Source organism: Lemur catta, chromosome 19 (genome assembly GCF_020740605.2).
Source record: "Lemur catta isolate mLemCat1 chromosome 19, mLemCat1.pri, whole genome shotgun sequence".
Classification (NCBI taxonomy): domain Eukaryota; kingdom Metazoa; phylum Chordata; class Mammalia; order Primates; family Lemuridae; genus Lemur; species Lemur catta.
The window spans coordinates 16,430,399-16,554,991 of NC_059146.1; the positions used below are offsets into that span (position 1 = coordinate 16,430,399).

The 124,593-nt window shown below is 39.5% G+C and overlaps 2 protein-coding genes and 2 long non-coding RNA genes across 7 annotated transcripts; 1 reads left to right on the forward strand and 3 right to left on the reverse strand.

The window, feature by feature from the left end:
- Positions 1 to 18,081: 18,081 nt before the first annotated feature.
- LOC123624732 lies at positions 18,082 to 19,369 on the reverse strand. 2 transcript variants are annotated; one of them, XR_006730191.1, is made up of 3 exons: positions 19,038 to 19,217; positions 18,816 to 18,938; positions 18,082 to 18,488 (listed from the first exon to the last, which is right to left on the reverse strand). It is a non-coding gene; the product is annotated as an uncharacterized LOC123624732 (long non-coding RNA). The 2 variants fall into 2 exon arrangements; XR_006730190.1 differs by lacking the exon at positions 18,082 to 18,488 and having other exon boundaries at positions 18,688 to 18,938; positions 19,038 to 19,369.
- USO1 (USO1 vesicle transport factor) lies at positions 19,282 to 75,247 on the forward strand. 3 transcript variants are annotated; one of them, XM_045532831.1, is made up of 25 exons: positions 19,282 to 19,644; positions 26,780 to 26,866; positions 26,948 to 27,012; positions 33,234 to 33,310; positions 42,696 to 42,796; positions 43,204 to 43,306; positions 43,474 to 43,529; positions 46,884 to 47,004; positions 50,176 to 50,354; positions 51,489 to 51,629; positions 53,431 to 53,519; positions 54,087 to 54,241; positions 55,349 to 55,560; positions 56,982 to 57,002; positions 61,337 to 61,447; positions 61,767 to 61,885; positions 62,029 to 62,210; positions 62,486 to 62,607; positions 65,612 to 65,750; positions 66,601 to 66,764; positions 67,336 to 67,422; positions 70,284 to 70,382; positions 71,773 to 71,880; positions 73,471 to 73,686; positions 74,231 to 75,247. In XM_045532831.1, exons 1-25 carry the CDS (start codon positions 19,579 to 19,581, stop codon positions 74,318 to 74,320), a joined length of 2,910 nt encoding a protein of 969 aa, XP_045388787.1. In that variant the 5' UTR covers positions 19,282 to 19,578; the 3' UTR covers positions 74,321 to 75,247. The 3 variants fall into 3 exon arrangements, with proteins under 3 accessions (XP_045388787.1, XP_045388788.1, XP_045388789.1); XM_045532832.1 differs by lacking the exon at positions 56,982 to 57,002; XM_045532833.1 differs by lacking the exons at positions 19,282 to 19,644; positions 26,780 to 26,866; positions 26,948 to 27,012; positions 33,234 to 33,310 and adding an exon at positions 36,805 to 36,853.
- Positions 75,248 to 79,775: 4,528 nt separating this feature from the next.
- Positions 79,776 to 83,429, reverse strand: LOC123624734. Its single transcript, XR_006730192.1, has 4 exons — positions 83,341 to 83,429; positions 82,979 to 83,026; positions 81,732 to 81,767; positions 79,776 to 80,039 (listed from the first exon to the last, which is right to left on the reverse strand). It is a non-coding gene; the product is annotated as an uncharacterized LOC123624734 (long non-coding RNA).
- Positions 83,430 to 96,763: 13,334 nt separating this feature from the next.
- PPEF2 (protein phosphatase with EF-hand domain 2) lies at positions 96,764 to 118,132 on the reverse strand. The gene is made up of 16 exons (XM_045532837.1): positions 117,964 to 118,132; positions 113,942 to 114,069; positions 113,744 to 113,801; positions 112,699 to 112,874; positions 110,851 to 110,965; positions 109,795 to 109,841; positions 108,862 to 109,028; positions 108,049 to 108,085; positions 107,814 to 107,963; positions 105,616 to 105,954; positions 103,631 to 103,816; positions 102,331 to 102,473; positions 101,526 to 101,632; positions 100,363 to 100,526; positions 99,741 to 99,828; positions 96,764 to 97,489 (listed from the first exon to the last, which is right to left on the reverse strand). Exons 1-16 carry the CDS (start codon positions 118,016 to 118,018, stop codon positions 97,236 to 97,238), a joined length of 2,214 nt encoding a protein of 737 aa, XP_045388793.1. The 5' UTR covers positions 118,019 to 118,132; the 3' UTR covers positions 96,764 to 97,235.
- Positions 118,133 to 124,593: the final 6,461 nt, after the last annotated feature.

A 124,593-nucleotide genomic window follows, 5' to 3' on the forward strand; every position in this document is an offset into this window, starting at 1 on the left:
AGCCTCCCAGAGTGCTAGGATTACAGGCCTGAGCCACCGCGCCTGCCTGGCCACCTTTGGTAATTTCTATGGAAGAAATTTTAAAAATCTTTTGACCTCAAAGCCAGCCCAGAGATCTAAACTTTGCCCAGTTTGGGAAGAAAATGCCCCGAGGGGTAACCTCCCACCCTACCCCCCACGGATGGTCTCAGGTTCATTTAACCGCCTGACTTCCCCACCTGGAGCTTCTTCAGAGATGCAAACTGCCCGCTTCGGGGATGCAGAGCACCCACAAAAGCCTGGGCTGCACCTTCAGGCTACCTGGGAGGCACAGGCCCTCACAGAGAAAGGACAGGAAGACGCCCACAGTAAATCGTCGTCTTAGCATTTCAACAGAAGGCCGGAATTACACACAGGAGCCTCATTAAGTCACCTCTGTATTTTTCAAAGCACTTTCCTGTGTATTGTGTCCAGTCTGCTTCCCTGTGGCGATTAGCTGAAAGGCTTATTTTAAAAAACAAAAAGCCTGGATAGGTCATAGAAGTCAGCCACAGAGGAGCACATTCCACCCCACACGAGGCCTGCAGAGGAGAGACCCCAGGGGGAAGAGCGGACGCCAGGAAGGCTGGCAGGGAAGGAGAGTGGGGGGCAGAAGTGGCCTGGGGGTAAGGAGTGGAGGGGCCAGTTCACTTCCACAGGTTTCTCCACAGCCACTTCCAGGCTCTCCTAAGAGAGCTGAGCAGGGTGTGGGGTGAACAAACTGTGGAAGAGAGCCATGAAGAAGAAATGAGTCTCAACATCCATACACCAGTAGATACCAGAAAGTTTTACTGTCCTTAAAACTCATTGATAATTGCTTTCATTTATTGAGCACAGGAACGGTGCTTGGAATAACGAACCCTTGCTAAATGTCAGACAATGTTTCCAGTTAGTCACATATATATCAAATATATACATACACATACACACACACACACACACACATACATATACATAGCTCCACTCATTTAATCCTCACAACAATCCTGAGGTTGCTTCTATTATTATTTCCATTTTACAGATGAAGAAAAAGGCTCGAAGAGGTTAAGTAACAAGATAGAACTCATAGGTGAAAGCTTTGGAAATTCTACTAAGAGCTTACTTACACTTGAACTTCAGCTATGCTCATAAACCTAGATAACGAGCAGCATTGTATGACTCTATTCTTGTATACTTGTGTAGATTCTGGAGCTAGATTGGGTTTAAATCCCAAACTCTGGCCAGGCACAGGGGCTCACAACTGTAAACCCAGCACTTTGAGAGGCCGAGGTGGGACGATTTACAGTCTTTTTTACCATCTTTTTTTACACTTTCCTATTAAACAGATTTACACCTATGCAACTTGGTTATTTGTGTATATTTTTATATTTCCCTTTTGCTGTTAAGGTTGTTAGCTTTCAGTTTCCACTGCTATGCATAATAGTCCTTTCCATTCTGATTTGCTACTTGTGATCTAACATGGACTTTGATAGACTGTGTTCCAGACATTGTTCTAAGGACTTGGCATGTGTTAGCTAACGTAACCCTCAAAGCCACCCTGTAGAAAAGACCCTGCTGTTAAGCCAGTTCTATGATCATTTGGCTAAGGTCACGTAGCTGGCAAGTGTCAGAGCTTGAGACTTATTTTATTGGTATTTATTTATTTTTTTATTTTTGAGTCAGGGTCTTACTCTGTCACCCAGGCTCAAGTGCATGGCAGGATCACTGCTCACTGAAAACTCGAACAACTGGGCTCAGGTGATCCTCCCGCCTCAGCCTCCCCAGTGGCTGGGATAACAGGCACACAACACTACGCCTGGCTAATTTTTTTAATACATATTTTGTAGAGACAGGGTCTCGCCATGTTGCCAGGCTGGTCTCGGACAGGTATGTACGTGACATGTGACCCTCCAGTCCCCAGATAAAAACTACACAACCAGGTTGAGGTGAAGAAATGGCCCTGAGGTAATGTCTATGACATTTAAGACAATTATCAAATTGATGAATGAGGGTGCCTTTCACATTTTTTCTACAAAGGATCATTAATGGTTAGCTTAATTATAATGCTATGGTTTAACAAGTCAATTTAGAAAAATGTTGATTGAGCCTTAGTCCTGTCAAACATAAATTTTATAGAATTAAAATGAACTTGTATCTTTCAAACATTGTGGCATTTATTCAGAACAGAATTGGATTTAGTGAAAGCAGAATCTATGATTCAATATTAAATATTAATCTTGAGAACAGAAATGTAAACATAATCCTAATTAATTAGCTCATTAGTTTTCTTAACTACTGTTACCACTAATGGCCTGCTTTTCAGCAGATGTATACATAAAATTGGCATTTGTGGCTCACGCCTGTAATCCTAGCACTCTGGGAGGCCGAGGCAGGTGGATCGTTGGAGCTCAGGAGTTCGAGACCAGCCTGAGCAAGAGTGAGACCCCGTTTCTACTAAAAAACATAGAAAAAAGTTATATGGACAATTAAAAATATATATAGAAAAAATTAGCCAGGCATGGTGGCGCATGCCTGTAGTCCCAGCTACTCGGGAGGCTGAGGCAGGAGGATCGCTTGAGCCCAGGAGTTTGAGGTTGCTGTGAGCTAGGCTGACTCCACAGCACTCTAGCCTGGGCAACAGAGTGAGACTCTGTTGAAAAAAAAATAATAATAACATTTATTTCATAGTCAATTCAAATGTGTATGGATCACAGATCCTCTACTATCAAGTATGTGCATCAACAGAAGTGTTAGAACTGCGCTGTGTGCTGACATGGCTGCCCCCTGCTGTGGGGACAGGTGTTGCCTAAAGGGAAGTATCCTTCCCAATTTCAAACCTGAAAACTGGGAACCCTGAGGGTAAGTCTTAAGGCTGTCAGGACCCCTCCCTTGCCCTGTCCGGGCCTGGACTTGAAGAATCTGGGTGACTACCCTTCTCCCCCACTAGACCTGGCTCAGAGAAAGGACCTTGTATTGTTTTGTTCTACTCTGGCCCTAGCACCAAGCCTGCCAAATGATTCCTGGATGCTGGGAGTAAAAAGGGCCCAGTCTGAACAAATAGTCCAAGAGCTAGGAAGACAGGATCTCCGAGTGAGCCCCAAGCGGAGGATAAATAAATTTTCCTTATAAACCAGATGATCTAGCTTGACATCACTCTCATTCACTGTGCTTATTTCCCCGAACTGCCAGGAGTCAAAACCCTGCTTAGCTGTAGATCTGAATCACAGCAACTTCCCCCACTGCCGTAAACGGGGAAACGGTGCCTCCTAGAGGCAAAACTGCTGGTGGCAGCAGCAATTTGTAAGAGACCTGAGAAGACAGATGGCTATCTCTCTCTTAGGGAAGAGAATGATGATATTATGGTCCAGTTGATCTTCTCCATTGGGATCTTCTCCATTAAGTTTAAAGTTTTAGTCTGTAATTGCATTTTTATTTAAAGAGTGCAGTTTTTCTTTTTGATCTATTTATTTTAGAGATATATTGCCCAGGCTAGACTCAAACTCCTAAGCTCAAGGGATCGTCCAGGCTCAGCCTCTGGAGTAGTTGGGACTACCACGCCTGGCTCAAAGAATGCAGTTTTTTTGTTGTTGTTGTTGTTTTGTTTTGTTTTTGAGACAGAGTCTCACTCTGTTGCTCAGGCTAGAGTGCCACGGTATCAGCCTAGCTCACAGCAACCTCAAAGTTCTGGGCTCAAGTGATCCTCCTGCCTCAGCCTCCCAAGTAGCTGGGACTACAGGCATGTGCCACCATGCCCAGCTAATTTTTTGTATATATATATTTTAGCTATTCATATAATTTTTTTCAATTTTTAGTAGAGATAGGGTCTCGTTCTTGCTCAGGCTGGCCTCCAACTCCTGAGCTCAAATGATCCACCCGCCTCGGCCTCCCAAAGTGCTAGGATTACAGGCGTGAGCCACCGCACCTGGCCAAGAATGCAGTTTTTTACAGTATCATCTATTCCAAGGGCTGCTAACCTGTGAATCACGATTCTCTTCAACTCCATCAACTCACCATGGACTCTAACTTGGGTAACAACAAACCACCTCTGATGATCCTTGGCTTCAATTTTAGGACAGGATATAAGCTAAAGTTAGCAAGTTGAGCCTAACAGAAGAAGAAAAAGAAAAGCTTATTGAACGTCTCACCACATACTAGGTATTGTGCCAGGTGCTAGGCACTAAGCCATTATTGAACATTAAAGATAGCTTATATAAGTGACAAAGCATGGGGTGTGTTTGGGCTGTGTCTTGAGCTGCTGAGTGACTTAACATGCCCAAGAGGGTAGTGTCTCCTTGTCTCCATGTATTCTGGCAAGATTTCAGCTTTGTCACAGACTAGGAACAACCGAGAAACACTTACTGGGTGGACCTCTGTAACCCACTGGTTGGTTTCCCCCATCTCATAAATTATTTACTTCCCCAAAGTGGGACAGCTTAGCTGGGAAATAGGTACATTTGATCCTTGAACAACACAGGTTTGAACGACGTGGGTCCACTTATACTCGGGTTTTCTTCTGTCTCCGCCACCCACCCCTGAGATAGCAAGACCAACCCCCTCTTCCTCCTCCTCAGCCTACTCAACATGAAGACGATGACGATGCACACTTTTATGATGATCCACTATTCCACTTAATGAATAGTAAATATATTTTCCTTACCTATGACTTTTTGAAACAACATTTTCTTTTCTCTAGCTTAATTTATTGTAAGAATACAGCACATAGTACATACAAAATATGTGTTAATCAGTAGGCTGTTAGTAGTTAAGTTTTGGAGAGTCACAAGTTATACATGGATTTTTGACTGTGCAGGGACCCCTAACCCTGCATTTTTCAAGGGTCAATTGTACTATGGCAGTTGTCAGGAGCAAGCAATGACTTAAGACTAGGGATAGACGTGGTAAGACAAGAGTAGGCACAGGCTCTGTAGATGGAGAAATCTCATAACAAATCCCCATCACTGCACTTTGTGACCTTCCACAAGTCACTTAACCTCTTTCCTTCAATAGCTGCCTACGACATAAAAAGAGCTGACATGATGCATCTAAAGTGCTTAGCAGAAGTAATCAGTAGTCATTGCTGTTGTTAGGAAAATAATACCAACTATCACTACACTTGGATAAAAATGAATATTCCAAAAGGTTTTCATGGCAGGATATACCAGCTCTCCACCCTGCCACCCCCTTGACACTCTGTAAACCAAGATAAAGGAGGACACAGGTAATAATAATTAATAACAGGCAACATTTATTAAGCACAGCTCCTGCTTGCACCAGGATGGACACCTGACCCAACCTGAACCACTCAGATTCCGAAAGTCAGAAGGAATGAGTTTCGGGAAGCTGGGCTCTGAGGTTGGTTGAGTTTGGGTGGGGGTCGGGGCAGTGGCAAACCAAAGCCACGTGCAAGCTTAGCATACAAGGCAGCAGAGAGGCTGACTTAGCACAGAAAGCTGGTCTCAGAGAGAAGCAAGGGAATGGCACAGACTCACTGAAAATAATACAGATGAGAGACTATGAAGCCTGATACAGACACACACACACATACACACACACACACACACACACACACACACACACACACACACACGGTACCTGCATGTGGACTCTCCACTTCTCGTGAGGCCAGGCTCTTCCTTGAGGATTCCCCTATATGCTTACAATCAACCCTTTCCTTGACCTAAGTTCCTTTGTAAGACTTACTGTTCCTTTAAACTGGAGAGGCCTTAGACTCCCACAGAACTTCTTCACAGCCTTAAGTGGGGCAATTTCAGAATGACAGGGACAGTGGCACAACTCTATAGAAGGTAAGGGTGAACCAGAGGGAGGATGGACAGAAGCAAACGTAAATGAGAGCAGAACCTTGAATCTACACGTTGATAATCCTGGTTATTTTCAGAGACCCAGAGGTCTCTGACAGTAAACTGTTATGTAAAAATGTGAGCAGGAGGCAATATACGGAACATTTGCCAAAGTGAGGGATTTGGGAAGGGCACCCTCAGGAATGTCTGGATTCTAAGGCGCTCTTTCAAAAAACCTGGCTATGAAGGGTAGGAGGAAACCTGGAGAAGCTTCTGGGTCTTGTCCCAAGACAAACTCATACGTTAAGAGTGAAATTTGTTCTTAGAATCCTACCATTTCTTTATTCTGCATCTTTCTTTGCCCTTCCTAAGTCACCTCTTTCCACAGGATTCTCATACTGCCTATTCCGAAAACCACTCAAGTCTACCCTTCCTGAAAGGCACCTAACGGTCTCCTCCTCAATTAAAATGTGTTTATTCTTGCAAACATGGCTCTCACATAGCTCTTGAGGTATATGATAGAATTAATTCACACTAACATACAAAGGACTGTTAAGCCTGGTGCTGATGTACTCTTTCCACTGATATTTTCACTTGAAAAGATGTTTGTTGACCCCAAAAGCTAAGCCCTTCATGGTATAATTTTACACATTGTAATCATCTGGTTGGTTGGGCAGGTATTTTTTGATCCAAGGGTCTTTATAGGACCTCTTAAATCACACCAGCTTCTCCTACTAGAATATAAATTCCACAAAGGTAGACATTTTTGTCTGTTTTAATCATTGGTAAATCCCCAATGGCACAGTAGCTGCTCAATTAATGTTTGCTGATTAAATAGATGATGAAGCCAGGATTGAACTCTAAGTCCTTCCGGCTTTATAGAGTACTAATAATATTCTTCCCACTATCTGTCTCTTTTTTTAAATTCTTTTTTATTTCAGCATAGTACGGGGGTACATATGTTTAGGTGACATATATTGCCTTTGACCCACCCAAGTCAGAGCTTCAAGCATGCCCATCCCCCAGTGTCTCTTTCTTATAATTAATCTCATCACCTACCTTATATTAAGAGGAAAAGAACAAAGGAAAGGAAGAATGAAAGGGAGGGTGAAAGAGGTGTTACCAAAGTGGATGGGATGAAATTTGGGTTCAGGCAGCTGCAATGTGGGGCCCCTTGAACCTTGTCTCGCAAGGAAACTAATAGTTTTGTGAGGGCTCCAGATGATGTTTCTCTTCCACAACTACTTCTATTTCATATGTTTCGTAAGTCTCTTGTTATTTGTGATAATATTTTTAAAAAGTTAGAAACCATGGGCCAGGCCTGGTGGCTCAGGCCGGTAATCCTAGCACTCTGGGAGGCCAAGGTAGGAGGGTCGCTTGAGGTCAAGAGTTCGAGACCAGCCGGAGCAAGAGCAATAACCCGTCTCCACTAAAAATAGGAAAAAAAAATTAGCCAGGCAACTAAAGAACCAGAAAAAATTAGCCAGGCATCGTGATGCATGCCTGTCGCCCTGGCTACTTGGGAGGCTGAGGCAAGAGGATTGCTTGAGCCCAGGAGTCTGAGGTTGCTGTGAGCTATGCTGACACCACGGCACTCTAGCCCAGGCGACAGAGTGAGACTCTGTCTTAAAAAAAAAAAAAAGTTGGAAACCATGATCATGGAACAGTTGAAAGAAAAAACAAAAACATCATCCGAATCCTTCCATCAAAATATAACTATTCTTAGCAGATGCTGAATGTTCCCAACATAAACAAATGATAAATGTTTGAAGTGATGAGTACACAAATTACCCTGATTCGATCATTACACATTGTATACATGTACCTAAATAAATATCACACTGTACCCCATAAATATGTACAATTATCATGTGTCAATTAAAAATAGTAATAAAAGTAAAAATATATATGTAACTAGTCTTTTATGGTTATTTTTTTGAGACAGGGTCTCACTCTGTCACCCAGGCTGGAGTGCAGTGGCGTCATCATAGCTCACTGCAGCCTCCAACTCCTGGGCTCAAGTGATCCTCCTGCCTCAGCCTCCCTAGTAGTCAGGACTATAGGCATGTGCCACTACACCTGGCTATTTTTTTATTTTTTGGAGAGATGGGGTCTCGATATTGCCCAGGCTGGTTTGGAACTCCTCACTTTAAGGGATTCCCCCACCTCAGCCTCCCAAAGTGCTAGGATTACAGGCATGAGCTACCACTCCTGGTCTATAACTATTCTTAATTCACATCTTACTATATTTCTTTCTAAGCTTTTTCCTGTGTATATATTTTAAATTTAGCTGTGATCATTCAGTACATATGTTAGTAATTTTATATTCTAGTTTATTACTTTTCTACCATCATTTTTTATTTCTGTCACGTACTGATATTATTTCATGATGTAAAATTCTCAGTTAAACGAAGTGAGCTTTGCTGCCAATTGGAATTAAATTTTCATGTTCTTTCACATTGATTCTATTACAAGGGAATGTTAAAGTCCCAATTCTTGTAATTGCCAGAAGAGGAAAAGATTTTTACAGTTCCCTCTCTCTTTCTGTTAAATATTTAAAACACTGCAAAGAAACAATAAAACACGTGATTATGTTTATTTATAAAGCTGAGAAATGCCATTATTTATTTTCCCCCTCAGGTCTTTCCAGATAATAATCACTGGGAGAATAAATGAATAGCCATTGCCCCTAAAGAACACAACTATTAATACCTTTGATGATAAGGGAGGTGAAAATATCCAAATACAAAGAAATTTGAGTCAAGCTTTCATTTAATATACATATAATGTTGTCTTCATCTAGTACATAGGACCATTCTACAGTCCTGTAGATTAATACAGTATAGAAGTACTTTTAGTGGAAAGGGTGCCAAAAGATTTAGGAGACCACAGAATTTCTAAAACCAGTGAAAGGAAACTATGGCACAGTGGCTAGAGTCTGCAGACTTGTTGTGCCATTTACTACCTGTGTGACCAAAACTGATTAAAGAACAAAAACAACAACAACAAATAAACAAAACCCAGATCCCACAGGCTGAGAACAGATATCAACCATTATTCAATTTAATCCTTACAACACTGCTGCTAGCTTGGCAAGCTGCTTACCTAGTTTTTATTCTCCCCTCTCTATTAAGAAAACAGGCCCATATCAAAACAAAACAACAAAATCGGGCAATTCCCAGTCACTCTGACAGCTAAGGGTGGACAGAATTCTCAACAAAATGGTGGAAGTCGAAAGATGGAGCTTCCTGGAAAGCTTTTCATATGGGAGGTAGACTGGCAACCACCACTGATCAGAAAATATGTCTCTTCAGATGTCATTTAACAGAAAGAAAAAATAAATAAATAAAACCCCCAGAAAATACGAATGGATGCTAAAATTGGAGGGTTAAAGTTGGATAAGAAACAGGATACTTATACAGTATTAAAGCACTACCCCCAAAGGACACTTATTAATTACAAAGGGCAAAGGTGTAACTGTACAATGGAGAAGATTGGTAGACAACACTTTATTTGTTTATTTATTGAGACAGAGTCTCACTCTGTTGGCCAGGCTGGCTAATTTTTTCTATTTTTAGTATGGATAGGGTCTCACTCTTGCTCAGCCTGATCTTGAACTTCTGATCTCAAGCAATCCTCCTGCGTTGGCCTCCCAGTGTGCTAGGATTATAGGCTTGAGCCACAGAGCCTGGCCAATACTTTAAACTACTGATCAAAAGTTATGTCACCAATAATGGGACCAACATATGTCACGTACCTTCTGAGAGGATGTACTATGAGAAGGATAGCACTACCATGACATTCCTGTGAAAGATGCATTACCTGAACCTAATCAAGAAGCAAGATCAGACAAACCTAAACTGAGGGGCATTCTATAAAATCATTAACCTATTTTACTCTCTAAAATGTCAAGATCATGAAAGACAGAGAAAGATAGAGGAACTATTCCAGATTAAAGGCAACAAAGAGATATGACACCTAAATACAACATGTAGGCCAGGTACTGCGGTTCATGCCAGTAATCCCGGCACTTTGAGAGGCCACGGCAGGACGATCGATTGAGGCCAGGAGTTAGAGACCACCCTGGGCAACACAGTGAGGACCCTGTTTCTACAAGAATTTAAAAAAAAAAGTTAGCTGGACGTGCAGGCGCACACCTGTAGTCCTAGCTATTCAAGAGGCTGAGGCAGAGGGATTGCTTGAGCCCAGGCATTTGAGGTTGCAGTGAGCTATGATCACGCCACTGCACTCCAGCCTAGGCAACAGAGCAAGACTCTGTCTTAAATAAATAAATAAATCCAACATGTGATCCTGGATTGGATCCCCAGAAAAAAAATTTTCCCCAAAAAGCAAATTAGTGAGACTATTGGCAAAATTTGAATAAAATTTGTAGATTAGATAATAGCAATGTATCAATGTTAATTTTCTGGTTTTGATCATTGCACTGTGTTAATTTAAAAAACAGTTTTTGTCTTTAGGAATTAGACACTCAAGTATTTGAGAGGTAAAGGGGCATCATACCTATAAATTCCTCTCAAATGGCTCAGGGGAAAAATGTATATATTTAGAGAGAAAGAAATAATAAAACAATTGTGGTAAAAATGTTAACATTTGGCCAGGTGCAGTGGCTCATGCCTGTAATCCTAGCACTCCGGGAGGCAGAGGTGGGTAGATAGTTTGAACTCAGGAGTTTGAGACCAGCCTGAGCAAGAGTGAGACCCCCCCCGTCTCTAATAAAAATAGAAAGAAATTAGCTGGACAACTAAAAACATAGAGAGAGAAAATTAGCTGGGCATGGTGGTGCATGTCTGTAGCCCCAGCTGCTTGGGAGGCTGAGGCAGGATTGCTTGAACCCAGGAGTTTGAGGTTGCTGTGAGCTAGGCTGATGCCACGGCACTCTAGCCTGGGCAACAGAGTGAGATTCTGTCTCAAAAAAAAAAACAAAAAAAAGTTAACATTTGAGGAATCTGGATGGAGGATATATGGACATTCTTTGTACAATTTTTGCAGCCTTTCTGCAACTCTGAAATAAGTTCACAATAAAAAGTTAAAAGGGTAGAAGAAAGGGGAGGACACATTCATTTGGTTTATACTTTTTTCCCCTTCACCTCTGCCCTTCTTCTTGCCCAAAATACAGATGCAATGCTGGAGACAGAGCAGCCAGCTTGTAACCTCACGCCAAGGCTGCCTGCACAGAAAAGTTCCAGCTTGGATCCCAGCGGCAGTCCTGGAGTCTCTGCACTAGTCCTGCACTGCCTACCTCCTAATTTATTTAAGACTCTGTAGTTTGGTTTTCTGTTGCAGTGCATGGTAATCACAACCGATACAGCAAAGTTAAGTGCCCAAGGCCACACAGTTCAAAAGTGACAGGACTAGAATGAAAACCCAAGTCTGTCAATGTTTGCAAAGAAAACATGGCTTTCTCATGTATACCACGATGAAGCCTGGGCTTCCCTCTCTGTGAAATACGAACAAGAATTTCTAGCCGTCCAGAATGAGATACACACAGGAGTGTACCTACAGCAGGGCCTGGCACAGAACACAGAGACTCAAACGTTTGCTGAATCAATGATTCAAGAAACCAAACACATCTGTTTTCAGTATTCTAGTATACTCAGTTATTTTAAGTACTGGCAAAAAACTGTATTTATGTGGGTGTAATACTCTAGCTGCTGCAGGTATTAGTCAGCAATTTCATTCAGTTTCCTGGATGTCTCTCACGCCACTCTATCCCTTTCCTCTTTTTTGCCTCCTCTCTCCACAGAAGCTCTTCTACCCTTTCTTTACCAATCAGCTCCTGCAACTCCATCTCCCTGCAAAGGGGCTGCTGATATGGATCCTGTATGAAAAGCTCTCTGAACAAAGTGGCTCATTCAGCTGGGGAAGGCAAGAGTTAGACCACAGAAAGGACCATCCTTCCCAAGTTGGCAGGAACAGTCAAAACTGCTACACCAGGGAGCCCTAGCCTCTGGCCAGAGCTGAGTAACTACCCAGAGGCTGAGGCTCTGAAAGCTCCAGGCAGAAGAGCTAAAGCTGCAGGAAGGCACTGAACCCATGCCAGATCGCTAATATACGTTTAAAGTGAAATGTGTTCAATACGTTGCTTCACTGATTTGTTTTAAATGGTATGGACTCTTTAACTTTTTAAAAACAAAGATCCTGCTATGTATTATACCATAAAATAAATACCAAAATACCAGTATAGTCATTTTGCTCTGACCCAGATACGAGAACCAGGCCTAGATAGCAGCACCCTCACAGGAAGGAGCCTGGCTGCTGCAGTGACCTATAGAGTCCTTGGATTCTGAGCTTTTTAGGAGTCACTGATCACATACTTAGGAGAGAGGCAGCACTTCTAGGATTTGGGTTTGGGTCACTTTGGGTCACACACACTGCGTGGCCCTGCTCTGGAAAGGCCATGCGTGTTTATGAGTATAGGGTGGGGCGGTAGGTAGTGGGGAGGGCAAATTGGAGCCCTTTTAGCTCTTTGTACTACTCACACTAGTGTGGTGTTTGCAAGATGCTGGGTAAGACAGCAGCAGGGAACAGAGTCAGGCCAAAGAGACCTCTCTCTTTTGCCTCTCTGTGCTTATGATCTCTTCTCATCTTTCATCTCTCTGCGCATGGACTCCTGAGCTATTGGCAGAGAATTATGTCCACACCCAACTCCTTCTTTCCTCAAACCACCTGCCTATGCCAGTTCTGGGTCCTCCACCTTACATCTACTAGTTGCTGAGCCCATCTTGATTATCTGCATAATCTATTCACCAATCACAGGCCATTGGCAATTTATAGTCAATTTCACTAAAGAACTGGGATTGGGGAAGAAGAGGATCTTGGAGGTGCAGCCTGCACTGAAAAGTTCTGGCCCAGGTCAGCTGCCATCTGCTGGCCTGGAGACCCAATCTGCCTGGACAGACTGTACTCTGATCTCAAGAAACAAACAACCCTGCCACCCACCCCTGCTCCCTTAGGCAACAGTCTCAGGCAAATGAGATAGATCAGTTGCAACTTGCTCTGGGATCATAGCTTGCTGGTGAAGGTGGCAATGACTCTATAAATCATCTTAAGTATCCATGGAATCCTGCCATCAGCCAGTAATATGAATGTCAAAGGCTTTGGTCTAGTTATGGGATAGGACAGTAGATACTTCAACTCCATCCTGCCTATTCAGGACCTGCCTGTTCAGCTAGCTGGGATAGGGTGGGGGTTGGTATGGAAGCAGGGAGACAATGGGTGTTGGGAGGTAACAGTCAAATTTTGTTTATTAAAAAAACAAACAAAAATGTCCTTTGGACCAGGTGCAGTGGCTCACATCTGTTATTCCAGCACTCTGGGAGGCAGAGGTGGCAGGATCACGTGAGCTCAGGAGTTCAAGACCTGAGCAAGAACGAGACCCCCATCTCTACTAAAAATGGAAAAATCAGCTGGGCTGTCCTGTCACGCCCCTGTAGCCCCAGCTATTTGGTATTTTTTATTTTTGAGGCAGAGTCTTGCTCTGTCGCCCTGGCTAGAGTGCAGTAGTGGCATCATCATAGCTTACTACAATCCCAAACTCCTGGGCTCAAGTAATCAATCCTCCTGCCTCAGCCTCCTGAGTAGCTAGGACTACACGTGTGCACCACCATGTCTGGCTCATTTTTTTTTTATTTTTTGTAGAGTTGGGGGTCTCATTCTCAGCTCAGGCTGGTCTTGAACTCCTGACCCCAAGTGATCCTCCCGCCTCAGCCTCTCAGAGTGCTAGGATTACAGGTGTGAGCGACCACACCCCTCCATGTTTATTGTATTTTCTTAAAAATGGAAAAATACTTGGATTATACTTTTAAAATAAAAAAGGTATAGATTTGCTTGCTAATATAAATACATTGCAATGTAAAATTACTTTTATTAAACAATATAACATGGTCTTTTGTAGAGGAATAGAACTGATGCTAGCATATGCTAATGGTACTGCTGGAAAAATGTTTTTTAAAAAACTTGGCAAGCAGTTTAATACATTAGGGGATACAGTGAGCATCTATTATTTTTCCTGTCCTGATAAACTTTCTTCTGGCACAGCACAGTGTTCCAGCTTTCCTTTGAGGAATGTCCCTGTTCCCCAGCTGTTAGGCCATATGCTCTGAGATGAGGACTTCTCCTTGCTTCAGAGGTGGGAATGTGAACCAAGGCCAATGAAAACATCTCGAACCCTGGACTACAGGAATTGGCTCACTACATGGGCACATGACCATTTAGATTCAATGAGACACAAGGAGACTTTTGCTGGGCCTATTAGAAAGAGGTTTAGAATCTTCCTTTAGGAACCTGGACCTGGGAGATTGTAGGACTGCAGGTCCTGGCAGCCATCTTGCCCCACTAGGTAGCTGCAGAAAAAACCAACAAGGAGAGTAGAGCCCAGAAATAGTGAAAACCCAGGTCCTGGAGAAATTGTCTTGATACCCCAGATTATGCCACATCTGAAGTAATAGACTTTTCAGTAAGATATGTCAATGAAGTTGGAGTTGAGTACTATTACAGGGTAATATCTTTAAATGTTTTTATGAAATTGAAAATACATACCAAAGATGATCTAGGTCTTCACTCTAATCTTTATTGAGTACTTACTATGTTTCAAATACTAAGTACTATAATCATCAGAAATATTATTTAATATTTAAAGAGACAAGGTCTTGCTCTGTCACCCAGGCTGTAGTGCAGTGGCATGATCATAGCTCACTGTAGCCTTGAACTCCTGGGCTCAAGCCATCCTTCTGCCTCAGCCTCCCAAATAGCTGGGACTACAGGTGTGCACCACCATGCCCAGCTAATTTGTTTTTTCATTTTTTTAGAGACAAGGTGTCGATATATTGCCCAGGCTGGTCTCCAACTCCTGGCCTCATGCAATCCTCCCACCTCAGCCTCTGAAGTCATTGGGATCACAGTAGTGAGCCATCATGTCTGGCTCGTTAGATATACTATCTAATAAAATTCTAAAAACAACCACATGCAGTAACAATTATTGTTCCTTTCTAAAAGGGTAGAGCAGGAACCCTGGACTCTACAGTATATGAAACACCTCAACTATTCCGAGTCCTTGCCTTGGTCAAATTTCATATTTCCTAAGAGAGGTAGCTGTCCAACATTTTAGCCACTGAATTTTTTTGTTAAATGAAATAGGAAGTAATCTAAATGAATAAAATTAATGAAATGGAGCAGGATGGGGGCCCAGAAGTCTCTTTCTTGTACCCTCATCTTTGAAGGAATTCCTAGGATTTTAAAAAATATTTGGGGCTGGGTGCAGTGGCTCATGTCTGTAATCCCAGGACTTCGGGAACCCAAGGTGGGAGGATTGCTTGAGGCCAGGCGTTCAAGACTAGCCTAGGCAACATAGCGAGACCCCATCTTTACAAAAAAAAAATTTAGCTGGGCATGGTGGTGTGCACCTATAGTCCCAGCTACTTGCGAGGCTGATGCAGAAGGAAGGCTTGAGCCCAGGATTTTGAGGCTGCAGTTACCTAAGATCACACCCCTGCACTCCAGCCTGGGCAAAAGAGTAAGACCTCGTCTCTCCTAAGAGGGGATTTTAATAAAGGGATTTGTTCTGTGAAGTTTGGATTCGGTTGAGGGGCCACACTTGGGGATCTCGAGGGCCACATGTGGCCTTGACACTGCAGGTTCTCCACCCCTGGAGGAGATGAGTTCAGAGACATAAGAGAAGGGCCAGATTATTTATGGATTTGTACGCCAGCTTTCTACTTAGTGCACAATTATTGTCTTGAGTGTAGTAGAGAGGTAGGATAATGTAATATCTAAGAGCACTGGCTTTGGAGCCAGATGGCCAATTTGTACCCCAGCTCTGCCACTTCCTAGCTATTAATATATGACACTGGTCAAGTTACTCTCTTGACCTGTTTTCCCCATCTGCAAAACAGGGCTAATAAAACTACCCCCTTCACAGAGCTGTTGTGACGATTACGTAAGTTATTTTACGTAAAGCACTTTGAATAGAGCCTCGCAAATAAAAAACACTATGTGTTTGATATTGTTATTATTAATTAGTCATGAATTTTGACTGCTGCTCCATCATTATCAGTTTATTTTGCTGTATGTTGTTTGGATGATTGATAGTAACACATAATTGTGTCACTAATGTTTTTGGACACTGATTTCCCAGTAATCAGGCTTTAAAAACCTGTATAGGATGTATTTCACACATAAAATATCATTTCTACTTCTCCTAAGCAGGTATAGACAACACTCCACCCCACTATCTACCCCCAAATAAAAACAATCTTGTGTAATGATATTTCACTGCTTTTGCTGAAGGAAGTAAGAATGGATGGGAAAGAGGGCCACTGAAAAAAGCAATTTTTAAAAATGGATTTCAAGCTTATGAATTCTTAGTTGCTCTGTTGTCAGGTTTGGTTTAAGAAAAGAAAGATCATTCTTATTTACTCAAAATTTTGGATTATGTGTATTTTAATGATTCATGGCATTCTTATCTTGAATGCTTAGATTTATGAAAGTCACACATATAACAGTGTAAGTCAGGCAGTCACAACTTTTTCATTTTTTTCTCTTCCTTTATTTAACAAACAGTTCTTAAGCATGTACCATGGTAAAGGAATTATGCTAGATGATTAAAGGGTACAAACAGGAATAAGACACAGTCCCTGACTTTTGTCTATAAAAACGGTGGAAGTGGAATAATATGTAACACTCTAGCTCTGAAATAAGGAGTCCATTTCATGGTTGTTACATGGTGACAATGCCTTTGCTCCCCTTTTAGACACTAACTGGAGGACAAATTAGCCACTGCACCCTCTCTGCCTCCTCTTGAGGCTGGAGATAGGGAACAGCTCAATACATTCTCAGATATCAGAACAGAGGAAAGACTGTGGGGCCAGGGGACATGGGTGACTCCACCCTAACCACCCAGCTGTCCATCCCTCCTGCCCACAGTCCCTCTTCCGCAGATGATGCTGTTAGGGAAGAAACCGGTCAAATGAAGGGAAAATTCATAGTAAGCTGTCACGACTATACTCACTAAAGTATAGTCATCTATTATAGTCGCCAAAGTTTAAAACAAAACAGGAAGGAAATGGCTGGGCGCAATGGCTCATGCCTGTAATCCTAGCACTCTGGAAGGTCAAGGTGGGAGGATCACTTAAACTCGGGAGTTTGAGACCAGCCTGAGCAACAGCGAGCTCCTGTCTCTACCAAAAAAAAAAAAAAACTAGCTGGGCATGGTGGCACATGCCTGTAGTCCCAGCTACTCGGGAAGCTGAGGCAGGAGGACCACTGGAGCCCAGGAGTTTGAGGTTGCAGTGAGCTACGATACTACTGCACTTTACCCAGGGTGACAGAATAAGACTCTGTCTCAAAGAAAAAATTAACAACAACAAAAAAAAAACAGGACATTTGACAAGGCTGGTGCCTTAAAACAACTTTGCCAAAATGTCAAGGCACTGTGTTTTATCACCAAGTAAGGGCAGTAGTAGACGTCCATGAGTCCACTCTATCTCAGAGCCTCATGCGTGATGATAGGGTAGAGTGGGGCTCAGAGAGGAGTAAGGCTTAGGGGCTGGGTGAGGTTCTTTGCACACATTACTTGGTAATTAAAATTCTGAGTATTTATTGGTTACTTTTTTTAGGCTACAACAAAATGCCCTCATGGAAAATGTCTGAAGTGAAATGTCAAGTGTCTAGTTTTAAAGCATAGGACAATGCTTAGCGTGCAGTATTTCTGGCAGCATGACCCCACCATTCATTCTCCAAGTCACCCAGGCTTAAAACCTTGGCACTAGGAAATGAATGTTCACCATAGCCTATGATGTGTGTTCTCTACGATTCCACTTTACAGATGAACAAAGGACCTCCTCCTCAGCATAATATACATGTATTCTTTCAATGATTTATTCATTTTTCCATCACAATCACCTCTTATGAGACAGTGGTAAGCAACAGAGATATAAAAATGAATAACATAGTCTTGTCCTTAAAGCATTTATTGAATGCCTCCCCCAAACAGAGAGTCTTAATAAATGTAAAGTGCTAGCATATAGATATGCATCTGGATTTCAGGAAAAGCTTTCAGGAGATGATGCCAGAGTTGAGTCTTAAGGAATTAGCAGGCGTTTGCTTGATGAAGAGGAAAAAGGGGAAGGGCATATCCAGGTATAAGAGAAGTGCCCAGAGAAGGGAGGGCAGGAGCTGTGGAAAGGTGGGCAGGAGCCAGATCATAACAGGGCTTTATACCAAACTAAGGAGTTTGGATTTTGGATAAGAAGAGGACTGACATGAACAGATGTTTTGTTGTTGTTAAGCTCATCCAAGGGTGGACTGGAGAATGGACTGGAGGGAAGCCAGGGCTGAATGCAGACAAACTAGTTAGCAGGCTATTGCTGTAACCTCAGTGAGAAATGATGAGAAGAACACAAACCATGTCACAGGCAGAGAGGATAGAGACCAGAGGACCTATTTGAGAAATGTTCTGCGAATAGAAATGATAGGGCTTGACCATTGATTGGACATGTGAGAGCGGAAGCCAGAGTCTAGGATTCTTCCCAGCTTCCTCCTCCCAGCTTAAGCAATTATTTGGATAGTGGTACTATTGAGCATAGCAGGACACACAGCAGAAGTATATTGACTTTATTCCTTTAAGGGAGGCAGGGGAAGATGATGAGTTCAATTTTAAATGCTGAATCTGAGGACCTGTGGGGGAATCCAAGAGGAGAGGTGCATGAGTCAGTTAGCTAACTAGATTCTGTGCTTTTTAGGCTTAAGAAATTTACAAGACTATTCCAGAAGCATGTGTACCTGGCAACCTCACTGCAAAAGGAACAGGCACACTGATTAGAAAAAAATGACATTTTTGCATGTTTTTTAAAAAAACCACTGAAAACACAGGGGCTGAGAATTAGCAACAAAACATTGTTACTCGCTGCCAAATTGACACTGCAGAACAATGTACTCCTTCAGTAAGCTAAATGCAGGGTTCGATGGGTTTGCTCCTCACAACACCTGAAAATAGCAGCGTACCTGGTGTTTAGATATAGGAATTCCTTCTAGCAGGTTTGAAGAGCAAGAGCTGAGAAATGCGCCCCCCAGTGGCCGTGGGATAAGGGGTCTCTAGCACCCTTTTTTTTACCACCAAACAAAGCCCTGTAAAAAAATGCCATTTACCGGGATCAGAAGGCCACAACGCTTGTACTGCTAAAACGCAAAACCAAACGAACTCTCCCAGGGGCTGGGACCCCTTACCTGTCACGTCGGCCGATGGAAAATTTCACTTTCGACTCAACAAAATAAGACCCCAGATCTGCTAGCTTGCAGTAAGTCCCTCTCGGCGACAACTAGGAACCCCGCCAGCCGAAACGCGCAATCAGATGCTCTGCAGCCTGCAGGGCCCGGCTTTGACCACGTGGGTGGCGGTGGCCAGCAGGAAAGATCCGCGCAGGGCGGGAGTAGGAGGTGTGTCCCTGCGGCAGGAGGCGGGGCCTGAGTGGTGGGCGGGGCCTTCGGCGGAACCGGGCTGCAGGGCTCCTCTCGCCTTCTCTCCCCTTTTGCCTTCGCCCTTCGAGCCGCCACGTAATGCCACGTCCCCGCGCATGCGCATCTTGGCCAGTGGCGGCGGCTGTTTCCGGCCTTAGGGGGCTGGAGCGGCCGCCGAGCGGGCGACAGAGGTGGCGGCGGCCGGGGAGCGCAGAGTGCGGGCTTGGGGGCCAGGCCCTGCGGACGCCAGGGGAGGTGGTCTTCTTTTCGTTCCGTAAGGAGCCGGTAAAGCCGGTAGCTGAGCTGCGAGATGAATTTCCTCCGCGGGGTCATGGGGGGGCAGAGCGCCGGACCCCAGCACACAGAAGCTGAGACGGTGAGAGGACCGCGGGTCCGGGACTTGGGGAGGGTCAGGGCAGGGACGGGGACGGAGGACTCGGGGGCCCAGAGGTCACCTCTCGCGCCCCATCATGGATTGGGGATCCACATGCCGCCTTTCCCTTTGCCTGCCTTCCTCTCCTGAAACCCCGGAGTTATTGCTTCTCGCCCCCAGCGCGGTCCCCACCGCGGCGGCTCGGCGGGGCTGACAGCAGCCGCGCTCCGCAGGCCCCGCAGCTCGGGGCGAGGACGGTGGTCTGCGGGCGGTACCGCTCGGGAAGGGCCCGATACCGCGCAGAGGGGGCCCGACCTGTCTCCCACGCCCCTCAGGGCCGCGGACTGTTCCCCACTCCTCCCTCCTTGCCTTTCGCCCTGTCTCCACTGGCCGAGAGGGGTCCAGTGAAGTCCTGCGTCCTCTCTCGTAGTCAGAAACCCGGGCTTTGGGGAAGATTGCAAAGTTTAAAACCCAGCTGTTGGTGAGATCGTGTGGCTAAGAATAAAACGATATTCTTTGGGGCACAAAGCCACCTGCTCCTGTCCCATCAACTGGAAGGACGGTCGTTCTGCTTAGTTTTATTAGTTCAGACCCCGCTTTTTGGGCTCATGCAAATATATGTCATTTGGCAAAAACCTAGTTGGACGTAGTTGGGATCTTTCGCGCTCTGGGGAGAAATCTCCCGTTTTCTGCCTGAATGATACGATTTGCAATGTCATTAAAAAAATTGTTAGCTACTGAAAACAGTATTTGACAGTTGCTAAGATTTTAGGTTTAGGATAAACTTATTTTGAAATTTGCGTAGTGTCTAACGGAACTAAAGACCTAAGACTTTTTAAAAAATAAATTTTTTATTTGAGAATAATTTCAGTGTCCAGGTATGACGTTTTAAAGGCAAACTTTGGATAGTCGTCATGGACAGAACTTTGTTACTGGGAACCTGAAGGGTAATAATAGTAGCTTGAGCTCCTACTTTATGCTAAGTACCGTGCTGAGCTCTTTATATTCCACGTTCTCCTTTGATCCCTAACTACTCTGCAAAATGAGTGATAGTATCCTTACTTTGCAAACGAAGAAATAAGGCTTAGAGAAGTGAAGTAACTTGACTAAGGTTACATTGCTAGTCATAGAGCCAAGATTCAACCTCAGTGTGGCTTACTTTAAAGCCTAGATTTTATTGCTGATGCCCGTATTTCAGTGTTTATCTGGGAATTTGGGAAAATTATATAATATTATTAAAATTAACTATGCAAGTCTAGGTTAGAATTGTTTAAAGCAAAAGTTTAAATCTGGTGACTTTCCCTCATTTGAAGATCAAGATATCTCTTTCACACACACAATATTTGGCTTCACTTGTGCATTCCCACTTGGGAACAGGGCAGCCAAGTAAAGACCATATTCTCTCCAGATTACCATAATCACAGCCCGCCTCTTCAGATCTTGTTCATTTATTTTGTCTGATATTAGTGTTTGAGACACCAGGTTGTTTTTTTTTTTTTTTTTTTGAGACAGAGTCTCGCTGCTGTGTTGCCCGGGCTAGAGTGAGTGCCGTGGCGTTAGCCTAGCTCACAGCAACCTCAAACTCCTGGGCTTAAGCAATCCTACTGCCTCAGCCTCCCGAGTAGCTGGGACTACAGGCATGTGCCACCTTGCCCGGCTAATTTTTTTTCTATATATATATTTTAGTTGGCCAGGTAATTTCTTTCTATTTTTAGTAGACACGGGGTCTCACTCTTGCTGAGGCTGGTCTTGAACTCCTGACCTCGAGCAATCCACCCACCTCAGCCTCCCAGAATGCTAGGATTACATGCGTGAGCCACCGCGCCCAGCCAAGACACCAGGTTTTGAATTATGGTTTATTAGAACTTGCTTTGGAGTTAGACCTTGATTTGATTCCTGGCCTTCCACCCCTGATTGGATTGGACAGGCAAGAGATGGCTGATACTCTCTAAGTAAAATGAGGAAAGTACCTGCTCTTCAGGATGTAGTGAGGATTAAGTGAAATAAGAAATACCAAGAGCCTGGCACTTAGTAGATGCTCAATAAAGGGGAGTTTTTACTGTGTATGATTTAGAGGAAGAATACCCTGGTTTTTTTTTTTGTTTGTTTTACTTGGCCTGTCACAGTGACTTCTATAGAAAAGACAGGGTAGAATTTATCACAGAGTGTAGGATTTTAAAGCTGGAAAGCCCCTTGTAGTTCCTCTTCGTTTTACAGGCACAGAACACCAAAGCAGCTTGTACAGTATTGCAGAGTTGGAATTAGAACACTTTGATCTTGCCACTGTGAATGGAACAACATAGTTTTTATATCATTTCAAAATGAAGTTGTGAGTATCACTTCTGTCTGTTGTATATATACTGAAAAGAAAGTTGTTCATGCCTAACTTTGGAAACTTGGAAAAGTAATTTGTCTTCTGAAATTTTCCAAAATTGGAAAAGTACTTTATCATCTGAAAAGAATTCATTTAGTCTTAGTTACAGCATGAATAAAATTTGTTTCACCATCATATTCCATCAGAAAGTACAACAGGTATAAGGGATCATGGGTCACTAATTTAGAAGTATTTATAGAGCATCAATGGAGTGTGTAGTACAATGTTAGATGTTTTAATTGGTAATTTGATCTGGTCTGGATATTTGAGTTACCAGAGCTTGGAACCTCTAACTTCTATATTATCATTTAGTATTTTGTATTTTTTTTCCATTTCTGCAAAATTAAGTTTTTTTCATTGTGGTTTTCCATCTTTTTTGCTTCTCTCATTTTTTTCCTCTTTTCTTTGTCTAAATTCTACCTGTACTTCAAATTCATCACCAGTGTCTTCCCTAATCTGCACCCCCCACTTCTTTCCCCCACCACACTGCAGATACTCTTTCCCCTCTGAGTAATGTGTATTTCTTATGCTTTCTACCGTACACATATCATCCTTCTAGACTTTTAAAGTGTCTGTAGGGCAGGGTTCATATGTATTTTAATGTTTTTCCATAGCAGTAGATGCTGAATAAATACTTCTAAAATGAATTGATTATAGTTTTATTTGAAAGAAATCACAGATCTGAAATCATAGCAACTTACAAATTATTAGGACTAAAACAGTGCTTTTTAAAGACTGGGAATCAAAGTTCTCAAATGAGTGAAGTCGGTTGTGTCAAACTTTTTTTTTTCTTAAGGGATTTTTGACAGGTTTATTAAATGCTTTGACTGCTTTTTTGCTTTTTCATATTGAACCTTAACTATCTTCTAAAGTGTGAGAGTAATATTGATTGTACAGTACCTAGTTTTTCACACTCTTAGAGTAACTTTGGACTGATATTAAGATGTCCTTTAGAATCAGTCAAGTAGTAAATCTCAGTATCATAGGATAGTCAATTCTATAAAGTACTTGATATTTTAAATTCAGAATTTCATCCACATTAAACTTAGAGTCATGTGCTTTAAAATTTGATTTCTCTTTCTAATTTAAGATAGAGAAAGACCCTGATTTCTGATGACTGACACCTCCTTAGGCTTGACATAATTTGCTTGGTGCAAGTACTATAAGCACTATTATAGTAAAAATCCCATTCATGCTTTTGTTTTTTGTGGTTTTTTTTCCTAGACCACCAGGGACTACTCATGCTATTGTATGCTCGCATGTGCTTAGTTGTACATCTACCTTCCAACTAGTACGTTTTTTAAAGCTAGTTTTTTGAAAATGCCCAAAGAAGTGCTAACTACATTTGATGATAAATCATAAGGGCGTTTTCTGTTCTCAAGTTGGATCCTGAGGCGTGGAGGTTGCTAACGTCCAAAAAAGGTATACAGAACTACTACACTGTTATGGTGTCTCTTTTTTGATCATACTTTGATCAGCTAGCTGAGGAAGCAAAAGGGCTAAACTCTTTTAATACAAATCATTATTAAGGAGTGTGGGCTTAAATTTAGATATAGTTTTGGTTTGGTCAAGCCAATTTTATACTATGTTACTATAAATGTGTAGGCCGAAACTCCAATTTGGGTTGATGTTTCATATTCTACATTAATAACCAGGTCAATGTCATAACTGGGATGTGTTTTCTCTCTTGGCCTGTCTTGCAATAACAGTGTCAGAGAAAACCATAATAATTTGTTTTGATCACTTCTATATCCAAGCAAAGATGTCTTTTATGCTCTTTTTAGGTAATGTCTGTTGAATACTACATGGCATTTTTTAAAGCTAATTATGTAGATTATTTAGGGTGATTTATAAAAATTGGAATCATTTCAATTTTACATATCCTGGCATTACCAAGGTATGATCCAAAAAATTTGAATAGATATCCTTGAAAAAAGAATTTTGTCAACAGAGAAGTGTGATGTGTAATGATAAAAAACAAAACAAAAAACATACTTAATCACTAAAAAGAAAATAAAAAAACAAAACAGAAACCTCTAATGTTTATACAAGATTTGATAAGCAGGCACTGTGTTATATTTTTAAAATGGAGATACAAAGTAAGCTATATTTGCCAAATTTTTTGCCAGATCCTTCTTTTTCCTCCAGGAAACTTTGTAGGTCTAGGAGTTTGAAAAACGTACTTAGGGAAAAATTGTCCTGGAGGATATATAAATCCTGATGTTGTATGGTTTGAGAAGTAATTGTAATCACTCTTGAATCTTACTATCTTTTAGGAGAGACTATAAGAGTTTCTCTTTTTTTATGTGTTTACCTTTTATTATTATACTGCTTTGCATTCTGCTCTTTGTCTATAGTAGATATAGAAAATTTATGCTTATTATTTTTATACCTCAAGCAGAAATGCCATAAACTTTCTTTGTGTTATTCACAAAGTTATTCACCTTTTATTTGAAAACTTGTGTAGTGTTAGATTTTGAGATGCTAACATTTATGGTAGAGTATTTGGTAGATTTCTTGCTTAAAAGGACGTTGTTTTGAAAAACATAGTTCATTTCTTGGAGAAATCATGGAGAATAAATGAAGCAGTATATTACCTTGGCTGACTTCTAGGTGATTATAATGGAAATGGATTGTATTAGATTTATTGGATTTGTCTGCAAAGAGACTTGTGTTTGACTTTGTAGTGTTCCCACATCTTTTTTTAGGTTATTATAATTTAGGTCATCTGAAGATAAGATCAGCTTTTGCTTTTTTTATAAAGTCTTTTCAGTTAGAGGGTTCAAGACAAATTAAATTTCTGGTTCTTTTTTTGTATTCTAAAATAGTATTGTTTTATTCTATTAAAACATTATTAATGAATTAACTATTAGCATGAATTATTTTTTAGTCCTACAGTAAATAGTCATGGTTAGGGAAGTTCTGTTTTAGGAAGGTACAGCTATGTTTTAAGCTTCGTGAAGGCAAGGACATATAAGGTGCTTCTGATTTGTTTCCTTTTTCTATTGCAGTGATTGCAGTGATTGTTCTTGTACTTAAGACGGCACATGTATATATATTGCTCTAGGACAAATTTTTAGAAGTTGAATTCCAAACAGTGACTGTTTCAGACATTTTATTCTTCAGGACCCCAAACCTTTTAAATTCAGTTCTCTCAGTTATTCCTTTGCCTTCTTATTTATCCCTTTAGGTCTTTGCCCATTGCCATTACCCTAATGCCTTTTTTTTTTTTTACTTTATTCCTTGCCTGTTATAATGAGCTGGCATGTCTTTTCTGTCTCTAATCTGTTTCCATCCCAACTTGTCCTTATCGTCTCAGCCAGATTAATTCTTGAAAGAGTAAGTACATTAATTCCTATAGTTTTTTTCTTTTTCTTTTTCTTTTTTTTTTTTTTTTTGGAGACAGAGTCTTGCTCTGTTGCCCAGGCTAGAGTGTCGTGGCATCAGCCTAGCTCACAGCAACCTCAAACTCCTGGGCTCAGGTAATCCTCCTGCCTCAGCTTCCCGAGTAGCTGGGACTACAGGCGTGCATCACCACTCCCAGCTAATTTTTTCTAATTTTAGTAGAGACAGGCTCTCATTCTTGCTCAGGCTGGTCTCGAATTCCTGAGCTCCAGTGATCCTCCTGCCTCAGCCTCCCAAAGTGCTAGGATTACAGGTGTGATCTGGCCTACGGTTTTTATAGTACAGATTTTTTTCTTAAGTAATTAGTAGCTTCTGATTATGACTTTCCAAAGTAAAGCTCCAGTTTCCTTAGAACAAGGAACTACCCTGGCTAGACTGTTTAGTCAAAGGCTTGTCAAGGTCCTTAGTAGACAGTTGTGCAAATGAAGCTTTTCACAGAGACTGCATTGTTATGGCCCCTTTTGTACCAACAAAAATCTTATAGTCCCTGTAGTTTGCAACAGATACTCAGACTCATATTGCTCTGCATAGGAGAAAAAGTGTAGACTTTGGAGTGAGACATCTGTAGCTCAGTTAGATTCTGGACTCTGCTGCCAAACTGGCAGTGTATTTTCTGGTGCATTGCCTTAATTTCTTCTGTAACATGAGTTTATTAGTTTGGGCATTGGTTCAGCTGCTGTAATAGAGGCCAGAAAACAGTTGTCTAACCAAGATAAAACTTTGTGTCTTTCTTTAGTAAAAGTCCGAGCTAGTAGGCAGTCCCTGTGGTAGGGTAGTTCTGCTCCTTGGGATGGTCCAGGGGCCTATGTGCTGTTTTTTTATCTTGTTCTGCCATTCCTAGGATCCTGCACTTGTTTGAATTGTTGTATGGTACCTCGTTACCATCAGGTTCAAGTTCCAGGCTGAGGGAAGGAGAAAGAGGAATGAAAAACAAATAGCGTCCTTTTAAGGACATGAACTTGAAGGTACTCATAACTCATTGGCCAGAATGTAGTTACTATCCACGCGTAGCTGTAAGGAAGCCTTGGAAAATAGACTAGGTGGACAGCCATGTGCCCAGCTAAAGCACAAAGCCTTCTAATAACTAAAAGGAAGAAGGAGAGAATGGACAATGGAGTGCAGTTATACTGCATTTTCAAGTAGGGAATAAATGCAAGTCTTTGCAAAAAATCTGTTTGATCTGTGTAATGACATAACAATCTACCTGAGTAGATATTTAGATTTGTGAGAGGCCATTTCCACAATGTCCCATTTGCTGATTTCTTTTTTTAATTAGATGGTATAAATTTGGGGGATAAAAACTTCATGGTTTCTTTTTTCTTTTTATTCTTTTAATGCTATTTTATTTTTCCCTGACAGATTCAAAAGCTTTGTGACAGAGTAGCTTCGTCTACTTTATTGGATGATCGAAGAAATGCTGTGCGTGCTCTCAAATCATTATCTAAGGTCTGTAACACTTTATAAATTATTAGGTTTCTTAAATTGGATGTTAGTTACTTTAATAACATTTTCCCTTTTTATGTGTAGAAATACCGCTTGGAAGTAGGTATCCAAGCTATGGAACATCTTATCCATGTTTTGCAAACGGATCGGTAAGTCTCTGTTTAATGATTTTTCTCCCTAATTTTTCTTGAACTTTTAATTAATTTGTTTTAGAGTCAGCATCACTATTCCAGAAGTTATTAACGTATTTAAGCTATTAAGTTTTTACTTTGAGTTTTCATTTCAATAAATATCAGACACTAGATGCAAGCCACTGTGCTGAGCATTAGGCCAGACATATAAAAATGAGATGAAGTAACTTCTGATTAAAGACTTGAGACTTTGAGTTTTAATTGGGCAAATGGATGTTTGGATATTCACTTACATATACTATATTATAGTATAATATAATGTACATGTTATGGTATATCAGTTATCCAGACTTGCTTTTTTAGGGAAAATAAACTGCAGTAATAAGAGTGAAATGTTAAATCTGATTGTGTCTGAAGAGAAAGATCATTCAGCCTATTTTTAACTCTTTAAGAGATTTTATCTTGATCTTTGTTTATAATAACTATGCATAGATAGCTTTCAAATCTTACCTCTAGTGGAATGTCTTACAAGGTTTAGCTGCTCATCAGACATTTCTACCCTATCAAGATCTCTCATTGATATCTTAAATTCAGGTTGTTCAAAAGCTGATTTATCTGTGGTGCTCCTACTCCTATCTCCTTGCTGCCTCCTTCACCTGCTTTTTGCCCTGAGTTCATCCCAGTCAGTAGCACCTTTCCATTCAAGCCAGAAACTGGAGGATTCTTGTTGAACTCATCCTTCTCCTTAACCCATTATGCCTTCACAAATCAAAAAACAGCTGGTATCCATGATTTTCTCTCCATTTCCTTTATTGGCCTTAGTTCTGGCTCTCTGTATCAATCACTTAAACCATTTTCATAGTCTCTGTTTTAGTTATCTTTTGCTGTGTAACAAATTACTTCAAAAAATAATAATTCAAAATAAGAAATATTTGTTATCTGAGTTTCTGTGGATCAGGACCAGGAATTGGGGAGTGGCTTGGCTAGGTGGACTTAGGATCTCGTGAAGGTGCTGTCAAGACATCAGCCAGGTCTGCAGTCCTATGAAGACTTGACTGGGGGGCTGGAGGATCTGATTCCAAGATGGCTCACGTTGCTCCTGGCAAGAAGCTTCAATGCTTTACTATGTTGCTCTCTTTAAGGGGCTGCTTGAGCATCCTCATGATGTGTCAACTCTCTTCTCCTAGAGCAAATGACCCTAGACAGAGAACAAAGAGAAAGCCACAATGCCTTTTATAACTTAGTCTCAGAAGTCACGTACTATCAGTCCCCCCATGTTGTAGTTATTAGAAGCAGGTTAATAAGTACAGTCTACACTTAAGGGGAGGAGAATTAGGTTCTACTTTTTGAAGGGAGCTGTATCAAAGATTAAAATCACCACCACCTCCAAACTATTCTTTGCCCCTGATTTCTTTGTACTTCCATTCAGTCTGTATATTGCAGGAATTGTGTTTCTGAAATACAAATCTTTTGTCACTCACCTGTTCAATGCATTTCACCACCTTGGTGCAGTGTAAAGTCCAGTTTCTCAAACAAAGCATAGAATATAAGCTTTTTAAAGATCTGTCTAACCTCATGGCCTCTTTTTCAATTATATTTCAGCAATTCACAGCTGCTTGTTCAGTGAAGACCTTTCTTCTGGTCCACAGACAGTGTAACCCACATTGACTAACTTTTCAAAACCTAACGCATTGGATGTGTTAGGACTGTTTGTGTTATTGGCATCATAGTAGATAACTGTGGTAGACAGAATAATGGCCCACCAAAGATGTCTATATCCTAATCACCACAACCTGTGAATGTCACCCGTAGGTGGCGAAAGGGATTTGGCTGATGTGAATTAAATTAAGGACTTTAAGAAGGGAAGATTACCCCGGTACCCAATGTTACTTTTAAGGACAAGGGTCCTTAAAAGTAGAACAGGAAGACAAAAAGGTCAGAGTGATAGGAGGAGGACTCAACCTGTTGTTGCTGGCTTTGAAAATGGAGGGAAGGGGTCATGAGCCAAGGAATGTGGGTGGCCTTTAGAAAAGCTGGAAAAAAGCAAGGATGCAGATTAGTGTGACTGATATACATACTTACAATCTTTCTTTTTTATTCCGTGTGTGTGTTAAACCACATGTGCGCCTCCTCACTGAGTTTTATAAAAAGTTAGTAATGAAATGACTGACATCTCAATGTGGAAAGTAGAATGCTACCTCTTATGTAAAGTCATCTTTATTGTTATTTTTACTAAACAGCAGAAAATAAATGTGTAGATACTCTTGATAAAGGTTAAGTAATAGATTTTAAGAATTTTATTGCAAATTTACTGTGTGCCAGACGTCACACTTAGGAGTAGAGTATACCACATAGCCTTGTGAATATGTGAACAAATAATTATGTCAGAGGCTGCTAAGTGTTTTATTGTGACTCTTAGACAATAAAAAAGCAAAACTTCTGTGATCCTTGTTATGTTTTATTCCCTTTCTTGTGCTATAGATTCCCTTTCCATTTGCCTGTGATACTTACCCTGCTGTCCTCTGTTTTCAAAATGTTTTATGAAGGTTTTTTAAACTTCATTAAATGCAGAGGTCTGTATTCTGCAGCCACCTCTCTTTCCATATGCTCTTATCTTCATTACTGTTTCATGCTTCTTTTCCTGGCCTGTATAACTAACACTGAGAGTCCTTCCACTGAATCCTCTTCATCCTCAGCTACATCAAAGAAAGTCATGTTTCCTTTCGTGGCATGGCCTGAAACTCCATCCTGCTGTGGATCTGCTTCCCTATGACCACCATCTTAAAGAGAGACTGCTCATTCTTCTAACTCCCATACTCAGGCCCCAGAAGTTGTCTCTCACTGATATTTCTAAGCCATGACACCTCAGTAGTTTTATTTTCTTTTACTTGTGATATAATTTGTATAGCTTACAGTTCGCCGTTTTAAAGTGTGTATTTTAGTGGTTTTGGTGTATTCACAAAGTTGTGCAACCATCACCACTATCTAATTCCAGAACATTGTATCATATACCCATATATCCACTGACTGTACCCATTCTATATTTCCCCCTCAACCCCCATACTTGACAACCACTACTCTACTTTCTGTCTATAGATTTTTTAGTATGTTGGACGTTATATATAAATGGAATCATACAATGTGTGGTCCTGTGTCTGGCATCTTTCACTTAGCATAATATTTTAAGGTTCAGCCATGTTGTAACATGTATTAATACATCATTTTTTATGGCTAAATAATATTCCATTGTGTGGATATACCACATTTTGTTTACCCATTCATCAGTTGTTGGACATTTGGGTTATTTCCATGTTTTGACTATTTTGAATAATGTTGCTATGAACATTCAAGTATTGGTTTTTGTATGAACATATGTTTTCAGGTCTTTTTGGTATTTACCTAGGAGTGCAATTGCTAGGTCATGGGATAACTCTGTGTTTAACTTTTTGAGAAATTGCCAGTCTCTGTTCCACAGGGGTTATACCTCTTTACATTTTCACCAACAGTATATGAAGGTCTGATTTCTCCACATCCTCACCAATACTTGTTATTGTCCCTTTTTTTAATGGCCATCCTACTAAGTATAAAGTGGTAGTTCTTAATATTACTTTCTGATTTTGTGGTATTGATTTGCATTTCCTTAATGATTAATGATGTTCAGCATCTCTTCATGTGCTTATTGGCCATTTGTCTATCTTTTTTGGAGAATTGTCTATTCAAGTCCTTTATTCATTTTTAATTAGATTACTTGTCTTTCATATTGTTGGGTTGTATGTATATTCTGGATATAAGTCCCTTATCAGATAAATGATTTAGGTTGTCTTTTCACTTTCTTGATAGTGTCCTTTGAAGCACAAAAGTTTTTTAATTTTGATGGAGTCTAATTTATCTCTTTTATCTTATGCTACTTGTGCTTTTGATGTCATATCTAAGAAATAATTGCCTAATCCAAGATTTTGAAGGTTTACACGTATGTTTTCTTCTAAGAGTTTTATAGAGTTAGCTTATTTAGGTCCTTTATCCATTTTGAGTTAATTTTTGTATATAGTGTGAGATAAGGGACCAACTTCATTCTTTTTGCCTGTGGGTATCAAGTTGACCCAGCACCATTTGTTTAAGAGATTTTTCTTCCTTCATTGAACAGTCTTGACTCTTGCTGAAAATCAATTGAAATAAATGTTACTTATTTCTGGACTGTCAGTTCTATTCTGTTTATCTACATGTCTATCCTCATCACACAGTCTTGATTACTATAACTTTTTAAAACTATAACTTTTTGAAATCAGGAAATGTGAGTTCTTCAACTTTGTTCTTCTTTTTCAAGATTGTTTTGGCTATTCTGGATCTTTGCATTTCCATATGGCTTTTATGATTAGCCTGTCAATTTCTGCAAAAGCAGCAGCTAGAATTTTGGTAGGGATTGTGTTGAATCTGTAAATCAAGTTGGGGTATAGTGCCATTTTAACAGTATTACCTCTTCCTATCCGTGAATGAAGGATATCTTTTTATTTATTTGGATCTTGTGTAATTTCTTTCAACAATGTTTTCTGGTTTTCAGTGTACAGGTCTTGTACTTCTTTAGTAAAATTTATTACAAAGTATTTCTCTTTTTGATGTTATTTACATGAAATCATTTTCTTAATTTCATTTTCTGATTGTTCATTGCTAGTATGTAGAAATAGAATGGATATTTGTATATTTAGCTTATATCCTGCAACTTTGCTGAATTTATTAGTTCTAATAGTTTTTTAATGAATTCTTTAAGATTTAGTATATGCAAGATTATGTCATCTGTGAATAGATGTAGTTTTACTTCTACCTTTCCAAACTCTATGCCTTTTATAATATTCCATTTTCTTGCATATTGTTCTAGCTAGAACCTCCAGGTCAATGTTGGATAGAGGTGGTAAGAGGAGGGGGCATCACTGTCTTATTCCTTATCTTAGGGGGAAAGCATTCAGTCTTTCACCATTACATATGATGTCGGGTTGTAGGATTTTCATAGATGCCTTTTATCGTGTTGCAGATGTTCCCTTCTACTACTAGTTTCTCAATAGTCTCTTAAAAGTCTCCTCAAAATTTCTCAAAAACAAAATAATACATAATTTTTTAAAAAATCTACTTTGATATTTATATCCTCTGGTTGTAATCCCCTTTGATACCACATGTTTATGTTTATCAGTCCTGATCACTTCATATTCACTAATCTTTGAAACTTGTATCTCACTCTTGCTTTCCACTGTAAATGCTGTCATCATTTTATTTGATTTCAAAATTTGTTTGTCAACAACTACAAAATCTTATACTTCCTGATTTTATAAATAGTATATGTTTACCATAAGATTTTAAGAAAATAATATATAGAGAAGGGAAACAAACTAGTAGTCCAACTGGAAATAACCCTGTTATGTTTGTGTGTGTATACATCTATATGTACAAAACATGTGTAAACATCTATGCATAAAATTAACTGAGTTGTGCTAGTTTTGCTGGTTTTAAAGTTGGGTTTGTTTTTTATAAACTTATAATGTTTTAAAATACATGTATAGACACATATATACATATATATTTTACTAAATGGGATCACTCTGTACATAAATTTATGTATTCAGTTTTTTTCTGCTTGGCATCATATCAAGAGTTTTTTTAAATTACCATGTCATTAAATGTTCTTTAAAAAGACATTATTTTTGCTGGGCATGGTAGCTTACACCTGTAATCCTAGCACTCTGGGAGGGCGAGGCAGAAGGATTGCTTGAAGCCAGGAGTTTGAGACCAGCCTGAGCAAGAGTGAGACCCCGTATCTACAAAAAATAGAAAAATTAGCTGGGCATGGTGGCGTGTGGCTGTAGTCCCAGCTACTTAGGAGGCTGAGGCAGGAGAATCTCTTGAGCCCAGGGGTTTTAGGTTGCAGTGAACTATAATGACAGCACTGTTCTCTAGCCTGGGTGACAGAGCAAGCAAAAACAAAAAGCATTTTTTTCATTGCTGCATTATATGTATGGATTTGCCATAATGTTTTCTTTTATTATTGAACATTTAGTCTGTTTTTAATTTTTCACAATTATAATAAACCTCTACACATTTTTTATAGTTTGCAATCTGATATTTTCTTAGAATAGGTTTTTAGAAGTGGAATTTATGTCTCATGTGGTCTTGTTAAATAACTATCTAAAAATATTCATAACAGTTTACACTCTAACTAGCAGTGTAAAAGTATAATAATTTCTTTTTTCCAGTTCGGATTCTGAAATAATAGGTTATGCTTTGGACACACTATATAATATAATATCTAATGATGAAGAAGAAGAAGTAGGTAAGTTTTGAGTTATTTTTACTGTCTTTTCTGTACATAAAATGGGTTGCGCTAATTTTGCTGCTTTTGAAGTTGAGTTTATTTTATAAGTTTTTTTCTTTAAAAAAGACATAGGTTTAGTTCTAGAAAAGTATCTTTAGGGTGATTGTGTGTGATTTGGAATATTATAATGAGATGGAATAAGATCCTTCTTTTTTAAGTAATAATTTGCCATCTTTATATTTGGTTTTAGTTAGGCAGTATGCATATTAGCCAGTTCTGGATTAAATAATCATTTTTGTTTATTGATTGAAAATCACACTATTTTATTTGTATGTTATTATTGGTGAGCAGTGCGAAGTTTGAGGGTTTTTTCCTAATATATACTTAAACTTTTTACATAGGACTTACGTTAATTTAGAGCAACAGTTTATTCAATTTAGAAAGTGCTTTTCGTTGACATTAAGTCCGTTTGGTGTACAGCAATGTGAATCAGTTTGAAATCCACATGTATCTTTGGTACATCTTCCTTTTTCTTTTTTGTTTCAAAATACTTAAAGTGAGGTAGTCTGCCATTTAATTTATTTTATTGTCACTATGTGAAATTCTTGATTGGAAGTCTGTGTACATTTTGTCCTATATATTGCAGAACATATGCAGTGAGTAACATTTCACAATGCTGTTGAAGAGTGCATTCTTCATATCACATTGCCTGTTGCTGTAGGATATAGTGGGTTTTCCGTTATTCTATAAAGTCAGAAGGTGAATGTATTCATGCATTTTATGTATCTAATTTAGACTGAAATTATATGATCTTTCAAAATTCTAAGTAGATTAATCATTAAAAAATGTAGATGTATGTTGACCTTGCGCATATTTTATTAAAATAAAGGACAAGGAATATATGTAGATATTAAACTTCACAGAATACTAGTAATGGGAACATTGGAAACTGAGTTGTGTTGAATAGTCATAATTCCTTAGACTTAAATATCCTTTTACTTATATTTTTATTTCTCTATAATATCTAGCCTATAGTTTAACTTTATTCATTTCTCAGGGATAAAAAATATTTAATGAACATCATTTGGTACCCATGGAAAAAGAGGTTATCAGTCACATGACACTTAGATACAATAAATACAACACACTTTGAAGGAAAAGATACTTATTTTTTCTAGTTCTTTCTAAGATAAGAAAAAATTAGATGCAACACACTTGTTCAAACACATTGAAAAAAAAGACTCTTTTCTGTTTTTTTCTTTTTCCCCTAGTTGTTTCAGATTAGAAATTTAGGTCTTTTTTTTTAGTCAGTTTTCAGGGCATGATTTTCTGTTCTTAAAAAAATGTCTAACAACAGTATTTTTTAGTTAAGTGGTTTCCTTTATTATAAACTTAGAATATAATCGTGTTTAGAGCCCACTTTTTTTGTTTTTCTTTGTGTATTTAGGCTCTTTATTTTTAATTCAGCATCCAAAAATGATCCTTTGGATAAAATAGGACAAGCAATTCTTTGGATAAACAGTGGTAGAATCACTTTTTTAAAGGACTTTTTCTTCTGAAAATTTACTCATCCTGGAAGAATCAGTTTTTTAAAAATCTAGATACTGAGAAATGTGTCCTTCAGTTTTGTTATTGATACTTTCCCTTTACTACTTCATCAAAGGTAATTCTTAGCTGACATAATGAACTCTATTTTAGAATTCTTTACTTTAGGAATATTTTATAACCCTTTAATAATAAATGTATGCCATAGTCCTAAAAATATAGCGTAGCTATATCTCTTTTAGGCTGTCTCAGCTTTGACTAACATGAATATTCTTCCATGAAATTATGTTGCTTGTTTGACATTTTTAAGCTCCTATTTTATTGTGTATACTACTACATAAAAAACTATTTTCTTTATCACCCACTTTTCATTTACTTATTTTTGTCTACCTTTTCAGATGATGTTGAAGGTAAAAGATTGCATTTACATATGCATGATGCTTTTAGGCATAATTTCTGATAATATAAAAGGACACTGTCAAGTGATGTTTCTTCTGGCTGGTAAAGAGATCCAAGATTTGTTTTACAATATTAAAATTCCTTAATTAAGGAAGAATATTTTATAAACTTACATTATTATTATCTCTATGGCTACTAAATCTTTTTACTGTCCAGAATATACTATACACATAACATACTCTAGTACATCTCTTAATAAAAATGAAAGCTTTTTCTCTGATAGGACAATTTATTCAAAATTACTTTGTGCATACTTCCTGGAAAAAAATTTTTAGACAAGTTTATTTAAAAATAATATTTACCAAGTGTGTTGGTGCATGCCTGTAGTCCCAGGTACTCAGGAGGCCAAGGCAGGAGGGATGGCTTGATGCCAGGAGTTCGAGAATGCAGTGAACTATGATCACATCTGTGAATAGCCACTGTATTCCAGCCTGGGCAATACAGTGAGATCCCATTTCTAAAAAATAAATAAATATAATATTTGAATATGTATAAATATATATGTGTACATATATATTTTACCTCTATTCAGTAAGAACTGGAAGTTATTCCAATTCAGAGAATAGATATATATTGATATTGTCCCTTTAAAATAAAGCATGCACAGTAATGTTCTATTTACTGACATTTCTTACATTAATTCATAGAATTTACCAATATTTTCTTTCTTCTGTTGATGTATTTCAAGTTCCATTTACTTTTAACATTGATACTTCTTTTGCTCAATTAAAGTAACCAAGTTTTGTTGTTGTTTTACCAATTTTCCTGAGATGCTTAACTTTTTTAAATGAGGAAGGGAATATTTTTATCTCAAGTAGGTTTAAAATAGTCCGTAACAAAGTTACTTATACATAATAAAATAACTAACAAAGAAACTAACTTAAAAAGGTGTGAAGCATTACCTTTTGTGACATTTGAACCCCTTGTTTGAAATCAGAAAATACCAGAGCATGATGCCTTGACTCTTGTTAAGCTGTGTCCTTGTCGGGTTGTACAGATCAGTACTTGCTTCTATTACTGTTTTATCATATTTGCTTTAAAACTTAAGAGTCTTTTCATGTTCATTATCTTAATCCTCATAGCAGCCTGTGAGGTAGGTGGTATTTTTCTCTTTTGTAAAAATGAGAAAATGAAAGCCCAGAGATTATATAACTTATATGGTATCATCTAGCAAGTAGAAGAACAGTATTTTTTTAATACATTTTTCCCCCTTTTTTATTAGTCTTCCATAGATTTCTGATGGAATAAATTGTGGCCAGTTTTACTTTATTTTTATTTTTCTGACTAGCTGCTTTATTAAATCATGTAATTTAACTAGTTATGTAACATAACTAGTTTATAGATGATTCAGATAAACGTTAAAAATATGGTTTTTTAATTGACCACTGTAAGAAGATTATTTGCTATTCCTTCAGTTTGAGTTAGTACTATTTTTAGAATATCTATTTATAAAGTAATTTTGTTCTTTATAATGTAGGTTGTGAACTTGATACGGAGTGGAGACCCAAAGAGAATGTCCAGAAATGTTTTTGAATGTTGTTTACACCTCTGGAAAAAGTACAACTGTAAATACATTTTAAGAATACATGTTTAGTTTAAAATGTTTAGTTAAAAGCCAGTTGTATAAACAGGTCTGAGAAGTGTCCAGAGGTATATAGATGATCCCTGACTTATGATGGTTTGACTTACAATTTTTGACTTCCAATGGTATGGAAACGATACACATTTAGTAGAAAATGTACTTTGAGTACCCATACAGCCATTCTGTTTTTCACTTTCAGCATAGCGTTCGATAAATTACATGAGGTAGTCAACACTTTATTATAAAATAGGCTTTATATTAAGTGATTTGCCCAACTGTAGGCTAATGTAAGTATTCTGAGCACATTTAAGTTAGATTAGGCTAAGCTATGGTGCTCAGTAGGTTAGGCATATTAAATACATTTTCAATTCAGTGATATTTTCAGTTTACAGTGTGTTTATCAGGACGAAACCGTGTTATAAGTTGAAGAGCACCTATATAAAGGCTTAAAAAGGGCAGTCTTTCCGTTTACATACCTACCTTAGGTTTATTTTTACTATAGTAACAAGGGCCATTTCATTTTTATCTTTTTTTCATGTAACTTTGATAAATGGTCATTTACTTTTACAAGTTGTAAGTATATAGTAGAATATAGTATATAAACTATAGCGTGTAAAAAATAAATTTAGCTCTACAAGTTGTAATCTGAGTATACTAGATGAGAGAGGATGGTTTACTTGTCTCACATCTTTGCTTATATGCATAATCGATATAATTTCTCATGGTTGTGGTTTTGGTTTACAACTTTTAGATGTAATTAGTGTAGTAGTTTATAGTAGTTATAGCTTAATTTACTGCTATACTAAAAACTTTGTGTATTATTTTAATTGCTTCGCTAATTTGGGGGGACTCCATTAAGGTGAAGAAATGCCATCTCATGACTATAATGTAAAAGAAGTGAGGTATCTCTTACTAACACTTTTTAAAATTGACAGCATTAAACCAGAAGGAACCATTAATCCTTAGAACAGGACCATATTTTACTAGTTCATTTCAAAATGTGGGTCTTAGCCGGGAGTGGTGGTTCATGCCTGTAATCCTAGCACTTTGGGAGGCCAAAGCAGGAGGATCGCTTGAGGCCAGGAGTTTAAGACCAGCCTGGACAATATAGCGAGACCTTGTCTCTACAAAAAAAATAAAAAAAACAATTATCCAGGTGTGGTAGTACACACCTGTAGTCCTAGCTATTTGGGAGGCTGAAGAAGGAGGATCACTTGAGCCCAGGAGTTTGTGGCTGCAGTGAGCTATGATTCCACCACTGCATTATAGCCTGGGTAACAGAGCGAGACCCTGTCTCTCTAAAAAAAAAAAAAAAGTAGATCATAATTATATACTGATAAGCTGCAGTATTTTATATAGTATAGCTATAGACTCAATCAAAGGTATTAACTCCTTGCTAAGTTAATAGCTTATGCTCAATGTAAACATTGAATTAAACTCTTTCTGGTATTAGATCTGTGTTTCTTAAAGTGTAGCACAAAAGTTCCAGGGAATGCTCTGTGTTAAAATGGGTCCATAGTTAAATAAACATAACATACTGTATTCCCCTCTGAAGCTTCACAAAATTTACATCACTGTGGTAGGCACTAAGAAACCTTCAGTGAGGAAGCCTGTTCAACTTTGTTTAATCCAAATATATTTGTCCACAGGTGCCTGCTTTCACCAGAGACCTGTTAACATGCCACACTGTCCTGCATTTTGAAATATATTAACCAAGGCTTAAATCCATAGATTAGTTTTTGCATTTATGTACATAAAAATATTTCAGCATTTTAAAAAACACTTCTTAGGAAGCGTCCATTAAGTCTGCATGGTTTTTCCCCCTTTTGGTTGTCACGCTTAGGGGAATTAGGGAAGTGCTACTTACTGCATTGAGTGGATAAAGACCAGGGATGCTGCTAAACATCCTTCAGTGCACTGGAAGTGTTCCATGACAAAGACATCTCGGCCCTGAAATGTCAATAATGCCAAGGTTGAGAAATCCTGTCTTAGGGCTGCTGCTGCTGCTACTACTATTTATTGAGCACATTATTTACCAACCACTGTGCTAGGTATTTTGCTTATTTTGAACCCTCAGAGAAAACCCCGTGTGAAGACATTGTCCCCATTTTACAAATAAGGAAACTGAGGCTTGATGTAGTTAGGCTACTTGCCCAAAGTAACATTGCCTCTAAGTGGTGGAATATGAGTTTAATTGGTCTTACTCAAAAGTCTTTGTGAGTTGCTTCCATTTTACTGTACTGCTACTCAGGGAAGTGTTTACTACTCCATATTCTAGTCATTTAGTAAATAAACAGAAATTAGCGCTCCCTGTGTTAGTGCTCCTACTTCATTTCTTGATCATGTCAAGTTCAGAGGGTACTCAGGCTATTGGTGTCATTTAATAGTTACTCTTTCTCTTTGAAACGCTTTCTTCATTTGTTTGACAATCTCTAGTCTCCTGGTTTTCCTACTGTTTCACTGGCTGTTTCCTCCTGTTTCATTTTCTTTGTCCCTTTGCAGTTTTCCTCATCCCCACCAACTTCTTAATATTGGACTGCCTCAGGGCGCAGATTTCTTTCCTTCTCTATTTTCTCCATTGATGATCTCATCCAGGCTTGTGACTTCAAATATCATTTATATGCTCACCATTCAGACATAATTAAACATACAGTAATTGAACATATGTAAATATACAATTTGATGAATTTTGACATTTGTATAAACCTGTGATATCACTACCACCACCAAAATAGTGAACCTATCCGAAAGCTTCTTGTGCTTGTTTGTAATCTATTGCTCCTCCTCTTTGCTCCCATTCAATCACACATCTACCTTCTGTCACTAGAGATTAGTTTGTATAGGTTTTTTTCTAGAATTTTACATAAATGAAATCATATAGTATATTCTCTTTTGGAGGGCTAGGGGACCTGACTTCTTTCACTGAGCATAATTGTTTTAAATTTCATCCATGTTGTATATCATTAGTTCATTCCTTTTTATTGCTGAATGGATTCTGTTATAAGAATGCAAAACAATTTTTAAATCTATTCTTTTGGTGAACATTTGGGTTATTTCCAGTTTTGGGCTATTAAATTTTGATTTTGTCCATTTAATCTATTTTATTATTTAGGCTTTTTGTGTCCTACTTATGAGTGCTATAAACATTCATACACAATTCATGTGTGGATATGTTTTTATTTCTCTTCAGTAAATACCTAGGAATAGAATGCCTAAGTGATATAGTAGGTTTATGTTTAACTTTGTAAGAAACCACCAAACCATTTTTCAAAGTAGTTTTGAAACCATTTTACATTCCCACCAGTAGTGAGTGAGTTCCACTTCTTCCATGTACTCTCCAATACTTGGTATGATCAGTTTTTTAAAAAATTTAGCTATTCTAACACATGTGTGATGATATCTCATTGTAGTTTTATTTTGTTTTTAGAGACAGGGTCTTGCTCTGTCTCCCAGGCTGGAGTGCAGTCAGTGGCACGATCATAGCTCATTGCAACTTCAAACTCGTAGGCTCAAGTGATCCTCCTGCCTCAGTCTCCTAAGTAGCTAGGACTACAGGCATGGACCACCATGCCTGGATAATTTTATTTTTTTATTTTTTGCGGAGGTGGGGTCTCACTGTATTGCTCAGGCTTGTCTCAAACTCCTGGCCTCAAGTGATCCTCCTGCCTCAGCCTCCTGAGTAGCCGGGACTACAGGTGCTCACCACACCCAGTGCTAGCCACAATGCCTGGCAAATTCTTCTATTTTTAGTAGACACGGGGTCTTGCTTTTGCTCAGGTTGATCTTGAACTCCTGAGCTCAAGGGATCCTCCCAACTGGGCCTCCCAGAATGCTAGGATTACAGGCGTGAGCCACTGTGTCCAGCCTCTAATATAATGTTGACTAGAGTTGGTAAGAGTGGACATTCTTGCTTTCTTCCTGATCTTAAAGGGGAAAACATTCAGTCTTTCACCATTAAGTATGATGTTAGTAAGTTTTTTGTAGTTGGCCTTTGTCACTCAGTTATGTGACTTTAAATATCGTTTATGTTAATATTCTAATGTGTGTGTCCAATGCCGACCTCTCCATTGACATCTATGCTTGTATTTATAAAGCTGCTTATTTTGTATCTCCACTTGGATTTTTATAAGGTATCTCAAACCTAACATGTCCAAAAGTAAATTTCTGATTTTCTCTTTACCTCCCAGCTTGCTAGTTCCACTGTCTTTCCCATCTCAATAAATGGCAACTCTATCCTTCTAGTTCTTCAGGACAAAACCTTGGAATCACTCTTCCTTCCCCAACCCCTACATCCCTCTATGCAGTATGTTAGCAAATCCTGTTCCCCCTGTTTTCATAAAAATTATGGCTCCTGAGGTCTAAGCTACCTTTACCTCTTGGATTATTGCCTCTTGACCAGTCTCCCTATTTTCCTTATTCCCTGACTTAGTCTTAGCATAGCAGTCAAAGTAATCCTTTTAAAACCAACGTATTTTTTAGGTAAGGTAGTTTTAAGGCTCAGAAGCAGTTGAATTCTTTTACTAATACAAGAGATGTTTGAGAGAAGTATTTCTTAGAGTTTCTGAAGGATAACCCCAGCATATTTGGGTGCTTAATAGCAGAAAACATTTCTTTTCTATTTTCGGTTTCATTCTTTGAATTGCTTTGCTTTTCTTGCCATCTGGTGGGTTTTTTTTCCCCATTTCTATACTATATTAATATTATATTAAAATCTCTCATTTGGAAAAGAATTTTTGAGGGATAATAGGTTTGAACTTGATCGCCAGCTCCATTGGTTTATATAGTCACTTCCTGGAGCCATACATGGCAAAGGATTCTGATGCTCATCGATGTTGTGATCAATCAGCTATGTCTGGTATGGGTGAAGGAATGGGGAGTAGTATATTTGCCATCTCTAAATTGAGTTTATAAAATAGGCAGATCTTAAATGATAATTTACTTTGGCAATTGTTGCTCCGAATTTTAGTGATCTTTTATGTTTTGTTGACAAAGTACATTGAAACAACAAATAGTTTAATCTAAAGACTTTTAAGCATTAAGACAAATGCAAAATCTTTTAAAGAATGAAAGATTAATTAAATGTCAAATGCTGATTTTTTTTTTTGAGACAGGGTCTTGCTCTGTTGCCAAGACTGGAGTGCAGTGACTGCAACCTCCAGCTCCTGGGCTTAAGCTATGCTCCTGCCTCAGCCTCCCAAGTAGCTTGGACTTAGGGGCACAGCACCACGCTCAGCTAAAATTCTGATTTTTATCACTAAATAGTTTTATAGGATATATATGTGAAGAAGATATTGAAGAATCTGCAGATAGTTGGTTTAATTTTATAATAAAATTAACACAGTAACACTAGCCATCAGCAAGAACTATATGTTTGCTAATGTTTTAAGGGATAGGGGTTTTGAGGTATAATTTATGTATGATAAAATTTACTCTTTGAAGTGGTAGAGTCCTGTGAGTTTGGGCAAAAATGTCGCCACTACCACATTGAAGACAATGCTTCTATCACCCCAGTTTCCTTAGGCCCTAATAGAAATTTCACCTGAAAATGTGCTTGAGAAAATATGAATATTTAAATATCTTTTCTTCAGATACCACATTTAAGCACTTAACAAATAAAAAAGTATTTAAAAGTATATGAAGGTTATTTTAAGGATATAGCTTTACATCATAATTGTGATATCACTACCAGCCACACTGTTTCAGTGTTGAATTGTTTAAATACCGGGAAAATTATCATTTCTGCTTAACTCTTCAATTAAAGAATACTTTAACATAACATACCATCATGTTGAAGTTCTTTATCTTTGAATATTACAGAAGAAAATTCCACAAGACAGAGTGAGGATTTGGGAAGCCAGTTTACAGAAATTTTCATTAAGCAGCAAGAAAATGTCACTCTTCTCTTATCTTTATTGGAGGTAAATAGGGAATCTTGAGTTTTTTTCCATCCTAATAGCTTCTTTTGTTATCTTTTTGGATGTTACTAAGGAAGCAACATATACATACCTTTAAAGATAGTGAAGTTTATCGTCTCATAGCAAGACATCCACATGCATGTATTAATATATAATCTCTTCAAATACTCTGCTTGTTATTTCTGTTTTTACAAAATACTGATTTAGCCCATTAGTAACTGTTTGATCAGTTTAATCATTTACATTAACTCTATTTTCTTTCTATTGCTTTTTATTTCTTAAATTACTTTTTTAAAAGCCTTGCTAAATTTTCATATTTTACTTGTAGTACCCCTTTGAGTTGATTAAAAAATGTTTCTCTTGAAAATGTGAATTATAGATGTTAAATATTTTAAATTCTTATATTGCAGGAGTTTGATTTCCATGTCCGCTGGCCTGGTGTGAAGCTTCTTACTTCTCTTTTGAAACAACTAGGGCCTCAGGTGCAACAAATTATTTTAGTTAGTCCCATGGGTAAGTGACTTATCTTTGTTATATTATTTTGATTAAGAAATGAGGATCATTCCTAGAGTAAGGTACTGAAATGGTGTGTTAATAAATTATTAATAATTTAAATCACCATTTGCATTTTTTTGTCTGCCAACCTTTTTTTACATGTTCACCTATTTTATATATTCTAGGTGTATCAAGATTGATGGACTTATTAGCAGATTCCAGGGAAGTTATACGTAATGATGTAAGTTAAATTTGAAAAAGAAATCCAAGAATATATAGCCTTTTTTTTCTCTTTGCAAGTGAAATCTTTGTTGACTCTTACTCCGAATTTTAAGAAGCAAGATTTGGAAATTTGGGGTAATGACTTTTTTAAGTTATTATATACAAAGCCACATTATTTCTTTCCTAGCTATCCAGTATTTTGGCTTAGACAAACAATTTTGCTATTTAAATTTATTCCTTCCATAAGTTTAGAATTTCTTTTACCATCTCCTGAAAGGTTGTATTTTATACCAAATTCTACCTCCACAATTCTCTTTTCCTCCTAGAGAGTAGAGGAGACACGCCCAGACAATGAACTAGATAATCTTTTTACTTTTTAAAATTTACTTATTTATTTATTTATTTTTTTGAGACAGAATCTCACTATCTCACTCTGTTGCCCAGGCTAGAGTGCTGTGGTGTCAGCCTAGCTGAGAGCAACTTCAAACTCCTGGGCTCAAGTAATCCTCCTGCCTTAGCCTGCCAAGTAGCTGGGACTACAGGTGCATGCTACCTCACCCAGCTATTTTTTTCTATTTTTAGTAGAGACGGGGGTCTCACTCTTTCTCAGGCTGGTCTTGAACTCCTGAGCTCAAGCGATCCTCCCGCCTCGCCCCCCCAGAGTGCTAGGATTACAGGCTAAACTATGTACTCCAACAAAGCATTACATTTGGAGTTCTCACCTTCATTTGATTGAATATGTATTTCTAAGGATCTTCTTTATTAATCTCTATTTAAATATAGAGCATGATTTGCTCTGGAGTTATTTACCATTTTGATTTATTTTAATATTTGCATGTAAGTTTGAGTATTTTGTATTGATGCCATATTGTTTTGTTGCTTGAGCATTTTTCTCTGTTGTTGTCTACAACTCGATCAAAACTCTAATACTTTAGATAGAAATTGGAAAAGTGTTTTTAAAATTAAATTCTGGATTTAATTAAATTAAAGAGATCCTATCAAGCTAATTAAATATTCATATTTATGGTGAAAAGCCCAAGACCCACAGAAACCAAGTCAGTTGTTCTTTGTTAGCAATTCTTCTTTGTATTTGTGGTCCCTGGCCCTGGGCCTTTTTCATCCTGATTTCTAGTAAATATCATCTGGATTGCTCTTAGAGTCACACCTGGTTAGTGGCAAAGCAGGGACAAAAGTGAAGCATTCTTGACTTCTAGTTTACTTAGTTTTTTTTTTAGCTTTTCGTATTTAATATTTTGTATGTATGTCAAAGCAGTATTTATAGGTAGTGAAATTACATAGTAATGTAACTTATGAGAAGGACATTTTTTATTCTTTAATATTTAAATGTTATCTTTTAAGAGATTTTTTTTTTTTTTTTTTTTTTTTTTTTTGAGACAGAGTCTCACTTTGTTGCCCGGGCTAGAGTGAGTGCCGTGGCATCAGCCTAGCTCACAGCAACCTCAGACTCCTGGGCTTAAGCGATCCTACTGCCTCAGCCTCCCGAGTAGCTGGGACTACAGGCATGAGCCACCATGCCCGGCTAATTTTTTTGTATATATATTTTTAGTTGGCCAGATAATTTCTTTCTATTTTTAGTAGAGACGGGGTCTCACTCTTGCTCAGGCTGGTCTCGAACTCCTGACCTCGAGCGATCCACCCGCCTCGGCCTCCCAGAGCTAGGATTACAGGCGTGAGCCACCGCGCCCGGCCTTAAGAGATATTTTAAATGGGCATTTATCTATTAGGAATTTTAGATATCTTTTGTTGACTAAAATATGACTATGTATCTTAAGCCTAAAGTTTCTGTTCTGTTCTTCTCTTGGCTTTAAATTTTAAAAAGAGGATATCATAAATCAATTAATTAAAAATTTATCCTTTTCTGAATTTCTATTAATTTTCATTTCCAAATATAAAATTGCTCTTTGATAACTGCATTATCTTGGTTCTTAAATCTACTGTTTTCCTTTTTTCTGTTCCTAACCTTTTTTTCTCAATTTTTATTTGAGACAAATAAAAAGATTATATATTTGTGTTGAATTTCATTAATTTTACAGTTAGGGATTAAGTTCTGTTTTGTTGCAATGTCTAGATTCTTGGTTTTTACATGTTCTATAGCTGTATTTTTTTAAAATTTCAATAAACCTATTCAAGAGACTAAGGGGAAAAGAAGCTAACATGTACTGAGAATTTAAAATATAGTGGGCTGTAGAGAAGTTGTTTTATCTCCTTTAGTCTTTATTAAAAACCCTATGATAAAGATATTATCCTTATTTTACATATTAGTATACTCAATTTATGTAATTTGCTTACAGTTGTACAACTAGTAAGTAGGGCAGCCAGTTTTTGAACCTACTTTATCTATCTCAGAACCTCGATTTTCTTTCCACTGTATTCCTTCTTCCCTTTTTCAGCAGTTAAACTAAAGTTGGCAGCACTAAGCAGGTGAATTTGACATCTAAAAGTAGCCACTTTTGCCTTTCTCATCTTAGTGTTGAAACTGGACGATCAGGAAAATGAGTGGAGTAGGGAATAAGGCCACGGACATTTTTTGTCTTACACAAATACTTACCTGCCTAATAATGACACCAACAACAAATTTGCCTCTGTGGAACTTTTGAACTACCTATTTACTATTTTTCTTCCTCCGAAGTAATATCTATGCTTTTTTCATAAAATATTTGCTGCCTCTTTTACCATCACGATATATGGGACACTTAGAGGCTCATAAAGTACTTGATTGATACTAAAATAAGCAAAAATGGGTAACAGTGAATGATAAAGAGATTGCAAAATATATGAACTAAATCCAGCTTAACAGGAGCTGGGGAAAACTAAAAGTCAGAGGCAAAGACTACTATAAATTGCCTTGTGCTGGACATGCCATTCATAAGGCGTGAATTTTTTCATCTTTTTTCTGCTGACTTAGAATCAAGTTTTGGGGATTTGTGGGCTAGATATTTACAAGAATTTCTGAACTTTCTCTGATAGAATGTGGTGATGTTTGTTGATTCGTACTGAATGACAGCTTTTCCGTTATTACTATTATGAAGCATGTATGGTGGCATTCCTGAGGCAGATATAATCACGGTCAACTCTCTTAAGCCGCAATGAAAGCTATGTAATAATTGATGAATATGAAAGACTTGTATCTTTCTATCATACAGTGAAAAGAGAACTGAATTAGTAATTGTTAAACATGGATTCTAGTCTAGGCTCTGTCCCTTTGGGATCTATAACCTTAGGGAGGTTACTTAACTTCTCTGTCCTTTTTCTCCCCATATAGAAAGTAAAGGAGTTAGGCTTATGAAACTCCTATGATTTTTAAATGTTTTACAAATGTACACCACTAAACATTATCTTTCTTCTCCACAAGGGTGTCTTACTACTACAAGCACTAACAAGAAGCAATGGAGCAATCCAGAAAATTGTTGCTTTTGAAAATGCTTTTGAGAGACTACTGGACATTATTACAGAAGAGGGGAACAGTGATGGAGGTATAGTGTGAAGAGATTATTGGAAGATATTCCTTTTGTGCTCACTAAATTGTTAGGTTCTAGAGAATATATTAATGATTGGAGGGAGAAATGGGAACTCATACTTTATACTCCTTTTTTTCTTTCACTGTAGCATGTTGAGTGTGGATTTCTTTTTAATTGTCCTGTTTGATATTTGTTAGGCTTCAGCAGTCTAGGTTGGTGTCTTTCATCATTTCTGGAAAATCTCAGTTGTATCTCTTTGCATACTGCATTGCCACATTTCTGCTATTTTTCTGAAGGCATAGGTTAATATGTAGGGTTTTTTGGCAAATTTGTTGGTGAGAAGTTAAGTTGAAGGCAGAGCTATATGCTGAGAGTGAAGGGGGAAGACGCAATTGAGAATTAATGGAGAAAGTTAGAAATTGTCTTTTGGAGAATAGGAGAGGTAGTTAACTACTGTAATTAGGAAGATTTTCAGTCGGGGATAAAGGCCCCATTGAGGGTATTCATGATTTTACAGCAGTACAGCCTGCTTGATTATGTGATTTCTTCCCCAACCCAGTAATATTTAGCTTCCTAGGTTCATATGCAGAAAAAACATCAGACAGGTTTTCACAGGTTTAGGTCTTTTCCAGGAAAGTGCTTTGAAAAGTCAGTGAGGCAAGAGAATTTAGTTCATTATCTATAGAGTGGAGGAAATGAAGATCTATATAATCTAAACTAAATAGGGAAAGAAACAGAAGGGAGTTTCCAAAAAAGGAGAAAGAGAACTAGAACAGATATGTTGAAAATACTTGAGCCACAAAGGTAAGAAGTTATACTAAGAAGGTGAGGATTGTCACCAAAGATGAGGATAAGGAACTGAGAGGTTGAGCTGTTAGATGGGTTGTTGTTGAAATTAAAAATCAAGAGTGACAGCAGAACTTAGAGAAAGAAGACTTTGCAAAGTGAGATGCCAGTGATGTTTTCAGTGAACAAAGAGTAGTGACCATGAATTTGTTGCATAACTACAATGAGGAATTATAAGAGATGGTACAGCCATATAGCCTGAGCCTCAAGAGAACAGGAGTTTTTATATAAGAGGGTAGAGGAACCATGGTCTCTGGAAAGTGCTGGGCTGGGAGGATCGTAGAGTCAACATCCTGACTCACCAGTAGATGGGATTGAGATCATGAATTGCCTTTACTTGAGAACGTTACAGGATAAAACAGTTTTTTTTTTAAGAAAAGGAGCATTTCAAAAAGTAATTGAGGGTTATAGCAGGTTTTATTAACCAATATTTGAGAATTTGAGAGAGCATCATGAAAGGGTTTGAAAGGAGGGGAGAGGAAACACAAAGCATTGTAAGATGCAAAAATGGGAAAGCACAGATGACTAGAGTGGTGTACGTTTGGGGAGGTGATTGAGGAAAATGGGGTTTTAAGGAAAGGTGGAATTCTCTGATCTCCAGGTTTGCTAAGACAAGTTTCAGTGGCTCTTTGTAAGTGATAGTGGCCTTCAAGGCCCTAGGGTTCCCTAGATGCACACTGGGAGGAAGACCTGCCAGTGGTAGTGAGGGCTTTGACATTCCTTTTCCTCTAGAGCGTTCAGATGGTCCAAATAGCACACCTTATCTGACGGAGATTTATGGTCCTACATAAGAGGTAGATGTAGTAGTTCCTCCTCATGAGGTGAGGGTCCTCATGGTTCAGCAACAGGAGGAGAGGAGGAAGCCTCTCATCTGGAGAGATTATGACTGGTTAAATCAGTAATTCCTAAAAGGGATTTAAAATGTGTACCTTAAATATTTTATTTTTAAGTTAAATATAATAAAATAAAAGTGTACATTTATCTTTTGAGTTGGAGCCAGAACTTTTTCTTTGGATATTGGTCTGCTGATTGGAGTTTTTCATCACTTTCCTTGTATACATCATACCTATAATGCATCATGTAGCATTTGCATTTTGATTTTTTAAAAATAGAGTGCAGGTGCCTTCTGGGGTTTTACAATTACTTTCCTTATCCTTTAGAATCATATTATCCATCCTTAACAGTTGTTTTTAATGACTTATTTTCATTGAGTTTTGCCAAAGACTTAAATTTAGTTTTCCTAAGAATAACTCTGTTTTTACACTTATATTTTCATAGTTCATGTAATGTAATATTTAATTAATAACCAGTACAAATAGCACGGTTTGTGAGTAAAACAATTGACTTTTAGATCCAATGCCAAATTCATGATCCATGAAATTAATTAGGAAACCCAAAATTGCTTTAAAATATAAAGTCTGTTAATTTTTTTAAAAAGGTAATTGGGATTGTTGTCAACATACAGCTCAACTGGTAGGAACCAAAGTTTGGGTGTGCCAGACAAGCTTACCGTCTGTGAGCATCTAACATCAGTCAGTCTTTCACCAAGGAAACAGGGCCATTGGTTAATTTCGTACTCGGTGAAGTAGAGATCAGTTGGAGATTTGTCTGCTCTGAGGGTGGTGGAAGCTGCAGTGTGGATGAAATTGCCCCTGGAGAGTGGTGTGTTGTAAGCAGAGAAGAGGGGAAAGATGAAACCATGGAGAGCAGGGACCATGAATAAAATAGCCTGAGGAGTGGCCAGAGAGCTATCAGGAAAATCAGGAGAATGGTGTTTTAGAAACCAAGGGAAGTTTCAAAGAAGAGACTTACAGTTTTAGGAGCTTCTTAGAGATGGAATAAGATATGATTGATTCATTCAACAAATATTAAATAGTTAGCTTCTGTGTATGTACTCAGTATCTTGTCTCTGTCTCTGCCGAGGATACAGAGCTAAGAAGGGTGTCCACAAATTCCTGTGTTCACAAATTATAACCTACTTGAGAAGGCAGACACTACCTAATAAAAGGAGTAGGCTACTGTAAGTAGCTGGTGATCTTAACCTAGTTCTTTAATCTTGGTAGCCATTCCTAAACAAATAATGTTTAAGCTGGGATTTGAAGAAAAACTATGAGTTCCTGAGGTAAGTGGATAGTCGAACGTAGAAGTCTAGAGATCACCAGAGGACCTTGGAAAGAGCTCGAAAATTGTGTCCTGGGGCCCTCAGGAGTCAGAACAGGCTGTCTGTCTTCCCATACTGAAGAGATGCTGAGCCATTATCTTTTTTAAAATGTTTGGGAATTGAAATTTCTGTCAGATTTTATCAGCCTTAACACTTTAATTTTACCATTCTTTCTCCAGGAATAGTAGTAGAAGATTGTTTGATATTGCTCCAGAATTTGTTAAAAAACAACAATTCCAACCAAAATTTTTTTAAAGAAGGCTCATATATTCAGCGTATGAAACCTTGGTTTGAAGTTGGAGATGAAAATTCTGGCTGGTCTGCACAGAAAGTGACCAATCTACATCTAATGCTACAGGTATACTGTCCTTAGACATAAATTTGATAAGAATTTTGACATTGATCTTTTTGAAGAAAATAATATTGCTTGTGTTTGATAAATCCAGGATATTCACTTGGTTTCAAGTGGGCTTTAAAAAACCCTACAAATATGGAAATTTGTAGTTATACTGAGAGCGCTCCCACCCACCATTGCTCAGCTTCAACAATTATTACCATCTTGCAATTTTGTTTTGTCTTTTATTCTTCTCTCTTACTCTACTGTATTATTTTAAAGCAAATCCAGACATATATTTTCCTGATGGATTTTCCTTTAGGGAATAATAGGTTATATTGTTGATACAAATTTTTTAAATCTGTCTTCTTGAATTAGGGGTCTAGTATAATAAATTTTAATATTTAAAATATTAAGTATTAATTCATTCAATAAACATTTACTGAGAGCTAGGCCCTAGATACTAGGAAGTGGATGATAATGTCCCTGTTCCCAAAGATTAATAGTCTGAGTTTCAAGTCCAATACAAATTAAATTGACAAACCACCTGTGATTTTTTTTCTTTCTTTTCTTGTCTTCTTCTTTTTTTTTTTTTTTTTTTGAGAGAGAGAGTGAGTCTCACTCTGTTGCCTGGGCTAGAGTACAGTGGCATCATCATAGCTCACTACAACCTCAGATTCCTGGGCTCAAATGATCCTTCTACCTCAGCCTCCTGAGTCTGGGACTACAGTTGTACACAACCATGCCCAGCTAATTTTTCTATTTTTTGTAGAGATAAGGTCTTGCTATGTTGCTCAGGCTGGTCTTAAACTCCCGGCCTCAAATGATCCTCCCACCTCAGCCTCCCAAAGTGCTAAGATTACAGGCGTGAGCCACCATGCCCGGACTTATCTGCAATTTTATTAAAGCTTTATGGTAAAAGCTTAGTGGTGATTATAAAAGTGAGGACAGTAGGATTCCAAATGATTTCCTCATCAGAGGAATATACATAATGTATAACAGAACTGTTGCCATGCAAGAAGGAAGGCAAAAACACCTAGATCTGGCTGAGCAAGTAGGGGGCGCTTCATATACACTTTCTTGCTCTTATAGATCAGATTTGCCTCCAGCCTTTTCAAATCTTTAAAAGACAAATTTTGTTTTCTCTTTCCTTCACAGCTTGTTCGTGTACTGGTATCTCCCACCAACCCTCCTGGTGCAACCAGCAGCTGTCAGAAAGCTATGTTCCAGTGTGGGTTACTGCAGCAGCTCTGTACTATCCTAATGGCTACTGGAGTTCCTGCTGACATCCTGACAGAGGTAAACCAACTTACGTCAGAGGCTGCTCTATGGAAGTTGAAATCAGGAATCCTAGGAAGAATTAGATATTGGCTGAAGGGAAAACACTAATAGTTAACCATTTTTGTATGTTAAATTCTTTACTGATCTTATTAAAATGTAATTAGTATAATGATGACAGTATCGATTCCCAAAGATACAGTCATTCATCAATTTTATAGTATATAAATAATGTTAAAGCTTAGCAGATCCATCTAGAAAGATTTCTCATCATTTTTATTGTATTCAACAGGAATGCACAGTATGATTTATGTTTTTAATTTTGAGAACAAAGTGACTTAGTCTTACTTAACAAGTAGATTCATTGAATGGTAAATTCTTTTCCCCTGACATGGCATTTTCTGTTGTTTACCAAGAGGAAAAAGAAGTTAGTTGGAAGAAAAGAGGTTTAGTTTATTTAAATTTTTTTTTTATTTTTCTCAAACTAATACATGCATGTTAAAAGTACAAATAACAATAAAAGTTTTATAACAAAATCAGCTGCCTTCAACCCCATTCCTCCTTACCTTGTCTCACTCCACCCACCACCCATATAACCCTCCCACATTACTTCCTCATGTCACCCCACAATTATTTTATGGAATTTATATTTAAATCAGTAGGTGGGGTTTATATTATTAGGCCTGTACTAATACTGTTCTTGCTAAGCCAAATAGAGCCCTACATCCTTTTTTCTAATATCTTTCTTTTGTGAGTTATAATTATATTCTTTCATTTTATTGATTTCCTATATATATGTGCATATCAATACTATCATGCTTAACAGATCATTGTTTACCTTGGGCCTCCTGGAAACCCTCCATTCTCCTCCTGCCACACGTCTCTTGTCCCTGGACTTTCTTCTGCCATCCTCCTAGGATTTCCTTTTACCTCCCTCTTGACCTACATTCCTTGGTTATCTGGGTCTCATATCTTTTCCCCCTACCTCTTGGTTCATTATCTAATTTTCCTTAATTTCCTAAAATAGACTAAATGACAAGAGAAATTTTTTTAGCTCTTTCATGTCTAAAAATATTATTCCTCTACTGTCAGAGTTAATTTGTTTGACTGGATGTGGAATTCAGGGTCAGAAATCACTAACATTTAACTTTCAGACCATCATTCCAGTGTTGCTATTAAGAAGTCTGAAGTCATTCTGAATCCTAATCCTTTTTTAAATGTAACCTGCTTTTTCTCTGTAGAAACTTTTGAGATCTTTTCTTTATTTCTGATTTTCTGAAATTTACTGATGATATGCAATCCTGTGGACCTTTTCCCCACCCCACCCCCATCCATAATTGTTTTTGCCACTCACTGGGCACTCAGCTAGAGACACATGTCCTTCAGTTCTGAGGATGTTTTTGGTATTCTGTGATAATTTGCTCTTCTCTTTAATGTTTTCTTTCTGCAACTCTTTAATTAGATTGTTAGACTTTCTGGACCTAGTTTGTCTTTTTAAAAAATTAATTGATTTTTAATTGACAGAAATTGTATATGTTTATTTTATATAACATGTTTTGAAATATAATTTGTCTTTTCTGCTTTCTTGGAGGTTTTTTCAACTTCATTCTTAAATTGAATTTTTAATTTGTTACATTTTAAATTTGTTCTCATCTTTGTTCTGTAAAAATAGATTCTCTATTATAATGCTATCATTGATTTTTTTGGTGTCTGAATTTTGGCACTTAAAAAGCAGGATATAACATTTTCTTCCTTTGAAAACAAGTTTTCTAACTTGCCTTACTTTCTCTAAATGTTTTTTTATTTTTCCTCTTCTTAACAGACCATAAATACTGTATCAGAAGTTATTCGAGGCTGCCAAGTAAACCAAGACTACTTTGCATCTGTAAATGCACCTTCAAACCCACCAAGGTAGGAAAAGGGAATAACTGAGATTCCTCAGAGGAATCTCAGTTTGAGTTGTTAATATATCTCACGTACAGATCCAAGAAGTTCATTTGTATGTTTTGAAACTAGACATTATCTGACAAGACAAATATTGGGGTTTTTTGTGTGTTTTGTTTTTGAGGCAGGGTCTTGCTGTGTTGCCCAGGCTGGAGTGCAGTGGCATAGCTCACAGCAACCTCAAACTCCTGGGCACAAGCAGTCCTCCTGCCTGTGCCTCCCAAAGTGCTAGGATTGCAGGCATGAGCCACTGCGCCTGGCCAAACATTGGTGTTTTAAAAGAGTGTGTAGTCTTTGGAATTTAAATATTTAGATTCAGATATCACCTCTTCCATATCCTAGCTGTGTACCTTAGGCAAACAAGTTACTTCACTTCTCTCTGCTACAGTTTTCTTTTCTGTGAAATGGAAATAGAAATACTTAACTTGCTGGTGTTCAGGTTATGATTCCTCAGCCAACAAAAATGACTCACTATTGACTTGTGTACTTAGGTTGCAATGTTTCATTTTGTTTTTTTCTTTTTAAATGCGACAGACCGGCAATTGTAGTACTGCTCATGTCCATGGTTAATGAAAGGCAGCCATTTGTATTGCGCTGTGCTGTTCTCTATTGTTTCCAGTGTTTCTTATATAAAAACCAAAAAGGACAAGGAGAAATTGTGTCAACACTTCTACCTTCCACCATTGATGGTAAATAATATAGTTCCAATTTCTAGTTTAAAAAGTAAATGTCTTTCAAGCTTTTAATTCAGTCTTTCTCTTTATGCTTCAGCCTAAAATATTTTGTATGCTTAGGAAAAAAAAACCAACTTGAGTTCCAAGGCTTGCAAATAAGTTTAGAGAACATGCTTTGGAGTCAGACCAGAGTTTGCATTGTAGAATTTCCACTATTCTTGCTCTGTAACTTTGGGCAAATTATTTTTAACTTGAGCCTTCTCAAGTTATGGGGAGATAATAATACTCCTCTATAAATGGGGATAACACTCACCTCATTAGGAATATTGTGAGGATTAATGTAATTAAATTAAGTATGTTAAGCGCTCACCTCTAGCACCTGGCATATAATAGATGCTAATAAACAGAAGCTGCTGTTAATTGTACTTATCATTCCAAAGATAAATTTTACTATTAAATCACACTTAACATTTTGGTCTATTGTTCTAGTAGCGGGTAGAGTCATTACCCTTTCTATGGATTCTTTAAATATTTCATTTTACCTAAGATAAATTCTTGATATACTTACCTTTGTTATCTTTAACAATTGAAAACCTCATTTTAATTACGTACCTTGTGGTTTTTGTCAAAATTTAAGTCTATTTAATTATATTTTATCAAAAACTTTTTGATAAAAAATTTATTGCCATAAGAAATTTTTTACCATAAATGAAAATAAGACTCTTAATGTAGTAGAATAATTAAAATGTGGCATTTCCCTTGATTCATTTTAGAAATGTTATTTTTAATTAAGGTAATAATTTGGGGGGATATTACCATCATCAATTTGATGCCTCAAGTGTTCTATACAGGTTGAGCATTCCAAATGTGAAAATCCAAAATCTGAAACACTTTTGGTCCCAAGCATTTCAGATAAGGGATATTCAACCTCTGTTTCTTTGTTGTGCTACTTTTCTTCCACGATAACTTTCTCTCATCATTCATTTTGTTTTGAAAACCAGACTTCTATTGTTTTGAAAATAATTATTTTTGTATGTCCAGAAAACAATTTATAAAAATTTTGTTTACTCCCACACAGTGAAAATCTAATATATTTTTATCATCTGCTTTCCATCTTTATAGCAACAGGTAATTCAGTCTCAGCTGGTCAGTTACTGTGTGGAGGTTTGTTTTCTACTGATTCACTTTCAAACTGGTGTGCTGCTGTGGCCCTTGCCCATGCTTTGCAAGAAAACGCTACCCAGAAGGAACAGTTGCTCAGGGTTCAACTTGCTACAAGTATCGGCAACCCTCCTGTTTCTTTACTACAACAGTGTACCAACATCCTTTCACAGGTAAAGTATTGCGTGAAACTTCTCTAAGGGGTAAAAAAGTTCCAGCTATAAGTTTTGATGTCAGTGATACAGGTATGCAAGGATGTCCTTAGAAGATGCACATGAAAAAGGAAAGAGAGGACTTACCTGCTTATTAGTTCATTGTAACCAGGAACAGTTTAGTGGAAAGAAAGCAATAAATATTCCCATAGGAATGGTTTTGCCAAATAGTTATAAGATCCGTATCATGATGGAAAGACATGTCCTAGGCAGAAAGGTATTTTGAGGGTTTTGTTTTCTTTTTAAATCATCCATAATGTTCTTGCATGTCATTTTCTCTTTCTTCTCAGTAATTGAGGTTAGTTTATGAGAGGGAATAACATAGTTCATACCTGTGCACCTCCCTCTTTCTCTTCTCAGAGCGATTGATCATCCAGAAACAAAAATAGAATAGTAGTCCATTGTGTATGCAGCTATACAGTATACACCCTTGATGTTTGTGAATTCCCAAATCCTCAAGTCCCCATGCATATAATTTACCTAACAAGATGTAGAAAAACATAACTAAAAATGCTTGCATTCCTTTAGACTCTTGATGAAAACAGCAAAGCTTTACTGAAATGTAGATCGTAGGCACTTTGTAATTACTATTACATGATTTGCCCATGTGTACCAGCCATGCTGTTGAACAATTCAAGTTCACACTTTAGCAAAGCCATAATAATGTCATCAACATTCAGAATCAGTCAGGGAGAGTAAAAATGTGGATAAGTCTAAAATTATTCTGCCCACTGCTCGAGCAGTGGCATCATCCTACCCACTCTCCATAATGATGTGCTGTGCCCTTCTTTAGTTTTTAATTTTGCCACACTTACTGAATTTTTCCTTATTTGGAGCTTTTAAGAAAACGGTGCCATGAGTAGAAGTTATAAGTGAAACCTTAAAAATTAACTATAGTGAAAAGGGGTGCAGTTTAAAATTGGTTTACTTTAATTGAAAGCTTATTTTATCTCTTATTTATCCCTATCTCTTAGTGGTTAAAAAAATCTACCTTAGAATTTTCATATCTTATTTAATACCTGGCAGTATTATGTTGCTGTCTGTTGAAAACAGTTTTTTTAAAAGCCAAAAAGTAATTAACTATTTGACTACCATCACCACAGATTTTGCTGTAGTAATGTGATTACAGTGAATGCATAATGAGAAATGCTAAAGGTGGTGGTATCTTCCTTACTCTTAAGTAATTAATTATAGTGCTATAAAATCCTTATCCTCTAAAATGTTTATCATTTTTATATAATAAAAGATTAGAACTATCCTGTTTCATATGATTGGCTTGAGTTTGTAGAGGGACTGTGAAAAAGTATTTGAGGGATTTTTCTGGATTTAGATTTTTCTAAAGTAGTAATATTTATGAATAATTTTTAATATATAATTTGCAGGGTGATAAGATCGACAGACGGGTATGTATCACTTGATTTAGCTTAGGCATTTTCCTCTTTCATCAAGTCTTTTTCTCTGTGTTGGGTTTTGCTGATTGGGTTTTTTTAACTGCTTGTTTGAAGTTATATTCTACTCACACACTTATGTGTCAGCAGGTTTATCTCTATCATAAGTGGCTCTCCAATTCTTCTCCATGGGATACTGTAGTGACGTTACTAGGAACTATGGGAGTGAGAATCTGAGGCTATATACTTCGTGCTTCCTCTGGGGATGCTTGCACTTTCTGGAATTCCTTGGTTTTGGTTTTTTGTGTTTTTTTCTCCCAAGCTTGCTTCTTTATTTCTCCTTAAAACATTTCACAGGAAGTAAAATTTAGGCTTAAGAATTTTGTCTTTAGTTAATCAGTATATGAAAGAATGTGATGACTTTTATATTATATTATTTAAAATGTACAATGGCAAGTATAATTTTGTAATTTGAAAGACTTAAATATTATGGATTATTCTGGATATAATCCATATGTTACAACTACTTATGTATACCCATATAACTACAGTCCTATATGAGGATTAACTTTTGCTGTGGGGGGAAGAGTGTTGTGTTTTGTTTTGTTTTGTTTTGTTTGTGTGTTTTGTAAAAAAACGAGTGTACTGTAATATTCATGTTTGAGCATGCATTTCAGTTGAACAAGTGTGAGTAGTAATAACTGAGGTCTTGTTAGGAATTATATCTTTGTGTATGAGCATGATTTAACATTTGTTATTAACTCACACATACATATATTTGGCAGCTTTAGCCTCCAGAATTTTTCATATTTGGGAAAGTATTTTGTAAATATAAATGTTAATAATTTAAAAGGGAATTTTTTGAGATATTAATTTATACACAGTAAAATGCACAGACCTTATGTGTTCAGTCTGATGATTTTTGATGGTTGAGTGTACCTCTGTAGCCACCACCCAAAATAAGATGTAGAACATTTTCATAATCCCAGAAAGTTCCAATATGCCCCCTTTCTTATTATTTCTCTGTCCCCAGAGGCCACCACTAGAAAGTGAATTTGATTGTAATATGCTAGAACTTCATTTTAATGCTTGAATACTAGGAGTTTAAAGTGTTAGCTTTTTGTATATTTTTATAAACAGTGCAAAAATATTAAACTTGAAATGTACATAGAAATGAGAGGGATTTTTATTTTGAAGATGTAATAGGTAGAACATAATAGCTTATGTGTTGCAGCTACTTTTTCATGAATGATTGCTCGAAATACATAGTGTTTAGAGAGAAGGGGAGAGACCAAAATCTAAAGGAGAAAATGGCCTCCTCAGCTAAGTTCCTCCCCGTATTTATTTCCAAGGACATGTGTGCAAAGGATCAGGGCCCTTTGTTAATTTTTTTTAACAACTTCTATACAGGTCAGCTGTTTTCAGCTGACCTTTGAACTTAGCAAACAAGCATCTTTGGGCAGGCGTTTTCACCTGCCCCTTCATTCACCTTCATTCTTTCTATCCATCCATCCTTCTAGGCCTAGCCCCTACACTTATATTAAAAATTCAATGATTCAACTTTAAATATTTTGTTTGTGGTTCTCTCCTATCTTGTAAAATCTGTGGTTTCTATTCACTAAACCCTTGGAATGCTCTGAAATTAAAATTTTATCCTCCATTGTTTTTTTGGTTTTTTTTTCCAAATTTCCTCAGTCACTCTGGGGGCTCCAAAAAGAGATGTGTACTTTTTCTTCTATTTCATATCCTCTGCTCATTTTGTATTAAAGAATTTTGGCCCTTGTCTTTGATATGAATTATAGATATTTTTTCCTGATATGTCATTTGTCTTTTGACTTTGGTGTTTTGTTTTGGATTTTTTGTTTGTTTGTTTTTTGAGACAGAGTCTCACTCTGTTGCCCAGGCTATAGTGCGGTGGCATCAGCCTAGCTCACAGCAACCTCAAACTCCTGGGCTCAAGCGATCCTCCTGCCTCAGCCTCCAGAGTAGCTGGGACTATAGGTGCACCACCACACCCAGCTAATTTTTTTTTTCTATTTTTAGTAGAGACGGTCTCTTACTCAGGCTGGTCTCAAACTCCTGATTACAGGCATGAGTCACCAGTGCCCACCTGGATTTTTTTTTTTTCTCAGACTTTTCTTTTATGGCTTCTGCATTTTAAGTCATACTGAAAATGGCCTTCCCACTGAAAGATCTTAAGGAATTTACTCATATTTTCATCTCATGCTTTCTGGTTTCTTTTTTTGCATTTAACTCTTTGTTCCACTTTCCTCAATGAACTGTATAAGGTGTGGATCCACACTGATCTTTTTCAAGATAGCTGTCTAGTTGTCCCAACATTTTTTAAGTTGGGACATATAACCCACTGATGATTATATGCTACATTTTTCATATAGTAAGTTCTCATTTGTATATGGATCTATTTCTGGACTTTTTGGTCTATCCCTTAATTCCTGCCTGTTCATGATCTAATATCCCCTCATTACTGTTTTTCATTTTTTTCACCGTATTCCTAGTTATTCTCACTTTTTAAATATGATCTTCAGAATCAAGTTGTTAAGTTCCATAAGAAAAGAAACCTTTTAGTATTTTTGTTTGATCATATTTATGTTATAAATTAACTTAGAATTAACATCTTCATGATGTCAAGTCTTCCTATCTAAGAACATGGTGTCTTTATATTGGTTTTATATCCATTTTTGTGCTCTTTAGGAGTGTTTTAAAATTTTTCTTGTTTTGGTTTCAGACCATTTTGATGAGGTTCATTCCTGAGTACTTTATCTTCTTTTGTTGCTATAATACAGTGAATCTTAGCCAGAAGGCTGAGAAGCGGTTTTTTGTTGCTATAATAAATGAATTGTTCCGTTCTATTTTCTCCCTGGTTATGTTTAACTTTGTTCTTCTTATCCTTCAGTTAGACCCCAAAGGGCATACTTCTGGAGGACTCAGATTTAAATCTAATTCTGTTTTTGTTTACTCAGACATCAGCCAGCGATTTGATAGGATGCTCTTATATATATATATATGTAGGCATATTTGGTACCTAAAAATGGTTAATCTAAGTAATGATGAATTTCTATATGTAGCATGTAGATAAAACATTTGCATTTATAACTTGAGTAGTTGTAAGTTTTCTGTGGTACATAGTCAATGGAGACTAGCTATATCTTTTAACTTTTTAATTTATATAGGTAACATGAAAGTATACTGTGGGCACAGTAATGATATAGAAGCAAGGAAAAATAATATATCATGTAAAAACTAAATTCATATTAATGCTTACTTGGTAAATCATTTGAAGAAGTCCAGTTTGAATTTATTTAATTCAATATTAAATATACCTGAAAATAGATTATAAAAAGGTCAAGATGCTGACATTAATTAAGATTTGCAAAATGGAATAGTCTAGGTGTTAGAAATTTTTCAAAACAGCAATGATTATTTTAAATCCATTCTTTGTCTAGATCTTTGAATAAATATATTTTGGATATTTTATAAAAACCACCCCAAAGTGATGCATTACTGTGCTGATCTTCATTATTTTATTTCAAACAAGTTTTTTTTTCTTTAAAAAAGAAATAAAGGTCATAGTAATAGAAGATGGGCAGTGTCAATATTATGAACTGAGATCTATATAGGAGATGTAAATGTATTGTTTTAAAATTTAGAAAACTAATTTTGCTGGACGTGCTAATTTTCTTGTTTAACTAGGCAGCAACATAGTTAGTGGCTTGGGGCACTTTTGCTAATTTAAATCTTTTTCCTCTTGACTATGTTGGTGATTTTCTCATATAATATTGTCACTGAGTTTGTAGCATGGTTTATTTTCTTGTTAGAAAATATATTCTCTCATGGAATTTGACTAAATGATTCAGGAGATTATTTCTTTGTATTTTTCTTGATGTTTTTTGAAGGAGGCAGAATTTGTCCTCTTATCAGGAACTTGTTTTTAAAATATTGATTGAAATATCATAAATTTGCCTGGCAAATGTATTATAAAGTGTCTTGGAGTTGATGGATTTTTTTTTTTTAAACCTCTATATCATAAATTTTTTCCTTAGCAGACCGACCAGGTTTTTCTACTAATAGAATTTTAAATAACCCAGTATATGCTTATGAAAAATGAATCAATTCTAATTTCCACACTGTGATCATTTTGAGACATGCAGCCTGTGGTGCACATAAGAATGTATTCTCTTGTTCAATTTTTTGAAATCTAGATTTCTGGCACATCTTTTATAAGATGTTAAAATTCTTTTTATGCAAATAGGAAGGGATCTTAGGGCAACTTTAAGTGTGAAAAAAATAGAATGAATGGAGAGAGATTTCTGCCAACTTATCTATTACAGGGAAGCAAAATACAAACAAGAGTTGGATTGTTAATGTTGCTTTGTACCTGGCTAAGCAACTGTCCCATTGCAGTAACGCATTTTCTTCACAATTCAGCCAATGTTCCATTTGTATCCTTTATATTTTAGTAACATACATGTAAGTATTTATATCTTTTTTATTTTTTTCTTCTCAATTGGAAATAGCTCTATACCCAAAATGTTTGAATTCTCCACCATCTTATCTGTGTTGCAACTTTTTAAACTGTTAAGGTTGTGATGATGTTTGCTTAACCTGTGTGTGTATATGTGTATCATTATTTTATTCTGGCTTAGAGCATATATGATATTTCTTATAGGAACTCTTACATGAAGTATATATCAAATTCCAATTGCAAAATAAAGTATTCTAGATATTATGAATCATTAGCCTCCTTAACAAGGATTTCAGCTTACAGGACAAATTGCAGAAAATCTTGGAGAGGAGGAACAGTTGGTCCAAGGCTTATGTGCCCTTTTGTTGGGCATTTCGATTTACTTCAATGATAACTCACTTGAGAGCTGCATGAAGTAAGTAAGGGGAAGATGACTCTCTAATGGCATCAAGAGATAATGGAGCATTTTTTCTGCCAAAGTATAATGGAGACCAAGCTTTTATGTTTTGTTATGATTTTGTGTTTTTTTAAAGCATTTCAATGTGCTTATCTCTATAGAGAGAAGCTAAAACAACTAATAGAGAAGAGGATTGGCAAAGAGAATTTCATAGAGAAACTAGGATTTATTAGCAAACATGAGTTATATTCCAGAGCGTCTCAGAAACCCCAACCAAACTTTCCCAGTCCAGAATGTATGATATTTGATCATGAGTTTACAAAGCTGGTAAAAGAACTTGAAGGTAAAACAAGAAGGTTTATATTGATATTCATTAGAAAGTAAATGTGATTATATTGTGTATATATGTCCTGGATACATGCAGATTATATGATAAGCCTGAAAGTGGATCTTTTTTTCCTCGCTCTTGATCTGTAGCCCAGTAAAGGACAGTTGGCTTTCAGTAAGATTGGAAAGATTATTTCCAGTCTGTCATGGAGTTAGATTATATGTTTTGACTAAGTCTTAATAACAAAATAGTATTTTAAATGTTTAAAACAAATAAACTTTCTTTTCTAGGTGTTATAACTAAGGCTATTTATAAGTCCAGTGAAGAAGATAAAAAAGAAGAAGAGGTGAAGAAAACATTAGAACAGCATGACAATATTGTGTCTCACTACAAAAATATGATTCGAGAGCAAGTGAGTACCAATGAATTGTATACACTCTGATTACTACTGATAGATATTTTCTACATTGAGGAAGAATTTTTCCTCGCATTTCAAATGAAAGAAGATACAGAAAGTAAAACTCATTATTTTTCAAAGTATCTAGGTGTTCAACAAACTGAATGCTTAATATGTCCTAAGCACTGTGCAGGATGTTATAGATAAAAGCGTGAATCAGACAGGTTTCCATATCAGTTCCATGGGAGACAAACCCATAAATAGATTACTGTAACACATATATCATTACATATTAAGTCTAATGATAAAGACAATCAAAGGCATATGTGGCAGCACTGAGAGGCACCTAATTTAGCTAGGTAGGAGCAGGGGCCTCCAAAAAATCAAGATGCTGAGTCCAGGCAAAGGGAGAGGTAGGGAATAGAGGCAGGAAGTGACAAACAGCATGATAAGCTTGAGTCTAATGTTGCTGGCTTGTACTTAGAACACTCTGGCAGCTGTGTAAAGGAGAAATTTGAGGGGCAAAGCTAGAGGGAGAGGGAGCCAAGAAGGGGAGGCTCTTGTGGTGGGTGAGCTGTGGGAGGGAACTAGGGCACTGATGGTAGCAGTGATGATGGTAAGGGCTGCCCTTTTTTGTTTACTATGTTTTACATGCTCACTAAGCATCTTTTTTTTTTTTTTTTTTTGAGACAGAGTCTCACTCTGTTGCCCGGGCTAGAGTGAGTGCCGTGGCGTCAGCCTAGCTCACAGCAACCTCAAACTCCTGGGCTCAAGCAATCCTACTGCCTCAGCCTCCCGAGTAACTGGGACTACAGGCATGCGCCACCATGCCCGGCTAATTTTTTCTATATATATTTTTAGCTGTCCATATAATTTCTTTCTATTTTTAGTAGAGACGGGGTCTCGCTCTTGCTCAGGCTGGTCTCGAACTCCTGAGCTCAAACAATCCGCCAGCCTCGGCCTCCCAGAGTGCTAGGATTACAGGCGTGAGCCACCGCGCCCGGCCTCTCACTAAGCATCTTAAACTCTCGTTTAATATTCACAATTCCCCTACAAAGTAGTTATCATCTTTAGTTTAGAATAAATGAGGAATCTGAGACTTAGAATTTAAATTCACCCAGGGTCACTCCGCAAGTGGTAGAACAGAATTCAAATGCATGTGTGTTAATGAGATTCTAAAGCTCTTACCATGTGGTTCAAAGAAGACAGATTTGAGAAATGTGAAAAATAAAGAAAATAAAACTAGCAGGACTTAGTAATGTGTAGATGCAGGTGTGAGGGTGCAGAAAGGGTCAAATGTGATCCCTACATTTCTGTCTTGGACAACTGAATAGATGATATTGAGTTAGACAGCACAGGAGAAGGAGCTGATTTATTAGGGTAGATAATGATGAGTTAATTTGAAACCACTTTTCCGGAATCATCAGTTGACAGGATACCAGTGAAGTTCCATTACTTGCATTGTGTTGAGCAACTTAAACCTTCTGTTACATTCCTTCAAACTATGTTCTTGGTTTTTACTCTCATTTAATTTCTTCTGCTATATGCCTTGATTGGAATTCTAGAAATTGCTGCAATTTTATCTGAAAAGTGAGATTATTGACATTGTTAAAATTCCAACGTCATAGAAGATACAGCGGTGGCAGTTCACATAGAGCAGGTTCATCCCCTTCCCTGCACAGCTGTGCACCCTCCCTGCTGTGTGCAGCTGTGCCAGGTGTGGCAAGGAAGAGCATGAGTAGAACCTTCTAAATGAGAACTGCCTGTAGGTTATTTTCTTCCCCACAATCTGTATTACTGAGATAGTAATTTTAAGAAAGAATAAAAATATTATGGTATATTTGGCATTCAATTTCAGCTTTTCAGTTTATAAGCAAACAGTAAATTAGAATCATCTTTGAATGATCAAAATTTGAATCATCAAACTATCCATGATTATTATTATTATTTTTCATTTATATGTTGGTACAAACAAGGAGTCGTTTCCAGTTGGTAAAATGTAATGTCTCTGGAACAATGGAAAAGTAAACACTTGGAATGTGATGTAGTCCCAAAATAAACATTTGGGGCTCACAAATATAGTTGATTTGGAAGAAGAAGAGAGTGATTTGACACAATTACTATAATGACTCTTTTTCAGAAATCTTCATTTTAAACATTCTCTCACCACTTAAAATGGTGTTTGGTATTAGGTAACAAACATCTAGAGCTATAAAATGTTTATATCCTTTGAAATGACATTTGAGAATTTATCATAAGGAAATTCTCCAAAATTCAGGAAAACAATTATATGGACTAAGATATGTATTGTAATAATATTTATCATTTTGAAACATGGAAAGCAACCTCAGTCTCAAAAACATTAAATATAAATTATATTGCATCTACTTGATCAGATATTAAGTGAGCATTAAAAATTGTGATTGTGAAAACTAGCAATATGGGAAAATTAGAATAGTAAGTAAATTAAAGGTTACAAAATTATATGTGGATTGATTATGACAAGTTTAAAAAACATGGATTGGAAAAAAATTAGAAAATAAAGTATATGAAATTCCAACTATAGTTATATTAGAGTGGTGAGAGTTGGAAGCTCTTTTTTCTGTTTCTGGTCTTCTAAATGTTCTGTTATGATTTTTTTTAATGTAAAAAATAATGTGCATATGTATACGTACATATACTAAGCTTCTTAAATAGTTCATGGTGTGAATTTCTTAAATGGTTTGATGGACCATGAAATGGAGTTTTTTCATTTGATATTCCCCCATAATTGCAGTGAGATTGCAAATGCCATAGTGTTTATTAATTGGGCCTTACTTGAAATCTTACAGTTCTACTGCATGTTAATCTGCCTTGGTGCATATAGTAATGTATTACTGCTTAATTATTGAATGATTTTGGAAGTGTTGAGTTCTTTAATATACTAACCCAAAATAACCTCTAATTTTTAAAATTTGTTCTTCTTCTTAATGGTAATTAGTAAGAATGTAAAACACGTGAATTATATTTTGTTTCACAGGATCTGCAACTTGAGGAATTAAGGCAGCAGGTTTCTACATTAAAATGTCAAAATGAACAGCTCCAGACAGCAGTCACACAGCAAGTATCTCAGATTCAGCAGCACAAGGATCAGTATAATCTTCTTAAAGTACAGCTAGGTAAGTGTAGCTTGCCATCACTATTGTAGGGTCTGGGTCATTCTATTCTTGGGAGCTAGACAAAGTAAAACAGCTTCTTTTTACGGACTAATCTTTCTGTAACCTTAGTCACAGTGATGACGTGTAAATTGGAGTTTAAAACAAAGTAGCATGGTAGTTAAGAGTAGTTGAGATTGAAATCCAAGCTTCTTGCTACCTGATTATCTGACCCATAGACTCTGAACCCTGGCTGCTCATTAGAATCTCCTGAGATGCTTTTTATTGGTTAAAAAAAAAAAGAAAAACCCCAATAGTATTTCTGATTTAATTAGTCTGGGGTTGGATCCAGGCATCAGGAATTATTGCAGACTCCTCAGGTGATTCAAATGTATAGTTGGTTGAAAAAGACTGATCTTTCCGTTTCCTCTTCTGCAAATTGAAGATAATAATAACACCTGAGCATTAAATGAAATAATATATGTAAAATTCTAGTGGTGCCTGGCATATGGTAAGAGCTCAACTGCTTGTAAATAGTGTCATCCTGTAGTGCTTGTGAAGATTTTTTAAAAGGGATTTTATGTTGTCTTCATTGACAGAATTGGAATTGAAATAACTGTAATTCTTAAATCATAGATCACAAGACCATGCAGTTTAGTCTACTGTTTGACTATGCTGTTTTCCTCCCAGAAATCTGAAAATATCATCAGTTCATTATTTTTATCAAGACACTGTTCTACAAAGATGAAATGTGATTGCAAAAGTGCTGCCAAAGTAATTGAATTAAGAAAGTTATATATTTGAATCTTCTAGTTCAAATAATGAAAAATTTAGGTTTCATGCTGGCTTTTGAAAATTTATGCTTGGCTAATAGGAAAAGACAATCAGCATCAAGGTTCTTACAGCGATGGGGCTCAGATGAATGGCGTTCAGCTGGAAGAAATTGGTAGGTTGCGAGAAGAAATAGAAGAATTAAAAAGTAATCAGGAACTTTTACAGAGTCAGCTGACTGAAAAGGACTCTTTGATTGAAAATTTGGTAAGTAAATGTTTAAAAATTTAAAGTAAGAGGTCAAGAGTAATTCTCACCCTACCTTTTTCTTTATTTCTTTTTTCAAATTTTTATTTATTTATTTTTGCTGGATCCCTTAAGCCAGAATATCATATATTAAGATTTTTCTTAGAGTATGAATTTTAGAGTTACACTCTCTAAACTTCCATGCTTCCTAGCTAATTGAATTTAAGCAACTTAGGGAACCTCTTTAAACTTGTTTCCTAATCTATAAATTGGTGGTGGTAATATCTGTTTCATTGTTATGAGATTTAAATGACATGCTCTTAATACATGGAAGCTGTTCAGTAAATATCTGCTTTTATGCTTTCTCCATGTGACCTCAGGTAAATGCTTAGATTTAATAAATTACATATGGAAAAGTTGTAGATTATATACACTATGTTGAAATTTTATCTTGGGCATAAAAATTAAAATGATGTGAATTTTTGGGGTAAGCATGTATAAGATATAGTTTATATGTGTATGGTGCTGTTTGGTTTTTGCCTGTCTCTTTAGACTGAATTTATTTCATAGTTTATTTCTTTTCTATTTATAGAAATCTTCCCAAACGTCTGGCATGAATGAAGAGTCTTTAGCCACAGCTTCAGCTAGAGATTCTGAACAAGTTGCAGAGTTAAAACAGGTAATTTTCTAGCTTGATCCAAGTTCTATTTTCTTTTTTGTTTGTTTTTTCTTTTTCTTTTCTTTTTTCTTTTTTTTTTTTTTTTTTTTTTTTTTTTTTTTTTTTTTGACAGAGTCTCTCTGTTGCCTTGGATAGAGTGCAGTGGCATCATCGTAGCTCACTGCAACCTCAAACTCCTGGGCTCAAGTGATTCCCCTGTCTCAGCCTCGTGACTAGCTGGGACTCCAGGTGCATGCCACCACACACGGCTAATTTCTTCTATTTTTGGTAGAGATGGGGTTTCAGTCTTGCTCAGGCTGGTCTGGAACTTCTGACCTAAAGCGATCCTCCCACCTCGGCCTCCCAGAGTGCTAGGATTATAGGCATGAGCCACCTCGCCTGGCCAATTTTCTTTTAATTATGATAGAGTTACAGCCCTGTAGTTTCATTAACCAAGAACTACTTTGTTAGATGGAAGCACAATTTGAGTTAAGACAGCCATTTGAAAATCTAGAAGCTATTTTTAATTATATGTAATAGTATTTTGCTTTTTATTGCTTTCGTTTTTCAGTGGTGTTCTTTTTAACAGAATCTCAGCATCTCACCCAGATTATTTGTAGATTATCAGTGAACTAACAAAGAAAAATTTAAATATATTTATAAGCTGCAAATATGAAGGTATAAAATCTTATGCCTAATTTTCTTATAAGTATTGACTATGATAATTGCTTGACTAAATGTACTGGGTGTTTAAACCATTCTATCAGGAAAATGTTGAATTTTAGAATTGGAAAAGGGAATAACAGGAGGTAAACTTGTGTATATCTCAATTACATGACTCCAACTGAAAAGCAAAATAAACTTTTTCTTCTCTGGTAACTTAAAAAATCTAGAAAAGCAAATTAAACTTTTTTCTACTTGGTTAATTTGTAGTATTTATAAATTCCTATTAAACTAGATCATTTATCTTTGTCTAATGAGAAAATTAAATGTATTTGTTCAACAAAAGAGCCAGAAAAGAGGGAAAAGAGCTGTTGACATGTAGAATTAAATAATATACTAATTAGGAAAATCTAGAAAAGTATCAGATTGCTTATCAGTATATATTATCCCTAAACAGGTTCTGGGTTTGAGGGGGGGTTTCCCCGCTTTTTTCTTCCTTTCTTTCCTTCTCTTTTCTTCCTTCCCTTCTTCCTTTCTTATTATAAAAGGAATGCATGCTTCTTTAAAAAAAAAAAAAAATCCAGGCAATACTAAAGTAAGAAGTGACCATCCTTACCAAGCTAGGACTGACTTCCTTCTCCCTTCTCCGGTCAGTTGACCCTGGCCAACTGACGTGGCTGATCTGAGAGAGGAACAACTGTACGCAGAGAAACTGTCTTACTTTGGTAGTGTCCATGTACGTTAGAGTAGATTCTAAAATCCAACCTTTTTTTTTTTAAATCACTTATTGAGGCTTTCCAGGTTTCTAGTATGTGTTCACAATATTTTGTTTGTGTGGGGAAGATTAATATGCTGTTTTGGTTTTATTAAGTCTACCTACATGAAAACTATATTAAAATTAAAGGGAATTAAGTTATTAATATATGGCCTTAGTCTATAAATTTCAAGTAAAAATTTTTACTATTTATGTTTCCCAGTGAAACTTTAGTTGTTTACTTTTTCCAAGTTATTTTCTTCTATAAATCTTAGATTGTTAAAAAATATATACCTTAAATGTCAGTTTTGTTATTTTATAATATATAATAAAATACTGTATAAAGAAATTTAAATGTAACTCATTTTGATAACCAGAAAAAAGTTAAAAGCCACATACATACATGATAGGAATTTTAAAGAGAACAAAAAAAAAAGGGCTTTTTATATGTCAGCATCCCACCACTTACTCAGTGTCTCCAGACATTACCCAGTGTCTTGGGGGGATTAGGAGGGAGCATCCCTGGTTGAGAGCCACCTTTATAATTGCTTTTCTTTATTCTGTACTGTTGTGAGGGAGAGAAGTTTGAAAATTCCAACATTAATGTGAACTTTCAATTAATTCCCCAGTTTTTACTATAACACTACTTTTCATCAGTGTTTGGTGGATCCTAGTCTAAAGATGTCCTGTTTTGCTCTTCTAAATAATAAACCTCTATTTCAGCCAGGTGAGGAGGAACACTTGCCCAGTGTATAAGATTGGGACAGAGATCTGATGGTCTGTCTCTTAAACAGGCTTCTAACCAGCCCTGCAGATTTTAACCCCATTTTTACTTATACTTCTAGACATATCTAATGGTAGCATTTCCTGAACCTTTTGGTAGTTAATGCATTCATTGTAAGTACCAGCTAGACTTTCTCAAATAGTCAACCTCAGTTTTCAGGTTTTTCAGTGCTGAATTAGTTACCGTTGTTATTTGCTCTCTGAAATTCCCCAAATTTATTGCCCTTTTCTCTTACTCTCTTTGTCCTTGTAGGTTTCTTCCTCCTGCTGTCCCTTCCTCTTTCCCTCTCTCCCTTCTTCTACTCTATTTCTCTGTCCCTTCCTCTCCATCCCTTTCTCCCTCCCTCCCTCCCTCCCTTCCTCCCTCCCTCCCTCCCTCCCTTCCTTCCTTCCTTCCTTCCTTCCTGCCTTCCTTCCTTCCTTCCTCCCCTCCCTCCCTTTGTTTATGATTGGATGAAATCTCAGGAGGGAGCAGAAGTAAATGAATGTGTTGAATTTTTTATCTTGAACCCAAAGTTCAAGAATAGTTCTTTAGAGTTAGATTTTAAAACTTGGAAGCTATGATTTTAGAAAGGAGGGTCAAGAAAGGAAATTATTTTTTAAAATTTTTTCCTGTAAATAGACAGTTCTTGATGAAATTAATACTATTTAATGTTACAGCTCAGCTATTTTTGTCTCTTAGGAACTGGCAACATTAAAGTCTCAGTTAAACTCACAATCTGTAGAGATCACCAAACTACAGACAGAAAAGCAGGAGCTGCTACAGCAAACAAAAACATTTGTAAGTTAATTCTTTTTTTTCCTTTTGAAAGGTAGTACCCCAAGCTTGCTATATTATTAATATTTCTCAGTCACAGTGAAAAAGAAGCAAATTCATCAGATAACACCTTCTCTTTAGATTACTCGCTAGCTAGTGTTTTAGTAACAGAGGTTTCTTGTTCATGGTGGCAGCCATTTTATGACCAAACTCACCAGGTTGGTTTATTTGGTTGCTTAATTTTGCTCTGTTATATCCTTCAGTCCAAGCTGGCAGCCTTTCTGTTCTGATGGGTATAAAGTTATCAAAAAACCCTTGATGTTTTCTGCAGAACGCACTTTCTCACTTTTTACAATATAGATAGGCTGTGAATTTTCCAAATCTTGAAGTTTTGATTCTTCAATTTATCTCTACCCTTCTCACATTTTACTATAAGCAGCAAGGAGAAACCAGGCCACACTCCAACAGTTTGATTAGAAATCTCTTCAGCAAAATATCCAGGTTCATTACTTAGAAGCTCTACTTTCCACAAAACACTGAACACAATTTGGTGAAGTTCTTTGCTGCTTTATAACAAGTAGCCTTTCCTCTAATTTCCAATAACATGTTCCTAATTTCCATCTGAAACCTCACCAAAAGTACCTTTAACTCTTACATTTCTGCATTTTGTTCATGATGATATATGTGTATCTCTACCACCATACAAGCTTTCTCCACAACTTCCCTCTTCTCTTTCTGAGCCCTCACCAGAATCCCTTTTAATGTCCATATTTCTACCAGCAATCTCTTCAAGGTAATGTAGGCTTTATCTGACATGCACCTCTGAACTCTTCCAGCCTCTACTCATTATCCAGTTCCAAAGCCACTTCCACATTTTTAGGTATTTGTTGTATCATCACCCCACTTCCTGGTATTTTAGAAAAAAGATAGGGAAAGACTGAAAACCTGATTTAAGAGTACCTCCTATTTGCATTTCACTAATTAATGGCATTTGGCTCAATTTGTCTACCTGTCTCTCTGAGATGACAGTATGGACTTAAAAGAAGCTTATGAGAGAATGGCTTTGAAAAATAATCCCTGCTTATTAAATGCTGCATTATAATTACGTTAGAGCTGCCTCATTGATTAGTTTTCTGGGCTGACCTTGAGGCAACTTAGCCCAGCCTTCCTTGTACTCAGATGGGATGGGATGCTGCTCCACTCTGATGACAGCTCATCTGTCAGTGGAGAGCACTTTGTTTTACACATAAATTACATAAATAATTATATTTTCTGTCATTGAAAGTAAAATTTCAAAATAGCAAGAAAATTAAATCACCACTTTGGGAGTTGAGATTGATTATTTGCAATGGGAGTTGAGATTGATTATTTGCGACTTTAAAGAAACATTTTTTTTCCTACTTTGTTCTCCTAGGCAGAATCAGTTCCTGTACAAGGAGACGGTGAGACTGTAATAGCTGCTAAAACTACTGATGTAGAAGGAAGACTGTCAGCATTATTACAAGAGACTAAAGAATTAAAGGTTAGTTTTTGGTAAAATTTTATTTATTACAGATAATATGAAATGCACTCCGTGAAATTTTGTTACATTTATTTTAATCTCTCAAATTCTTAGATTTATGAAGAAAGTTCATGGGGTGTAATTTTATCTCACAACATTTCCATTTCTATTTTGATGCTTGCTTTATTTATTTATCTATCTATCTGGAGACAGAGTCTCACTCAGTTGCCCCAGCTAGAGTGCAGTGGCATCATCATAGCTCACTGTAACCTCAAACTCCTGAGCTCAAGTGATCCTCCTGCCTCAGCCTCCTGAGTAGCTGGGACTACAGGTGCACACCACCATGCCCAGCTAATTTTTTCTATTTTTAGTAGAGATGAGGATCTCGTTCTTGCTCAGGCTGGTCTTGAACTCCTGGCCTCAAGTGGTCCTCCCACCTCGGTCTCCCAGAGTGTCAGGATTATAGGTGTGAACCACTGCACCTGGCCTCTATTTTGATGATTAAAGATGGTGCAAGTGAAGTTTCTTTAATGCCATTTCAGATAATGATATTGAATATGTAAAATAAGAATGTATATGCATGTAGTATGAGAGTAAAATTCATTGAAAATATCTTGAGTTTTCTTTCCAGCATCAATATCTAATCACAATAACAAAACAAGGATTACAAATTTGGCTAATACATAAGCTACATGTAGGCTTTCCATAAGGCTGAGAAACACAGACACATTAATTCCTGCCAGCCATCAGAATAAATAACATGAGAAAGGAATGAGGTAACTTAACATTAATAAAAAGTAAAAGGCATGAAGAAAAAAATCAGAAAAATGAAGATAATACATAACTGTGCTTTCTGGATTGTGCCCAAATTATTTTATTTTTAAATGATAGACTTTATTTGAAGCTATTACTCTTTCCCATTTAATTATATGCATGAAATTGGGATAATTTTTTTTTTTTTGAGACAGGATATTTCTCTGTCACCCATGTTGGAATGCAGTGGCCTCATCATAGTTCACTGTAATCTCCAGTTTCTGGGCTCCAGTGATCCTCCTGCCTCAGCTCCCGTGTAGCTGGGACTACTGGCGTATGCCACCATACCCGGCTAATTTTTTTCTATTTTTGTAGAGACGGGGTCTCGCTCTTACTCAAGCTGGTCTCGAACTCCCGGCTTCTAGCGATCCTCCTGCCTCAGCCTCTGAAAGTGCTAGGATTACAGGCATGAGCCACTGCACCCAGCCGATAAAGTTTTTTTTTTTAACTTTGAGTTCTAATTCTAATGCTAACCAGGCTTCTGCTGTAAAATGTTTTGTGTCTCCATTTGCTCCTTTAATTATCTGAAATAGTATTGCTTTTTTTAATCCCTTAAGGATTTTTTGAGGAATAGCTAACTAAAACTATATTTTGTATGTTAAACTCTATTTTTCACAATAACCATCTTGGATGAATAGTCTAACAAATCCTCATGTTACTGGATATACCCTCAACCTTCACCCCTAAACTCTTTAGATTGAACAAGTACAGTGATTTATCATAGGAACAAACTTTGTTAAAAACTCTAGGAAAGCAAGTACTAATTTTAGATTATTAACTTTACTTTTCGTTTCCTAGAATGAAATTAAAGCTCTGTCTGAGGAAAGAACTGCCATTAAAGAACAGCTGGATTCATGTAACAGTACCGTTGCCATTTTACAAAACGAGAAAGACAAACTAGAGTTGGAAATTACAGATTCCAAAAAAGAGCAAGATGATCTCTTGGTGCTCTTGGCCGAACAAGATCAAAAAATATTTTCATTGAAGAGAAAACTCAAGGATCTTGGTTATCCAGTAAGATTAAAATATTTCCAAATATGATTTATATTTTTCTTTGTAATGCATCTTTAAAATTTTTAATTTCGCATGGAAAAATTGTACCTATATTATAGGCATAGATATGTGGGTTCATGTATATGGTATCATCTACATTGCTTTCACTGTGTTGAGTGAATTGACTTAAGACACAGATTAAGCTCAGTTTCCAGCACTTGTAGACTATTGTCTTTTGGATCTTGAGCCTATAGAGTGAATTGATTCGATTGCTCTTTGGGTGGCAAGACTGTCATAACCTAAGTATGCCATTATCTTTTACCATATTTGGTTCAGATGTATGTGTAGAGAGGTATAGCCATTTCATCAACAAAGTTAACTGATAAATCTCATTCATATTAAAAATGATAGGGAGCCTTGAGCATTAAATTAAAGAAATCAGATGGCTGGTTTTCTACTGTAATTACTAGAATACAGAATTTATCAACAGGGTGTATATATCATTACGTGTTGAATGTGACTTGAACCAGTCTTCATAATATTAAATAGTATTTTTTAAATCTAGATTGTAGAAGAGGATGAACTTGAATCTGGAGACCAAGAAGATGAGGATGATGAAAATGAAGATGCCGACAAGGACCAGGATAGTATCTAGCTTTAAAATCTCTAGGAACGGTAGAGATTATATTGTAACTTTGAGGATGGAATCTTAAGACAGTACTTTGGTTTGCCTCCACAGAAAATAAAGATTTAGAAACCAAGTGGAAACGGCTAATAAGACTATTGATGTATTTTTTAAATGTTGCCACCCATGCTGAAAAACCCTTGCTGAACTATATGCAGAAAACATATCATCTTTTATTTAAATTCATCTAAATTATCCCAAAATATAATTTGCAAAGAGCGTCAGACATCAAAAAATATACCATTTTAAGGCATGTGGTGGCAGTGCTATTTGCCTTAGTTCATTGATTATTTACTTTTCAGAATTTGTGACTTTAAGTACTAACACATTTGATTTAATGTGTATTGAATTGGAATCATTATTCCTACATTCAGCATTTGAGTTCCTAGCTGATGATTTTCTTTTAAAGAAACGAGTTTACCTGAAAGCAAGATAGCCTGGGCTGAGGGACAACACACATCATCAGCCCTCCATGCGATGTGACTTCTAAGACGTGCAGGGTAGGACAGTTTAGAACGAGTGCCTTGACACCCGACATGGCTGCATTGGGTACCTCAGTGAAGAAGCCAAGGATGCTGACACACAACACGGGTGATGTGGAGGGCGGTTCTGAGAAACTTTTGCAGCAGTGTGTTAACATGGTTGGTTTTCATTTTATTTTAAGCTAAACATCTAAAGCAGATTATAAGTTAACAGCTTATACAACTCAGATTTAGTATTGATTATCATAAAACATATTATCTTCCTAGTTTTTAAAGACCCAAACCCTGATTTATATAATTTATTGGCGTTTTTGCTGAATAGGTTTAAGTCAGATAATAGATTTTTAAAAAGCAAATGAAGCAATGTGTCAAAATTTAATGTTTCGTAATAAAAATAGATATTATGTTCACTTAATCCCTGGTCATGGTTCCCTTTTTTCAGATTTTGAGAAAAGTATCTTATTCTTAATAAAAGGTGAGGCAAGTAGAAATGGTGAGGGGAGTTCTTTTATTAGGGGTATGCTACTGAATTAACATTACTGGATGTTAAAAGCAATCTTCTCATTTCAGACTAATGATTAGGGTTCCATAAGATTGGAGGGAGCTACTTGGAGCAACTGCAGAAGTGGAAGAGGTTAGAGAAGGGTTTGGATTTTTCTGAATTCGGCATTGGAATTCTTACTAATGATTTCTTTTAAGAAGTGAATTTACTTAAAGGCAAGATAGCCTGGGCTGGGGGATGCCTTCTGGGTTCAGAAATAGTTTAAGCAGTCCACTAAGGGACAAACTTTTGAAAGAGAAGGAGTATTGTCACCTGTCTTGAAAAAGGAGATGGCTGTGTGTTACAGAGTACCCATGTTCCACCACTGCTACCACCCTAAGATGGCACTTGCCATCAGAGAACTGTCACTGGACCAGCTCAGGTTGTTTGAAGTTCCCTAACGTTGGCACCACATAATGAACAATGGGTTAATGACTACATTTCAGGCTAATGTTATAAAGATAAAGAAAACTGGATCAGTAGCGAGAATTTGTAAGTATGGAATACCAAAGATCTTCAGAAGAAATACCTGCAAAATCAGTGCTGGTGTGCCAAACTCAGTACTCAGGCTGGCCTGGATTAGGGAAGACACAGGAGGCCTCATAGTTGCATAGTTCAGCCTGGAGCCAAAAGGGACATCTTAAACCCAGCCTTAGTTCTTAGATTGCTTCTGGAGCCTCCTAAACTGATCTCCCTGTCTGTCCCACCCCGCCCTCCAACCTTTCTCCATCTTCACCACAAAAAGCTTTCTAAAATGCAAATAGGAGCAGGAGATACTGCAGTCGCCTACTGTTTGGAGCCCTCAGCAAGGTAGGTAAGACCCTTTGTGTTCTGCTGCTCCCCAGCTCTGCTGTCCTTCAAGTATCTTCTTTTAGGATTATAACCAAGATATTTGCTCTTACTGGCTACTGTGGTCTGAATGTCCGTATCCCCTGCTCTGTTTTTGCCCAGCTGTTCTCCCTTCTCTGCCATTTCTTTTTCCTACGTTAGCAGGTGCATCCGTGATGACAGCCCAATCGGTTTATTTCCTTTCTCTTTCTTCTTCTGGATTCTTTACTAATGCACATGTTTTTCTACATAAAGTAAAGCTGAGAAGGAAAAGTCCCAGCGTGGCACTTTACAGTTGTGTCCACCAGGATCTCTATTGCTCCTTTCATTTTACAACTTTTCACAAGTTTCTGTGCTGTGTCTAGAAACACAATAATATATTCTTTGTGCACTGCAGGTTTCCCTTGTCTCTGCTGCTTTTTGTCTTTTGATTAGATATGTGTGCCTAGAGGTATGCTGGAGCTGATCGTTCATTTTTCAGAAATTTTGTGAGCTGGCTGTTAAACACAGCCATTATTAAAAATCGAATTATATAAATTATAAGTAAACAAATTATATGAAACACAAAGATCATAAGTACTCAAAATTCATCACTTCCTAATTATTTTACTGTATTTTATAATCTCTGCTGCTGAGGATATTTGTGTCTATCTACCTGTGTGGAGGAAACACCATCTTAGGGTGCACTGCTCCACATCTCCCCAACTCCACGTTTACTGATGTCAGGGCAAAGATTACAAATCGGAGCTCTATCCCACGAGATAAACATTTACCACCTCTAAGGCCACCAGCATGCTTTGGTAACTACACCCTCACTTTTCCTGTGAGATCCAACGTCATTGGATCTTCTTTCAGTCTGAAGATTTGTGCAACCAGTTTCTAGAAGGGCTTCTATCAAGTCATATGCTTTGTCCTTTCCATCTTGACCAACAGGACAGGACAGTTGTATCTCCATTAATTTCAACGTTAAGGGCCAATCAACTTCTGTCTCTTTAAGTCAGTCAGCTTCCTCTTTTGGAGTCGGCCCATGTTGAGCTGGCCCTTTGAGTCATTTCATTAGCTGCACACAAGACACCACTAAAATCTTTGAGTGAATCTCTGTCAATTGTACCCTAATCAAATTGAGTAGTCGTCGAAGTTTTTCAGTAACAGTAGTCTGCCTGGTTGGCTGTAGTTTTAGTTTCTAATTTGTTTCTAATTTGGTTTCTAATTACTAATTAGCTCATTCTTCCATTATCATCTCTATCAGTTTAGTCTCTGAAGACACTTTGTCAATGCAGCTATTTCTATTTGAAGGAGAATCTGTGTGATTATCTGTGAAGAAAATTGGTATATTTAAAAAATTTCCTGCCATAGCAGTCCCCTTCTGAGCCTTTTACTTTAGGAACTTTCCAATTTAGAATGATTCTGTTGGTTACACTCTGGGCAATCTCTTTCCCTGTGGCAGCAACAGCTCAAATGTTGGAAATCAGTGACATCAAGGTTATCTCAGTAGTCTGAAGAGTACCATGGGGATTAAAAGTGTAAATGACCAACACTGGAACCTTTCCAGATTTGGTAGAGACGTTTTGAGAATAGGAGATGCCAATCCCTAGGACAGGAGAAAAAGGAAAAAAAAAAAAAAGGATGGGGTATGGAGTTGGCAAATTCATATGGCTTCCCAATTTTGCCTGAAATCGGCCTTTTTTAAAAAAAAATCTTAAATAGTTCAGAAATTATTGAGAAGTTGTGCTGTTTTATTTTTAGGTAAGAGTGAGAAATTGCCTCAGAGTCACAGGGCACATGTTAATGTCACTTTTCTGGGTTTGTGAAGCTTCTTTGTCAAGGAACTTCATTTCTGGAGGACTTGGCAATTCAGGTGACCCACATAACAAAGATAGGTCGTGAGCTCCTGTGACAGTCAGGGGTGACTGACCATGGCCTGAGGCCTGAGAATGCCTGGGTCCCCCTTGGGGCGGGACAGTAATGACCCACCGGTGTGTGTGAGTGTTTTACCGTTCACGCAGTGCTTTTCTCCAAAGAGCCTGGAGCAGTGGTTGTCAGGTGGATCCAGGCAACATTGAACTTTGATTTATCTGGAACTTTCCCAGGAGTTGCCCACCATTTTGGAAAACTATCACAAATGGCAACACCTGCTGCCGTTTGCGTCTGTGGCTCTTGCATCCGCCGAGACCTGCCTAACAGAGTCATGCCTGCGAATCTGCCCTTTGCAATACCTGTTGTTCCACTACAAATTACTCTCTTTAGTTCTGCTTGGTTGTACAGTTAGAGCTTTCTATTTATATTTTGAAGTTAAGCGTGCAGGTGGATTGTTTCATCTACGCATGTCATTACTGGAAATGCACCTGAGCATTATAAAATATTTGTGCTTGAAAGTGGGTGTTGAGTCTGACGGACCTGCAACAGGGAGAACCAGGTTCAACAGACTCCAGGAGCTTAAACAGACTCCGCAGTGCTGTCCCCGCTGCCTGACCGCTGGCCTTCCCGAATCCCTGCGTTGGAGACTGAAGCAGGGACAGAACCAGGATCAGTGTCAGTCCCTCGGCTGCAGCCGCCCTGAAGAGGGAAGAGGGATCTTTGGCCACCGAGAAATGGCTGCCAAGAATCCTTGGAGATTTTCCCCTGAGAAGGGAGAAAACGGGACAGAGATGCCGAGAGAAGGCAGGAGGGAAAGGCAGGAAATACCAGGCAAGGCCAGGAGGTGGCAGCGCAGCCCGATGCTCCGTGCAGGAGGCTGGCTGTGCACACGTGGGCGCGCCCGGGCACCTGGGCTGGTTCCAGGTATTCAGTGCCGACTCCTGAGGCCAGTGATGGGTGCTGACCTGGCTGAGCTCAGCCCGATCCGCGTGCAGAGCTCGGCTGCCGCCTAAAGTGTCCGCGTTTGTCCCCAGCACCCTGAGAACTAGTGGCTACTAGTAAACGGGACTCACGCTACAGCTCGCACTGACCACGCCGCAGACGCCGTTCCAAGCTGGTTACAGTCTGCTCTCTCCTCACCAGCACTCGGAGCCAGGAACGATTTCCATGTCCATTTTACAGGTGAGAAAACTGAGACACAGCGAGGTTGAGTAATGTGCCCAAGGTCATCCAACCCAAGCACTGAGGCTGCTGTGGACTGAATTGTGTTCCCCCCAAATTCCTGTGTTGAAGCCCTAGTCCCCAGTATGATGGCATTTGGTATTTGGAGGCGGGGCTTTTGGGAGGTAATTAGGTTTGTTTGTTTATTTATTAGCTGTCCAAATCATTTCTTTCTATTTTTAGTAGAGATGGGGTCTCGCTCTTGCTCAGGCTGGTCTCAAACTCCTGACCTCGGCCTCCCAGAGTGCTAGGATTACAGGCGTGAGCCACCGCGCCCGGCCATGGTAATTAGGTTTAGATAATAAGGTCATGGAAGTGGGGCATTCTCTTAACCCCACGAGATGACCCTGGTCAAGACTTTGTGGCTTGGTGTGGTTTGAGACAGTGCTACATCACTTTGCTCATTTTCCTGATCCCTCTTGAAAATGCTGATCATGATGGAAAAAGACATTCCACTGGAGATAATATAATGATGTAAAATTTTTATTGAGGCATTGTACTCTATTCAGGATATGGAAAAGGGTTACACTGTGTTACAAGGAGCAGTGAAGTGTCTTTGATCGCCAGCTGAGGTATTAAACAATGCCTAGAGGAAGAAGCTGCTCTTGGCTGCGAAGTTCCTGGACAGCGTCATTGATCACGACTCTTCCTGTACATCAGGGAAAACAGCCTCAGATGGAGCAGGATCCATAAAAGGGTCGTCGTCCATTAGTGGAAATGGTGGCATAATGTCTAGGACCTCCATCTTTTTTGATTTCCACTGATGAGACCAAAATGCATGTATAAATACTTGACACATAAAAATCATATAGCTATTATTTGTATGAAAATAATATTTTAAGTTATATAGGTAGGGAGAGAAGAATTTTCAATCAATACCATATCTTCTTAGTTTCAGTTCCTTAGAACCAACTTCCTCTACTCTGTATGTGTATGAGAGGAAATCAATGAAATTTAAAATATTTTATTTCTTTAAAAGAAAATTGAATATTCTGTTTGCAACCTTGTTGGTTCAGCCAATCCTTCTGGGGAGAACGACTAGAAGAGTTGGATAAAAAAATTTTAAAAACAGCATCCGTTTGAAGGTAGCAGAGTTCTAAGACAGGGGGGCTTTAGAGACCCGAGACTGTAGTGAAGCCAGGATCCTAGGATGTCATGTGACCCTACTCTTTCCCTCAAGGCAATTGGCAATTCCAAAAGTAGTACCAAGATGCTGAGTACAGCTTTTGACCTACTCACAGGTCTGGGGAATAAATGTTCAAATTCAAGAGCTGCCAGAGAGAAGGGGACCTGGTAAGTAACCAGGCTTTTGGATGGAATCCCAGGGGCCTCACCCAGGAGTAAGGGGTGAACCAGAGGGACTTGTGATAATTCTCTCAGCCTCTGATTAGAATAGCTGGTCTGAGAATGCTGTTCCCAGAGTCTACAGCACATCACTTTTTGAGGAAGATAACTTGGTCCGGAACCTCAAGTTGTCTCTACAATTTTCATAAACAATGTTTCCTATTCAATCAAAAGGAACCAGGCCCCCTCCCCAAAAGAATTCAAAGGGGAAGGCAGGGGCAAGATTCAACTGAAAAACAAAAAGGTAGACAGTAGAAGTAGACCCTCAGGAGATCCAAAAAGTTAGAGTTATTAGACACTGACTTTAAAATAATTGTGATTAAAATGGTCAAGAGATTAAAAGATAAGATGGCAACTTTTGGCACCAAATGGACATTTAGAACTGAAAAATATAGTCGTAATTAAGAATTGAATAGATTGGTTTAACATCAGATTAAGTACAAGTGAAGATAATAAACTGTAAGACAGATCAGAAAAAATATTTAGACTGCAGCAGAGAGGGACAGAAGGATAGAAAAGAGCATAAAAAACATATGGAAAGTAGAAAGAGACTAGGGAAGAAGTAATATTTGATGAGATAATAGCTAATAATTTCCCCAAAATGGTTAATCCACAGTTTCAAGAAACACTATGCACCCCAAGCAAGAGGAACATAAACAACCACACATTATTGTAAAATTTCTGGAAACTAGACAAAAACAGTTCTGGATATATTTTAAAAATCAAAGTTATAAGGATTTAAATGACTGTTTCTTTTTTAAATAATTTTCTTCTCAGAAATTTTTAGTAGGAAATCTTATAATTGAAGTTTGAGAGGATTAATGGTTAATAACTGTCTTCAGCATTTTCAAGGAATTATAATGCTTTTCAGACAGATCCCAAGTTTCAGTTCTTCCATTAATCAGCAATTTTCTTAGGATGGGGAACATTTTAAATTCATAAATAATGATTCAGAGTTTTATGAAAAAGAAGACACTGGAAAAGTAGCCAGTATTATGATAAAACTCTCAAACACAGTTTCACATTTCCTCGTCTTTCTCTTTGCTTTCCCGAATCATCCTCTTCCAAGTCTTGATTAACGATTGAAAAACCAAGAATAAAAACTTACACAGTCATGCAGAAGTTCATAGAACTTGTGAATTTGCTGTAAGAAAAGGGGGAAAAGCGGTTACCTGACGTTTAATTGTTAGAAAATTTTGTTTCAGTTCAAATCTAATTTTAAATATTCTGAAGAATATAAGAAGACATTTTTAAAAGACATTACAAAAATGTCATTACTAAAGAAGCTGGTGCTTATTGGAATGGAAATTGGACAATCATGTAGAAGAGAAAGGGAGTCAGGAGTTAACTGAGATGAGTAACGGCACCGAAGGTTTCCCGATATTAACTCTAGTAAAAAAAATAATGAGGGGACCCAGGAGCATAATCATTTATTTCCACCCTTCTGTCCAGACTATGAAGGTGAAGGAGGCATGGAGCCAAGGTGGGCAGCAGTGGCTCTGTGCTTTGGCAGTTCTCTAGGAGCAGAAACCGAGCTTTCAAAGATACTCCAAGCACCTTCAGGAATATGCAAAGGCAGCAAGCAATATACCAAGAGGCCACAATCTATATATCAAAATCTATAATAAAGACAATTACTGGAAATAAATACAAATTTATCTCCGAGCTTGCTTGGTAAAAAAAAAAAAAAAAAGAGTAGAAATTTGTCAGTTGAGGTAAAGTCTTCTAAAGGAATTTATTACACAGAACTTTTTATGAGGAATTTTGAATATCATAGTGGACACGTTTAACAAGTGTCCAGTGTGAGGTATTAGTGGTCTCTGTGAGGTCAGCCTTTGATGGACCCTCTGAAAAGTAAAGACATGACAGTAATTTGCAAAAACATAAACCGTGGTTTCTGGATTCTGGTTAATTAACTTCTATTTAAATCAGAGTTTGCTAAATTTATAAATGAAATTGTATGACTTATGTTATCTTCTTATTTGCAAAAGACAAGTAGCTAAACAAGTTGTATACGGAGGAGGTTCACTTAGACAAGAGGTGACTCAGGGCTTGCGTGGATCACTTTCACAGGCCTGAAGACGGTCCATTGTTTTGGTGATAATTCACCCCAGCTGGCAGGGACTGTCTACAGAATTCCTACTTATAGCGATCAGGTGATTTCTTACGGTTTCTACCCTAGATTCTTAGTTTTTACCTTAGAGAAAATCCTCTAATTATACCTTATGTTCCTGAAAATAACTGCTTTTTCAAAATGTCAAAAATATTTTCTCCCTAAATCATATACTTGTAGGGGACAGTAAGCATCCCTAATTTAGGTTAAAAGAGAGAGATGGAGAAAGAGAATGCAATTACCTTCCAGTTGAAGCAACGTCGAAGGATTCCATAGTTGAAGCTGTGCACCTGTGAAAATTGAGAGGCAAAGTATGGAGACTGAGGACATTTACAGTAATGATAATAGTCATGAAATCGAAAATTTAGACTCTGCTTTCCTTTGAAGGATGGATTTATGTTTCACGTTATGTAATCCTGGCAACTAGCACAATTGCTTATCTCTTACAGATATTCAAGCAAATTTTGTTTACAGAATGAATGGTTCTTACACGTTAGCCTCAGCCACTAATCCTTTTTAACACCAGGTCGTATTATCTCAAATAATCCTCAGTGATACTCTTCCCTTTGTGCAATTTGAACTATAGTCTTGCTTAACCTACTACCTCTGGGCTACGGATTGTTGACAGGTATAGCTACTCCAGAGCAATTCCAGCTTCCGCAGCACACCTGCTACTCTCTCAGGCAGTGGTCCTCAATCTTGGCTGCCCATTGGAATAATCAATCACCTGGGAGTTTACAAAAAATACTGGTGCCTGCATCACACTCCAGACCAATTAAATCAGATTTTGCGGGGGTGGGACCCAGACATTAGGATTTCTAAATGTTTAACCTAGTGATTCCAAAGTGCAGCCAAGATTGAAAACCACCGCTATACTCCAAGGCCAAGATAGCTTCCCAAGCTTCCCACTTCTCTTGACTGAAATCTCTTATTTTTCTAATAGGGTCTTTTAAAATAGGTTGAAGAGCTGCTTTCGGGTCCAAAGGAACTCTTGAAGTGGAGAGTGTGGCTTTGCTCTCATGATGGATTTTTTTTTTTTTTCTGAGAATTTACTATAACTAAAAGTTCACAATGTATGAACCAAAGCGAGTTTGAAGAAACAGACATTAAGAGTTTACTTACTGGCACGCACTGAGCTGTGAGCAAAAGGAAAGTGAGGAAAAACACCACTTTCATCTTTCGGCTCTCTACCTAAAAGTAAAACAAGAGTGTTATTTGTAAACTTGAGAAAGGTGAAGCCGTTTCCTGCTTCCGTAGCATGACGCTGGCTCAGGCGTGGTATTAAGGAGCTTGGCTAAAGATCATGCTGTTGGGAACCAAAGGATGTGTAGATTAGAGATTTGGAGATTGGGAGGATTTTTAACAATGGGAACATAGATTATGATTCAGATATCTTAAGAATAGTGTGTGGATCTAATTCATTCAAGTACATTATGAAACATTTAATGCTTATTAGGAATATTTTCCATTGAGTTTTAGAGAACATCATCACCCTTGCTCAACTTCTTCTTGAACACCAATAATTCTTAGATTTGGTCTTTTGTGGTAATTTTCTGTGTCTTGTAGGCAATCTTCATTGCTTTACATTGTTTTTTCTTCTTTCTCCTCTGTGTATTTTCAAATAGTCTACCTTCAAGCTCACTGATTCTTTCCTGTCCTTGATCCAGTCTGCTGCCTAGAGCCCCTAATAGCTTTTTCCAGTGTAGAAACAGTGAGTTAGGGGAAATTTTTCTGCGGCTTGGTGCTGGGAAGGATACCGGGAGAGGGGCGTCTCAGATGTGGACGTCCCATTCTCTTATCAGCTGCCTGGAGTGTTTTCACTTCTCTGTGGTCCTGGGAACTGTCTCTTCTTCATATTTGAGTTCTGAGATATATCTGGTGATAATCTAGGTGCTGTATATTTGGTTTTGGTTTTTTAGGGCGGAGGAGTGAAGTCAGCCTGCTTCTACGCTGCCATTTTGGAACTGAAAGTTGAAAGCTCGGCTTTTTAGGATTTATTATTTCACTTGATTCTTACAATGACTAGACAAGTAGATATTGTGAGTATAATACCCACTTAGAAGTGGGTATCTGTCCTGTCTACTCCTCTATATTATCATGTAGACTATTTATTGGATGTATTAGTAAATTCTCATAGGTACAGGATTTTTCTGTTTTCCACTGTACTGTGGCAACTTTTATTTCGATCATTTTCATTTTTCATGCAAATGAGAAAAATTCCAAAGTGTTAATATTATACCTTTTAAATAATATATTAAGGGACTTTTTTATTGTTTTGAGGAAAGAGAAGGGAGATGAGGCATTCTGAACATAAATGTAATTGTTACATTTCTCCATAAGCAGAATACTATAATTTTCAAGTATATTAATTGATTCATTTTCATGAATAAGAGATGTCACTCATGGTAAATGCTTATTATAATAAATCAATTCTTCCATTTGAAATACTTTTTACAAGGAGGGCTATAAAAGTAATTTTAAAACAAAAGTAACAGCACACTCTAATTCTCTTAGATCTGTGAAATGCCAGAAGAGAATATTTCCTGAACCAACTGACAACAGCTGATTTAAAAAACCATCCTCAAGTTTAAACAATATTTGAAATGGGAAGAGAGACTGTAAGAGGATAATGAAAACCAAGCTTATGTAAATATTATTGCCTACTAGGAAGGCTCACAGTCTTCCTGTTCCCTCTTATAATTGTTAATGTTCTTACTTTTCCTTACATGTATTGCTAAAAATAAGAAGGAGGGAAGAAGGAATGCACATTTATAGAATACTTTAAAAAAATCCATTTCTCTAGAAATTTTGTGACTGTTCTTTTTCTACAATTTGTTTTCAGTCATTAGCTATTTTAAAGCCCTAATACAACCTAGAACAAACATCTGAGCAACATATTAAATATATATATACATGGCCGGGCTCAGTGGCTCACGCCTGTAATCCTAGCACTCTGGGAGGCCGAGGCGGGTGGATCCTTTGAACTCAGGAGTTTGAAACCAGCCTGAGCAAGAGTGAGACCCCCGTCTCTACTAAAAAATAAAAAGAAATTAGCTGGACAACTAAAAATATATAGAAAAAATTAGCCGGGCATGGTGGCTCTGTTGCCTGGGCTAGAGTGCTGTGGCATCAGCCTAGCTCACAGCAACCTCAAACTCCTGGGCTCAAGTGATCCTTCTGCCTCAGCCTCCCGAGTAGCTGGAACTACAGGCATCCACCACCATGCCTGGCTAATTGTTCTATTTTTTTGTAGAGACAGGGTCTAGCTCTTGCTCAGGCTGGTCTCAGACTCCCAGCCTCAAACAATCCTCCTGCCTCAGCTTCCCAAAGTGCTAGGATTACAGGCATGAGCCACTTCGCCAGGCCCTGTAAACACTAATTTTAATAGATGTTTAAGAGTTTATTGGCTAACAGATGAGAATGAGAGAAAAGAAGAAAGAATGTGATGCAATATGGCAGACCAGGGACCAAGGGCAATGATCTTGCCTGCTACTAGGTACCACAGTTTGCTCACTTGGCCAGATTCTTACATGTGAAGGAACATATCGTTCTTAGATTAGAGGAACAAAGTCCTGCTGCTGACAATTAACAAATAGAAACCTTTTCTTTTCTTTTCTTTTCTTTTCTTTTCTTTTCTTTTCTTTTCTTTTCTCTTTTTCGAGATTGGTCTTGCTCTGTTGCCTTGGCTACAGTACAGTGGCCTCATCATAGCTCACTGTAGCGCCAAACTCCTGGGCTCAAGCGATCCTCTGGCCTCAGCTTCCCGAGTAGCTGGGACTACAGGCACATGCCACCATGCCTAGCTAATTGTTCTATTTTTAGTAGAGATGGGGTCTAGCTCTTGCTCAAGCTAATCACGAACTCCTGGCCTCAAACAATCCTCCTGCCTCGGCCTCCCAGAGTGCTAGGATTACAGGCGTGAGCCACTGCCCCCAACGGAAACTGTTTCTTAACTGGGTCATTCCCAGGGTTTTAAATACATAACAGATGCAAATGTAATTGCATGAGTATACAGAAACACATAATTAAAATAGCCATATCATCAAAATCAGACCTTCACCAGGCTATGAAGAGGCAGAAGGGGAACAGTAGAAAGAGCACTGGATTTAGAATCAGAAGGCCTGAGTTTCAGTCCTGGCTCCACAGGTAGTAGGCGTGTGAACTACCTTAACTAAAAGTCTTTCTAAGCCTCAGTTTCTCCATCTATGAGATGGGGCTTCTGTCTGTTCCGTGGTGAGCAGGACTATGCATGCCTACCCCAAAAAGACTGAGAGAGCTGAGACACCAAAGAAAGAGGCTGACACATCCAGTTTCTCAGAAAGAAAGAATTAACAAGTACTTACGAACAGAAGCGATGTCTCAGGTGGCTGCGAGGCAGTGGATACTCGGGCCCTCCTCGCTATCCCTTATATAGCAAGCTTTTAGGGTAAAACATGTGCAGCTGATGGCATCTTCAGACTTTTTTGCCAAGACTTGTGACTACTGGGGAGGTTAGATAAGCATGTTTATTGGAGTTGTTATCTATGCTACGGGCATCTTTATAGGATCTTACTGCAGAGCACCTTGGTATGTGGGGGTCAGACACCAATCACCATAGTGGTTTCCTTCAAGGAGGCATCACTCTTGCCATGCAACAGGCTGTTTGCCTGCACAATCACTGGTTCCAGTTACCTCACAGGGTCGTATGAAAATCGACTCACATTGACGTGAAAGTGACTTGAAAATTGTAAAATGCTCTACAACGTAGGAGCTAGGATAAATAATGTAATAGCTGGTTCAAATTATGAGCTAAAGAAATACTTTACCATGGTTGCTACTGTGATACAGGGTTAGAAGGAAACCTAGACTGGGGCTGAGCAAGATGAGAGGACGAGAGCCTTTGACACCCAGCAGTGGTTCCCAAACAGTCCAGGGACAGGACCTCAGATTTATCTGGGAGCTTTAACCATCTGCGGGGGACAGAACAATAGCCCTCCCCAAAGAGGTCCCAGTTTTAATCCTTGGAGCCTGTGAATGTGACCTTACATGGCAAAAGGGACTTTGCGGATGTAATTAAATTGAGGACTTTGAGATGATGAGATTTTTCCTGGATTATCTAGGTGGGCTCAGTGTAATCACAGGGTCCTTAAAAGTGGACAAACGAGGCAGAAGAGGAGGTCAGAGTTGGTGATATGAGAAGGAATCCACTAGCTTTGCTGGCTTGATGATGGAGGAAGGGACCACAAGCCAAGCAATGTGGGCAGCCTACAAGCTGGCAAAGGCAAGGAAATGAATTCTCAGAGCCTCCAGAAAGGAAGGCAGTCCTGCTGACACCTTGATTTTAGCCAGTGAGATCTGTGTGGGACTTTTAACCTCTAATACTGTAAGATAAATTTGTGTTGTTTTAAGCCACTAAGTTTGTGGTAATTTGTTATAGAAGCAGTAAGGCATGGACACATCATCTACAAGTTCTGGGACCTCATCCTAGGTTATTTTGACTCCGCATTTTTTCTTTTCTTTCTTCCTTTCTTTCTTTCTTTTTTTTTTTTTTTAGAGATGGGGTCTTGCTATGTTGCCCAGGCCGGAGTGCAGTGGCTATGCACAGGGGTGATAATAGCACTACAGCTTTGAACGCCTGGCCTCAACTGACCCTCCTGCCTCAGGCCCCTGAGTAGCTGGGACTAATTCAGCATTTTTTGAAAAGCTGATCTTTGTCCAGGTTTAGGGAACTCTGCTTAGACTATGGCTTTAAATCTATCCATGAGAATGAGTGTAAAGAATATAAGTCATGTGGATAAAAACTTCATCTTTTGAGGTCTTATTTTTCTAAAGCAAGTCAAACAAATATTTCCCTTAATTGGAGGTGGGGGATGTGTGTAAGTGTGATAAAGTGACCAGGAATTCCAGAAATCAAGTTTTAATCCATAATCATTTTAAGCAAATTTGGTAAATGTGTTAATTGTTTGCTAAGTTCTGTTATATTTTCTCTCTACTTTATGGAACAGTCGATTATAAACTTATCGCTCAGGTAAAGACATTAACTTATGAAATTCTCTTGTATAGTTAAAATCCTTTGTATTTCAAATTTCAATGGCTCCAGGTGGCATTTGGTGAACTTTTCCCGTGAGTGAGGCACACGAACCCCCTTGCCCGCCAGGTCCTGCCCTGATCAATCAGCAGTCCCCGGGTTCCTAGGTGGCCGTTGGCCCTTCCTTCTCTGATCTCACACAAGAGCAAATTATCGTCACTCTTGCAGTAATTCCGGGGGTTAAAACCGCTGCTTATCTTAGACACAAGGGTTTCCATTTTGTAACAAAAACCTTGGAGTCGTGATGTTTTGGGATGATTATAGCCTCTTTCTCTACAAATATAATTCTATAATTTTTGCTCTATTAAGAAAAAAGTGCTCTAAGTTAGAGGTTTTCCATGTGGCCGTACAGTAGACGCACTTTTAAAATGAGTTGTTGATGCTGAGGTTCCATCCCGAGACATTCGGATTCAATTGATCTGGGTTGAGGCCCAGGCAGCAGTATTTTTAAAATTACTTCCTCAGACGATGTTAATGTGGACAGCTACTTTCTAAGGGACTTGAGCACTGGGGTCCCTGCCCCATCTCCTTCCATCCTTGAGGTGTGAGACCCCCGAGAATTGCTGGTGCTGGGGGTCACCAGGGCAAGGTATTGTCTGCCGGTGCCAGAAGCAGGCGCTTTGGTTGCTGCAATAGGGTTCCTTCTAAGAATGGGAAAACCAACAGGACTTCGTGCTCTTTGAGTGGAATTACGGATGGCCCAGGGACCTTATACTTGCTCTTAAAAGCTCAGGAAATGGACACATTAAGGCAGGATTACTGTAGGTTACTCTGAGGAAAGATTTACAATAATGACAGCCTGAAGGCTAAACTTGCATGAACTTCGGGAATAGGAAACAGCTGTTAGCAAATGCACCAGTTGGGGTCCTAGCTGTAGCTCTCTTGGGAAAGATAATCACTCACTATTAAGTAGGACACGTGTTGAGAGCTGTTGTTTTAGGGGTGATGTTGGCCGTGCAGCTCACACAGTGTGGTTTTTTTGGGGAGCTCCCAGGTCTGTTTTCAGTTGCCAGTAGGTACCAGTGACAACTAAGCACAGATGGCTAGAATTCCAACGATGGTGTCTGTCCCGCACTCGACAGACATGCCAACACAGGTTTTGATGTGCCCTATCAGTAAAAATGGTAAATACACAGGAAAATGTTCAAAACAGGAATGCCCTACCCCCTTGCAGATTGTAAGGCAGGCAAGCGTGGAAGGGCCTTCCTTTTGGCAGCACCCTAACATGAATGGGGGGCGCAAGGACTAAGTTAATGTGGGATGCATTTGCTTGGGAGAGTTGGCCTTAAAAAGAGCAACCAAAGCAGAGAAAAGTGAGGGAGGCCTCAAGTAACATCCTGTATAAAACAGCCCTGATTTAATATAAACAGCTACTACCCAAGATCAAGGTGGCGTCGGCAGGCGAGTAAGATTTGCATTTGGTCTAGACACAGCGCCCTGTACTGTTACCATGGGGATCCCAGAGCTAAGGGATCTAGAAATTCCCTATGTAAACTGTAACGTGTGATACCAATTTGTTCATTACCTAGAAGACCTTGCTACTCCAAGTGTGGTCTTCTAACCAGCATCATCAGCCTTACCTAGAAGCTTGCTAGAAATGCCACTGAATGTGCTTTAAAAAATTGTTTTTATTGTAGTAAAATATACATAACACAAAATTTACCATTTAAACACTTGCAAGTGCACAGTTCATTGGCATTAAGTATATTTATATTATTGTGCAACCTTACCACTCCATCTCCAGAACTTTTTCATCTTCCCAGACTGAAACTCTGTACCCTGAATGTACTTTTTTTTTTTTTGAAGACAGAGTCTCACTCTGTTGCCCAGACTAGAGTGCTGTGGCATCAGGCTAGCTCACAGCAACTCAAACTCCTGGGCTCAAGCAATCCTCCTGCCTCAGCCTCCCGAGTAGCTGGGACTACAGGCATGCACCACCATGCCCGGCTAATTTTTTCTATATATATTTTTAGCTGTCCATATAATTTCTTTCTATTTTTAGTAGAGACGGGGGTCTCGCTCTTGCTCAGACTGGTCTTGAACTCCTGAGTTCAAATGATCTTCCCACCTAGGCCTCCCAGAGTGCTAGGATTACAGGCGTGAGCAACTGCGCCCAGCCTGAATGTACTTTTAAAGGAGACCTCTAGGTGATTCCTATGCACATTTAAGTTGGAAAGCATTGGTCTAGGGGAACTTCTGACCATGGTAAACCTAATCGTGGCTTACTGTGTCGACACTGTGCTGATTATTCTGCATGTCTCATCGCATCCAATCCTACCAGCAACCTGAAGGAGGTATCATCATACACTCCCAGCACAGATAGGGAAACACGTGAGCATCATATGCAGGTTGTGCAGCTGGTAGCGATGGAGCTGGGACATCACTTGGGGCCTGTGACTCCAGGTGCGGTTACTCCCTCCAGACCTCACTGTGTCCGGAGAGACCCCGTCCAGGTGTCTTGCATTTGAGAATGTGCATTAAGGAAGAAAAACCCCTAAATATGTAGAGGGAAGAAGTCAAATAAGATCCCCACTGCAAATAAATCTTTATTTCTGTAGTTTTACACAATTCACGCTTCTGGTAAAGAGATTTGCAGAATCTGGCACTCTGCTTTCCTACCATTAGTTATCTTGTTTCTCCAGAAACTTTCCTCTCCTAATCAAGATTTTCTTTCCTTTCTTGGGCATTTCAATGGATCCTATTTCTTTCTTTTCAGACCCCTCTGGAGAAAACCAGGGAGCTCAAACAGGAAGCGGCTGCCGGGGAGTCCCGTGCTGGCTGGGGTGGTGTAGTCAGGCACTCTGCTCTCCTGCCTCAAACCCCGGGGTTTCAGAGCTCAACATGACCCGGGTGCAAACCCTCGAAGGCCAGACTTGAAATGTGACTCAGCAACTCTGGCTTGTCTCCCATGCTCATATCTGAAACTGGGACGTTTATTAAACCTAAAACCTTGTATATTTATCAGAAAGGATAAATTCCCTATGGGGAGGAGAAATCCAAGGAAAATTCCACTGGAGATATCTGAAACTGCCTGACTCCTGTCTCAGCAGCTAGCAGGTCAGATGATGGCCACAAACAGGATTGCACAAGGTCTCCCCTCCCAGGAAGTAAATACTTAGTACCTCTGGTCCTTAAAGTTGCTTGAGAACTACATAAACCAATACCCGTCTTCTTAATGGCTGTCTCAGAACTAACTACTACTCATCGAGCAAAGATCAATTAGACAAATGGTTCTCAAGCCTGGCTAAACAGTAGAATGAATCACCTGTGAAGATTTATTTAAACATCCTATTGCCCAAGACCCATGCCCAGAGATTCTGTTTTAATTGGCCTGGAGTGACATCTAGGCCCAGCTACCTTTTAATGTGCGTCCAGGGTTGAGAAACACCGAATTAGACAAAGTAGAGCTAATGTCCCATTCATCTTTGTATTTGCAGTGCCTAACACAGCATCTGTCAGTTAGGTACTCCATAAACATTTATGAAATGTGTGTGTGTGAATAAATGAATTAGTGTCATCATATAAACAATTATTAGCACTTGGGTTGTATTTTATGGGTTTCAAAATACTTTTGTATGTGCCTCTGTCATTTAAGTGTGTTAAAAAGGTAAACTGAGGCTAGGCATGGTAGGACATGCCTGTAATACCTAGTACTTTGGGAAGCTGAAGTGGGAAGATTGCTGGAGGCCAGGAGTTTGAGACCAGCCTGGGCAACATAGCGAGACCCCATCTCTAAAAAAATTTTTTTTAAAAATTAGCCAGGTGTGATGGTGACTATAGTCCTGATACTTGGGAGGCTGAAGGGGGGATTTCTTGAGCCCAGGAATTTGAGGTTGCAGTGAGCTCTGATTGAGCCATTGCACTCCAGCCTGGGAGACAGAGCAAGACCCAATCTCTGAAAAAAAAAAAAAAAGTAAACTGAGACATCATACAATTTTGAGCAATAATTCATGAATTCGGCAGCTCCAAACCAGAAGTGGTCCAGGACTTCACTAAAGAAGAGTAAGGGATAGGCTTTTATAGAGTGGATGCATAAGTAATAGAAAATATTTGATTGGTTACAAAGTTGACTTAATTGGTCTATGAGTTTGTTGGTTACTTTTGATTGGTTGAGCTTCACTTCTGTTTTTCTTTAATGCAGACATATACAAGAAATAGCTCAAGTTAAGTTTTGCTTATGTTTTTAAATCAAGCAAGGTTCAGGTCCCTTAGGAGGCCTAACTGGTTTTGTCTGCTCAGTGATCCTTCAGGCCTGGTCTCAATTTTAATTTATTTTAACAAGTCTCGTGACTTCTCTGGAAAACATTGTTGGATCATGCCCATTTTACAGATGAGAAAGCTGAGGCTTAATGAGATTAGGTGATTCCCTGGCCCCCCAAATCCAGCAAAGCTAATAAATGGACTCTTTATCCCACTCTGGTCCACACCCAAGTTTAATGACTGGGACCGTTCTCATCTGGAGCCAGGTGTGCTCTGAGCAGGTTTGTTTCATTGCTTGCTTTGGCAAGTATGTCATTTATTCCTCCCACTTAACATCAAGGCCTAGTTTTAAAAAAGGCTTATTATAGAAAAAGTCAAACAAAAAAGTATGAGAAGGGTATAGTTACACCCTGCGTAATCATTTCCCAGCTTCAACAATGACCAACTCAGAGCCAGCCTGGTTTTGTTCTTACCCCCACCTACTGGCCCCTATTTTTAAACAAATCCCAGTAAATATTTCAGTATGTATCTCTAAGCACTTAAAAAAAACCTCGATATCATTACCATACCTAAAAAATTAACAATCATTCCTTAATATCACAAATTTTCAGTCAGTATTCACACATCTCTGCTTGTCTTTGTAAAATACAACCAGTTTCAGCTGGGCGCGGTGGCTCACGCCTATAATCCCAGCACTCTGGGAGGCCGAGGTGGGAGGCTCACTTGAGGTCAGGAGCTGGAGATCAGCCTGAGAAAGAGCGAGAGCCCCGTCTCTACTAAAAATAGAAAAATTAGCCAGGTGTGGTGGTGCATGACTGTAGTCCCAGCTACTCGGGAGGCTGAGGCAGGAGGATCGCTTGAGCCCAGGAGTTCGAGGTTATAGTGAGCTATGATGAGGCCACTGTGCTCTAGCTAAAGTGACAGAATGAGACTCTGCCTCAAAACAAAAACAAAAACAAAAAAACCCAGTTTCTTTGATTAGGGATTTAGAAAGTTCTATACATTGCAATTGGTTATGACTCTTAAGCCTCTTTTAATCTATAGGTTTCTCCTTCATCTCTTTTTGTTTATCTCCCTGTAATGTATTTGTTCAAGAAACTGTTTGTCCTGTAGACTCCCCATAGTCTGGATTTGCTAATTGCACCCTCCTGGTATCACTTAACACGGTCCTCTGGGCCTTGTAGCCCCTATAATTTAATAGGTAGATCCAGAAGCTTGATTAGATTTGGGTTTTGTTTTGTTTTATTTTTGAAAACTCTTTCCTAGGTGCTAGAAAGGTTTCATAGAAAGGTAAAAATTTTGGAAACAAAACAAGTTGTCAGGACTTGGCAGCTAATACACCTACATTCAGGGCCCGGAATTAAGGGGGGGCCTGTGTGACTGTACCCAGCTCAGGCTGGGAGGATCCCTTCACTAACTCCCCCCACACCCGTCGGATGTCCCTGCCTCCACCTTAGCATGTTCATGCCTCTCCTTTCCCAACTGGGATCACCTGACTCCAGCACAGGCACGTGTTCTGTGGGGACTCTATCCTGGGAGCCAGCGTTTCCTCGTGACCGATAACGTTGCTATTTCTAGCCAGGTGGTAACAGGAACCAGCATTTTCTGGCAGCTGCTGTTAATGACACAAAGCATTTGCTCAGAGGGACATAGAGTGGCTCTTCAAAAATAATTTATTGAGGTGTAGTGGCCCTTTTGTAAAGGGACATCGAACTAGTTTGATTTTAAAATGTGTGTAGTTTTATTGCCTTTTTTAATGACAAAAGTAACTTGTGATCATAAGAAAACCCTCCAAAGATTCTGAGTAATAACAGCCTTGGCAATCAGCTTTGTTTCCAAAATTCCACTCAGATCTTTCCTGGGGTCCCATTGGCATAGAAAGTGAAAGTCCCACATGAATACAAACCCCAAGAGTAACCGCAGCTAATGATAAATCATTCTTTTTAGTAGCTGCGTAGTGTTTCATAGAATGGGGGTAATTAATTCACCCCATCCCTCATTAATAAACTTTGGGGTAGATTCCAGTTTTTTTTGCTATTGCAAACAATGCTGCCAGGAACATCTCTGTACATATGTCTTTTAAATTCTTGAGTTTTTCTGAAGATAGTTATCTAGAAATGGAATTACTGTGTCAAAGAGAATGAACATTTTTTGCACCAATTTACACCTCTTCCAACAAGGCACGAGGGTGCCTGTTTCTCCATGTGCTCGTGACCCCAGAATATTATCATTCACATCGAAATCTTTGTGTATCTTGGCTTTTTATCTTTCTGTTCAAAAGTAGAAAGGAGTTTTTTTGTTGTTGCCCATGACTAGGTTGGGTTCTGTTGGATACAATTTTTTCAGACCTTTAATCTTCCTTGAGACATTTCATACTGGATTTGTAACTGGTGGTGGATTCCAACTTAGAAACAAAGTTATTTGTATTTGTGAAGTCAAATTATATTTATGCCGTGCCTACTGTGTGCCTGGGCGGTTGCTGGAGACACAGTGGTGAACAGGACACGAAACCTCCCCTGTCTTGTGAGGGAGCTCGCAGAGCAGTGGGGGAGGCCGGCTCGCGCGACAGTCACTGCCGTCGGGGGTGACTCAGGCTCTCCTGAAAGGAAGACAAGACAAGCCGGGGGCAAGAGGCAGGAAGCAGGAGGTAGTCAGGGAAAGCTTCACGGAGGAGAAGGCATTTGAGTTGGATATTGCAGAATGAGCGCCTGGCCCACAGGAGGGAGGGCAAGTCAGGGACAGGGGACCAGAATGTGAAAGGTGGGGAGCGTTTGGAAAACGGCAGGAAGATCTAAGTGGCTAGAAAGGATTTGGGAAGTAGCTCTGATTGGAGACGGCGGGTAAGGGCACAGGCTGCATCCTAGAGTTTGGACTTTATCTGCAAGTCTCATGTTTTTCAAACTCTGTCTACATTTATTTTATTTATTTATTTATTTTTTAATTTATTTCGGGATATTATGAGGGTACAAATATTTTGGTTACATTTTATGTCTTTGCCTCACCCAAGCGAGGTTTAAGGCTTGCCCTTCCCCTCTACAATGCTCACCGTGTCCATTAGTTGTTAGTTTCCCCCCTCATCCCCCACCCCACCCCCATCCCTGGAGAATATTACTACCGTGTGAGCACCACAGTGTTGATCAGTCAGTGCCAATTTGATGGCGAGTTCATGTGGAGGCTATTCCTCCGATCTTGTGATACCTCACTGCGGATAATGGGCTGAAGCTCAATCCAGGAAAATATAAGAGGTGCTAGATCACTGTTGTTTCTTATAATCGAGTAATATTCCATGATATACATATGCCAAATTTTAATAATCCACTCATGGATTGATGGGCACTTGGGTTGTTTCCACATCCTTGCAATAGTGAATTGTGCTGCCATAAACATTTGGGTGCAGATATCTTTATTATAGAATGTCTTTTGCTCTCTTGGGTAGATGCCTAATAGTGCTGTTGTTGGATAAATATTTGATGCAATGGATATGTTAATTAGCATACATCCTTTGACAAAGCAATCCCATTCCTGGGATTTTATACCAAGAAAATGTACGAATCAAAAGATTTGTGTAAAACAAGCTGTATGTATTAATATGAAATTATTAACCACAGTGTCATTTATAAAAATGAAAAAGTAGAAACTACATGTTTAACAATTGAAGAAGGGCCAAATAGATTATAGTGTATCCATTTGAAAGAAAATTATGGAGCCATTAAACTAATAATCATGAAGACTACATAGCAACATGGAAAGGTATTTACGATTAAATGTGAATTTATTTTAAAAAAGCAGAACATAAAAGTATACAAACACTATAGTTACAAGTAAGAAAAAGTAAACAATAAAAAAATCCATGTGTTTGCATCATGGGATTACAAGTACAATTTTTCATAACTTTCTTTTACCAATATGACATTTTAAAAACAATAAATAAAAGGTATAAAATAAAAATAATGAAGGACTTGAATCATCAGTGGCTCTTAGCTTGACTGAACTTCGGAATTTAAAAATACTCATACCTGAGTTCTACTTTGTGAAGCTACCGAGGTGGGACCAGGGCACCTTTATACAGAAAAGGACATATAACAGCCAGACACACAGGTGATTCTGATGCATATTGGCCGGCACATCCTCAGCACAGAGTTCCACAGATCTATAGAGGATAAGGGGGATATTACAGTGACGCACTCAGCTCTGCCTACGAGGCACCGTGGGTGATGGAGACCGGGCTGTTCTTAGCATGCACCTGCACTGCCGCAGTCTCCAGCGTTGGCATCTGTGGCATGCGGGCAATCGGAGGCATCGCCCTCCGAGCAGGATTGCTCCACAAGGCGGAAGGCCTCCAGGAACTCGTTGATGTCGATGTGGCCATCCTTGTTGAAATCAATGCTCCGAGCGAGGTCACAGATGCAGTCATCCGTGATGTCAATATTCATGTGAGAGCTGAACAGCTTCCAGGTCTGTCTGAACTCATCCAGCGAGATGAACCCTTATCAGAGGGAGGGAGTCACTTCAGTGAATCAGTCTAGTTTTCAGTGTTTATTTCCGCTGACAACCTTACAAGGACGCCTGCTCCTCACTGTTTAGCAGACAAAGACACTCAAGGCCTAGTATCCAGTTTAAACTCCCAAGGGGATCACATGAAACCACTGGATCACGAGTGCTCTCAACTGGGAGAAGCTTTGCTCCTCTTCCTCCAGGGGACATTTGGCAATGTCTGGAGACATTTTTGATCATCATGACTGATGTGGGGGTGAGGTGCTACTAACATCTAGCAGACAAAGGCTAAGGATGCTTCTAAATATGGATGAGATAAACCCCAAAACAAAGAATTATGTCAATTGTAGCACTGCTGCGAACCCAGCATTCAATCATCCCAAACATACACTAATTTATTCTGTTTATAAAAAGCCATACATGTTTGGATCCATACATGTATGGTCAATCTACTTTTAACAAGGGTTTCAATATCATTTGATGGGAAAAGAATTGTTTTTCTGGGGCAACTAGAATGAAGTTAGACCCTTACCTCACACTATATTAAAAAAATTAACTCAATAAGGATCAAAGACCTAAATGTAAGAGCTAAAATTATAAAATTCTTAGAAGAAAACATAAATGTAAATCTCTGTGACCTTGGATTATGCAACAGTTTCTTAGCTGCGACACCCAAAAGCACAAACAACAAAAGAAAAAGATAAACTGAAATTTTTAAACGTTAAAAACTTTTGTGCATCAAAGGATACTACTAAGAAAGTGAAAAGACAACCCACAAAATCAGAAGAAATATTTGCAAAGCATGTATCTGAAAACATCCTAGTATCCAGGATATGTGAATAACTCTTACGACTCAAATAAAAAGGCAAATAACCCAATTTTTAAATGGACAAAAGATTAGAATAGACATTTTTCCAAAGAAGATATACAAATGGCCAATAAGTATACAAAAAGATGCTCAATATAACTAGTTATTAAGGAAATGAAATCAAAACCATAATGTGATATACTTCATACCCAGTAAGATGACTATTATAAAAACTAAAAAAATAAAAAACAAAAAAGGAAAATAACCCCGTTGGGGAGGATGTAGAGAAATTGAAATCCTCATACATTGTTGGTGGGAATGTAAAATGGTATGGCTACTGTGGAAGAGAGTTTGGCGATTCCTCAAAAAGCTAAGCATAGAATTACCATATGACCCAGCAACTGCACTCCTAGGGATATACCCAAGAGAACTGAAAATATATATTCAGACAAAAAGATGCACATGAATGTTCATAAAAGCATCATGCATAATAGCCAAAAAGTGGCTACAATCCAAATGTCTATTAACTGATGACTGGATAAACAAAAGGTGGTATATCCATACAATGGAGTATTATTCAGCCATAAAAAGGAATGAATAACTGATACGGCTTCAACATGGATGAATCTTGAAAACATTACGCTAAATGAAAGCACACAGACACCAAAGGCCATCTGTTGTGTGATTCCACTTAGATGACATGTTCAGAATAAGCAAATTCGTACAGACAGAATGTAGACTAATGGCCGCCAGGGCTGGTGGAAGAGGGATAGGGAATGGGAGTGACTGCTAATGAGTGTGGGGTTTCTTTCTGGGGTAATGAAAATGTTCTAAAATTAGACTGTGGTGATGGTTACACAACCTTGTGAATACACTAAAAGCCACTGAATTGTACACTTTAAATAGGTGAATTATATGGTATGAGAATTACACCTCAAAAAAAGAGTAATAACATTGAAAAAGCCTCTGGACCATTAGGGGAACAGGGTGAGGGTGTACAGGACCTCCCTGTACATTTTTTGTACAATAACTTCCTATAAATCTGTAATTATTTCAAAATTTAAAGATTTTAAAAAAATACTTTCCTTTTTTTTTTATTGATTACAAAGTCCTTTCTGTTCTAGCCACTCTTTATTAATTTGTGGCTGTCTTTGATAGAACTATAAGGGATATCACATCTTCTAGTAATTATTCCTCATGTAAGTTCTCATTCAGTTTGTCTTCATTCTCGTCTGCTCTGCCCCTTCCCATGTGGCATGCTTGTGCTGCTCCAGGATTTTACTAGTGTCTGCCATTTATAAGCACTGAGTCTACCTACTTTGCTCCCTAAATGCCTGAGTGGAGATAAATCAGTACGAATTAGGAAGAAGACGAAAGGGTTTGAGGTAAAATACTTGCTATGCATCTGAAATGATAGCATAATGAATGCCTTTACCTGAATGATCACTGTCTATGATCCTAAAAATGGTCTCCAGGTTGGATCGGTTTCGATATAGTTTTTCCAGCAAACTTGACTGTATGTTCTGCAAGAAAAAAACTCATTTTCTTTTGATGTCTTCTGTTTAGGATTGTTCTAATATATAATTAACACACAACCAATGCTGACAACCACTCTTGAAGTGACCTGAAGGTATTTTAGCATCTCTCCACCCCAGCCACCCCTTGTTGCCTACCAAACAATCTAGTGGTTTAAGAAGTTCCCACCCCACGATAAAAATGTTCTAAAATTGACTGTGGTGATGGTTGCACTTATCTGCAAATATATTAAAAAACCATTGAATTGTACACTTTAAATGGATGAATTGCACAGTATGTGAATTAACAGTGTGGATAACATCCACCTATTTGGGTGGTTTTGAGGATTAACCGAGGCAATGTGTGTAAATCACTTAACGCAAAGTCTGACACATAGAAACTCAACAGGTAGTTAGTTGTTCCTGTTTCTCCCCCATCCTGCCTTGTGGGTTCTCGGTGGTTGGTTGTTTCTGACTCTAAGTTCTCTGTAAGGGGCTTCATAGTTCACCACGTGCTCATGTCCACCATCATGGCACCATTACCTCGCGGCTCAGCTGTGCTTTGGCCAAGTCCCCCAACCAGGACTTGTACTCCAGCGTGTTATCAGCGGAGCTGTTCACCAGCTGCGGCCTCAGCATCCGCCAGGGCAGTCCCAGGTGCAGCACAGACTCCACGGCTGCCGCCCAGTCACTCAGCGTGATTAAACCTGCAGGAAAGAGCCAACTTGTTGACTTGTCACCTGTAGGTCTAGTTTCCTGCCCAGTGGTGTGTATCCTGACATTCTTCTTACCATCTGTGGGTTAGAGAAATAATAGTAGTGGGTACTATCACTATTTCTCTTGGCTGTGGCAGAGTTGGCTGGAAACTAGACTTCCAGATAAAATACAGGATGCCCAGTTAAACTGAATTTCAGGCAAACAACAAAGTCGAAATATGTGCCAAATACCGCATAAAAATTATTTGTTGCTTGTCTGTCTGTCTATAAGTCAAACCTAATTAGGCATCCTGAATTTTTTACTTATTATATCTGGCAACACTACTGGGAAGTTACACAAGCCTTGTGTAAATAATATCAGAAAACATTATACATATCCAGCATTGTTTTTTTTTTTAATTAAACCTCCTAAATTCCTTAGAATATATTATTCAATCAAACTCTTGGAAAGCTATAATATGTGGGTATGAAAAGATATTGCTAAGAATTTATAAATGTTACTGTTATTTTTAAATAGGGCTATACTTAGTAAATGTCCATGAAACATTTCATTGAATTGGGCAAAGACAAAATTTTTAACTTAGATAAAAATTTTTTAGATAAAAAATTTTTTGTCACCTGTCATGGAACAGGTGAATACACACTCAGCAACAAAAAGTCAAGTCATAGATCTTTTTGCTACACTCTTGTAACTCCCCTGACTCACTGTTTTTTTACTTAGTTCTGGCCTTGTCACCTTTCCCCTGACTCCATTTCTTTTTCACTATCTCCATCTATATTTGGCCAACTTCATGGTCTGTTAAAAGCTTAGAAGTTTAAAATTTAGGAAAAATAAATGGACATTAAGTTGAATAAAATGGAGGAAGTAGTCAAATGATTACTTTTATTCATTCATTCACTAAATATTTACTTGCTAGACAGAGAGAGATTTTTTTGGCCAACTTCCTTTCTCTACAAATCTTTTTAATGAATCAAGTAAAAGATTCTTACCAGTTTTACCTGCATCGTACTTCTTAAATTCACCAAGAAGGTCTGAGGAATGAGCAAATAGCTTTTCCCGTAGAGCTCTCAGAGCTGATTCCTCTACTCTGCTAATCCTGGGACGGGAGATGAAAGAAACATTTTAAAAGTCAGTATAGAAGAAAAGTCATGGGTTTCACTACATTTCTCCTCTCTCCTTCTTAATGCTGAGAGCTCAGTTTTGGAGGGAAGAGCTCTAGCTTTTCCCTGTTATGGACAAATAGGATCAGTTCCTTGTGAGGCCATGCATATAAATTCTTTATAACACTTAGTATGTCGTAAGCTCTCTTCTAAGGGTAGAACTCAGAATCATCTCAACAGCCACCATTTAATATTACAGGCTTCTTTCCAGAAAGAAAGAGGCATTGCTAACCAATGTGTGCACTGAAATCCATCTGCCAGATTTCCAGATAGTGAAAGAACCTCTGGCTCTGTTTTATAGGGGTGATACAAACCCTTCAAGGATGAGAGAAAATGGAAGAGTAACCCTAGAAAGACTTTGTGGCCTGGGATATGGACTTTACCCAAGATACACCCATTGAAAATAATTTCTGCAGAAATTTGTTGCTCCCCTTATTGATGGGCAGGTAGATATATGAAAAGTATATGGAGGAGAAGAGGCCCCTGCTATAATGTCTATTCTAGCCCTTAATGCTGACATGGCTATATTCTGAATTCTCACTTAGAATTTGGATAAATGTAATGACATTTGACACTTCAAAGGTTCTACAAACACTAGATTTTTTTCTGAAAACTACTCATTGAAAAGTCTTGCCTTTGCCTCATGGTTAGTGTGTAGGTCGCCTTGTTAGCTTGATACTGCACGATATGTGGGGTCAGGGCTGGCCCCAGTTTGACATAGGCCCCTCTGTTACTGCCAACTTCATAGTAGTTGGAGGCAGAAAAGATGGTTAATACCTAAACCAAAACAGAAGAAAGACAAGCATTTACATTCACTGAAGAAGCCTTCATCCTCAATCCAATATGGCCCAACCCAACTTCAGGGGCTGCTATTACTCTGTACGCATCTATGGGTCCCTTCCTTCCTTCCTTCCTTCCTTCCATCCATTCATCAGTGCTAATAGGGCAGGAGTTGTGACTCAAGTCATAGAAACTTGAACTCTGACAGGACATCCACAACATGTTTTTTTCACAATTTCATCCCAAGTGAAAATAGCAGGGGTCATAGAAAACATCCCGTTTGGTTCCGTTTAGAGGCAGGCTGGCTCTGCTAGACTGGGATGGCCATTACAACTAGCAGGCAAATCTATTCTGGAAGCTGATGCTGTGCCTTCAAGCAGACTTTCCCATGGACAGTGGTGCCTCGTGAAGAAGTTTCCCTTGTCAAGACTTAGGAAGCGCTAGACACTGTATCTCCTCCTGGAAATTTACAGTGAACACAGGATATTAAAGGTTCTCAGAAGTCCTGCAATAAAGAAACTTGTACAGCATAACCATTTAACCAAACGTTTCTTACATTAGTTGATCTCAAAGATTTTTTTTGCATGGAAACCTGTTCTTCTCCTGTGGAGTTAGTATTCCCGGGAATACAGAACCCCATCCTAGGGGCATTAAGCTAGGCAATAAATATGGAGATGCCCCAAGATTAGTCAGAACATTAATTATGCTCCTGTGGAGGCCATAAATTTGGAGATGCCCCCAAGATTAGTCAGAACATGAATTATGCTCCTGAATCCCTGCCTTGTAACAGTCCAGAAATCTGATTACCCTGTAGGGTTGTCTGAGACATGTGACAACAAGCCAGGTGACTTCAAGAATAGAGGTATGTCTGGGAAAACACTGCCATCCTATACCCATCCATAAAATGCAACTATGTCTGCCCCTTATTCTCAGGGTACTGGCGAGCAATGGTTCTTAATCAAATTTTGAGTTTTAAAGAGGCTGTAAAAGTCAAGGATAGATGACTGTAAAGCACCTAGTTGCTTTGAGCAAGTGGCAACAAATATAAGCACAGTTGGTTGCCAGAAGCAGAGAGCCTTTGCTTATCTAGACCCGAGCCCTTTGGACCACGCTGGGGACACACAGACCTGTGTGGCCGCAGAGGGCCCACCCACCTTGCGGCTGTGGCAGAATTCATAGCCTTCGGGCTTGCATTCGTGTGAACGGATCAGGAACTGCAGGTTGTACTTCTGTAGCAACTGCTCCGTCACATCAGGCCCAAAATAACAGCCTCCTCCTCGAACAGTGTTGGCCTTGCAGCCCTCCTGCACCATGGGGTCACTCCACAGGATGTCCACGACCTGAAAAGACCGAGATGGTTTCTTTCCTAAAAACTAGATGGATAGTCATTCATAGTCGTTCAGATGAGAAGAGGGAGGAAAAGAGGAAGAGGAGGAGGAGGGGGAGGAGGAATGTATTTGAATAAAAATACACGAGTAAATTTCCATGCAGTCAGTATTTGACATACATTTATATTTTGGACCCCTAAGCTTCCAGAATTTTTTATTACTCATAGAATGAGTGTGTGCATGTATATATCAGTTGATCATAAATATATGAAAATAAATCTTATGTGAAAGCTCAGTCTATCAAACAGATAAAGTTGCTCTGATAGATGTTTTGCTCATGGCCAGCTGGCTGCAGTCAGCCCCAGTGCTCCAGGCTCCTGGACACTTGCCCCGAAGAGAAGGCACAAGTCCTGGGACTGGCAAGAGAGTCTCTCATGCGGCATCCACAAGACCCCAGATATGGTCCTGGGAAATGACAATCAGACGTTTTATTGCTTAAAGTAATTCAAAAAGTTTTAAAAGAATTTGCAGAAGAGCTGAGCAATTTTTTATAGCAGTTCAGATTCTACCCTATTGTTAATACTCGGGAAAACACAGCCAATCTAACACAACTCAGATGAAACAGGGTGTATTTTGGTTGTTGACACCTAATACTGTCTGAGAGTACTTTTAAGAAAAAAAACTGCATTTGACTTATAAATATCAGCACATTATTATCAAGTCACATTTTGCAAAGGGAAGAGACTTTGTTTTAAAATTTCAGTGCTAAGTTGGTGTTGAAACCCAGATCAGTAACTCTCTCTGGGAGAATGTACCCTAAACACTCCCTCTGTCTCACTCGCTGAGGCTGTTAGCCTACTAATTTTAGCTCTTAAGTAACTCTGAATTCTTTACCGAGTGAACCATATGAAATTGCCATTTTCGTGGGTCAAAAATTGTTGACCCAGCAGGTTCACGTAGTTCTGTTAACGCTATTGCACAAGCTCACATCATCCTCTCCTGCCTGGACGTCTACAGCAGCCTTCTCGGGGACCTCCCTGCCAGTCCCACCCAGTGAAGTGAGCCCTCCACCTGGCTGCCGAGCCCTCTACGTTGGCAAGCACTGTTAGTGCCTACTCAACACCCATCCTCCTCCTCTTCCTCCTCCTCCTCCAGTGCTAACAGAACTCCGCGTGTGTTTGGGGTGGCAGCGTGCCTACCTAAACACGTCTCACTTTTCTGGTCTCCCCTGCAGCGCCGTGAAACTGCAATGTGTTCGTGCCCCAAGTCAGTCCGCACTGGGTCATGGTTTTCTTGTAACGCAGTCCCTAGGTCTATCTGTAGAACGTTCTCGTTCTTTGATTATGTGCTTACACAGAGTTCTCTTTAGGAACTCAGCCTTTACCGTTGACATCCTCATGGAAGTCATCTCCCCCTTGGTGCTAGAACTGGCCAGGTGACCCAATTCTGGCGAAGCTGGGCAAGCCCTTCCTAGCTCCCTGATGACAGAGGACAGAAGCTGCTAACTAGACCCTTTTGCCTTGATCAAGCTCCAGCAGGCGCCTTGCTGACACGTAAAACATAGCAGCAGCGTCCAACAAATCATCGCTTACCTTCTTCTCTCACTGATGCACTTGCTGCATCTTCCCATCCTTTATAAATTTCTAAAATATATGAGTCACTAGGCAAATACGGATGTCCTGGTGTGTTCTAACCCCAGAGAGAGAGAGAGAGAGGACGAAAACCAAAAACATGCCCTGAGTATACACGGAAGCAGGGATGCGACCTGTGGCTGAAACTCCTCGGTCCCTCCTGATGGCGGCCACACCCACCTGCCTCCACTCCTCCCGCGTGGGCTCCAGCAGCTCCGCGGCGGCTCCGGAGGGGGCGACGAGCGGGGCGCTCTCCTCGGCGCCGGCCCCCCGCTCCAGCTCCGGGTCCACGGGGAGCTCCGCGCGCGCCGGGGCGGCGCTGCCGGGGATGCTGGAGGACCGGCCGGTCCTGCGGGCCTTGTCCGAGCTGAGCCGCAGGGGCGAGGAGGGCAGAGAGCGGCTCTGGGGCAGAAACCACGGCACGGGTCTCTCCGCGGGGCTCGTCTGGGTGGCTTTTTCCTTCTCCTCCGCCTGTTTCTCGCTCTCCTTTCTCGTTTTGCACCTCATGGTGGAAACGATCTAAACACGTCCAGAAAGAGACACAGACGCTGGGGTGGAACTGTAGGGCCTTTCTGAGCACCCCTCTGGCGGGCAGGTCAGTCCTAAACACGGGGCCACAAACAAGTGCTAGATTGTCACTGTTGGCTCCTGGCCTGGGGTGGGGGGGAGCTAAGCGAAGGCCTTGGGACCTTGGGAGTGACCCTGAGAAACGGTAGCGATTTTTGATGTTGCCATGACAGTCAAGCACAAGGTCTGTGGGCTTTTTTGTTTGTGTCTCATTTTTCTAATAATTCATATGTATTGTATTTCACAAAAGCGTTGATCTGCAACAAATTGGGAATGTTATGAAACCTGGGCCTTCACCACGGATAATTTCAGACACATTGACGTAGGTCACGGTTTCCTCTAGGAGCCTAGCGATGTTTAGACAAGGACGGAAAAAGGACAAGTCTCCCAGAAAGGCAAGCCCTATTGACTTCCCTGTTGTCCCACAGATGCTAAGACAAAGAGAATAAATGTGGTATGTGGTTGAGAAATAGGAATAGGAAAAACCTGACTCTTGCATGGGGGAGGTGGCCCCTCATGGCCTTTGACAGAAAGTGCCGTTGGACCCATTATCTTACCTGTTGAGGAAGGACGGGGAGGGGAGGGAGCGCCTCTTTTCAGCTTGGACCTAATCAGAAAAACACGCTTCTTGCCCAAAGGAACAAGTACAGTCCCCCTAGCTGACTCACAGTCACTGTGGCACTGGGCACAGGTAGCAGGAATTCTGATCATGGGACTGAGCGGTCAGGCCACAGAGCAGATTGTGGCAGTGACCATTCCCAGAGTGCTCTGGTGAAAACCGAGGGAGACAACTTCCATGAGGATGTCAACGGTCAAGGTCGCGTTCATAAAGGGAACTCTGTGTAAGCACATAATCAAAGAACAAGGTCTCTCTGCAAATAGATATAAGGACTGGGGATACAAGAAAACCATATCCCAGTGTGAGCCAGCTCCGGGCAAGAACAAAGAAGGACAACCGGAGAGGGTCAGCAGAACCGAATGACGTGTGAAGAGGAGTCCAGATTGAAGAGAATGGAATGCAGGTCCCTGTCTGACACTGCACAAGCACTAATCGCTTTCCAGCAGTTCCAGTCTTGAGCATAGAGAGTAAAAGGCCATGAAATATGAACTAACATATAACCACCTCCTCTCTCCTTGTTGCCAGTCCACCAGTCCAAACCCTTTAGACTCAGGTAACTTTATTTTAAGGACAGTGTTACCTGCTCTAAGCAGCATCCCCAACTTTGATTCAGAAGGAGACTAATACTAGTGTTAATATGTATTAAGCCCTTTCATATGGGTGCTATCCTGGGCCCTTTACATAAATTAATTGATTAACCCTCATATGACCCATGAGATAGCATCATCATTTATAGTACAGATAAGAAAACAGAGGCACAAAGATACTAAGACCCTTCCAGGGCTGAATCCAAGTAGCCTGACTCGAACTCATACTTTTCTGTACTTCCCTGGATTTTACATCTTAGTCTCTTTGTGCCTCCATTTTCTTATCTGTTCTATAATGATGATGCTATCTCATAGGGGTGGTATGAGGGTAGTACTGGCACTAAATATACATTTTTTGACTTTAGAATCACCTAGATCAGGAATGGGAAATCCATGGCCTTAGCTGCAACTGCCTACTGCCTGTCCATGGTAGAAATTCCTAATTGATTGCAGCATGGTTGCCCCAAGACCAGCTGTGGATTCTCAATCCTTCTCCACACTCTTAACAGCCATCGTCAGCACGCAAGATAACATTTATTTTTTGTTGGCAGTGAAACTGGGCATTATGGTAAAAGTTGTATAGTATTTGTATTGTTAGTCAGTACCTTGTGCCTGTCTAGTTTGTCCAAAAGTTCCAGATCAGTCGTGTCTGACACCCCACCATGAAGGATTAGAACTTTCTCGTCTACCAGAGTGGCCAGGGGAAGCCAACGGAAAACATCTTGCAGGGTTCTTAGTATTTTCTTGCCATGTATCTGAAAGAAATGATATTAACATAATGAGTATCAAATAATTAACTTATCTGAACTAAGAGAAATTTTTGCTTTTAAAGGCATGTACCTTATATTTATTCATCACTTCCTTGGTGAAGCCATATCTAGATTTAGAAACAAAAATAGTTACTACAGTAAATTTAGTGACAATAGTTGGGGCATAATCACGTTTTTATAAAAATGCATATTTTAAATATATGTACTTAAATACATAGAAAAGAGACTGAGAAATAATTACCAAAATGTTTACAATTATAACATTATCTCTGGATAAAGAAATGATGGGTATTTAAATTTTCTTCCTTTTGCTTGTATCTATTTCCTGCTTTTACTATCATGAACCCTTATTGTTTATATGTTAAAAAGTATGGGCCGGGCTTGTGGCTCACGCCTGTAATCCTAGCACTCTTGGAGGCTGAGGCAAGAGGATTGCTTGAGGCCAGGAGTTCGAGACCAGCCTGAGCAAGAGTGAGACACCGCTCTCTACAAAAAAATGGAAAAAATTAGCCAGGTGTGGTGGCGCATGCCTATAGTCCCAGCTACTTGGGAGGTTGAGGCAGGGGGATCGCTTGAGCCCAGGAGTTTGAGGTTGCTGTGAGCTAGGCTGACCCCACGGCACTCGGGTGACAAAGCAAGACCCTGTCTCAAAAAAGAGTATGGATATGTGAAAAAAATTTAATGCTTTTCTTGGAATAGTATGAAAATGTGAAAATTTAAAAATCTTTTAAAATGTTACATATTGTGTATTCTACTTTTTAAAAACATTGGAAAACTACTTTTACCTTTCCAATAAAGGTATCTACCAAACAAAACTCTAGCAAAATAACTTTACTATCACAACAAGCAAACACCAAATACCCAAGCATGTTTTGGCTTGTACCGTAAGTTCACCATATGGTCCTCATGGTTTCCTCGGTTAAGATGGAACTCTTTCGGGTAAACCAACATGAAGGCAAAAAGAACCATCAGGATCTCTATTGAATCCTTGCCTCGATCCACGAAGTCGCCGTTGAACACGTAAACCCGCTCTGGCGACGGGAGGCCATTCTTCCCAACAAGGCGTCAACGCATCCACAGAAGGAGTAAAGAATATCAGGTTAAAGGCAACGGGCACAGACAATCATACCAGGGCTAACGCCAATTCTGTGCTGTCTGCGTCTCCTTCAAATGTGAAATGTCAGTAAAAGATGGAAATATCTTCTATTGGTCTTGTATTTCCTTTCCAATGAGGCTGAGGCTATGAGATCTTGTTAGAATAAATGCTTTATACCAGGCCAGAGTGTTGCTATGAGGCGTGGAGTGAACGGCACTGAACTTGTGATCTGAAGGCCAGTGTTAAGTTCTGGCCACACTGTCTTTAACTAGCAATAATAATAATAACAATAATAGCTCAGGATTAAAAAGATAATGCATGGGAAAATGCCTTGGGAAATGTAGTATGTGTATAAAGTAATATTCCATTAATAAAATATTTTTATATTCATCTACCTTGTTATATGTTCTACACTTTATAACTAAAAATAGATATGAAAATAGCTTTTGGTTACTTTGATAATAATGAATTTTCTTTATTTGAAGAGATGAAAATCCATTGCTAAATAATGACTCCTTCCAGTTATTAACCTAACGTTTTATTTGTTAAACAGTTTACAAAAATATACCAGAACATAATGCAGTGCTATGTAGCAAATATTACTAAAGGTATTATTTTAAAAATCCAAGGAATATTTAAGCATGTGTTTAATAGATACTGTATCTGAACTTCTGAATTAACCCTCAGAGCAAGAAAGGAACTTAATTTGAACATTCATACCTTATAAAATATAAATATTAAGTCATCCAGCTGGCCATGTAAATCTCCTAACAAAGATAGAAAGAGAGTATCAGTTCTGATTGGTCATTGCCATTTTTTCTAATTTTCACTATAAAAAGGAAAATACCCAGAAAAGCCTGACAAAGGTTACTATGGTTACTAATTTTTCCGTATGTAAGACAGGGGTAAATATTAATTTCTCCTTGTTGCAGAGATAATTAACATTGAAAGCAGAAAGCACAATATTTTTTTCTGCATGATCATCGTAAATAGTAAGCGACCTATATTTTCACTGAAGCGGAGCTGAGACAGAATAACTCAAGGTTGCAAACCCGGCTGAGCCCTGGAGAGATTTTGCCCAAGTTAAACTAGGGAGCTTCTACTCACTTATGAGCTCAGGAGATTTTTCAAAACAAACTGCAAAATCTTGACCTTAATATGAGATCTCCAATTTCCAAATGTTGAAATACCAATTTTAAAAGTTTAAGAACATGGCAGGGCGGACAAGACATATCTGTAGGCCGTATGTGGCCCTCACAGGGCAGTTTACTATCCCCAGTGTCCTGCAGTCTCCTTCTGGAGGTTAGAGTGTGGGGGGGCCAGTCTGTAATGGATGCTACACGTCACCGAAGACATCGGAGACAGAAAATTGTCATTAACAGGACTTCTCTCCAGGAGAGGAAGGTATACGGATGGAACGTATAATTTGCTAGTCACTGGGGCTGCTTAAGTACCAATAAATAAACTGTCTTCTAACAAGGAGGGTCTGGTTACGTGCAGGGACTTTGGATCCTAATAGAGAATGTGAGTTTGGGTGAATTGCTTGGGAAAACAAAGCAGAGGCCGGGCCCTCGCCTGTGGGTCCCCTTCGCTGCAGCATGTCTCCTTTAAGCAGATGTGGAGAGAATACGTAAATGGCCAGTTTGAAGGAGTGAAACGTGGCCTGTCCACATTGCTGTCACATCTCCCAGCAGCCTGCCTCTCCTCCTGTCCCTCCACAGGCAGAGTGCTCTTGTTTACGTGTAGCGTGGACAGCCGTTTCTGACCGGCTCTTACCGCACACTGTGATCTCTTCGCTGTAACAGGTGGAGACCCGGTTGATGTTTGGCAGCTGGACCAGATGCTTCTTGGCTTCATACAAAAGGTTCAAGACATAGCGAGCATGGAGCTGCTACTAGGAGGAAGAGGAAGGAGAGAAAACAACAACACTGATCTTCGTGAGAGAAGCTAGCTCACACCTTTCCTGCCTAGTGACCCCAATCGCCCAAGACCCCCCAGAGGAAGCCTCGCAAACTGCTGCTGGGACTCTGTGCACGAGTCCTGTCTTTCCCCCCATCTTCTGCCCTTGTTTCTGCTTTTCATTTGTCCCCCCTGCAAATACTGAGCTACTTGCCTCTTTCCTATCTAGTCTATAAAACCCTTCCTTGCCTTCAGCTTGAGAGGAACACATGATTGTCTCAGCAAAGTGTGACTAAGTGCATGCATGCTGATGGTACTGAGTGACCATGTCATTACTGCAATGCCCCATCCCAACTCCTCCAGCAGGGTGTTATATTCATGTGAAAGAGGGGAAGGACTGGATTCTGACACAGAGCTAGAATCTGACCACTTCTCACCACCTCTGCCTCCACCGCCAGGGTTTTAAGCCGCCCAGACTGTTGCAGTAGTCTGCTGCCTGGTCTCTGGGCTTCACCCCTTGTCCCCTACATCTATTCTTAACGCAGCTACCAGATGACTATTTTAAAAAGCAAGTCAGATTATATCATTCCAGTGCCTGATGTCCAATATTTCCTCATCTCTTTCACCTCTGCTACTGGTCCCCTGGCTCTCTCCGCTCCAGCCACAAAGGCCTTCCTGAGGCCTCTGAACAGTCCAGGCAAGTTCCTGCCCCAGGGTTTTTCCATTTGGTCCTCCTCTGCCTGGACTGCTCTTTCCCTGGATGTGCCCATGGTGCATTCCCCACCGCCTTCGACCTTTGCTCAGAAATCATTCCCAGACCCCTCTATAAAACTGCCATCTTGGGAGAATCACTTGAGCCCAGGAGTTCAAAGCTGCAGTGAGCTATGATCGCACTACTGCACTCCAGCCTGGGTGACAGAGCGAGACCCTGTCTCTAAGAAATAAAAAAAAATAAAAAATTGCCATCTCTCCTACCCACAATTTAGTTTATTCTTTGCCATAGCTCTTATCACCTTCTAATGTACTATATAGGCTGGACATGGTGTCTCATGCCTGTAATCCTAGAACTTTGGGTGGCCAAGGTTGGAGGATCACTTGAGGCCAGGAGTTCAAGATCAGCCTGAATCAACATAGCGAGACCCAGTCTCTACAAAAATGGAAAAATTAGCCATGTGTGCTGGTGTCCCAGCTACTCGGGAGGCTGAGGCAGGAGGATCATTTGAGCCCAGGAGTTTGAGGTTGCAGTGAGCTATGATGGCCTCACTGCATGCTAGCCTGGGCAACAGGGCAAGACCCTGTCTCAACAAACAAACAAAACCCAACCAAACAAACAATAATATACTATACAATTGACTTATTGTTATTTATTATTTGTCATCTGTCTACCCTCTAGGACGTCAGTCCCCTGAGGGCAGGGATCTGCATCTGTCCCGTTCACTGCTGTGTCCCCAGTGCCCAGAGCAGCGTGGGCACAAAGCAGTGCTCAGTAATTATTGTGCCGTGAGTGAACAAAGAGCAATTATGTAATTAGGAGGAGAAGCTTTCAATCATAAGACCTGGCTGATGGACCACAAGGTCCTGGCTGAGCAAAGGGGGGAGTCTCCCCAGTGGACACATGACATGATTTGTAGCCCCAAATCTGGGCCCACCTTTCTGCGCTGGGCTTTGCCACCCTTTACACATTACACAGAGTTGGCGGCGACCCGGGTCCCCAGGTGAGCTTACTTGTTTCAGTCTGAAAGCTTCCACCAGCGCAGTCGCGTGGTCGGGGAGGAGTGGGAAGGAGAGGCGTGGCCCCGCGTAACCGTCCGGTACCTCCACGGACTCGTAGTCACTGCATTTCTCTGTCTCAGAGTCCTGGGGGAATGTCTCTCCGGTGAACATGCGGTTCAGGAAGTCCCCTAGGCCGGACAGAAAAGGTGGGCTGGCTTGTGATCGGACACGCAGTCCGTGGGCGCCGCACGATAGTCTTTGCCTGGACTGGTCAAAGCGGGACCTGGCCAGTCTGGCATCCGCTCCAGCACAGGACAGCGGGGAGGAAAAGGGAAAGGGACAGCAGAAGGAAAAGGGAAAGGGACAGCAGAAGGAAAAGGGAAAGTGACAGCAGACCACCTCCAGATGCACAGGAGGAAACAGTTGTGTTTTTAGGTCAATAAAAACATTAGCTGGTATCTATCTAGTCTACTTGTATTTTCTTAATAAAAATTGCATTTGTCAGACTTAGAAATGTGAAGGCCTAGCTTTGTAAGCAGGAGGAAAGGGCAAAGCCGAGGTGGAAAGGCAGCTTACAGGCACTTGTGGTGCACCCAGTGACGCAGCAGGTGCGACAGACCTTGCGGGGCCCTTCAGCAACTTCCAGCCGCATCTCTAGCCTGGGCCAGCAGCAGGCCAGAAACCTGCGGCATCAGCCACCCTCCCGTCCTTCCCTCCCTTTGGCTTTCAACCAGTGACTCCCAGAGCTGACACAGGAAGGCTGCCATTCCCTCAGCCTGCAGGTGGGGTAACTCATCACTGAGCCCCTTCCCCACTCCCTCCCACCCCTCGTGTTTCCTGCACTTTACAGTTAACTCCTTGCACGCTGACTCTTGCTCCAGGTGTGTTTTCAGGAGAACTCAGAACAAAATTCCACTCTGCCGCTTATTTGTCAGGCCCTCCCTCATTCCCTAGCTGTCATAGGATTCCCAGTCTCACTCCCTGTTCACCCCCCATGTCCCCCTGATGTCTGTGGCCTTGAGGCAGGAGGACGTGCCGTGTGGCGGTTCATACTCACTCTCGTTGTGGCTGCTGGGCGTGAAGTGATCCATGAGGTAGCTGAAGAAGTCGTGGAGCTGCAGAAGAACCCAAGGCCACTCGGCTTTAGTGATGAGAGAAAAGGGAACCCAGGAGCAGCCCAGTCCCCCCTGCGGGCATCGCTGCCCAGGGCTGGAGTGCAGAGCTGGAGGCGGCTCCGTCCCGCATCCCACCATACCTTGACCTGGTCTTGCTGCCCCGCGTACTCTATAGACTGGAAGATGCTCCAGGTGCAGCGGCGCCTCATCTCCAGGCGGGCCATGTAGCGCCGGTACCATCTCTGGATCAGGGCCGCTGCCTTGAAGGCTGCACACCGACGGGGAAGCAGCCTGTGAGCCGGGCCGGGGAGGGAGAAGGTGCCCCGACCCTCCGTCCCCACTGTCCGTGTGAGGACAAGCTGGTGGGGAGGGGCTGCCTATTGGTGCCACACGAAGTGTCTGCCTGCTGCCGGCACAGTGCTTTCCCACCCCAAGCCCCACCCTCCTTGCCTGACAGTTCTAGTGTCACTGGGGGGCCACTGGAATTGCCATTTACTGATGAAAACACTCAGGTGTGCACCGATGGAGAGGTTGGACTGCCAGGATTCGGAGAAAGAGATGTAAACGAGAGGTTGCAAGGATGTGGCATTCTTTTTTTTTTTTTTTTTTTTTTTTTTTTTGAGACAGAGTATCGCTTTGTTGCCCAGGCTAGAGTGAGTGCTGTGGCGTCAGCCTAGCTCACAGCAACCTCAAACTCCTGGGCTTAAGCGATCCTACTGCCTCAGCCTCCCGAGTAGCTGGGACTACAGGCATGCGCCACCATGCCCGGCTAATTTTTTCTATATATATTTTAGTTGGCCAGCTAATTTGTTTCTATTTTTTTTAGTAGAGACGGGGTCTCGCTCTTGCTGAGGCTGGTCTCGAACTCCTGACCTCGAGTGATCCACCCGCCTCGGCCTCCCAGAGTGCTAGGGTTACAGGCGTGAGCCACCGCGCCCGGCCAAGGATGTGGCATCCTTGATGGGTCGGGTAATGTGGGGATGGGTGGGGGAGGACATTTTGATACTGTGACAATCGACTGGATGTCAGGAGACCTGGGTTCTAGGCCTAGACACGCCCTGGCAAGCTATGTGGGTTCAGGCAAGTCCTCAATGTCCTCATCTGGAAAAAGGGCCGGACCAGAGGAAGACTGGGGAGAACAAACAATAAACAAACACTCAAATCAATAGTGTACAATGTCAGGGGTGACAAGGGTTTCCCAGGTCCTTTGCCTGTCATCCCCACGTCCATCACGTCCCTGCGGGCCTTAAGCATCCCCATGACAACACGCCCGTGGCTGTGCTAACCCTGCAGTCCCATAGCCAGCCTGTCGCTTCTCCTTTCTGCCAGGCTCTGCGCTAGGTGACCGTGTAGGGCAGGTCGGGGTGTATAGTTTTAGTTTTGTTTTTTAACTAACCACTACACGATCACGGCAAGGTTTATTTCTGTATATGAAGTTTAAGTCAAGTACTGTTGCCAGAAAAGGGGACAGCTGCCCACATAAGTAACCAGATTCTTCTTAAGCTCCAGGGCCTGGAAATGCTGCTGGTGATGAATGGACTATTTGTGGATAAAGCTGGATTAAAAAGGAGAGCCTGCGGGTCAGCTGAGGTCAACCTCGTGAACAGCAGACAGATTGATTTAATATATTTAGCTTGCATTAGAGAGCTAGTAGAATCCTTGCCGATTTCTTAAGAGGAAAAAGATGATGGAGAAGAGGGAAAAGAGACACTGGGAGGAATTTAAACAAAGCTAAATTCCATTTTCTATGGGAAAAAAGTTTCATACTGTAAATATTTCTCAAAGCACTCAGTAATTAAGAAGTGATGGGGTTGGAGCCCTGCAGACTGAATTCTGTAAAACCATGTCCAGAATGGTGAATGAAATGCCCGGGGTAGGCGCTACAGATTCCGTAGGAACTCCTGGCAAACACACAGATTGCTGGACCTCACCCTAGACCTGCAGTGTCAGAGTCTCTACGGGCGGAACCCAGGAAAGAGTCCGAAGGTTTAACGAGCTTCACATGTAATTCTCACTTGCGCTAAAATTTAAGAACCACGGAGGAAGATCACCGACATCAATGTTGTTGTTTGTCAACAGCTTGCCCCAGGCATTCCAAGGCCAGTGCTGCCAAGGACTGGACATGCTTATGTCCCCAGTCCTGCCTGGGGCAGGGGGAGCAGGCCACACCTCTCCTTCACCCCCCTTTCCTTCCTCTCAGTCATCTGTCTGGGACCTGGCTTGCCTTTTATTGCGATGGGCGCTGGGAGGTGCAGGGTCACTTAAGATTCTTTATTCCATTGTCCCTTTTCAACAGCATGAAGTGAAATGCATGGGCATCTCTTACTTGGGCCGTGTGTAAACTAAATTCCTAGGGTGCAAGTTACAAATACACCTGTAAAAACAGTAAAAATTCACACTCGGAAAATCGTGAACCAAGGCAAGGTACGGTAGAATGCAGTAGAACAGATAAATTATTTGAGAAAAATATAACAGGGGCTTTTAAAATAAGTTACCATCTTATTTCCATGACCTTTGTCAAGAATATTTATTTCTCTGTGCTACACTGATTTGAGGAAAACCATGATGCCTCTAGGAAGAAGCACCTGTCTCTAATGGAAGTGCAAGCTTGACAAAACGTACGCCATAAAAACTTAATGAGTTACGACACCCTTTTAGGGAAAATAGAGGGCCTAATATTGACTTCCATCAGAAATGGTAGGCTTAGGCAGAGGTAGGAATCCCCCACACTCCAACACATAAAAAACCTTGCATAAAACAATCTGAAAAAAACTTTCTACAGCTAGCTGAAGTCAAAAGCATTGAAGGGACATGTCCAGGTGCTAGAAGTGAAGATAGAACCCATAGCCAAAGCTGGTGGCAGGCACTGAAGCCAGGCACCCCCCACGGGGACCTGGATCAGACACAAATCTCAGTAGCTGGAGGATTAATCCACATGTGGGGATGGGAGTGAGCCTCCAGGCTGTCTGCATGGCACGGAGCTAGAACTGGGCTGTCCCTGAAAAGGCAGAAGCTTGGCAAGTTTCTGTACCTAGCAGGATCCAATAAATCTGTGCCCCCCAGCCCCAGTTGCGGCAGGGTGTGAGCTGACCTAGAACCCAGAGTCCTCTGGGAGACAGGAAGTCTCAGTCTGTGCCGTATGTAGGTTGAATTCATGTTATTCACAAGTGAAGCTAATTCAAAAATGGGTGCATGCAAATGATGAACCAGGAAAAACTATTTGCAATTTATGTCACAAAGAGTTGATAGTCCTACTATATTAAGAACTTCTAAGGTGGGCACGGTGGGTCACACCTGTAATCCCAGCACTCCGGGAGGCCAAGGAGGGAGGATTGCTTGAGGTCAGGAGTTTGACACCAGCCTGGGCAAGAACAAGACCCCGTCTCTACTAAAAATAAAAAAATTAGCCAGGAGTGGTGGCGCACGCCTGTAGTCCCAGCTACTCAGGAGGCTGAGGCAGGAGGATGGCTTGAGCCCAGAAGTTCAAGCTCACCGTGAGCTACGATTGCACCTATGAATAGTCACCGCACTCCAGCCTGGGGACATGGTGAAACTCTGTCTCTACAGAAAAAGAGAGAGAGAGAGAGAGAGAGAGAAAGAGAGAGAGAGAGAAGAAAGAAAATATAGCTACTTATAGGTATGTTCCTTTTGAAGCTTTGAGTTTGGAACCGTGGCAGGCTAAAGATGATTGCAAATTCTTTGACACTTCTCTCATCAAGAGGTGGGGTCTATATCTCCTCCCTTTGAATCTAGGTGGATTCTGGAACCGCTTTGACCAAGAGAATATGGTGGAAATGATGCCGTGCCAGTTTCCAGAAACTGATAAGTCTCACCCGAGCCATCTGGCCTTTGACCATATGCTGCATAATACTGACCCTCTGTGTCTGACACAAAAACCTTCCCCTCTGCACTTCTCAAAGGGTTAGCAGCCACCCTGGCCTTCGACATGTTCTCCCTTGCTCCTCACCCCAGGCTATAATTTGGCTTTTAATCCCAGCTTGCAATTGGTTCTATCAATGTACCAGTGACACTCTCATCACTAAATCTAAAGGGTGTATTTGTCATTTATTGATATCTCATCTGCATCGAGGTTGACCATGTTCTTGAGGAGAAATGCAACTTGCAACGTGGGGTTTAGGTATAGACGGTGGGAAACACATACCTTTCTCTGCGTTCTGAAAAGCAAAATGATGCTGGGTGGAGCTGCCACTTCCCATAGTTGAAGTGCGGTGCTCCAGTGGGAAGCAGATAGCAGATCCAAGCGACAGTGAGCTGTTTGTGGACAAAGGGAAGAGGGAATCTCTGTAAGGAGATACAGGCAGAGCATTAGTTCAAGGGGACCAAACTGTCCATGAATCATGTGACAGCATCCCCCCCCCCGCCCCGTCCCCTGACAAGGTGTTCCCCTCCTGATAGTTCCATTTGTCATTCCATCTCTCTCCTGTTTTCAACCTTCTACTGGCTTCACCTTTCAGTCTAGAAACATAGTGAAGTCTCTTCTCTTGCATTCTCAAGGCCATTCCTCCTCCTCCTCCTCTTCTCACTTCAGCAGTGGTATCCCACCAGCTGTCACCCAACCTCTCTTCTCTTCTCATCCAGATTTCTCTCAAGAGCAGACTACACATTTTCTCCTTACTTCCTCTAAAATTCACCTCTTCAGCCTCACTATTGATCAAAACCTTTCAAACCACTACCTCCAATATTTCGTCTTTGCAATCCTCACTTGCCAGAATAGCGAGGCCGTCTGTCTCCACAGGCCATGGCTTGATTCAGCTCTACTCCTTCGGGTCCTGTGATGCTGGACTCCCTCGTGTTTGCTCTCGCCTCTCTATTCTCTCTTGAGCTCATTTTCCTCTGTCCCTTAATTTTTCATTTTTATTTGTATTCTAGTCTCAAATGTCTATTCATCTAACTCTGTATATACTCCCTGGATGGTTTAATTAACTCTCACATTTTCAACTATCACTCAAATCTATACCTTCATCCCAGATGATCCCAAAACTTCAGCCCCATATATCCCGCGTCGTGCTAAGCCCTTTCACTGAGGTGTCTCAGACTCCCTGTATCCCAAATAGAACCCCCGGTCTTCCCCAAAGCCTCATCTCTCTTCTCTCCTTTCTTCAAACTCTGCTCTTTAACTACCACAACCTTCGTGTCTTTGCTCCTACCTGGAATGTTCTTCCTATCCAACTTCTCTTCACCTGGCTGACTTCACTCATTCACTTTAGGCATTGCCTTCCTTAAAGAAGCCTGTGGACATGCCGTCCTCTGAGCTCCTGAGTATTCTGTTCCCATCTCCGCCCCTGCAATAACGCGTTGTGACTCTCTACCATTAGATTGTGAGTTCCTTCAGAGCAAAGACTGTGAGCAAATTCACCATCTTATCCCCAGGATTTGGCACAGTGCCTGCCTGATGCATAGTAGGGATTCTATAAATATTGAATAAACTTTATGCCTCATTTATTTCTTTATTGACACATAATAATTGTACGTATTTATGGGGTACATGTGATATTTCAATATGGGTGTATAGTCTGTGATCAAACCATGGTAATCAGCATATCCATCGCCTTAAACATTGATCATTTCTTTGTTGTGAGAGCATTCAAAATCCTCTCTTCTAGATATTTGAAATATACAATGCATTATTGTTAGCTGTAGTCACCCCACTGTGCAATAGAGTACCAGAACTTACTCCTTCTATCTAACTGTAACTTTGCACCCATTGACTGACCTTTCTCCTGCTTTGCCCTAGTTTCCCCAGTCCCTGGGTAACCACTACTCCACTCTCAACTCCCGTCACATCGATTGTTTTATATTCCACATACTGGTGAGATCATGTAGTTGCTGTCTTTCTGTGCCTGGCTTATTTCACTTAACATAAAGTCCTCCAGGCTCATCCATGTTGTTGCAAGTGACAGGATTTCATCCTTCTTATGGCTGCATAGTATTCCATTGTGTATATGTACCACATTTTCTTTATCCATTCATCTACTGATGGGCACATAGGTTGATTCCGTATCTTGGCTATTGTGAATAGCACTGCAATTAACATGAGAGTGCAGATGTCTCTTTGACATACTGATGCCATTTCCTTCGGACATGTGCCCAGTACTGGGACTGCTGGATTGTTATGCCACATTTTTTTATACAACAAAGTTGGCTCTTTCTCTAGCTCTGCTTCAGGAAGCAATGTGAGATATACTGACTTAACATCAAGGGGGCATTCCACTTCTTTGTTTTTTCTTCTACCTCACTTCTACCCCACTCTCTCTTCCCTATTTGGGAAGGTTACGGTATTGGGGATTGTCAGAAAGTTATCTTTTTCTCTGAAAATCAAAATTAAAGACTCACTTTGCTTCTGTTGGGTTAGCTTATTTTGAATAAATAAATAAAGAAAAAATGACTATGATCTTTTGTGTGTGTACAAAATGTTTCCCAGTTCCATGCCATATCATAAAACCAGGATCTGAGTATGGGATTGAGTGTGAAGCCACCACGACCACACCAACCAAACTCCCCTGGACTTGCACAGTTTTATGACTAGGAGGGACTTCAGCAATGATTGAGCCCATCAATGACTCACAACTTGCTTTGACACATTGGTAGCTTGATTGCATAGCTGAGTTGTGTACAGAAGAGCATTTGGATTTTGGAAGTACACAAATTTGGGTGAGAATTCCAGCTCAGCTTCTCACTAGGTCTTGGGCACTTAAACTCCCAGAGATTCTTTTCTCATTTATATATTTTCAAGGATAATAAGTAATACATTTATAGTGCTTAATAAACAGTAAAACTTCAATATATGTTGATAGACTAAATCTATCTTATTTATTTATTTATTTTTAAAGACAGGGTCTTGCTCTGTCACCCAGGCTAGAGTGCAGTGGCGTGATCATAACTCACTGCAGCCTCCTACTCCTGGGCTCAATGATCCTCCCACCTCAGCCTCCAGAGTAGCTGGGACTACAGGCACATGCCACCACACTTGGCCAATTCATATTTATTTTAAAATATCAACAATCAAAAACATGTTCCTGGCTCAAATTTAGGAGACAGCGAGAGACATACTATTCCAATGCAGCATGAACCAACAGGATGGATACTGATTCTTGTTGAGTCAAGGGTTGTTACTGAATAAATCTTTTGGCCTTAGCTACCTTGTTTCTCATCAATTGATAAATACAAAAATGGTGGGAGATAGGATGATCTTGTCCGTCATCTACCCTATAAAAAGTCATTGGAGATAGAAATATGAGTCTGCTGGAGAGTGAAGAAATGATAACAGCCCTTGACCAATAAACTACTTGGAACAACGACTAGGGCTGCAGTCTCCCACCAGGCAGCACATCCAGCTGTAACTCTGGAGCACCAAGGACAGAAAGGATGAGTTTTCATATATGGACATCATTTGGCAGGGGGAAGGGAGGACCCAGCTATCGCTATAAGGGCAAAGGCACATGTGATCCCTGACTTGGGGCTCCACGGTCTGGTGTTTCTGTTACGTGTGGATAATGGCAGCTTCATTATGGGGTTGTTATGAGGGTGAAGGGAGGTTGTATATGAGCATTTTGCAAATGTTCGTCATTATCGTGAAAAGCATAGATAAGGAATCTTCTTAACTGATACTCTCAGAAATCTCCTAAAATATCCTCCCAAAATAAAAAGCACCATAAGTAGTTCTTGGTATAGAATTGACAAAATATATCACAGTGCATTAAAAACAACAGAATAGTATTCTGCCGTGACAAAAAAAAAAGTAAATCTAAATGTAATTGTATGAAAAAGTCTCCAAGATATATTGTTACATGAAGAAAAAGCAAATTGCGGAAGAGTGTGCTTAACATGATCTCATCTGTATAAAAACAAAGAGAGTAAGTGTAAAAAAATCAAAGAGTATACACCAAACTATTCATAGTGATCACCTCTGGAGAATAGGGTTGGGTGAGAGATTTTCATTTTTAACTTACATACCTCTACTATAAGTTTTACAATTAAAAACCAATAAATAATATTTATCTAAAACTTTTACATATAAGAAAAAAATTAGCAAGTGGCTCTGACTAAATAGGTATCACATATGGCTGCTTAAGAGAAGATGAAGTCATCTACAGACAGGCAGAGAACATGTAGAAGTCACTAAGAAAAATAAATAAAAAGGGGAGTAAAATAACTCTCAAGGGAAACACTAAAAACATGAAAACTTTGCAAGATCAGACAAGGAAAATGAGCTTGATGTAGCCTCAGATTGTGGGTAATGATGAACTGCTTCTCCTGTTTGTGGTGTCCCCAGATGACCCATCTTTTCAGGTGACCAGCATATCTACATCGCATAGGTGAGGCTCATCCTTCCAGGATCTGACATAGCATCATTCGTGCCTGACATCGTCCTTTTAAACACATGTAGTGAAGTTTTATCTGCCCACTAAGTGAGGCCGCATAATGGAGGGAAGATTGGTCACCCAGATCCTGAAGACCCAGCAACACAAGCAGCAGAGATCCCATGTGGGTGTGTTGATGAGATAACAGAAGAGCTAGCTTTTCTGACCTCTGTCCCCAAACCAAACCTGTATTTACTTCCTGGGTAAAAACATAAGATTGTTGCCTTCATAGTCTCATCCCTTTCTACTTTAAGTCAGAAAGAAAATTCTTACCTTCTTTGATGTTGTCTTTTTACTATGAGGCACACGAGGCAGAAACCTCTTTAATGCACAGGCACGATCCCCATCCTGTCTTCAGAGCCGGCTGAGGGATCCTGGACCGATCTGATTCCTTCCAGACCTGCAGCCCTAGTCCGGGCCACCGTCTCCCTGAAGGGCAGCGATGGCATCCGCAGCCCTTGCAGCCCTGACCAAAGGCTCACGGTGACAGCGAGAGCTCAGGGCTCCCAGCCTCTCGGCACTAGGCAGCCCCGACCTCGGTCAGATCAGGCCCCCAAGGAGGATTAGAAAGAGGTGGCGTAGCCAGGTGTCTCCCACACACCAGTCCCGGGTCCCAGAGGTGGTTTCTCTAACCCCGCCTTCGCCAGTTTTAAGTCTTCTTACTCCCCGGATTAGGACACTGTGTTTCCCAAGCCACCTGGGAAACCCAAGCTCCTTAGCCCAGAATAGAAGACTGCTGACAGGAGGGGGCCCGGGGGCTCCGGAGTCCCAGGGTCCTCAAGAAAAGCCACCCAGAAGGCCCAAGGCGTTCTCCACTGGGGCTGGCTTTTCTCCTATTTGCAAAACCTGTCTGAACCATCCTGTCCTTTCTGTGGATGCTGTTTTCTTAGGATATAACCTGAACTGTGGTTAATCACTATTCCCAGACGACTTAGGTTTACAGCTCACCTACGATGCATATGTGTGTGCTTGTAGGTACGAAATACACCCTGGGAATATGCTCAGAATATGCTGCCGGTTTACACATATACCTGGTAGGCCAATCTTGTTACTAATAATCATGTTATTCATATCCTCTTTATCCTTATTTATTCTTCCTGATCTGCCCATCTTTGAAGGAAGTGCTTGGAAGATTACTATGACAAGTACAGGTTTAGCAATTTCTCCTTGTATTTGAGTCTTTGCATTATATGTTTTGAATCTGTAATCAGATATTATATTAAACTATATAAAATCACCACTGGCAATTATATAAGTATACACAAACACCTATGGCTGTTTTACTTTCTTGATAGAGGGTGACTTATCAAAAGTAAATATCACTCTGCCCTTTTAAATCCTTTTTGCCTTGAATGTCTCTTTTGTCCGATATTAATATTTTCACACCAGCTTACCTTTTGTTAGTGGTTGACTGCTAACATTCTTTCCCCACATTAACTAGGAGACTGATAAAATCCGGTATTATTCAGAGTATGAAAAGAAGGACCCTCTCCAGACACTATTGGTGGGAATTTTCCACCTCAAAGGAAGAAGCTGATGCACAAAATATAATTTAGAGAGTTTACTCCAGTTAAAGTTGAGGGGCCAGGCCAGTGGTTCATGCCTGTAATCCTAGCACTCTGGAAGGCCGAGGCCGCGTCGTCGTTAGAGCAAGGGGGTTTGAGGTTGCAGTGAGCTGTGATGACACCACTGCACTCTAGCCCAAGAGACAGAGCGAGACCCTGTTTCAAAAAAACAAAAAAGTGAGGACTGCTGCCCGGGATACACACTTCCAGGCTGCCTTGGGCAGTTCTCCATCAGCCTCTGTTACAAGCAGTTTTTTAAAGGAAAAGGGAGACAGGAGACACGAAGTTGTCTGGCAGGAATTCTCAGTGATCACAGAGATAACATTGCTGCCGTTGGCTATGGTTTGTTGAACACAAATTACGGCGTCCAGCCATTTCATGGCTACTTGGCGTCAGTTAGTCTAGAGCCCACATGGCCAGAGGCTTCCAGAAATAATCACATAGCTGCAGGGGAGGGACATGCCTGCTGTTTCATTCCAATGCCTCTCGGGCCTGATAATTTAAAGGGGCTCACATGCCTCAGATAAAAATTTTCTTTTTTAGGAAGAGGAAGAATTAATTTTTTAAAAAATTTCTTTTCTTTTCTTTTTTCCCTCAGAATGTAAACCATCTCACCCTTTTGGAATTCAATTAGATTAAGTTTTAATTGTCATTTCTTAAATAATATATATATCATTATATATATTATTTATATATATTTTATATATATTTATATATATTTATTATATATATATAAAATGTATGACATATTTGAAATATGTGAAGGCTTTAACCCAGAAATCACACATTTTAAGTATCTTGTAAAACTATACAGCTACACAAAAATGTATATAAGGGACCAGGAGA

What these genes read in the sequence shown, in the direction of transcription:
- USO1 (XM_045532831.1), top strand. Translation starts at nt 19,579, where the DNA reads ATGAATTTCCTCCGCGGGGTCATGGGGGGGCAGAGCGCCGGACCCCAG. An exon ending in TGATGAAGAAGAAGAAGTAG is followed by an intron (nt 33,311 to 42,695) that starts GTAAGTTTTGAG and finishes TGAATATTACAG; the next exon opens with AAGAAAATTCCACAAGACAG. An exon ending in TACAGCAAACAAAAACATTT is followed by an intron (nt 70,383 to 71,772) that starts GTAAGTTAATTC and finishes TTGTTCTCCTAG; the next exon opens with GCAGAATCAGTTCCTGTACA.
- PPEF2 (XM_045532837.1), bottom strand. Translation starts at nt 118,018, where the DNA reads ATGGGAAGTGGCAGCTCCACCCAGCATCATTTTGCTTTTCAGAACGCA. An exon ending in GCCCAGCAGCCACAACGAGA is followed by an intron (nt 112,875 to 113,743) that starts GTGAGTATGAAC and finishes TGTCCGGCCTAG; the next exon opens with GGGACTTCCTGAACCGCATG. An exon ending in GTACGATGCAGGTAAAACTG is followed by an intron (nt 100,527 to 101,525) that starts GTAAGAATCTTT and finishes TCTTTCCTGCAG; the next exon opens with GTTTAATCACGCTGAGTGAC.